The 114014-nt window shown below is 38.2% G+C and overlaps 2 protein-coding genes and 1 long non-coding RNA gene across 5 annotated transcripts in view; 2 read left to right on the top strand and 1 right to left on the bottom strand.

Annotated features, from left to right (window-relative positions):
• The first annotated feature begins 9528 nt into the window (after positions 1-9528).
• LOC148848506 (uncharacterized) lies at positions 9529-15144 on the top strand. Its single transcript, XR_016100748.1, has 3 exons — positions 9529-9934; positions 12996-13060; positions 14332-15144. It is a non-coding gene; the product is annotated as an uncharacterized LOC148848506 (long non-coding RNA).
• An 898-nt stretch (positions 15145-16042) lies between these two features.
• LOC148848505 (AP-2 complex subunit mu-like) lies at positions 16043-96372 on the bottom strand. 2 transcript variants are annotated; one of them, XM_088949695.1, is made up of 14 exons: positions 95791-96302; positions 82377-82554; positions 74233-74323; positions 62548-62635; positions 62070-62164; positions 61808-61897; positions 61682-61730; positions 61453-61591; positions 39206-39322; positions 38348-38438; positions 38129-38271; positions 18316-18430; positions 16616-16660; positions 16043-16538 (listed from the first exon to the last, which is right to left on the bottom strand). In XM_088949695.1, the coding sequence occupies exons 3-14, from the start codon at positions 74245-74247 to the stop codon at positions 16458-16460; spliced, it is 1068 nt and encodes a 355-aa protein (XP_088805821.1). In that variant the 5' UTR covers positions 74248-74323; positions 82377-82554; positions 95791-96302; the 3' UTR covers positions 16043-16457. The 2 variants fall into 2 exon arrangements, with proteins under 2 accessions (XP_088805821.1, XP_088805820.1); XM_088949694.1 differs by lacking the exon at positions 62548-62635 and having other exon boundaries at positions 95791-96372.
• Positions 96373-110389: 14017 nt separating this feature from the next.
• The window catches only part of LOC148848504 (uncharacterized), an 18353-nt gene continuing 14728 nt past the window's right edge, over positions 110390-114014 (top strand). The window contains exon 1 of one of the 2 annotated variants that reach the window (XM_088951230.1): positions 110390-111072. In XM_088951230.1, coding sequence (XP_088807356.1) covers positions 110848-111072 — 225 coding nt within the window. In that variant the 5' untranslated portion in view covers positions 110390-110847. The remainder of the gene's footprint in view (positions 111073-114014) is intronic. The other variant, XM_088951229.1, reaches the window with a different exon arrangement.

The following is a 114014-nucleotide window of genomic DNA, read 5'->3' as shown; positions in this document are numbered from 1 at the left end:
ACCAGTTCAAACCATATGATGACACTACAATCATTAGAACAGGAACAGCTAATCTCCTCCCATATGTTATTAATCTACCAGAGAGACTCAAGGGTGCAATTTGGATTGGGTTTGCATTCTACATTTCTTTGGGCTTTGGGCTTGGGTCTTTGGACCGGGACCACTCAAATTTTGACAAAAGCCCAATCTGAGCTCTCACAAATTGCACCATCCACCCGTATGAACAGTAGGGAGGAGGATCATGGGCCAGGTTTCTACAAGGTAATAAGAACATCTTGGTCTGCCTGGAGTTGATAAATGATAACATCTGTCCAGGCCCAGGCCCCGGCCCGGCAAAAAAAATTATATTTTAATACAATATAAACTAGCCTTGGCTTGGGAAATAAACTTCTGCCTGAGGTAGGAAATTTCTGGGATGGATGTCGTGAAAAGTGCGGGGTCAAGTAAAAATAATCATTCTTGAGGAGTTGGGGTGGAGGGAGAAGAGAGAAAGGTTGGGGGAAGGAGAAGGAGATGATAATAGCAGCAGTTGATGGTGATAGTAGAACTAGTTGTGGCGGTGGTGCTTTGACAGTTATAGCAGGGCCACTGATGATTCGATAATAATAATAATTGCCGCTAGGGCACTTTGTAATATGTTTGGTTCAGTTGATTTTTATATTTATCAAATAAATATTAAAGAACAGAAATGCTTGGAGTTATATTAGGGCATTTAGGGGTACAAGATGGATTGGTCCAAAGTTAACAATTTTACATCGTTTCAGTTTGGGCCATCAAAATTTTCACAAAATCTCAACCCTAATACGCAAAAGTTGTACCCCTAATTTATGTGAATGAGCTGTTGGAAGAAGTTTCAAATTCTGGTTTCTCCTAACAGCCCAATGTTGACTTGTTGCATTGTAAGCTGGGGCCGCTTTATCGGTGTTACTTGAAACGTCAAATCAAATAACAAAAAACATTTAAAATGACGTTTTTTGATAAAGTGTTTATCTGACAAACACCCCTCCAATAAACACCCATAGAATCAAACACATACATTAATTCCAAGTGCCCATTTGGGGGTTTTCTATATGTTTCTTTGCTTTTCTTGGTAAAAGTTTGGAAAGGCTAGATTGCAGCAGTTTCTAGCTTAGCTTTCTAAGGTGGGCCTTGCATAGACACCCTTAAGTCATGATTGGTGAAAATTTGAAGTCCAGACTAGACATTTGAAGGATTTTCTGCTTTAGTCTCTTTGAGTAGCTTATCACTTATCAACAACTCAACCAATTTAATTTGTTGAATCTTTAGCTCAATCCTCCCAAACAGACACCAAATTACCAACAGCAAATTAAAGATGATCTATGGTGATGGTGGGAGTAGCAATGGTGGGTCAATAGTGGTGATTGATTGGCAATAGCAAGTAGGGGTGCTAAGCAACAATTGAATAATTGAACCAAACCAAGAAAACAAAACTAAAAATTCTAATTAATTGAACCGAATTGTTTGGTGTTTTGTAAAAATCGGTGGTACCAGTTCGATTTTTAGTTAACTTAAAAAGAAAACGATGGTTAATTGAACCGGTCGATATATATATATATAATAATCTATATGTTAAATATGTTTAAATAAATTATATATTATATATTTTTAGTATTTAAATTATATATTTATATATTTTTAAGTGAAACTTCACTTACCCCCACCTAACAAATTCTAACTTCACGATATAGTCAAGGAATAGTGGCAACAAAATTGATGCCAATACAAGGAAGGGGGTGGGTTTAGTTGGGGTATTGGAAGTTGAATTGTTGTAGGTGTATAGTGGAATTAAAACTTTTGATGTGGGTTTCAATGAGGTTTTTGAAAATAAAAAAAAAAAAAAAACGAAAAACTAAAGAACCATACCAATAAAAAGACTGAACCAATCAACCAATTAACCGATTGGTTCCATTTTGGTTTCAATTCTTTTTTTTTTTCAAAAATGGATGGTACTGGTTCAGTTTAAAATGAGCACTCCTAGTAGCAATAGTGGTGGGTCAATGTGACAACTTATGTTGTGCACATTGTTTGCTTGCTTAAGAAGAGGGAAGTTATATATGACTTGTGTCTTGGTTTTGAATTATGAATTGTGGTTTGTGTTTGTGCACAGATTGAATGATTCATTGATTTAGGGGGTGTTCTATAGTGTGGTTAGAAAATTGGGTGGTGTATTCTCAAAACACACCACACCATGGTAGGATAGGTGTTCTTACGGTTGTCAAAATTTGGTAGCCTAAAGTCTAAATCACACGACATCTACATAGGTGTTCTACAAGGCGTGGTGTGGTGTGGTTTAGGCTACACCCTGTATTTCGGTTCCATGTATTTCATATACACAATGTGAGGTGATTTATGCCATTGATCAAGAGTAATATTTTTTGGCATTTTTAAGCAAAATGAAAATCAATAATATGAATCAATTTAACATGTGATAAAAAATTAATAGTAATATAATTAAAAAGTTTAAAAAATAAAAAAAAAATTAAATTTTAAATTTTAAAAATTTTTAAAAGTTAAAAGTTAATATTAATACACCACTAATAATAAAAATTAAAAAATAAATAATACTAATAATAAATTTAAAAAATTAATATTAAACAAAAAATTAAAAGTATGGTAAATTACAAAGACCCCCCATACTATGGGGTCTGTGACAAAGACCCCCTACACTATGGCCATGAGACAAAGACCCCCTTCCCAGATAACTCGGCTAACAGAAGGTGTCATTTGATGAAAATACCCTCCGCAAGTTGAGTTAACATTTTCAAAATGACGAAAATCGACACCCACCCATTATTTACTATTTTCAAATAGATTTCACATTTGTCCTAAACACTACTTGAAACCTAGCCAAAAACCCTTGTGTAATCCATCCCAAATCATCTATGTTCGTTCTCCATCGAAGGTCGCACCAATACCACACTAAACGTAGAAGAAAGCGATTATCATCATCGTCGAAGAAGAATATCTTGTCGTCGTCGCCAGAGAAGAAGGCCTCTTTTTGCCATTGCAGGGGGAGAGAAGCTTATTTTTTCACCATCTCTAGTCAAGTGAAGGTAACAATACAAAACAAAAGATAAAAATATCGTTTCGTATGAATATAGTGTTTCATTTTGAATCGAACATAGGATTCTTCGATTTTCCTCTATTATAGTTGTTTGTGCCTATTATTTACTTGAATTCTTCAATTTTGTCTAAAGTGGGTGTTTCATATTGGAGTACTCTTCTTGATGTTTGTGTTTAGGTCTCTCTACAACAATTGTTTATTGTCTTTGATTTAATGTGTTTAATGTGTTTTGTATTTGATTACCATTAACATTGTTTTATGTGAGTATAATAATGAATAGTTATGTGTTTGACCTTGTCTTACTATACTTGATCCCAACAAAATAATGTTTTGGTTCACAATTTTTTAGTGGTTGCTTTTGGCATATATTTATTAACCTTGGGTATATTTTGTATCGCAATAAAATCAATTGTAGAGAGGGATACATGGCTTTAGGTATACCACTCATTTATTGTTACCTTTGGGTATTTAATAGGTCTTTGTTGTTGGAACTTGTGAGTCAATGGTCTATTAAAGGTCTTCAGATATCCATTTTATTACCATTCTTGTCTCTTCGTCCATGTCAACATGAGAGCTAGAGGTTATGTCCCTTTTTCAAAGAAGAAAAAGTAGGGATGTTTTGTCCCTTTTATGTTCTCTTTTTAGAACAAGAATCTAGGGGAAGGGTCTACACCCCATTTTTCATCTTGCCTTTTTTTGCTAATTTGTTGAGTACTTAATTATATTTTGTTTCCCTTAACTTATACAACATCTTCTTGGTGGGGTTTAGAAAAATAGCTTGTCGAACCCCCTACAAGGAGACATATTCACAACATTTAAGTGTGGGAAAATGGGGCCAAGAGTAGAGCATTACAAACTTTGTTTATGCTTTCTAAGAAGTTAAAACCACTCAAAAAAGTAATTTAAAAATCAAGATTCAAAATTTATGGAAAAAAATTAAAACTTTTGTTGTATATAAAGTTCTTTGCGAGCAGTTAAAACAAAAGCACCAAAAAAGTGATAATTCCTAATGAAACATCTAGGCACTAATGTCAGGAGAACCTACATGTTTATTTCAATGTTATCTTTGTTCAACATTCTTTTTATTGATCCTACACATCTTTAATTCTTGATTTGTTCCTTTGAAATTAGTGCATAGTTTATTTTCTTTTCTTTTTTTACTTCAATTATGAACTATTTCAGTTACATAAAGGGAAATAACATAGTTATCTTGGCCCATTAAGTGCCAAGTGTTCCTCTATCACAGATTGTATTAATGAATTGCATCTAGGTGACTATCCAAATCCTTATTATGAATTTGGTAGCAACATGACAACCTTGTGCTTTTAGCAACTGAAGTACATAATTATGTTAGCTACCAAGTTGGCTAAATTATACACTAGAATTGAAATTGGATTTATTGGAATTAAAGCATGAAAGCTTAATAACAATATTAATTTTCTTTCGTATTTGATAGATACAAAGTAATCTAAATACTATTGCAAATGCTTACGGAATGTAAAAAATCATAATAGTTTATGACAAAAAATTTCAAGATTAAGGCATTTAATGTATGAATTACAAAGTTCAACAGATTTTGGAGTTGAGCATTACAAACTTTGTTCATGCTTTCTAAGCAGTTCAAATTTCTTAAATTCAAATGTCAAGATTCAAAATTTATGGAATAAAAAATTCAAAATGTTGCTACATGTGAAGTTATTTGTGGGGGAAAACGGGGCACTCCAAGCCCTACTTATTCTTATTGGCCTCTTGCCTTGTAAAAACTTGGTAAAATACATAAACTAATTAAAAGAACTAATTGTAAAAAAAATGAAAATGAGGACTTGTTGAGGGGAGAAGTTATGGTCACTAATAATTATTTTAAATTTCCACCATAGTTATAATGAATTTTGGCTCATTTTTACAATTGTGATGGTTATTATATTGATTTTTTGCTTCTTATGACAAGTTTGGATAAACTATATATAACTTGTGTGTTTTGGCCCTTGATCTGTTTCAATCCTTCTTGAGCTGAACTAAAGAAGGGGGAAACTAAAACATAGAGGGGGGAGGGGGATGTGTTTCAGCCATTGATGTGTTACAAAGTCTAAATTTAGATTGTTTGATGAATGATAGAGAAATTTGGTTATATTTGTCAAATTATTTCTTATTTACTTGGAATGTAAATCAACATTATATTGTTTATGGTTTTATCACTAATGTTTGTGTACATGTTTTTTTGCACAGATGTCAAGTAATATATCCAGTATGAACATACACCATGGTGGTTACTTTCTGAACCTACCATCAATGATATACACTTGCGGTGATGTCTTTGTTAAACATAACGTTGATGTTAACCTATGATCATTCATTGAGATACAATTATTGGTGAAAAATCTTGGTTATAATTCGATTGGTGAGATATGTTACAGGAGGCCAAATGCAAATATAGATGATGGGTTGGTAAGACTAAAATGTGATGGAGATATATTAGGGATGTGTAGGGTCCATAAGGATTATAAACACATTCATATATATGTGACAGGGTGTAAAAAGAGCTTATGTGGGGTTATCACAGGTAGTAGTGTCACAAATATGTCTTTCACGGGTTGGTTCATCTGGTGCTGAGCCACCATCACCACCATCCAGTTTAGCTAATAATGTGAGTGAGGTTGATTTTGATGCTAATGTTGTCTACTTTGGGTTTGAATATGTGTCTGATAGAGAGGGTGATCCTGATTTTGAATTAAAATGTGGGGTGGAAAAAGAATTAAAAACTGAGTATAATGCTGATGATTGTTTTGAGGATGAGGCTAAGGATGGTGGGTTCAACATATTGTTTGATTATGAGCAGTTGGAGGAGTTGGAGAGTTTATATAGTTCTAATGACAAGGAAGGACCTCGATTTGATGCTTTTGCTGAGAGGCAAATGGAGAATCCACAGTTGGCTGTGGGTATGATATTCTCCAGTCTTGTAACCTTCTAGAAGGCCTTAGTCAACTATGCAATCATGGGTGAGTTTGATTTCAAATATGTGAATATTGAGAGTACTAAAGCGACAATTGTTTGCAAAAAAGAAAAGTATGATTAATGCGTGCATGCATCTTGGTTGTAGAGTAAAGAGACCTTCCAAATCAAATCTTTTAGCAGTAAAGACACCTTGAACTTGTGTATTCAAATACAAAAATTACACATACATGATTGGAAAATAAGTACAAAGAAAAATTCAATGATGATCCTGATTGGACAATGGATTATTAACATAGCCAATTTGGCATATGGATTTTGTATCAACAATGGTTAAGATGAAGGACATAATCATCTTTGACATTTTCTTAGCAACTTTATATTAATCAATCAAATCAATTTGCATGGTTCGCAAAAAGAAAGGGAATTGAATGGAAGAGAGGTTCAGATTTGTGATAGCAAATAGTACAAGAGGCATTTAGAGTCAATTACCAATCATATAGATCATATGGGCTACTCTAAAGACATGTGAACCAATTATGGCCATCACTTATTTCTTAAATACCTAAAATCGCTGCACATAAAATTTTAATATAATAATGATTACGCCATCCAAGAGGCACTTGGAGTCCATTAGAAATTACAAAAAATATAGTAACTTATCTTTCAAAGGGTATACACTAACACCCTAACACCAACGATGTATGGTGATTAGCCCTCTCCAAAATGTAAACATGCAGAAAAACCCATTGCTTCATCTCTTTTCCTATGATACCCTACTTCGTAAACATAAACATTAAAACGAAGCCAAAAAGAACAATAACATTCAAGAGGCACATGATCCCAATTAACATCTGATCAGACTTACTCTCCAGAGTTTTCACCTGGTCATTCAGCTCAACTAGAAACTTCTCTAACTCCCTCACACGATATGCTTGGATCTTTGCACATATGTAAAGTCACATCTTTTGAGTGGTTAATGGAAACAACCAATTTGAAAAAGCCACAAGGCTTGACATTTGGTTGTTTTCCCTACACGGCAACTAGGAACAACTAGGAACAATGGCCATGTTGTGAAGAAAGTGACTTTCTATCATATCACTTACAACTTTGCTAGGGCATGTATAAAACAACTTCAGTGGGTTCAAATTCGTCTAAAAAAACCCTAATGACACTTCTTCTAACAATTACAAAACTTTGTCTCAAACATCAAATTAGTTGATGATTGCAAAGTAAAAGTTGAGTGTTCATTCATTTCTACAATAAATAATTTCTTTCATTAACATTATACTTCATTTTACTTAATGAGAAGTTGTGCAAAGAGCTGTGGGCAAGATATGTTCCTAGATGTCGGTGAATGAGGAATTTAAAAAGTAGAGTGTTTCTCTTTTGTTTTGTTCTCTCTTTCATTAACATTATACTTCATTTTACTTAATGAGAAGTTGTGCAAAGAGCTGTGGGCAAGATATGTTCTTAGATGTCGGTGAATGAGGAATTTAAAAAGTAGAGTGTTTCTCTTTTGTTTTGTTCTAACTTTTAAAGCATTGATGAATTTGTAATTTATTTTGGGCCCAGACAAAATTAATGGTATGGGCCTTGTTGTATATTTCTTTATATTTTGAATAAATTACTTTACATATTTTCATAAAAAAAAAAAAGAATTATGTGCATGTGCAATTCAAGAACAAATACAACATACTTAGGAGGTGCCACGAACACTACAACAAACTCATAAATCATACTGGGTTCATGGTGGATCCCATCACTAAGATTCCAGTTGCCAATAAAGATGTTTGGCAAAATTTTTACAAGGTTAGTGAAAAACAAAACCCAACATGGTTTAAAAGTTAATTGATGCAAATAATGACTATACATAAACACATGCAGACATACAACTAGGCAAAGAAATTCAAGACAAAAACATTGAAACTGGGATGACTTAAAATACATCTTTGAGGGGACAGAAGCAATTGGAAATAGGGAATAGTCAACCAATATGGATCTAGATCACACTACTGAGTTTGCGCAACCATCTAGTTTTGTACCAATAGTTGATCTCCATGACAGTGGAACCCCCTTCACTTTCAAGTCCCAACATCGTTGATCTTAACGAGGACATCCCAATGGAGACCACTGAACGTCATACAAGAGTCGGAGATCCTCCAACCACCATGAAGAAGGGGAAAATGTAGAACTTTTAGGAAATTGAGCGTGCCATTCATACTTGGGTGGAGACGAAAAAGATGAATAGAACAAGGTGTAAAGATGTACAAAAGGGAATTATGAAGAAAAATGGACAAAGATGAAAGGTTAAGGAGATAGAAGTAGAAAAGGAAATGAAAGAAATGACAAAAATACAACAATGCATGAACATTCTTAATGACATGTATGATGAATCACATTTCTCATCCTACTATTATTCAAGAAGATGGAACTTTTCCATGATGGAAAATGGAAGAAATATTTCATGACAATGAGATATGATCTTAGAAAACCTTGGCCTATTGCTTTCATGGGCAATGGACCACCAAGTTAGCATTGACATCTTTTATCATGCGCTGTTATTTTGGAACTAGTAGTTTGATTTTTTCAATTTTTTTTATATGCTTCCTATGTGGCTTTTTTGGAACACTTGTATGGATTATGTTATACAATGTTAGGTTCCGTTCTATGTTTTATTTTTTGGGCAACTATGTGAGAATTCTTACTCATGAATCCAATATTTTTTATCAACCATGTATGGACTATGTTAGGTTTCATTCTTATTTATAATAGCCATCATAGGGTATATACTTTCTACTACAGTGGAACATATCATCATGGTGACATATTAGCATAAGAGGTATGTAAATGGTGATGATTCATCATCAGATGATGATGACATGGTGATGATGGGTGTTGTACTACCCTTGGTGTTGGGTGCGTATAATATGTAAAAACCAAAGTGACCATGCAGGACATCAGCTCTAAGGGGATACACATACATATGGCATAAAATCCTAAATGACTTAGAAAATTTAGACAAATGCTATGAGTCATTTAGGATAGAATGACATGTGTTCAAGAATTTTTCAAATCTATATAGGTAAAGGATCATTTTTTCTTACGGTAAATTTCATAAACTACCCTCATCGTTTAGTTAATTGACTAAGTGTACCCTTACTGTTTGAAAATTAACTAACACAATCCCTACTATTTTTGACAATACTAATTCTACTCTTACCGTTAACATCCATTAACTAATATTGAAAATACCCTTCCCACCTCCATTCCTAAAAAACATTTTGACCTCTACAATTGACTAAACGTGAAAAGAAAACATTTTGACTAGTAAAACCATCAATCAAGTTCTCCCAACCAGAGATTTTAATGGTAAGAGTGATAATTAAAGATCCTAGATACCAAAATTAAAATAATAACAATATGGGTAAACCGATAAGAAAGGGGAACCTATGGTCAATCTGAATAAATCCCGGTACAACCAAAATCAACAATTTCAACTCGATCGAGCTTACAAGAAAAATACAGAGAAATAAGAAAGAGACAGGAGAGAGAATATGATGATACTATGGTAATTTTTCAGGATCCCACTTGTAGACGCCGATTTCTGCGATTACATTGAGCTGGATTTGGCATCAACACATTTTTCTCTTTAGAATAGAGGATCAATTCCTCATCGGTAGAGGTGGAATCGGAACCCAGGAGAATCAAAGGCCAAGCCTTTGCATCTCCAAAGTCATCAGAAGATAGCTAGAATATTTTGCTCTATTGCTGATAAAAGAACCGCCGCTCTTCTCTGCTCTTGTCCAAAACTGCAAAGGTCGGCACCCGGCTCTTCTCCCACATGCAGTCTTAATAGTACCTAAAGATCAGAATGTTGGCAGAAACTGCATCTCCAAGGTCAGCACCCAAGCCTTTGCATCTCCAAAGTCATAGCTGGAATATTTTGCTCTGTTGCCAATAAAAGAATCGTCACTCTTCTCCGCTCTTGTCCGAAACTACAGAGGTCAACACCCCGCTCTTCTCCCACGTGCAATCTTAACAATATCTGAAGATTAGAAAGTCGGTAGAAAATTGGAGAACCAAATGCAAGAAAGGCATTTATAGAACGATCAAAATTCCATACTCCTCAATTCCACTTCATGCTCTTCAGATTCTAGCTCTGGAGGTGGGTTTTCTTCTTCAGAAGCAGAGTCTGTTTACTGAGTTAGATCATTGCCATCATCTGGAGAGAGATTCAGATCTATAGTAGAAGCCTCCAAAAAACGAAGGCGATCATTTCATCAAAACTAAAACCAGAGAACTAAAGTTGCGATCTAAAGAAGGTGAAGCAACCGACTAATCCAGAGCACCCAAGCAAGCAACCCCTAGAAGATCCTATGTTATTTAACCCTTGAAAGACAGTAAGGCCAGCCGATCTATTTCATTTCCGCCAAGACCGGTGCTAGTACCAGAAGCAATAGCGGCAACGACAATGGGAATAAAAGAGGGAAAACCAGTGCTGGTACCAGAAGCGGCAATGACAACGACAATGGGAATAAAAGAGGGAAAAGAGAAGGGAGAGAATAAAAGAAACTGGAACTGCTGGAATCTTCGCCGTTGGAACCGCCACTACCAACCTTCATTGTTGGAACCTCCGGTGCCCAGTCGAAAACCCCAGAGTCCACTTCCAAATTATTTGTCTGTTAGAACTCCTCCAATAACTGCAAATTCAAAAGAGATGCAATTGTGGTAGTTTGGAGTCTGGTCTACCACTACAGTGGACCCATCTCTTGCCACATGTATGCCATTGTCTCCTCAGCCATCGTTTCCTTAGAGAATCCTCGTATTGGTGAAAAAGAAGGGGAGAAAGAGAGAAAGAGGGGGGAGAAAGGTGAAGGGTAAAATTGGGTTTTAAAAAATATATTAATGGACCTTAACAAAATATTAATGGACCTTAACGATAAGGGTAAAATTAGTCAATTGTCAGAGACAATAGGGATAGCATTAGTCAATTTTCAAACAGTAAGGGTACACTTAGTCAATTAGCAAAGCCATAAGGGTAGTTTAGAAAATTTACCCTTTTTCTTATAACAATAAGCTAGAATGATAGAAACTACTTGATGGCGGAGCATTTCCAACATTCTTCTTGGACAATTAATACACACTTCAAGAAGGTTGCTATGGCAATATGTTGAGTAGGGAGAGAAATAGCGACTTCGCCTTCCTTCGATCAGGTTTCAACATATATTAGGGAGTTAGATAGATTTGACCCAATGTTCAAGGTAATTGCAAAACTAATCACACTATTGTTTTGTTATCGTTTACGATTCCCTACTGAGTTGTTTTATACCATTAAGATTGCATTGGTGTTATGGATATCACACATGTTTCTGCTAATGTGTCATAAGGTGAGCAAATACCTTATAGGGGCAGGGAGAAGGTTTGCACATCGAATGTCTTAGCAATATGCGACTTTGATATGCTTTTCACCTTTGTATACACGAGCTGGGAAGGATCTATACATGGCTCTAGGATACTTTCAGACAATGTTTTCAACCTGTCGTTGACCCGACTGGTCAAACCATTCAAATTATTAGCCAACCAAGATTCTGGGTATAGTTCAATCAAGACCCGTGAAACGATCAAAACCGTTGACTTGGTAGAGAACTGTTCAACCCGGCCGGTTTGACTATTGACCCGTTTGACCCGGTGACCAGGTTGCAGGTTGCACACTCAATGCATACAAAACTTTTAGAGGCTATAACTTTGCACTCCAATGTCCGATTGGAGTGGTTTTTTATTTTTGGTAACTTTTCGAGATCTATGCGTCCCAAGGGGCCGTTGGCGCCTCACCCCTCTGTTTTTGAGAAAACCCCTTTTTTGGCCTCAAATTTCAATATTTTTATAAATAAAAAAAATAAAACTAAATTAAATATAAAATAAATACATATGACATATTTATACATTATTTATTGCTAAAATATATATTTATACACATATATATGTATGTATATGTATATCTACTTTATATATATATATATTAAGTATAATATATGTGATGATGTGGCACGATTTGAACCGTTCGACCCGACCGGTCGAACCGGTGACCCACGACCCAAAGGCAAAAACGATTCAGCCTTTGGGTTAGTTTTTAAAACATTTCTTTCAGAAGCCATGACCAGATCGAATCCAATACCTCCTCCAGGTAATTCAAAATAAAATTTTACATACATTACACATTTTATCCATTTTCCCCAAACTAACCATATATTGAAATGTAGGTAAATATTATCTTGTTGATGTTCCAATGCATCGGGATTCCTTATTCCATATGCTGGTGGTATCATGTTAGTGAGTTTCATAGACATAGTGGTAGGTTTAGATCCAAGGAGGATCTTTTTAACTACATTCAGTCTTCTTTGCACAATGTCATCGACGGTGCTTCGAGATATTGAAGGGAAATTTTCCAATGTTGAAAAACATGCCATGCTATAACTTGGACATTCAACCATACATTTTAGCGGCAAGTTTCATAACATACAACTTCATAAAGAGAGAAGCACGTGAAGATGCAAACATTAATCTTTGGGCCAACGAGGGCATGACATCAACTAATGATATTGATGGTTATGGAACTGGACAACATGTTGCCAATTCTTCTACCTCCAATACCGAGATGAGTGTTATTAGGGACAATATTACAAATGCATTATAGAAACAATATCAAAGGAATCATCAATGACTTAGCTAGTGTTTTATTTGTAGTTATTTAGTCATTATTAGTTGTTTGTGTGTCATTATTGACATTTATGATAATTTGCAATCGAATGTACTTTTTATTTTATATTTATTCAACTGGATATTATTGGATTTGTACGTGGTGTAGCTAATGTTATATCTATCTCGTACAAACTTTCTTGTTGCTTTGGTTAGAATATGGTTTTGATGTTTTTATGCTTATTAACATTGCATGTTGTAGATATAAATGACTGAAGAGATTTGCTTATAATTCTCGTGTGGAAGTGGCTTATGATGCTACATATGGTAAGAACTTAAACAAATTATAAGAGATGGTTTCTTTGTTGTCCAATCCGAGAAAACCATATAGGGTCATTCATTTGCGTGGACGAATACCTTGGGGCCCATCCAAAATCACTTAGGAATAGTACTAATCGCCACAGTTCATCCACATCATAAACCCATTCCAACAATAAATACATTGCAGTTGTTGCTTGTGGTTATAACATCATATGTATGATATTATTGATGTGGCTTGTGATAATTATGTTGATGTTGAAGATCTTCAAGTGATGTCTCTCTAGCTATATGTCAATTCACTTTGTTAAATACTTGAATGAACCAAGGCCTAGTGCTATGTTTTTATGTATATATAACTTGTATGAACATGTGACAAGATACTTTTGTTGCAATTTTCTTCAATTTTCTGCAACTCCATATTAATTTATGCATTTTCCTATTGTAAATTTTCCTTAGTTCTAAACTTTTTTGTATTTTCTTCAGTTTATTTTTTTTTTCTGATTTTTTTTGTATTTCCAGCAACTCTCATCCAATCTCATCCATTTTCTACACTTCATACTTTTCTACAACTTTTTTCCCTTGATTTTATGCTATTTTTAATTTTATACATTTTATGCAAATAACAAATGATTGTCTTCATTTTTTTCCTTCAAATCCATGCAACCTCTATTAATTCTTGTTCAATTTTGTTTTTGCAAAATTCTGCTACTTTTAAATAATTACATTTTCAACGATTTACTCCATTTTTTCATTTGATTTTTTTTGCATTGTATTGTATGGTTTTTTATCTGTTTTTTTTTTTGCGATTTTCTTTTTTTGCAATATATTGTGGTTTTTCCATGCAATTTCATTCAAGTTTTTTATTTTCCTACTTTTTTATATATTTTTCCATTTGTCTAGAATTTTTCTATAATAATTTACGACTTTTTCTATATTAGTTTATTGTAATTTTATTAATCCATGCAACTTCTATTAATTCTTGTTCATTTTTTTTTCAAAAGTATACTATTTTTAAATTATTACATTTTTAGCAATTTACTCCAATTTTTTACATCATTTTTTTGCATTCTATTCCATGTCTTTTTATCTGTTTTTTTGTGAATTTATTTTTTTTTGCCGTATATTCTGGTTTTTCCATGCAATTTCATTCAGTTTTCTTATTTTCATACTTTGTTCTATCATTTTCCATTTGTCTAGAACTTTTCTATATTTTTCCAAGTAACTTTCTGATTTTTTGTCATTTTTCTCATAATTTTCTGAATTTCTTTTTTTTATAGTCTATTCAACAATTGGGACCGTAGGATGAAATGGGCTTTTCTTTCCACCATTGGATGTAAGATAGTAGATACATAGTAGAAGCACTGGATAATGTGTACCAAACGGATGTGGAGCACTGGTACCAAACAGAAGGTGGTGCTGTTGCCCTAGAAAACGTCCTACCTGACAGCAATATTTCCAAATAAAAAGAAAATGCACATTTTTCTCACAAAACAGTGCTTATAACTCACACATATGCAGATTCACAGCATTGATGCCAAACAACATACCTAATGAACAGCAAGTACTAGCATCAAACACCAAAACCTGGGCGGTGTTTGGTATCAAAGCCATTGTTGAAAGGCAACTACTTTTTATCTAAACCCATCCAACCAAATAAGAAACCGCTTGATATGCCTACATGGCAATTTCTTTTGAGAAAATGGCTCCAATACCAAACACCATCCTAATGATCACTATGGAACCAATTGCTATGGTGGATATGGTGACAACAGAACTAATTGGTGGAATAATTAAGTGGCAACACCATACATCGGTCACAATTTGATGGCTCCTTTGGACGAAGCAAGAGACCGCCAGACACCATGATCAACCTGCCACGTTAGGTTGGTTGCAGCGTGGAGATGGGGGAAGGGGGAGAGAGAGAGAGAGAGAGAGAGAGAGAGAGAGAGAAGGGAATGGGGAGATAGTCCATACTCCATACTATGTGAGAAATTTTGACATTTACAAATGTTAAGAACATAACATCAGTGTTTTCTGTTATCTTTCTAATAGAAGGAATGTAGATGCCATGGTGTCAGAAAACTAAGGGAGTTGTCTATCACAAATAAACTGCAGGGAGATTCAGAAATTTACCATTTTTGGGGGCAATCTTTAATTTCACTCTCCGAAGAAGGAAAAGAGACCCTACAATAAAGGCATTGTCATCACAGGATCACAGGATTCATGCCTGTCGCCTTCGGAAATCTTTGATGTATCATCGAATTATAAATGGCCCTCCAAGACAAATAGAAGTGTAATGTGAGATGGGTCGGGCTGGCAAGGCCCACTTTTGTAGGCCATCCTCACTGTCACCAGGCCATGCCACATCAGCACGTAGGCCTGGGCAGACCATGCCTGCCTGGCGTAGACCCCTGAAAAGGGAAGCCCAACACGGCTCACGACATGAACCCAAGCAGGCCCATGCCAAGCAATGCTGTGGGTGCCATAATTTATTTAAAAAATAATGAAAAGTTAAATAAATTAACAAGACAGACAAAAAAAGAACACAATTATTCTAAAAGATCTTTGGTATATACAATTGTTTATATCTATGAAATAATAAAATGTAATTAAAAAAATTACAATAAAATTAAAATAAAATAGTATAATAAAATTGAATAGCGAGGGGGAGCCGTGTCGTGATGTGCCGTGATGGGCTGCGGGCCATGCCAGCACGATCCACTTTACCATGCTTTGCCGTGCTGCACACAAGCCTCAAAACCCAAGCCCGATACTGCCCAGGGGCAAGGGTTGGGCTGCAGCAGCACAGCGCCCACTTTACAGATCTAGCACTAAAGTATGGAGTCTTTCAGTGATTGGTTTTGTACGAAATCCAAAGTCATTTCAACCGACTTCCTGTATAACCGCTGCTTTCATTTATTGAGATAGAAATATAGAATTACTGGAAACAGTCATAAATTTAGAAAACAATTTCAAAAGACAAAAGGATTCATCTGCAAGAAACGCATGACTCCTTTCTCAAATGAATTTGACAGCAAAATATGCCAAATTGTCAAAACAATTCCACGCTGAGCTAGCAGAAAAACATTTTCTTCGTCCTATTCTACGAGGCTTTACATCACAAAGATTAATTAAACTTCCACTCCAAATTATCATATTGACACACAAGGACACAATTCCACTCCCGAAAAAAGACCAATGCCGTAATAATACAGGAAAACAGAGCACTACGCTACATCTTCAACGGGGTAACAAAAGTTCTTTCTCGAACCAACAATGCAAAACTATGCCAAATTCATCTTACTATTTCACACGGTAGCAGATTGTTCCATCCCCCTCCAAAAAAAGAAAAATCTCTCCAGAATCCAGATGAATGTTGTGTAGAAGGAAGAGCCTTACATCTCTAGCATCTAATTTCGTAAGAGCCAGCTTTTGTTATATAACGAACCCACTCAACAGTATTATATCCACTCTTCTCCCATACCTACAGAAGGTTAATGGCGTTAAACTGTATCAATATGTTGGCAAATAACCAAACATGACAGAGTTTAATATATATACCTTGAGAAATCTAACCCGCAAACCTGATGCTGTAAACATTGGAACCTGCAACAAGGATCAATGGAATCAACTATTTTCATGTTCATGACAACATATTACTGAAAAAAGAAATACAATTTTATCTTCAAGTTTCCCATTTTTATTATCCTAACATAACTCCATCTTTATTTACAAGAAAAGCAAAGCAGATAACCCTAATTTTAATGTCTGGGTAAGTTGAATTTCCTGATGCAGAGTTGCTGAAACCACCAATTTGTTTTAATTGAGATCCTGCCACCCTAATGTTTGAATAAAACAGCACCAATATAATAAAAGAACATCGCTGTACTAACTTGATCAAGTTGCCTTGTTGCTCAAAACTCTAGATTCCTTTTGTTTGGACTTTTCTAAACCTGATGCTAAAATCTGGACTCCCAATTCTCCTTTTTTTTGTGCCTCTTTTTTCTCTCAGTTGTGCTCAGTCCCTAACCCTCAGCCTTTCTTTTGGAAGGAAGTCTAGTCTAAGCCCGTTCCTCCTAAGGTAGGAGCCAGTTGTTAGGAAGCCTCTGTTGGGAAATTAAACATTTAGGAGCTGTTACCATCTTCTAATATCTTGCCCTTTTGTTGTGAATCTTTGGGAAAAAAAAAATTGATCTTTTTGGGTGTAGGTGGATGATGCCTCTACAAATCAGGAGGCTTTTTGACCCTACAACTTTCAGGTGGTCTAAGAGAAGAGAGAGAATATTATGGAAATGTGCTAGGGCTGCTTTAGTTTGGACAGTTTGGGAGGAAATAAATTCCAGGATTTTTAATGATAAAGAACAAAAGGGACATAGCTACTGTTTGGGAATGTCTCCTAATAAGGGCTATTAACTGGGCCAAATCTGTGGACTTATTCTCAACTTTCTCCTTTGAGGATATATGGAAAAACTGGGAATCTGTTGCAAACTCTTCTTTAATCAAGGACAAACCTGTAGTAGACAGGAAGCTCCCAGAAGAAGACTTTATAAAGCTCAACTTTGACGGAAGCAGCCTTGGCAACCCTGGACCTTCGGGTATTGGGGGAGCATTCAGGAATGCAGAGGTGCAAGCAGCTCTACAGGGAGGACAAATTGCTAAAGAGTTAACTTTAGGAAAGTTGATCATTGAAGGTGACTCTAAAATGGTAACTGGGTGGCTGAAAGAATCAGAGACAGTAGCTTGGTCTTTTAGAGGAAAAATGAGGAGATTCAGGTGGCTCACCTATAATCTCACTGTGAGAGTTCGGTGGGAGAGGAGGTTGGCAAATGGGCTGGCTGTCCTACTAGCTAAGCAAGAGGTGAACAGGGATCACTTATTCTGGGCTAAATTGTAATTTTACTTTGTATGTAATGCAGCAACTCGCACCTTCTGGGAGAACTCAGTTTTTGTAACCACTTGTCAGTGTACTTTATACTTTAAACTATATCTAAATAAAATTCATTATTCATCAAAAAACATCACTGTACTAACTAGGCTGTGGAGAATTTTGGAAGGGAAAAATGGAAGTAAAGATAATAAATAAATAAAAACCACATGAAGATTTGGCTGTTGTCCTTTCACTAATATGGTCATGGTATTTTAAATTAACAGTTCAGTTAGTCGTCCTTTATACTTTGATGGTGTACCATCTATAACAAACTATAAGATGATTATAGACTTGCCAAAATAGAACATAATAGGGAAAAGAAATAATATGGCACCTGGAATTCCATTTGAATTGGAGGCCTGGTCCAAGACCTTTTTTCTGTCATTGTGGAAATCAATTCAACCTCAGCACTCATCGTTGGTTCTGTTTGTCCAGGAAATTTTCTTATTCTACAAAGTTTCAAAAAATTCCAAGGAAAAAAATGTATTAGCAACTAACTAAATGCAACTTGCTATGACTGGAGTACAGAAAAAATATGTAAGTTGCAATAGATGCTACTACAAAGCAATTCTTTTCAAAAATAAGAAGTTTATAGAAGCTTTGTAGCCAAATAAATATATATTATTAGTAGTAAACAACTTCAGCACAAGAAACTCCATAACCTCTTGATTTTTCAGAATTTATAGCAGTATATTGGTGCAAGTAGTGCTATGTTTTGTGGAGGAACCTTTGCCATTCTTTTAGGAAAAGAAATGAGGAAAATGCCATGATACAAGTGAAGCTGAACCAAAGGGAGGAGCAGTAGCAAAAATAAAAAGGTTTTAGCGTTAACTGGGTTATGAACAAGACAGGAATTTACATCTGGGACTTAATTATATATCAGTGATGGTGACTGAATGTGATGATAAAAAGGTATCTGTGAGGAATCTGGAAAGGTGTATACAAGAGATCTCGACAAGATCATTGTCATGCAAATAAACCGACCAACCTCCCACTCATCCCACCCAAAAAAACGAACAAGCAATTCAGAAACTACATAAATGCAGGCTAATCACTACTATGAAGAATGACAATCTAACAAGAAAAGAAGCTACTATTATAAAGCTTTTGAATTCCTCAAGACAATGAGGATGAATTGAGGATTAAGATTTTGATTCTTCCTTTTTCAAACTTACACAAAACCAACATTATATTCAAGCATGGTAACACTCTTTGAGCATCTAAAAGGTGCCTTCAGCTAGAGGCAATGACGAAATTACAATTCTGTAATTCCGCAAAGAACTAAATATCAGGGAATAAAGCTCCTGCTTGACCACATTGGAGACTTAGAAAAGAAATTTCTCAGAATGATCAATCTAACTACAAATAAAGGAATTGTTTGAAAGCAGCCCTTCAAAATTCCTGATGTGGGAATAAATCAATCTCATACTCTAGCATAAAATACAATGTTTCAGCACATTTCCTCCTATAAAATTAGAAAATTTCCTCTGCCACCATCATTTATCAAGCAGAGTAGAAAATGCCAATTGTGGATTGATCAGGATGTTCCAAATGAAGTCTGCTAAGAAAGAATAGCATTTCACATGGCTTCCAAACAACACCCAAATTAGCTGCTTCCTCTACATTTTTAGTCGAGATTTCTTTTATTAAAAAAGGCCATTACCTAATCTTGTCTCCACTAATCATTTTTCCAAAAAAAAAAGTTAATTCCACTTATCAGGGGTCCTGGAAGGACCATATGGCCTAGGGATGGCAACAGGGTGGATTCAGGGAGGGTTTTGTAAAATTCTAGACCTTCCCACCTCCCCAAACCTCCCAACCCGTACCCTCCCCAAAACCCACAGAAGGTTGGATTTTCAGAATCCAAACCTTCCCCGCACATGAAAATGCAAAACCCTCCCCATATTTGAAGGTGGGGCAGAGATTGGGTCTAGAACCCACATCTAATTTAATGTTATATATAAGCAATAAACAAGAAAAATAACATGAACAAACATCAAAATTTCCAATGAAACATGTAGAGAGCACATGAACTATCAATTATCCTTCACACAAGATTCAAAACACAACTAAATTTAACACATAATACATTAGTTCATATGCCTTATTACAACAATTTAATTATAAGAACTAGGGGTATTTAGTAAATTCAATATACGGGTTGGGGAGGGTCAGGTTTAGCCTAATAGTGTACCCATACGGGTTGTAAAATCCCAAAACCCATCCCCATCCCATAATCTGTTTTCAGAAAAGAAAAAAAAAACAGATGAGGCCTTCCCAGACTTAGATAGGTGAGCCCCAAGCCAACTCATTCTTTGACTTGGGCTGGGTGAGGTGGGCCTGTTGAATACACCCTTCTTGCCTTTTGTTTTTACTTCTGTTTTGTGCTCAAATTTCAACATTAATGAGGTCCATGATTTGCAGGACATTAAACTACAAAACAAGATGTTTCTGGTTCAAGCCTTGATACATATTTAAAACTTTATATTTGTTAAATGTTATCATAAAAATAAGGTTCTATAGGGCTGCAAGTCGGGCTGGGTTAGGTCGTGTTGAGTCCAACCCTAACCCTAATCCAACCCGACCTACCCAACCCTAACACTAACTAAATTCCTTCAAACTTAACCCAACCCAACCCAAAGTCAACTTCGGGTTGGGCCCAACCCAACCTTCTTCCCATCCCTTAAAATCTTGTAGAACTTCCTAATCTTAGATCTTAACTCAACTTTCATTACATATATTAATCCTATGTTTTATTAGTATTTGTTTGTTGACTATAGTTTATCATGATGACTTATAACAGATCTTTTATGAGCAGCAAGCTATGGGTGGCAAACAACAGAGAGGAGATAAAGAATAAAATATTCAGAAAACATAAAATATGTTACCAAGGTTTTAGTATTTCCAATTAGGATTAAGTGAAGTGATTATCTTAAATGAAATAAATGATAATATGTGGTAGTGGCTATACAACTATCATGCATCTAAACAAATCAATGTATGACCATATATATGACATATATACTAGAGTCGGGTTCGGGTTGCCCAAGGGGTCAACCCTAACCCAACCTGAAGTAAAGTCGGGTTCATAAATTTCAACCCTAACCCTAACCTGAGCTTCAACCCGACTTTGTCACAGTGTATAATATGCATAAACATCATCATTTAAGCCTTATCCTACCTATCCTATATGGGGTCAACTACATGATCATGTTTCTCCATTCCATTCTATTCAGTGTCATATCCATCGTTAAATCATGAGCACTTAAATCATTTCTTACTACTTCAACCAATGCCCTTTTTGGTCTACCCCTAGCCCTTCTAGTCCCTTCAATTTGCAATAGATCACTTCTTCTTATGGGTGTTATTGATGGTCTTCTATGCACATGACAATCCATCTTTGTCTGCTTTCTTTCATTGTATTACCTATTGGAGACACTTCTAGGTTCATTAGAATGACTTCATTTATGACCCTATCATTTCTAGTTTTTCCAGTCATCCATCTCAGTGTACACATTTCTGCATTTTTTGGACTTTTTTTTCTTGATTACCCAACATTTTGCTCTATCTCAGCATAAGTGGTATTCACCCATCAGTCTATCACATACTCTAGATGCACCCCTCCATTTTGCCCATCTTGCTTTAATTCTATGGGCAAAATATTCCTGAATCTATCCAATCTATCCCGTGTTATGAATTATCAAACCAAGGTACCAGAAAAGGTTGCCCTTTCGACTTGCAACAAATCATTTCTTACAGGTGCTCTAGGTGGCCTCCTATACATGTGACAAAACCATCTTAGTCTACTTTCTCTCATTTTTATCACATACTGGAACCACTCCTAGGTTCTGTTGAATGACTTCATTTTTTACCCTATCCTTTCTAGTTTTTCCACTCATCCATCTCAGCGTATGCATTTCTGCCACTAATGTTTTTGGAAATGTTTCTTGATTGCCTAAATCTTTGCTACATTTCTAGCCTTACAACTGTTTTATAAAATTTTCCTTTAAACCTAAGTGGTATTCACCTATCACATAAGACTCCAGATGCACCCATCCATTTTGCGCATCATACTCCAATTCTATAAACAACACCCTACACAATCTCCCCCTTGTAATGAATTCGAAAACCAAGGTAACAGAAGGTCACATTGATTTATCTCTTGGTCTCTAATCCCAAGTGTACCTTGATTTGTACTACTATTATTATTAAGGGAAAATTACAAATAGGTACCCTTTACTTTGGGAGAGGAGATTGACTACCTTGGACTTTCAAAAATATACACTCAAGTCCAGCTGTAAGCATCCCCTTAGTGTCAGAACCCTCAAAGTACAAGGTAACTTATCTCTAAATTTCCCTATTATTAAACTTATATAGCATATATTTTGTTTTCATCCTACTTAATTTTGCATTCAATCCTTTTCTAGTTTCATCAATTTATATAATGTCATCAACAACAAGTACCATAGAACGTGATCAGATCAGCTGCCCACAGAGCACGCCCCACAGCCCATCCTCTCCTTGTCATGGGGAGATACTCCCAATGCATGGATGGGATGGGCTGTAGGGCACCTGTGGGGCACGCTCCGTGGGCAGCTAATCCTGTTCCCCATATAACCTCCTCTTGAATATGTTTAGTCAATTCATCTATAACTAGTGCAAATAAATAAGGATTATGCTAAGCCTATCCTTAATGAGGTCCAAATACCTCCTTTCTTTTTCAAAATCCACCATATTATTTCTCTAGGGACTCGTATAATTTCTCTAGATCAATGAACACCATATAAAGATCTCTCTTCTTCTCTCTGAACCCTTCTATCAATTGTCTCAAAAGAAAGATAGCTTACATGGTTGATCTCCCTGGTTTAAATCCAAATTGTTCCTAATATACCTGTTTTATGCAATAACCTTTGCTCAATAATTCTCGTTCGAAGTTTCATAGTGTGGTTTATGACTCATGAGCTTAATCCCATTATAATCATTACAACTTATATTGTTTTTGTCTTTTGTTAGCGTAGGGGTATTTCTGTCTTTATACCTTGATTGATGTTGCTGATCTGTAATGTTGTGTTGAAATATGTGCTCTTAACTTAAGTAAGGGCACATAGGTCTTTTCAGTTATGTTTTAATATTAATATAAATTCTTACTGGCCGAATGGAAGAGAACATGTTGACTCTTTCAGTTCGAACCAGAATTCTCTCTCTCTCTCACTCTCTCTCTCTCTCTCTCTCTCTCTCTATTCTCTCTTCTTCTACATAACTGAACTCAGTCAGGCCAAACTCTAAGGCAGACCTGAATTCTAACATGGTATCAGAGCAGGTTAAATCTGCCTAGATTTCTGCTTGCCTAGGGTTCATTCTCTGCGCACCCTATCTAGGGTTTTCCTTTTGTTTTTTTCGTGTTCAATTGGAGATAAGGGAAAGGGCTGAAAAGGAGTGATCGCCCTCTTCCCTTGGGGGTCTCTATGCCTCCAATCAGGTCGTATGTGGTCGGTTGATGTGATTTCTGAGATCGCCCTCTCCTAGTAGAGGAGGAATAGAGGGCCAAACTGTGTGTGACTGTTGTGTGTGGACTGCTCTCCTGCTCGCATGGGTATTACTTCAGCGATAAGGTAAGAGATTTCAGTTCTGGTTTATGGATTAAATAGGAGGTGTGTTTCAGATCATTTGCTAGTGTTTCGGCCAGTCAGTGCTAGGGTTTATGCTAGTTTCTTTGCGCATGTTGAAGGAAGAGATATGATCATATAGTGGTGAGATTTCAGGTAGTTGTAGGAGCAGGGTTTGTGGTGTAAAGAACACACATTCCAGCAACAATTAGTGCTGCAATCAGTGTGACAGGTGTGACCTAGTGGTGTGTAGTGTGCAGATCTTAGTGATAATAGAATTCAGCAAGTGTGCAGTATTGGTGATAACATAATGAGAGACAGTAATGATTATAAACCTAGTGTGATGGTGCCTGCAGACTACCTGAATGTTCAGATGACCTCCATTAAGTTAAATGGAGAGAATTATGTACCTTGGGCTAAATCCGTTGAAGTCTTTCTAAAGGTAAAGAAGAAGGTAAAACATATCAGAGAGGAGAAACCTTCCTCTGACTCTCACGAGTATGAAGATTGGGAGCAAGAGGACACTCAGATCATCACATGGTTGTGGAATAGTATGGAACCCAGGATTAGTGTGAACTTCATGTTCTTTGATACTGCCAAAGACGTGTGGGACCATGCGAAAAATTGTATTTGGGGCAGGACAATACAACCAGAGTTTATCAGCTTTATCAAGAGTACTTTAATCTGCAACAGGGCAATCAGAGTCTTGAGGAGTACTATGCCAACATGAGGAACATACGTAATGAGTTGAATGTCTATCATCCTCTCACTTCTGATGTCAAGATTCAGCAACAACAGAGAGAGCAGCTTGATGTGACTAGATTTTTGGTGGGACTAAAGTCTGAATATGAACCGGTACGGGCTCAGATATTAGGGGGATCAGCTCTTCCGTCCCTGGAAGAGGTATTTGCTCGACTTCGGAGGATTTCTATCGGATCTACTGAGAACTCTAATACCTCAGATAGATCATCCTTTGCTGCATCGAGAGGCCGTGGTGGTAGAGGTGGAGCTCGGGGAGCTCAGTCTGGCCGTGGTGTTGGTAGTGGTTCTGCATATGGCCGAAGTGGCAATGGTGGGTCTACTTATAATCGTGGTGGTGGTCGTACTGGGAGCAGAGATTCAGGGGGAGCCCGTGGTAGAGGACGTAGCTCAAGCCCGAGGAAGTGCACTCATTGTGGTATGGATGGACATACCATCAACTATTGTTATGATTTACATGGTCCTCCCTCAACCTGGGCCAATCATGCCGCGACCGGTGACTCAAGTTCCAGCTTTAAACAGGAGAATCATTCATCTGACCAGTTGCCTCCTACATCCACAGATGGTCCCATGAAGGAGATGGTGAGTGTTCCCCGTGATGAATATGAGAGGTTTATCCAATCACAACAGAACACGGCAACTTTTGCTCACTCAAGTATGGCTTGTCTGACATCTACACCCAATCCCTGGATCATTGACTCTGGAGCCTCCGATCACATGACTGGAACTCCAGGTGTGTTTTCCTCGTCTCATTGCTCAACATCACAATCCGTCACCCTTGCTAATGGTTCCACATCCTCAATTTGTGGTGTTGGTAATGTTGACCTAGATCCTGTATCCCTCTCATCAGTTATGTATGTTCCTAAATTGCCTTATAACCTTATGTCTGTTAGTAAGCAGACCAAATCATTTAACTGCTCCATTACCTTTTATCCTTCTATGTGTGTCTTTCAAGATCTCAAGACGGGGATGAAGATTGGTGGAGGGCATGAAGCAGGTGGACTGTATTATCTTGACGGTGGTGGTGGTAGAACTTCAACAGCTCCCCAGTCATCTCTTTCTCCTCTCTAGTGGCACTGCTGATTTGGTCATCCGTCACTCAAAGTCTTGAAGTCCTTGGTTCCGTCCTTGAGTCAGCTTTCCGTTTTGGATTGTGAGTCGTGTCAGTTTGGGAAACACCATCGTGTTCCCTTTAGTTCTAGGGTTGATAACCGTGTGTCGAGTCCTTTTTCTTTAGTTCATTCAGATGTTTGGAATCCTTATAAAGTAATGTCATATAATGGATACAGATATTTTGTCATGGCTCTATTTAATGAAAGAAAGAAGTGAATTGTTTACCATTTTCCAAAAATTTTATGCTGAAATTCGTAACCAATTTGGTACCCATATCAAAGTTTTTCGTTCTGATAATGGCCGCGAATATTTATCCTCATCATTTCAGGAATACCTGGACCAACACGGCATTATACATCAGGCCTCGTGTACCTACACCCCACAACAAAACGGGGTGGCTGAGAGAAAGAATCGCCATCTCCTTGAAACAGCAAGATCCCTAATGCATCACATGCATGTTCCCAAACCTTTTTGGAGTGATGCAGTGCTTACCTCTTGTTTTCTGATTAATCGGATGCCCACGTTCATCCTTGATGGTCAGTCTCCGTTTCAGGTCTTGTTTCCCTCTTTGTCTCCGTTCCCTCTTACGCCGAGAGTTTTTGTGTGTCTATTTTGTCCATCATCTAGGTCCTGGGAACGACAAGTTTGATGCCCGTTCTCTCAAGTGCATCTTCCTTGGCTATTCTCGGACCCAGAAAGGGTATAGGTGTTACCATCCTGGTTCTCGACGGTCCTTTGTGTGTGCTGATGTCAGTTTCTTTGAGTCTACTCCGTTCTTTTTGGGGTCTGGTGATGCTTCTTCCTTCTCATCACCTCCTCCCCTTCCACTTCCCGTTGTCGATCCTCAGTTTGTTCCAGTTGTGACCAAATCCTTGCCTCCGGTGCCACCACCTGTTGAACGCCCACCTACTCGTCATGTGTATACACATCGCCCACGTGCACTGGCTACTACTACTCCAGCTACATCTCCGTCAACGGATCTGGAACCAGAACCCCACTTGGCATCTGAGATTGATCTACCCATTGCTTTGCGGAAAGGTAAACGTACTTGCACCCTTCATCCCATTTCTGATTATGTTTCTCTTACTCACCTTTCCGCTTCCCATCGCCAGTTTGTTACCTTGTTATCATCAGTTATTGTTCCTAAAGATGTCTAGGAAGCCCTTGCCTCTCCAGGGTGGTGACGTGCCATGGAAGAAGAACTCTCAGCCCTTCATCATAATCATACTTGGGACCTCGCTGCTCTTCCTCCTGGGAAGCAAGCTGTTGGTTGTAAGTGGGCTCATACGATTAAGTACCTGCCTGATGGTAGTGTTGAACGCCTGAAAGCGCGATTAGTTGCAAAAGGGTACTCCCAAACCTATGGCATTGACTACACAAAGACCTTCTCACCGGTTGCTAAGATCGGGTCAGTTCGTGTTGTGATCTCTCTTGCAGCCATGTATGAGTGGCCACTATATCAGCTTGATATCAAGAATGCCTTTTTGCATGGTGACTTACTCGAGGAGGTCTACATGGAGCAACCTCCAGGGTTTGTTGCTCAGGGGGAGGATGGTAAGGTGTGCCGACAATGGAAGGCTATATATGGGCTTAAACAATCTCCTCGAGCATGGTTTGGTAGGTTCAGTGAGGTGGTAAAGAAGTTTGGCATGAAACAGTGCAAGGTTGACCATTTTGTATTTAGTCATGACTCTTCGGGAGGAAAAATACTGTTGGTGGTGTATGTAGATGATAGGCTGAAGACTTATCTGCAGGATCACTTTCAGACAAAGGATCTGGGTAAACTAAAATACTTCTTAAGGATAGAGGTAGCGAGATCCAAGTATGGGATTAATCTGTGCCAGAGGAAGTATGTGCTTGATTTGCTGGACGAAACAGGCTTGTTGGGTGCCAAACCAGTTGAAACACCCATGGACACAAATACCAAGCTAAGCAGTGATATGGGTGAAGTGTTTGAAGACCCTGGCAGATACCGACGACTTGTGGGCAAACTGAACTACCTAACCATTACCAGACCAGACATCTCATTTGCAGTTAGTGTGGTAAGCCAGTTCATGCAAAAACCTCTGACTCCTCACTGGAATGCGGTTCTGAGAATTGTGAAGTATCTAAAAGGGGCCCCGGGTCGCGGTCTGATATACAAGACTGGGGGAAAACTTGAAATAGAAGGGTATTCTTATGCTGATGGGGCCGGTTCTATGTCTAATAGGCGGTCTACTACAGGCTATTGCACGTTTCTGGGAGGTAACCTGGTGACATGGAAAAGTAAGAAGCAGACAGTTGTGGCAAGAAGCAGTGCAGAGGCAGAATATAGGGCTATGGCGCATACCGCTTGTGAGTTAGTGTGGCTAAGGAACCTTCTACAGGAAGTAGGGTACAACATTAACACTCCAATGAAGCTCTACTGTGATAATCAGGCTGCAGTTCATATCTCCTCGAATCCAGTGTTTCATGAAAGAACCAAGCATATTGAGGTTGACTGTCACTTTGTGAGGGAGAAGGTGCTGAATGGAGAGCTAGACACTACACATGTTAATACAGGAAATCAATGGGCTGACTTATTTACAAAAGGTTTGAGTCGGGGAAGAGTGGACTGCATATGTAACAAGCTGGGAGTATATGATATATACTCACCAGCTTGAGGGGGAGTGTAAGCATAGGGGTATTTCTGTCTTTATACCTTGATTGATGTTGCTGATCTGTAATGTTGTGTTGAAATATGTGCTCTTAAGTAAGGGCACATGGGTCTTTTCAGTTATGTTTTAATATTAATATAAATTCTTACTGGCCGAATGGAAGAGAACATGTTGACTCTTTCAGTTCGAACCAGAATTCTCTCTTCTCTCTTTCTCTCTTTCTCTCTTTCTCTATCATTCTCTCTTCTTCTACATTACTGAACTCTCAGGCCAAACTCTAAGGCAGACCTGAATTCTAACATCTTTAAATATAAGCACCATAGTACTCTTTCTCCATTCATCAGGCATGTACATAAAATCACCTATTTGACTATATCATACAAAATATAATATATAATATATGTGGGTATAGACCAAGCTTACCGGGCTTTGAAATCTGAAGCCCAAGCTTGGCCCATATTATGTTTGGGCCTAGTGCAGGCACAATCAGGCATGAATAAAAAACATAGGCCCAGGCCAAGAAATTTCTCACGCCTGATTGGTTTTCATAAGCCCTTATCCAGTATGTTTTGAAATCCATTTCCATCATAATTTAATCAATGCATGCGTTACGGAAAATGTACCTAGAACAGTTCTAACAAACCATAGAATTTTGTGCACAAGGGCATTCATGAATTACATTCTACTGGTTAGGATGCAGCCCTGCAAAGATGAGCTGCACTTTTCTTGGAAATGCATTGTTGTCCCTTCATTCCTCTTTATTAGATTTTACCCTTCCTTAGGGATAGAGTTACAAGTTTAGAGAGAAAATATAGCGTAGGGATACACATGAAAATCAGCTCTTTTGATATGTAATAGTATGCAGACCATTTGGTATTTGCTTTCTTTGCAGTTCTACTGGTTAGGATGCAGGCCTTAAAAGATGAGCTGCACTAACGCATTGTTGTCCCTTCATTCCTCTTATTAGATTTTTACCTTTCTTAGGGATAGAGCTATAAGTTCTTGGGAGAAATTATGGTGTAGGGATACACTTGAAAATCAACTCTTATGGTATGTGCTAGTATGTGGACCAGTTGGTATTTGCTTCCATTGCAGGTCTAGTGGTTGGTCTATCAACCACCTTTCTATTTCCTCTCACTATGTTCCCATGATCTGGAGCAACTTGTCTTGTCTTGGTGATAGATGGACCAACATGAGATTTCAAGTCTGTGACTACATTTTTCCCCCAGGAGTAAGGGAGGAGATCATGTTGAGATGTGTGACAGCTGATGTCTGATATGTCCCGGAAATTTGACACGCACTTCACAGCACTCTCAGAATTCTGTACTCAGCAAAAGTCTGGCTTCTCCCTCCCCCAAAGCCCCTTCTTATACACATCTTACAGCTTAACTGCCTTCCATAATAAATGCCCAGCTGGCCGAAATATAAATGCCCCACTCTTCTTATTCCCAACTAACAAGCTATAAATGCAAAATGCCCTATACTCTTCCTATTCTCAACTGACAAGCTATAAATGCCACAAAAACTCTCCTTATTCCCTCCAGCCATAAAATCCCCCATGTTCAATTATTTCCCCCCCCCCTTGGCTGCCAGCTAACCTTTCCCCTTCCTGGTGTATGTAAAATTAATTGGGGGCCTTCATTACCCGCCGCCCAAAGTCTAACCTTGTCCTCAAGGTTGAAATGAGAGAATTGGTCGCGAAATAAGTCAAAAGGCTCCCATGAATCTTCAAAATCAGGCAGGTCCTGCCAATGGATAAGCACTTCCGAACCAGTAACTCCAGGCATAGTGGATGGACGCACCCCCCCGAAGCCGCAGGTTCCACCAGCATTTCCATATCAGCTGACAAAGTGGAAGGAATCACGGGCGAAGAGATATGATTGCCAATTGCCTTCTTGAGTTGCGAGACATGAAAAACAGGGTGAATCTTTGCCTCTAGAGGAAGTTGAAGTTTATAAGCGACAACACCAACTCTTTCCATAATAGCAAATGGTCCATAAAAGCAAGGGGCAAGCTTTTCATTGGCTCGGCGAGCTAGAGACTGTTGGCGATAAGGTCGCACTCGTACATACACCGAATCCCCAACCTCAAAATTAACATCATGGCGGTTCACATCTGCTGAGTCTTTCATCTTTTGTTGTGCCCGGTGTAGATGAGCACGCAGCTCCCTGAGTATAGCATCTCGCTGAAGGAGAACAGCTTCAACATCAGCATTAGCCATAGAGCCATAGCGGATTAATGGAGGAGGATCACGCCCATAAACCACCTTGAAAGGTGTCATGCCTGCAGCAGTGTGAAAAGAGGTATTATAGTTGTATTCTGCCCACGATATCCAAGAAGACCAGCGGGAGGGGGAATCATCCGCAAAGCTCCTCAAATAAGTCTCCAAACAGCGATTAACCACCTCCGACTGTCCATCTGTCTGAGTATGGTAAGCTGAGTTGCGACGCAATTCTGAACCCTGCAGGGTAAAAAGCTCTCGCCAGAAGAAGCTCATAAAGACCTTATCACGATCAGATACAATCGAGCAGGGAATGCCATGTAAACGGACTATGTTGAGCAAGAAGGCCTGAGCAACCGTGAGAGCTAAGAAGGGATGACTGAGAGGGATAAAATGGGCATACTTGGAGAGACGATCAACCACCACCATAATTGCATCAAACCCCTTCGATTTAGGAAGAGCCTCAATAAAGTCCATAGCAATATCTCCCCAGATCTGTTCAGGTACGGGCAAAGGTTGTAAAAGGCCAGCAGGGGACATGGCTTCATATTTACTGTATTGACACACATCGTAGGCCTGCACAAACTCCTGGACAGAATGCCTTATCCCCCGCCAGTAAAATTCAGCTTTTATGTCCGGCGGATACCCACGTGTCCTCCCACAACTCCTGAATGAAACTCCTTAAGTAAGAGGGGGATAAATGGGGAAGAAGTTGGCATAACCAATTTACCATGATAACGTAGGTGTTCTCCCACTAAAGAATAGGCGGGATAGGCAGTCGGATCCTGCTGTATGGTATGCTTGATGTTGGCCAGAAAAGGATCATCATCAACTTGCTCCTTAAGGTCATCAAAATCAAGAAAAATAGGTACTGTAAGTGAGTTTAAGTGCATTTCGGCAGGAATTCGGGATAGGGCGTCAGCCACGGTATTATCAACACTCATTTTGTACTGAATCTCAAAGTCATAATTCATAAGCTTAAGAAGCCACTTATGATGCTCACCTTCGACAATCCGCTGCTCCAACAGATACTTGAGACTCCGCTAGTCGGTTCAAACAATAAAGCATCTTCCAAGAAGATAGGGACGCCATTTTTTAATAGAAAAGACAATGGCCATTAATTCCCTCTCGTAGACAGATGTTGACTGTGCCGACGGGGTAAGCTTGTGGCTATAAAAAGCTATAGACCGATTATTCTGCATTAATACCGCCCTGAGACCTACCCCAGATGCATCTGTCTCGATCAAGAAGGACTGGGAAAAATCGGGAAGGGCCAACAATGGTACGGTCATCATAGCCCGTTTCAATTCCTGAAATGCATTCTCAGCCTCCGCATTCCATGAGAAAGCATCCTTTTTAAGTTGTTGCGTCAATGGCCATGCTATTTTACTATAGCTACGCACAAAACGGCGATAATAGCTTGTAAGTCCCAAAAAACCGCGAAGAGCTTTAAGTGAAGATGGTTGAGGTCAGTCAACAATGGCCTGGATTTTAGAAAGATCGGTAGAAGCACCAGCCATGCTAATAATATGACCCAAGTTGTTATGGGCCCGGAAATAGGATCTCGTCACGGATCGGTCCACGGGGAAAACCTCATGTTTTCCTTTGTTCCTCCCTGGTCTTGATGAACCTATCTTGGCGCCCTAATGGTGATTTGTCCAAGAGATTACCTAACTTTCCTTGCTCTCTTTCTTGACTGAAATTTTCGATGCCTTTATTCAATTATAGTGGCTCCTTAAATAGGAGATTACAAGAGTCCTGCTCTTAGGGAGACTCCTAGCTTAGGGAGACCTCCAACTTTATCTTGATAAGATAAGACTGATAAGATAAGATAAGTCTCTCTTAATCCTAATCAAATAAGATAAGTCTCTCTTAATCATAATCTAATAAGATAAGATAATCTAATCTATTAACTTAATAAGATAAGAATAACAAGATAGTCTAATCTAATCTGCTGAATGGATAAGACTGTTGCTGCCGAATTGAATAGGATGAGAACATCGGATCATTGTTGTTGCTGCTCCCAATACGCGTTCACATCATTACTCCCCTCTTGGACTACGAGCTTGTCCTCGAGCTCGAATTAAGGATGGGTGTCTGGAAACACAGTCAAAGGAATCCCGGATAGGTGGAATGACTTTGCCCTCTTGGATCGGGTTCCAATGAAGAGGGTTCATCCTCATCTTCCTCTTGTTTCACCAGGAGGCAGAAAAGTCTCTTGCACTTGTGCCCTGCTAAGTAGAGTTCATCGCAATTAAAACATTGTCCCCTCGCCTTGCGTTCCGCCATCTTAGCCCTAGACAAGTGCTTAATAGGGGGTGCAATGACACTGCTCCCCACACTGGATGCTGATCTGGAATTGTTGCTCGTCTGTGGCTTCCGTTCTTGGCTGAATGCTGAATATGAAGCCATTGCGAGTGGTTCCGGAGATGCCCATGCTGATGGAGGCCGCCCCATACTGAAGGTTCCGCGGCTGAGTTGTAGTTTGCGTTCGAAAGCGCGAGCTATACTCATGGTTGTAACCAGGTTGGGGGGATTCTGCATTTCCACGTCCACCTGTAGGGATTCTGCTAACCCAGTGGTGAACATGTCTACCTACTGGTCCGATAGCACTGAAGATGCCCTCGTGAGGAGGGCCTGGAACTGGCGTTGGTATTCTGCCACCATGCCGGTTTGTTTAAGGTTAATCAGCTCGCCTAAGGGGTTGCTTGTCAGTGGGGGCCCAAATCTAAGAAGGCAGTAGGACTTGAACTGGGACCAACTGAGCCCAGGTTCTTCCTGTTCTAATCGATAGAACCAGAGTTGCGCTTCCTCTGTTAAGTGAAAGGCGGCTAGGCTTACCTTATCCTGGTCGTCTGTCCGTTGATTTCGAAAAAACTGCTCGCACCGGTACAACCCGCCCAAGGGATCTCTATTGCCGTTGTACGACAAGAATTCTAACCTGCTGTACTTGGGGATGACTGCGGCCCCCTGGATGCCGAACTGCTGCTCGCCGAAAGACTCTAGAAGATCTGGTCGACGGCCGCTAGTGGTTGTCACCCCTTCTGTGTTCCTCTCTTTGCTAGAAAGGAAAAACTCCATCAGACGCCATAGCTCCCTGACTTCGTCCTTGATTTCCCATACTTCCGAGCTGGTCTCCATGAGCCGGTGCTCGAGTTCGTGAACCTTGGTCGGCAATTGCTCAAAATCACCCATGACGCCTTGCTCTGATACCAAAATGTTATGGGCCCGGGCGTAGGATCTCGTCACGGGTCGGTCCACGGGAAGAACCTCTAGTTTCCCCTTCCCCCTCCCTTTGCGTGGCGACCTAAGGGGTGATTTGTCCAAGAGATCACCCTAACTCTCCTTTACTCTTCTCTTTGACTGAAATTTTGGATGCCTTTATTCAATAATAGTGGCTCCTTAAATAGGAGATTACAAGAGTCCTGCTCTTAGGGAGACTCGTTGCTGAATAGGGAGACCTCCAACTCTATCTTGATAAGATAAGACTGATAAGATAAGATAAGTCTCTCTTAATCCTAATCTAATAAGATAAGATAATCTAATCTACTAACTTAATAAGATAAGATAAGAATAACAAGATAGTCTAATCTAATCTGCTGAAAGGATAAGACTGTTGATGCTGAATTGGATAGAATGAGAACACCTGATCATTGTTGTTGCTCCTCCCAATACGCGTCCACATTACAGGTACTCAATGCTAGGCTAAGCAAAGATACATTTCTTTGAGTTGGCAAAGAGACAGTGGGCGCGCAACACAGAGAAGACCTGTCGGAGGTGATCCCAATGGGAAGCTTTGGAAGCACTGTAAACCAGAATATCAACAAAAAATACCAGCAAAAAACGACGGAGGAAATCATGGAATATAGTATTCATTAATGACTGGAAGGTCGAGGGCGCATTGGTGAGACCGAAGGGCATGACAAGGAATTCGTAATGGCCCTCGTGGGTGCGAAATGCAGTCTTGGGAATGTCCTCACTGCATACCCGAATCTGGTGGTAGCCCGATTTAAGATCAATTTTGCTGAAAATAGAAGCACCATGGAGCTCATCGAGAAGTTCTTCAATGACCAGAATGGGGAACTTATCTGGAACCGTAGCACGGTTAAGGGCTCAGTAATCCACACAAAAATGCCAACTTCCGTCTTTCCATTTGACTAAAAGGACTGGGTCGAGTAGGGGCTTGTACTTGGCTGAATAATACCCGCAGCCAACATCTCAGAGATAAGAAGTTCAATCTCATCTTTCTAGAATTGAGGATATCTGTAAGGACGAACAAAGATAGGAGAAGTGCCTTCCTGTAAGGCAATAGCATGTTCCGTAGCCCGTGCAGGGGGTAAGCCCGTAGGCATGTCAAAAATATCTTTGAACTCATCTAGTAAGTCGGAGATTGGCGGGGATGTAGGCAAGACAGAGTTCAACGAAGGATCCACTATCTGCAATTGTTTTAATTCTATCAACACCCCTTGTCCCTCATGTTGTAAGTTGTGAATCATGGCATGCAAAGATACTTGAGAGGAACAGAGAGAAGGGTCATCCTGCAACTTTACCCGGACACCTCCCAAATTGAGCTTCATAGACATGTTGCCCCAATTCATCACTGAGTCCCTGAGGGATGCTAATCAAGGAAAACCAAGAATGACATCCGTAGAACCCAACTTTAAGGGAAAGAAATCAGCAATGACATCCAATTCGGGTAAGTTGAGGCAAACCTGACGGTAGACTCCAAAAGTTCTCACCTCATCACCATTTCGTGTGTAGGGGTGCGGGGTAATTTCAATTCTTCCACTAAAGTTGTGGAGATAAAGTTGTGGGATGCACTCGAGTCTACCAATATGACCACCTCACGTGACAAAATGCGTCCACGCACCTTAAGCGAATTTACCGCACACAACCCAACAAGAGACGAGACACAAAGTGCGGCTGATTCTAGAGTCGGAGCAATTGCAGTGTCCCCGGAAGTGCAGTCCCAATTAGACGCATCAGAATCAAGTTCCTCCACGTCATCTTGAACCCATAAAACCTGAAGTGATTTCTGAGCACAATGATGTCCCAGGCTGTATTTCTCGTCGCAACGGAAACATAGACCCTTCGCTCGTTTCTGCTGCATCTCTTTATCGGTCATCTTTTCGAAAGCAGGAGGTGGGGCCTTAATAATAGGGGCTGATGCAGGAGGAGGGATTGCTACTCGTGTAGGTCAGGTGACAGAAGAAGTAGTCACTTGTGAAACTCACGAGTTAAAGTGGGTTCCAGAGAGGGACGTTGCGGGCCCACGAGGAATATGAACTGGACTGATAGGCCCATAAGGCCTGATTCTTTTCCTCAATATTCTGGGCTGCAACCATTTTTCTAATCAGCCCAGCGGGTTCCATCTGTCGGAGTTCGGCCTGGATATCTAGGCGCAATCCATTCACACAGGCTGCTTCAAGGATTGATTCTGGTAGGTCACGTAAGGGGGCAGAAAGCACCTCGAAATGGTGACGATATTCCTTGACAGTAGTGGATTGATGCAATGATAGAAGCTGCTCCTGCAAGTTTCCCTCCTGAGTTGATCGGAAACGTTCAAGGAGGAGTTCCTTGAATTCTGCCCAGCTACTAAAGGGCCGCCAACCATCCTCCCAATAATACCATGCCAGTACATCACCTTCTAAACAGGCCACTGCAGCCCGCAGACATTCCGCCAGAAGCAAGCCATTAATCTCAAAATAGCGCTCCGCGCAAAAAAGCCAGCCATCTGGATTTTCCCCATCAAAAATAGGCAGCTCCAACTTCCGAGGAAGTGAATCAGAAGTATGTTCTGGGACTGTCGTTGAAGGGGACGTCGGGAAAGCTGCACCCTTTCCTTTGTCAGCCGCACGACTTGATGCGGATACAGGAGGAACATTGTCAGTTGTAGACAAAGGAGCTGACAAGGACTGTTGCTGCAGCAACAGATCAAAACGCCTTACCAAGTCTTGTACGCCTCCTTCCAGGGATGTGATCTTCAACAGTCCAGCTGTTATCTCATCACGCAAGCCATCCACTTCAGAATGCAGAGAAGTCGAGCGTTCTTCGAAGCCCTCCACATGCGATGCCACTTCCTTAGCTGTCACCATGGCTGAGGAAAGACACGCTCTGATACGACTGATATGTCCCAGAAATTTGACACGCACTTCACAGACTCACAGCAGAATCCAAACCACTAGTACCTCAACAGGGAACTGATAATCATTCAGAAGAAAAGAGGATCACTTACAGTAGGTCGGTTCTTCGAGAGATGGCCAGCTCTCCCAAGCACTCTCAGAATTCTGTACTCAGCAAAAGTCTGGCTTCTCCCTCCCCCAAAGCCCCTTCTTATACATATCTTACAGCCTAATTGCCTTCCATAATAAATGCCCAGCTGGCCGAAATATAAATGCCCCACTCTTCTTATTCCCAACTAACAAGCTATAAATGCTAAATGCCCTATACTCTTCCTATTCTCAACTGACAAGCTATAAATGCCACAAAAACTCTCCTTATTCCCTCCAGCCATAAATTCCCCCATGTTCAATTATTCCCCCCCCGGGCGCCAACTGACCTTTCCCCTTCCTGGTGTATGTAAAATTAATTGGGGGCCTATCAATGTCCTGTGGTCCCTTAGGAAAAGATGAACATCAGAATCTTTTTAAACAAGGAATAGTCCCTGGAGATTTTGATAGGCTCGCATGAGATTTAGAGTTTGGTGATGTCTTTATGCATGAAATGATTACAGGATGGTATTATGTGGCTTCATTATCAACTAGCAAGTCCTTTGTTGGGACTTGGGAGGCTGTCAACCAAGTCATAAATACCTGTGAAAAACTTCTAAAAAGATAGAAGTTCTGGGCTCTTTCTCGGTTTCTCCTCATGTGTGTACCTTGTTGGAAGAGTCAGGAAAGTACTAATCACCTTCTGTTGCATACTTGCATTGTTCCTATGCCTCTAGTTTGTGGCTGATCACTCTTAGACTGTTTGGAAAACTTAGAGGGCACCTTCTGACGTAGCTGATTTGTTTAAATCAGATTGGTTGGGAAGGGACAGTAGAAGGCAAAAAATTCTGTGGCAGTATTTGCATGGGTCAGTGTTGTGGGGCATGTGGGGTGAAAGAAATGCAAGGATCTTTGAAGAAAAGTATAGAAATGTGACTGATTGGTCCCCTCCTTCAGAAGGTGTAGTCAAGTTGAATTTTGATGGTTGCTGTCTTGGGAACCCAGGAGCTTCTGGAGTAGGGGGTGTGGCCAAGGATCATGAGGGTAACACAATTCTAAGTTTCTCTGGGCCAGTGAGATTTGGATATTCTTTTGAGTGCAGAGCTACTGACTTTGATTCAAGGACTAAAATTGCTGGTGTTAGGGAAATTATTAGATAGTGATCAGATGGATGAGTAATAAAGGAAAGCATCCTTAGTCCTTGCAGCACTTTATTAGAGAATAGAAACCCTGGGCCCTCAAATGCTAAACTAAACATTTAATTCACTGACAGTTCAGCTGGGGAGACGCAATGGATTTATCTATACAGTTGACAATGCTGGGCGGCCTGGGCTAGTTGTTAGTATCTAGTCTTGGGGTTTGATCACTGGTTTTATAGTGGTTAGTTACTTTCTTTATGGGTCTGTATTTTTCAGTCATGGAGGTTCAGTTTTCTTGTATCTACCTTTTATTTCTAGTTTACTTCATGCATGTGAGATAACAGAAGAAAAAAGTCCAGAACAGTTATAGAAATAAAACAAGGAGCAAAGCCAACCCTTAAAAAAAGAAAACATAACAGTGACATATACATATATTACACAAATCCTAGATGCTAAATACTCACTTCCAAACCAAGCAATCAATAGAAGCATTGTACTTAGCTCGACCAGATGTCACTTGAAAACTTGTTTTTGCAGTTTGCTTTGGCACTGGAACCTTGATTACAACTCCAAGTGCAAACATTTTTGCACCAAACACACTCTTCACCTGAGCATTGACACTATTAAAGAGGTCCAAGCCATGAAAACATGAAATATGCATCATTTGGTATGCAAGTACGCACTTTAACATTTACTTCCATACGTGTCCTACCCAATTCCTTGATTGTTGGCAACACTCGAAACGGAAGATTAACACCTTCAGTAATACGATACCTAGACAAACAAATAATATCATTAAAAAGGAAATGTTAAGAAAGACAAAGAAGGCAAAAGCCCATTTTATTTATTGCATCAGTAGTCAGAGTATAAAATATACATACTGGAACAAAGAAATTTAAAATGAGGTTGAATGGAGGCAAGAATGTGCCACCACATCAAATGGTTTCATGCAACAAAGGAAGTGGATAATACAACCAGAAACATGTAGACACACAAGTTGCCGAGTACAAAACCATGGATAGGGGAAATCATTGAGTGGACCTGCAACAACTTCAATTCATTTTCTAAAAGATTGAATTTTATTAACATAAAGATAGGAAGAACTGCAAATCAGCACTCGTCAAAAAGTGCAGAACCATCTTAAATATAAAATTACTATATCCAAAAGTGAAAATATAGAAATAGTCAAAACAGAAGAAACTTACAAAACATTGTGATTCCTTAAGGGGTTCCTCACATGAAGGTGTTTTTACTCAACCAGAGAAGCATCAGATGAGACTTAAGCCAATACAAGGTAAGGTAGAGATACCAAGTAGATTCTAATATGGCAACAGTAAACTGCCCCTTCATGTGAAAGGCCCCTCATTGAATCAAACCCCATTTTGCAAATAAACATCTACATGTTACCCAAGTGGCTACGAAGAAAATAACATTTCTATTGTTATTGCTCCAAAGTCCAATGTAGCTAAGAGAAACTATGACAATAAATAAAAAAGTAAAGGTGTTTCCAGTTCCTTCAAAGGAAAGAACATCCAACTTACTTCATCAATTCAAATTCACCATCAGGTGGCACAAAACTGACTGTTTTCTCTGAATTGAACCTTGTCAGGTTTACGCAATGGTGGAAAGTAACATCATCGAGTTCAATAGTTTTGCCACTGCAAAGAAGCAACACATTCAAGTACTCAGTTACCAAAAAAAAAACATATTCTACAAATAATAAGGCTGCAAAAAGTATCCATTTGTCCAAATACATATTCAAATCCAATATGATTAAGGTGATCTGAATTTGATCCACTTAAAATAATACCTATATATTAGCAAACATGGTTTGAGTGTTGTATGTTTACTAAAGAGTCATGGATTTTGGTCTCATTGGTGTTATTACTATTATATTTTTTTGTGGGTAACAGTTAAATTTTATTAATTATCAGTAAAAGAAATGCTACATACAATAAATGTAAGCACCCCAATGATACAAGTGTCAGAGTCAGTTCGAAGAGTGCACGGGAAGCTGAAAGGGTGAATCTCTCAGTGACCACACACCCAAAAGAGATGTACTAAGAGAGAAAGGACAGTTATGGCCTTCTCTAATACAAAGAATAAAAGACTGTATACAAGAAAGAAAATAATGGTACTTATGTAAGATACATGATAAAATGTGTTCCCAACCAAGTCAGTCCATAGTGTCTCTACACCCCCCCACCTCAAACTGATGTCGAGTTATACCCTGGTCAGTATTTTAAACCCAATCCTTTAATAATCACATTAATATGGCAAATGGTTAAAAATTTGTGATTCTTGGTTATAATAACTTGACGTTGCATACCTCCTCTTCTTCACAGTTCATCTCCCTAAAACCTTTCTTGTTCCAAAATTTACTACTAATTTAACTTCTGCCGGTCAATCGGTATAGGATGGTAACACAGTTTCTTTTTCTCATGATGGATTTTTGATTCAAGACCACCAAACTGGGACGGTGAGGAGGAAGGGCATAGACTGGGCTGGATATTTGCTTTGGAGTTCGAGAAATCTCAAGCTTTGCCTACTTCTTTGTGTTTACTTTCCACCTCTAGTATTGAACTTGTTTATAGAAATAATGAGTGGCATCTTTGGCATAAGCACCTTGGCCACCCTTATGTTAAGAAACCATTTCTATTTGGTTCTGTTTGTTTGTCTTCTACAAATACTTCTTTTGCTCACATTAATAAATCTTGCATTTCATGTGGTTTGATTAAAAGGTCATGTTTTACCTTTTCTATCTACTACTACACATTCTTCTATTCCTTTTTAGTTGATTCACAATGATGTTTGACCAGTTCGGGGGGAGGGGGATTACTTAAAGGAACAGGAAATTCAATCATAGAGATCATGTCCTAGGACCCAACAACAAAATGGGGTGGCAGAATGGAAGAATGGCCACATATTGAGTTTTGTGAGAACCTTGTAGCACATGCACTTACTCACTTTTGGGAAGAGGCAGACAGCACTACTGTATACATCATTAACTTGCTTCTCTTTTGTATTCTCTATGACACCTCTCCTTTTCAATGCTTATTTCATTGGCCCCCAAACTTCCATTTGCTTCATGTTTTTGGCTACATGTGTTTTGTACATCTACCTCCTCATGAATGAACAAATCATACTCCACATTCGGCTTTGTGTGTCTTCATGGGATATAGCTTGGATCACAAGGGGTTTCTCTGTTATGACCCTTGTGCTCGATGGATTCGGAACTCTAGAAATGTTGTCTTTCTTGAGAATGTTTCTTTCTTTTCTCTGTTGCCATGTCAGAGTCAGTTCGAAGAATGCACAAGAAGCTGAAAAGGTGTCTCTCAGTGACCACATTTCCAAAAGAGATGTATTATATATCAAGAGAGTACAAGAGAGAAAGAACAGTTATGCCCTTCTCTAATACAAAGAACAAAGGACTGTATACAAGAAAGAAAATAATGATATTATACATAAGATACATAACATAAATGCGCTCCCAACCAAGGCAACCCATAGTGTCTCTACAATAGGCTAGAATAAGCTACCTAATCCCTTCCTTTTGAGATACAAGTTATTGTCCTATAAATATAAATACCCTCAAACATTTGGCCCCTACTTATCCCTTGTTTAGCTAATGAATCAGCCAAGGAATTTTCTGATCTTTGACTGATGAATAAGTGATTGTGAGATCCTTTTCCAGCTGTCTTATTTCTCTCAAAGCATTTCTTTGCTGTGATGAGCTATTGGTAGCTTTTTTTAGCCATCTCTCACTGCCACTTTGAAGTCCTCTTCTGCCACCAAGTTCCTAGAATTGAGTGAACTGTTCAATCTCAACCCCCATAAGACTACATTCTTTTCATCTCTAGTAGAACCCCAATTTCCATGGGGCCTCACTACATGGCTGAGATCTTTCCAAAACAGTTTTTGAATACTATTCCAATGCCTCATGTTTTTGGGCTTACCACTCTGTATCTGCCAAAGTTCAACTTGATATGATCCTGATTAGGAAGGTTCTACTGCACTAAAGGGAGAATGGAGCAAGGTACCCTGATCCAATGAACCACTTTAATTGCTTTATTTTCCATTGATGTTATTTATAATTCATGATATACAATACCAAAGTAATTTATAAGCATCATCATCATCCATGCCTAATCCCAACTATATGGGACCGATTGTTACATGAATCCTGTTTTGCCAATCCATTCTATTCAACGCCATATCTACTGTTAAATTATTAGTGCTTAAATCATAACTTACTACTTCTACCCATGTATCTTTTTGGTCTACCCTGAGCTCTTCTAGCCCCTTCAATGTGTAACAAATCATTTCTTCAATGTGTAACAAATATCTTATTAATAAGATATAATTGACAAGCTTCAATTTGAATCCACATATTAACAGTTCAAATTTGGAACTTATTATATCCAAATTGAATCCAATCTTTTTGCAGCCCCAAGGAATAAGCAACTTCAAGCTAAAAGTACAGTCGATTCATTAAGAATTATCATTCCTTTGACAGGCAAGATGTAATATTTAAAAATAGGGTAGAAAGACAGGAACAAATGAAGACAGATGCAGTTCAAGTTGCCAGAGAATCAAATCCAAGAAATTATCACTCATAGATCAACCATATGCTAAAAATGAGCAGTTTTAAACTACAAGTAGAGACAACCCATTAAGGAAGAAGATGATTCCTTAACGGCCAAGATATAATGCTCAGTATGGTCTAGAAAGAAAGGCATGAGCAAAAAGAAGCAAGATGCACTTCAGATAGACAGAAAATGAAATCCAAGAAAAACAAGCTTATCACTCATAAATCAATATGTACATGAATGACTTTACATGCACATGCAAGCGCACCCCCACACACACACACGAGCCTGGATCTCCTGCAAGCAAAAACTCTGCTCACATAGCATCCAGCCGCACATTTGGAATATCTCCCATACGTTTATGTTAAATTCATGGGGAGATGTCCCCAAGGTGCAACAGGATTGCCATGCTTTCATGGTGTGCAGAGTTTTTGCTTGCAGGAATCCCATCATCACATAAACACACACATGTCAATTTTAAAAGAACAGTCTTTTATCAATAACTGTAAATTTCTATTTTATAAGAACAAAGTTTATCATGACAAATTTGTATACAAGAGTAATATCAAAGAGAACCAATCAGTTTCATCAAGGTCGATGTATATTTTTCAAACCAGGAGAATAGATTTAATAACCTAATAATGTGTTTAGATGTTTGAATCTTCATTAATAAAAACCAAGTGCCCATAAAGTACAATAACCTCCAGTATACAAGTATGATAGAATTGGGAGTACAATACCAATATTAGAGGTTAGAGTATGTATAGCTAAAGAGAGAATTTAGAATGATGATTAGATGTGGTTCCTAAACTGAGTACACACACAAAAGAAATATGGAAAGCACCTTGTCATGAAACAGTTATCAGTATAAAACTAGATATTTGAATTATTGAAATGGAAGTTTGCATGGAGACCAGGAATCTGTTGCACGGAGTTTGGCAATTAGGGAATCCATATTTGATTTTGATAAGAAAAATACTCTTTCAGACTTCTTCTTCTGACAACATTCCAGGACTTTTCTCAGAGATTATGACACCAAATTGTCAGATCAAAGATCAAATGGTCTCTTAAAGTGTTGAGACAGTAACATTCTAATAATCCCTAGAACACAATTCTTATTCCCTCAGGCCAGTGTTTTAAAAATTGACCTGGAGGCTGAACCAATTTTGCCTCCGGGTCATGGGTCAGTGGTTCGACTGTCTGGGTCGGACAAGTCAGACCATGACATGTCATCAATATATATAAATACATAAATATATTATATGCGTATACAATATGTTATATAGAACAAATAATATATAATTACATTCTACATGTAATATATGTATATATACATATGTATGTTTTATTTTACATCTAATTAATATTTTTTATTTCTTCCCCTAAAAAACATTTTTATTTCAACTTTTATTTTTTTATTTGTAAAAAACATAGAATTAAGATTTGAGGCCAAAAAGTTGTTTTTTGGCAAAAATAGTAGGGCAGTGGCACCTCGGAATGCGTAGATCTCAAAAAGTTACCTAAATTTGTAAGTTGTAACTCGTGTACCTAAATTTGTAAGTTGTAACTCGTGACCAGTGACCAGGTCAACCGGGTCAATGGTTCAACCACCCAGGTCAAACGGTTTTTGTCAATTTTTGGATTTTAGGAAAACTAGAACCGACAATGGGACCATATATGGTTTGAACAGTTCACATGGCTGACAACTCCTTTATAGTAGTTAAGAATTACACCTATAGTAATTCAGAAAATATAGGAAAATAAAGAAAGAAAGGAAGAGAATGAAGAAGAAAGAGGTTTCAGCAGTAGGTTGTAGAAGAAGAAGAGAAGGGAAAAGAGAAAAGAAGAGTTCGAACCTCTCACTGTAGCCCCCTTGATCTCTTTTATTAACTTAATTCTACAATTAAGTACAATTATCCAGATGCCCTTAATGAGGCAACCAGCACTAAAGAAATAATTAAAAAAAAACAAAAAAAAAAGAAAAACATAACTAAGGCCCATAACCAACAAACATAAACTTAAGCACACCTCTCCTACACTCCCCCTCAAGCTAAGCATAAATGTCAATCATGCCCATCTTGCTTACATAATGTTGAAGCTTTTCCTTTGGAACTCCCTTAGTTAGAAAATCTGCTAGCTACTCTTCTGATGTAATGAAAGAAAGGCACACCTCTCTTGAAAGTAGCTATTAAAATTGCACCACCCCAAAACTTCACAAGAACATAGGTAGCAAAAAGGATGCTCCTTGCAACTGTGAAGAAACTCCCTGATGTATCATTTTTATTGTAGTCCTTATTGTATTGTTTTCTTATTTATTATTAATTTCACTTCATCCCTACAAGGGCCTCTCTATAAATTCTCTAAATTGTGTTGCCCTACAAGGGCCTCTCTGTAATTTCTGTAATTTCACTTTCTATATAAAGGACCCTGAGAATTTTGTATTCTGCTCTGGGTCTGTTGACATGGTATCAGAGCAGGCTGTTCTTTCCTTGCTCATTTGTTGGGCATATTAGGGTTTCTATTCTCAGGGTGCTTTTGGCTGGTGTTAGGGCTCTTCTAACCATGGTTCCTCTTGAAGGCTTCTGTCTGGAAAGATTTCTGACCAGCTGTGTCGCCCAGAACCTTCTTTCCCTCAGAAAATCACCAGAAACTGACAAGTCTTGGAGGTGTTCCGGTCTTCTCTCCTAGACGGCAGAAGTTTTGTTTTCTTCCTCTGACTGTGTACTGATTTCTCATGGGTGGCAGCAGCCTTTCTCTCTGTGGTTCAGTTCCGAACAGTCACAGATTAAGGAGACTCAACAGTCTGGCTGCTTCCTCCCACAACAGCAGCAGTATTCGAACCTGGGTTCTTATTCTGACTGAGGAACTTTAACAGACATCAGGTCCTCTCTACAAAACTGATCTGGAAAACTTTTCATTTCAGGTTGGTGCATCACAATATTGTCATAATCGACTTATATCAGTCCTTGGAACCCTAGTTTGTGTTGCCCTAATTCTGTGGTGCTATTGGAGGATTTTTCATTCTTCTCTAAAGTTTCCTGCTGAAGTTGCATTGGATTTGTCTGTATTTCATGCCTCAGCCCTCATTTTACTTTTCTGAAGAATATTGTGTTCAGCTTAAGTAATTTTTTTTCTGCCTTGTTCATTGCTGATTTGAGTACTTTTCCAACATCAGTACTGATATTCTAGGTTGTTTTTTTTGCTCGTTAATGATAGCTGAAAAGGTTGATTTTCTCCCTATAAAATTTGATGGAACTAACTACAATATGTGGAAGTTCCATTTTGATTTCTATGTTGAGGGAAAGAGACTTGAAGGTTACTTGAATGGGACTGTAAGTAAACCTGATGAGGCTGAGGTTGATAGTAAAGCCTATACACAATGAAAGCTTGACAACGGAAAGTTCTCCTGGATTTTGAGCTCCATTGTGCCTCACATCACATTAGTGTTCCTATGAGAAGACTGAGGACTGCCTATGAGATGTATGCTTACTTGAAAAAGGTTTATCATCAATCCAGATTGAATCTAAAATCTTTGCTTATTGCCAGGGGGACAAAAAGATACAAGAATACTATTCAGGCTTTAATGATCTCTGGGCTGAATATGAACTTTTTCATATTGAACCCTCTAATCCCGTTGAATGTGTCAAGTATTTGCAGAAACATTTTGAAAATAGAAAAGTTAACCAATTTCTCATGAAGCAGAGACCTAAGTATGAAATAATCAAGTCAAATATCTTGAGTAGAGGAACTCTTCCAGACTTAGACTTTGTGATGGGAGAGTTGTTGAGGGAAGAAACTAAACTCCTAACTGCTGCAAACATAGAAGGGAAACATCCTGATTCAGGGATTGATACCGTTTTTCTTGCACGGAGGAATAAGAAATCTGGTGGAAAGGACCCTTCTAAAACTCAATGCTACGAATGTCAAGGATATGGACATATAGCCTCTCATTGCAAAAAGAAGAATGTCTGCACATATTGCAAACAACAGAGACATATCATTCTAGATTGCCCAATTCGTCCACCCAAGGGACCCATGAAGAAGAATCAGTCACGAGCTTATCAAGCGTATGAGGGACGAGTGTCCGATACCCCTATTGCCAAGGGAGAATCCTCTACTTCCATGAATAAAGAATTGATACAACAATTGGTATCTTCCACCATCTCAGCTGCCTTTTCTGTTATCGGCTATCTGGTGAGTTCTTCAGTTATTGCTCTTCTCCCATTTGGATAATTGATTCTAGTGCTACAAATCATATGACTGGGCCTATCCTGAACCTTCAAACGGAATGTCTGAAACCAACCATAAACACATTACAACTGCTAATGGTGAGAAACTTGACATCATTGGGAGTGATGACTTGTGTATCAAACTTTCTCCCTCAAATTCCTTGTCCCTTGCTAAAACCTTCCTTGTTCCTAAATTTACTGCCAAGCTTATTTCAGCTGGCCAATTGGTTGATGAAGGTCATATTCTAACATTTTCTTCTAATGGTTATTTGATTTAGAACCAATGCACTGGGAAGGTAAAAGGGAAGGGGCATAGGATGGGCCGCATGTTTGCATTGGAGTTTGAGAAATCTCCATCAGCATCATCTTCTGCTTTTTTGAGCTCTTCTACATTGAGTCAAAGAAACTATGTTTGGGATTTATGGCATAAACGCTTGGGCCACCCAAATTCTGATAAACTTAAATACTTGTTTGAGTTTGGTTTTATTAAAACTAAAATTCCTTCTATGAAATCCTTTGATACATCTTGTGTTTCTTGTTGTTTGAGTAAGAGTCATATTTTACCATTCACTCACCGAGCTGAACATGCTACTTCACCTTTTGAAATCATTCATAGTGATGTTTGGGCTTTTGTTGTTTCTTGGATGGGATACAAGTATTTTGTGCTATTTATTGATGATTGTACCAGGTACACTTGGATCTACCTTCTCAAACACAAATCAGAAGTTTTTCCAACCATTAGGTTGTTTCATTACATGGTTCAAGTTTGTTTCCAAGTGAATGTGCAAATCTTACGCTCAAACTCAGGGGGAGAATACAATGACGGAGATTTTTTGGCTTACCTGAAACATCATGGCATACAAGTCCAACGATGTTGCCTAACACTCCTCAGCAAAATGGTGTGGCAAAAAGAAAGAATGGTCACATTCTCAATGTTTTAAGGACTCTCCTACAAGAATCACATGCGCCTCCCACATCTGGGTTGAGGTCGTTAGCACTGCAATATATCTTGATCAATTGTATCCCATCATCTGTGCTTGCTAACATTTCTCCTCATCAAAAGATGTTTGGATCCCCCCCCCCCAAATCTTTCCCATCTTCATATCTTTGGGTGTTTATGCTTTGTTCATCTTCCTCATGAACGTTCAAAGCTTTCAGCTCAGTTTGTCATGTGCTCTTTTGTGGGGTATAGCCCGAACCACAAGGGATTCATTTGTTACAACCCCTCAGCACGTCGAATTCATATTTCTCGAAATTTGATTTTTCTTGAGCATATCTCCTTGTTTTTAGGAATTGCCAAGTTATCTGCACCCTCTGTTTCAGTTTTGCATGATTTTGAACAACAGGATTCTCCATCATCCATTGATGAAAAGGAACTTCTCGTCTTCTCTTGCAAGCGGATTCGTGATCCAACTCCTACGCCTACGATCCCTCCCCATTCTTACCAGTAGGCTAGTAGCAGCCCTCAGTGGAAAGAAGCCATGGATGCAGAGATTCAAGCTTTGCATGAGAATGACACCTAGGACCTTGTCCCAACACCTTCAGATGGCTCTGTTATAGAGAGCAAATGGGTCTATTCCATTAAGCTGAAATCTGATGGGTCTTTGCACCATTACAAAGCCAGGCGTGTGGCATATAAGCAAGAGTATGGCATTGACTATGAAGAGACTTTCGCTGCTGTAGCCAAGATTACTACAGCTGGTGTTCTTTTAGCAAGCCCCTCGAGCTTGGTTTGAAAAATTCAGAGATGTTGTTGTGCAAGATGGATATAGCTAAAGCACATTGGACTACTCTCTCTTTGTTTGGAAAAGACCCCAGGGCCTTACCATTCTCATACTGTATGTGGATGACATACTATTGACTGGAGATGATAATAGAAGGAATCCATGACCTCAAGTCTCTTCTCCATAGTTCCTTCCACATGAAGGATCTCGTCCCTCTTAACTATTTCTTGGGACTTGAAGTCCAGCGGAGCTCCTAAGGTTTTTTTTGTTTGCCAACACAAGTATGCCTCTGGTTTTGTTAAGTTGGCCAACCTCAGTGATAATAAATAGGTTAATACTCCCTTGGAGCTGAATGTCAAATTATCCAAATCAAAAGGCTCCCTGCTTCCTGATGCTTCCCTCTATCAGCAACTTGTAGGGTCTCTCATCGATCTGACCATGACTCGTCCTAACATCTCACATGCAGTTCAAGTTGTTAGTTTGTCTTTGCACCTCGTCAACCTCATCTGATTACAGCGTATCATCCACTATAATCGAGGTTCTTTATCACAAGGTCTTTTCTTTTCTTCATCTTCTTCTCTCCAACAGAAGGCCTATGCTGATGCAGATTGGGTTGGATGCCCTGACACACGACGCTCTACTACCGAGTGGTGTGTCTTCATGGGTGACTCTAATATCATGGAAATGCAAGAAACAACAAACTGCTTCCAAGTCCTCTACGGAAGCAGAGTACAGGGCAATGTCATCTGTTTGCAGTGAAGTTGTTTGGCTTCAATCATTATTTCAGGAGTTCGGACATTCCTCTCCTACGTCCATTCCTCTGTATGCGGATAACACTAGTGCCATTAAGATTGCTTCTAATCCTATCTTCCATGAAAGGACAAAGCATATTGAGGTGGACTGCCACTTTATCCATGATCTGTTTCTTACAAACTCTATCTCTCTCCCTCATTTTGCCTCTGATATGTAAGTTGTTGACATCTTTACAAAGGCCATGACGAGATCCAGACACTTATTCCTAGTAAGCAAACTGATGCTCATGCCTCTACATCAGTTTGAGGGGGAGTGTGAAGAAACTCCCCAATGTACCATTTTATGTAGTCCTTATTGTATTGTTTTCTTATTTATTATTATTTTCACTTCAACCCTACAAGGACCTCTTTGTAAATTCTCTAAATTGTGTTACCCTACAAGGGCCCCTCTATAATTTTTGTAATTTCACTTTCTATATAAAGGACCCATGGGGTAGGGTCAAATCATCCATTCTTCATCCCCAGAAAATTGTATTCTGCTCTGGGTTTGTTGATATCAACTTCCATAATATGTCTGTTTTTCCTCTCCACTACTCCATTTGTTGTGAAGTATGTGCACAAGAACTCTAACAAACAACCCCAAACTTCTCCAGATAGGGGGGAAGGTCCTTCCCAAAATATTCCTTAGCACTGTCCGATCGAAATATTTTGATATGGGTGTTAAACTGATTATGTGTTCATGGAACTGCTGCACAAGTTTAGGCACTTTAGAACGAGAATGCATAAGGTAAGTCCAAGTATATCATGAAAAATCATCAATAAACTGGATGAAATATCTATAGCTACCATTAGGGGTAAACTGAGTATGTGTTCATGGAACTACTGTACAAGTATAGGCACTTTAGCACGAGAATGCATAAGGTAAATCCAGGTATATCATGAAAAATCATCAATAAACTGGATGAAATATCTATAGCTACCATTAGGGGTAAGCAAGAAAAACCAAAAAACCGAACCGAACCAAAAATCTAGTTAACTGAACCGAGTCGATTCGGATTCGGTTTGATATTTTTTAAAAGCCGAAGGTACCGGTGTAGAAGAGATGAGAAGATTGGGTAGGCAAGGTTTTGTTCACAAATTGGATCTTGTAAAGGCCTATGATTTAGTGAATTGAGTTTTCTGCTAGAGGTGCTCAGAAAGTGTGGTTTTGGGGATAGATGGTGCAAGTGGATAGGTGGTTGTCTGACGTCTTGCCATTACTTAGTTTAGTAAATGGAGTAGTAAAGGACTTTTTCCTAGCATGTAGGGGCTTGAGACAAGGTGATCCATTGTCCCCTTTCCTTTTCACATTGGTTTTTAATGTTTTTAGTACACTTTTGCCAAAAGCAGACAGGGTTGGATTGATAAGAAGATGGAGATTAGGAAGAAATCAAGTTTCAATTACCCACCTTCAGTTTGCAGATGATATCATAGTCTTTTGTGAGAAATGTGACTTGTTAAGAGCAAGGAATCTGAGAAATCTAATAACCCTCTTTGAGAATGTCTCAAACCTGAAAATTAATCTTGAGAAGAATTGTGTGATGGGGCTAAATGTGGATGAAAGGGACTTGGAGTCTATTGTTGCTTGCTTAGAATGCCCTATTTCTGCTTGGCCCTTGACCTATCTAAGACTTCCCCTAGGTGCAAATCCAAAGGAAAGTAGGTTTTGGACCCAGTGGAAAAGAAGTTTAAAAAAAAGGCTAGTGACCTAGAAAAAGAACTATATCTCTCTGGGGTAGAATAACTTTGATTAGGACCACACTCGCAAACTCACCCATCTACTTTTTGTTTGTTTTTAGGATACCTGTTAGGGAAGCCAAGAAGATAGAAAAGTTGATAGGCGGTTTTTTGTGGGAGCCAAGTGTAGAAAAAAGGGAACATTTGATTAGATGGGAGGTGGTGAGTCAAAGCAAGGAACAAGAAGGCTTAGGGTTAGGGGACCTAGTAAACAAGAATGAAGCTCTTTTGGGCAAGTGGTCATGGAGGTGGCCTCTGGAAAGAGAGATTGTGGCACGATGTGGTGGCTAGTATCCATGGCTGTTCTAAATCTGGTTGGGATGTCGGGTATCTCGATGAGCCTCACTCACTACACCTTGGAATAAGGTACGATGTCTATAATGGTAACTTTGTGCTTTTTCGGGAAGATGCTTGGGTGGGCAACCAACCCTTAAAAAACCTTCGTCCCTCCCTTTTTTCTATTTCCCTCTATAAAAAGGAGCTTGTTTCGAGGTTTCTTTCTCCCCCCATTCTCTCATTGTCTCTTAACTGAGATTTTAGGTTCCGTAGAGGGTTGAGGGATGAGGAATCGGTTACTGTCTTTGAGCTCTTACTTTTACTTGATTTTGTTTGTTTGGATCCTCCTAAACCAGATAGAAGAATTTGGTCTTTGACCTCGAATGGCTATGCTATACACCTTCCCCTTTGTTGTTACCAGTTAAAGAAGTCTGATCAAGGCCAATTCCACCTAAAATTGTTGGGTTTTGCTGGGAAGTGTATTATGGTAAAATTAATACTATGGACAATGTACAAAAAAAAGAGACCTTATTCATGCTTGCCCCCCAATTGGTGCATTTTATGTAAAGTGCATAATGACTACTGTGGAAATGTATTAGGGCAGCCTCCTGAAGTAAAGATTTGGAGTTAGGTTTTTATGTTGTTTGGGTACAAGTGAAACCTGCCTCCTGAAGTAAATCTGCTTTTTGATCCGTCTTTTTTTGGTTAGCCAACAAAGAGAGGGAAAGTAATGTGGAAATGTATTAGGGCAGCCCTCCTATGGACAATTTGGGAGGAAAGAAATGCTAGAATTTTCCAGGAGAAGGAGAGAAGCACTACTGAAATAAAGGATTGTATAATGACAAGGGCAATCCTTTGGCTAAAAACTATTGATCTCTTTGCAGATTACTCTAGTGATGAAATTCAAAGGAGTTGGGCAGCAGTGGCATCTATCTCATCCAAGAAAAATAAAACACAACCAAGTTGGTTACCCCCTCCGGAAGGAGTTGTAAAGTTGAACTTTGATGGGAGAAGTCATGGCAATCCAGGCCTTCGGGTATAGGAGGGATCTTGAGGAATAAGGATGGCAACATTATATCCTTATTCTCAAGTCCAGTGGGTTATGGAGACTCTACAAGGGCTGAGATATTATCTGTGGTACAAGGACTACAACATAGTTTTTAAGGCACCAAGGCGAGGCTAGGTGACAGGGAGCGCCTTGTCGCATAGGCGATGGATTTTTTTTAAGTAAAACCATATATCCTAGGGTAGTTCGATAGGTTCCATAACCATCTTTCCTTAATAATTATCCATAATTTTCATAAGAGAAGTATAAATTTCATGTTTTAAGTTTAGAAAATCAACATTTTATGAGAAGAAAAAGGAACAAAGGAAAGAAAATTCAAAAAATATAGGGGCTGAACCCCTACTTTTGTTATAAGAAAAGAAGAAAAGAAAAGGTGGAAGAAGAAGATCCGTAAGAAGAAAATGTGTTGATTAGACAAAATTTTAAGCTCATCCCTTACTTGTTGGTTCAGGTTTTGAGGTCTTTGAGGATTCAATCAAGGATCAAAACTTCGATGCAATATACCCCGTATTGGGTCTTTAGCGCCCCAATACACATGTTTACAGGTGTTTTCGAGAACCCATTTTTTAATATATATATATATATATATATTGAAATTGAAAACCAAAGAAATAAAAAAATAGGGGGAGTATCATTATAAGTATTGATACACCTTTGTTGATACACAGAGGTGTATCAATACTTTGAAGTTTGAACCATGGGTTCAATACAGCAGTTAGCAACGTTTGTGTTGATTAAACCCTAACAAATAAGAAAATAATAAAAAGAAATTAGTACATAAACACATAAAATGAATATTCTAGTTTATTAATGCCTATTTTATAAATATAATGTCAAAATTAAAAATATAAAAGTATTTTATAACATAGTGCACAAAACTACTTAGCGACTGGGCAAGGCGAGCCCGCCTAGGCATCGCCTTGACAACTATGGACTACAGGTTTCCAATCAACTTGGAGTGACTAATTTAATAGTTAAACGAGACTCTAAGGTGATAATGGGATGAATGTCGAACCCAGAAACTGTTGTTTGGGGATATAGGGATATCATAAAAAAAAAAAAAAAAAGTCAAATGGCTTACAAGAACCTTGTTAGATTTCAGTGGGTTAGTAGATCAGCAAATGCTTTGGCAGATTCTTTAGCTAGACAAGGGGCTTCAAGGGATTCTCTGTTTTTAGCTTTTTTTTATCAGTAACATAAACTTTTATTAATAAAGGATTAGGAAGAAAATACAACAGAAACTAGCTCTTCCCACCCCTTGTTTAGCTAAAAAGTCTGCAAAAGAATTGGCACTCCTCTTGGAGAACTGAAACTGAATTTGCATGTCTTGAGTGAGCTGGTAAATTTTCTTTTTCTCATTTGAGAATTTCCACAAACTAACATCTTCCTTTTGCAACCAATCAATACCAATTTAGAGTCACCCTCCACCTGCAACATCCTAATATTTAGCTATTTGGCTCTTTTTATCCCTTCTAATACTAAAATTTCAGCTCTCAAAGAATCTCCCCAACCTATAGGCCTAAAAACATAGCCAAAACTTGTTAGATTTCAGTGGGTTAGTAGATCAGCAAATGCTTTGGCAGATTCTTTAGCTAGACAAGGGGCTTCAAGGGATTCTCTGTTTTTAGCTTTTTTTTATCAGTAACATAAACTTTTATTAATAAAGGATTAGGAAGAAAATACAACAGAAACTAGCTCTTCCCACCCCTTGTTTAGCTAAAAAGTCTGCAAAAGAATTGGCACTCCTCTTGGAGAACTGAAACTGAATTTGCATGTCTTGAGTGAGCTGGTAAATTTTCTTTTTCTCATTTGAGAATTTCCACAAACTAACATCTTCCTTTTGCAACCAATCAATACCAATTTAGAGTCACCCTCCACCTGCAACATCCTAATATTTAGCTATTTGGCTCTTTTTATCCCTTCTAATACTACTAAAATTTCAGCTCTCAAAGAATCTCCCCAACCTATAGGCCTAAAAACATAGCCAAAACTTGACCTTCTTCATCCCTGAACACTCCACCTATACCTAAAGGGCTTGGGTTTCCTTCGCTGCTACCATCTAAGTTCAATTTAGTGAACCCCAAAGTTGGAGGAGACCAAGTTGGAACAAGGGAATTAATCAACCGATTGGACCAGGCTACTTCTTTCCGATCTCTAATGATATCTCCTACTAAGAATCCTTCAAATAGCTTCATAGACTTGACCCAGTGAATCACCCTAACAAAGATTAAGTCAATGATTGCTTCTTTATTCTTTTCTAGTTATATTATATATTTATATGTTTTTATAGTATATATTGTAAATATAAAAAAACTGAAAAATCAACGAACCAAACCGATGGTTAACTGAACCAATCAACCAGTTAACCGATCGGCTTCAGTTCGGCTTCTCCTCGGTTTGATTTAAAAAATAGGCCCACGGATTGGTTAGTCAAACCGTGAGCACTCCTCCCACCAAGTGTTCTTACAATGCTTTGAGAATTCACAGGACTGGCAATGTAGACTCGATAGACTAATTCCTTTCAATAACTCTAGAAACAACTAAATGAAAAAAAAAAAAACGACAAATGACCCAGACGACTATGACATAACATAATATAAACAGTGGACTTTGAAACAAATGCAATTCTCTTAGGTTGTACTTGGCTCTGTTCAGGCATGTCTAACAAATAGATCCCATTCACTTCATGGCCACTCCTAATCACCTTCTGAGATTTCATGTCCTGAAAAACACAATATGAAGGGGAAAAGGTCAAACTGCAATTCAGGGCATTAGAGGTCTTAAATGTCTCCCTTTCTCGTAATAGGGGTAAAAGAGCCATCAACAAGGGACATCTTATCCCAACCAGAAAGGAGTTGGTAAGAGGTTAATAACTGTGAAATATTGGTCATATGGTCAGAAGCACCATAATCAATTATCCAAGAGGTTTTATGAGCACCTGATAAAGAAGCATGATGTGTTGTGGCACGAATACCTAATTGAGCATATGTTGAGGAAGGAACAATCTTTAAAGGAGCTATAGCAATGGACTCCAAATGACTGATTCGGCCATACTTCTCATACTCAACCCTGGTGGTTGCAAGTTGTTCTCCCACTGGCTTCTCTCCACCCTATCCTTGTTCACCTTGTGAGGAGGTGGCTACATTTGCATTTCCACCTTTTCTAGTTTCAAACCTTTTTCCACAATTTTCTTTCTTGAGTCTAGAAGGAATGAGCCCCGAACGCAGCTTCCAACAGGTGCCTCTAGTGTGTTTAGGCTTCTTCCAGTATTCACAAATAACATCTTTCTTCTCAGTGTTAACCTTCGGCCACATCCTGACATTGGCATAGTGATAAACCTACAACTCGACAGACTGAACCTATCTTCTACTCTCCCCGCTGCTCACCACAGCAAACGCTTGAGACAAAGTCACCTCATCCTTTGCTAAAACATTCTACCTCACAATATCATACACCAGTTGAGTCTGGTGAGGAGCTCAAAGACCCAATTTCTCTCCACCAACTTTTTATATGTTTTTGCATCCTTCGTGAAACCCCAAACCACATTCTCCATCAGGTCAATCACTTGCCAAAGAGATTTTAGCATAGAGAAGTAGAACGGCTAAGGGCTTCTTTCTCTATCTTAGATTATTCACATCATGCTTCAAATTTGTAGGCCCGATCAACATTAACCTTTTAGGAATAGGTCCCCGTGACACTATCCCACACTTCTTTTGTAATTCACATCCACAAGTAATGCTAACTAATGTGAGGTTGCATAGAATTCACTAACCAACCCACTATTGTGTAGTTTTTCGGCATCCACCTTTCATGGGTAGGATCATAGTTTCCAAGGTGCCAAGGCAAGGCTAGGCGACTAGGGGGCGCCTAGTCGCTTAGGCAGGCCCCCGCCTAGGTGATGGATTTTTTTATGTTAAAAAAAAGATCCTAGGGTAGTTCCCTAGGTACCACAACCATATTTCTTTAATAATTATTCATGCTTTTCATAAGAAAAGTATAAATTTCATATTAAAGTATAGAAAATCAACATACTCATGAGAAGAAAAGGAAGAAGGAAAATAAAATTCAAAAAATATAGGGGCTGAACCCTTATTTTTGTTATAGGAAAAGAAGAAAATAAAAAGCATTGGTAGTAGTAGTAGTACTAGTACTAGTAGAACAAGAAGAAGAAGAAGAAGAAGAAGTAGAAGAAGAATATATGGAAGAAGAAAATGTGCTGATTAGATAAAATTTTTAGTTCTTCCTTACATATTGGTTCAAGTTTTTAAGTCTTTGAGGGTTCAATACAGCATTTAGCAATGCTTGTGTTGATTAAACCCTAATAAATAAGAAAATAATAAAAATAAATTAGTATATAAACACACAAAATGATTATTCTAGTTTAATAATGTCTATTTTATAGTTATAATCTCAAAAAAGAATGAATAAAAAAGCATTTTATGGTAGGAAGTAGAAGACTGTTAGGCGATTGGGCGAGGCAAACCTCAAAGGGCACCTTGTCGCCTAGGCGTCGCTTAGACACCCGCCTAGGCATCACCTTGACAACTATGGGTAGGATCATCCTCCTCCGATTTCTTCTTGTTCCCGATAATGTAACCCCATTTTCCTCTACTACACACATGTATTCACAGCCCCAAAATTGGACCCATCTAAATAATAGGACCCATCTAACTTCATAGTATTCACAGCCCCAAAAAGATTATCCATTAACTCCCCATGTCCAAACTCGAAATTTGTGGAATATTTGGTCTCTCCTCCAGTTTGCTCCATTGAGTGAATGGATGAAAACGAAAATCAAATTAGGGTTTTACTAGGCTAGATTTACTGTCTTAAGCAAAGACCACCCTTCAACCTCCCAAAAATGGGGTTTCACAGAACCCGGTAGGATGGGGAGAAAGAGAGAAACTTCAACTGCTCCTACCAAAGGTTCCAAAACTCGGTCCAACCAAAACCGACCTCAATAGAAATCTAAAGTCTTACATCCGATCCCCAAGCACCTGGTTCAAAATGTCTCTACGACATGTAACAAGATTTCTCTAGTTATTTAGGGTTTTCGGGAAGAATCTCTAAGAACCTGCCATGGGATTCAACTGGGCTGCGTAAGTTGATGATTGATAAACCGATCAGTTCTCCATACACACTGTGTATGGGCAAAGAAAGAGAAAGAAGTTGAAAGTGAGAACCCGCTCTAATACTAAGTTGAGAAATACACCTGTAGTAATTCAGAAAATATAAGAAAAGAAAGAAAGAAACAAAGAGAAAGAAGAAGAAATAGGTTTCAGTAGTAGGTTGTGGAAGAAGAGAAGGGAAGAGAAAAGAAGAGTTTGAACCTCTCTCTACTCCACTTGATCTCTTTTGTTAACTTAAAATTAAGTACAATTACCTAGATGTCCTTAATGGGGCGGCCAGCACTAAAGAAATAATTGAAGAAAAAAAAAAAGCCCATAACCAACAAACATAAATTTAAACACTACTTAAAAGAAATAAAAAGCACTAAGGCCCATTCAGCCCATTCTCACTACAATAATTAACAACAAAATTAAGATCAAGTGAAGTTTAAATAGAGATAGAATGCAATAATCTTTGGTAGTTCAAACGGGTTTGAGGTTGTAACATATAGATCTAGGCATTTGATTGGTAACACCCCTCTAGAGGACCTTTTCCCATTATTATTTTCTGCTTCATTTTATAAAAAAGAGGTGGTTTCAAAATTTTTCACTTCTCCAGGAACACCTATGGCTCTTACCTAGGACTTTGGTTTTCTAGGGGTTTAAGGGATGATGAAATTGAATCCCTCTTTGACTTATTGTGTTTCCTTAACCAGCTTTGTTTAGATCTCTCCAAGCCAAGCAAAAGGGTGTGGGCTCCTAGACCCAAAGGGACCTTTACTTGTGCTTCTTTTTTCAAGTCCATTTCTCAATCCACTATCCCATAGCTTTTTCCTTCAAAGGAAATTTGGTGCAGGTCAATCTCCCCAAAGATTATGGCATTTTGTTGAGAAGTGTATCATGGGAAAGTAAACACTCTAGACAACCTACAAAAGCGAAGACCTTTCCTTTATATTTCTCCCAACTGGTGTAAAGACTACTGGAACAGACCAACAGAGCAAATACTCAGTTTTACAAGAGGAGGCCACATCAGCACAACTAATCATCCACTTGCAACAGCTGTAACAGAAAGAAATCAAAATTGTAAACAGTATAAGTAGTAAAGCACAAGAGAAATAAGACATAGGTTCTTTCGACATTAATCTCTCTCTCTCTCTCTCTCTCTCTCTCTCTCTCTCTCCTCTTCCAAGGATTCAGGAGGTTGGCCCCTCGAAGAGCCCTGAGTTAGGCAGGTTCCTAACAACTGGTGTACCCTTTGTAGAGCTCATGGGGAGGATTGTTATCGTGTCCATTGAAGCTTGCCTATTGAAGTCTGCTTGATCTTTGAATGCTCTACTTTCACTTGGCCTACTAAAAGAGGGAGAATTATGTGAAGATGTGCTCGTGCTGCCTTGATTTGGACTTTATGGGAGGAAATGAATGGTAAAATTATTCAAGAGAAGGAAAGAAGAATGCACGAACTAAAAGAATGTGCGTTGATTAGGGCAATTCTATGGCTGAAGACTTTGGAAATCTTTCAACAATTCTCCTATGACAACCTTTGAAGAAACTAGGCACAAGTAGTGAGGTGCTCCTCCATTAAAAATAAGATAGTTACAAGGTGGTCTCCTCCATCTGAAGGCTCTTTAAAGCTGAACTTCGATGGAAGTAGCTTGGGCAATCTAGTTCTACCTGGAATGGAGGGGTGCTCTGAGGAATGAGTTTGGAGAGGTGGTACTACTCTACTTGGGTCCTTTAGGAGTTGGAGATTCTGTTAGGGCTGAGATTTTAGCTGCTTTACAAGGGGTGCAGTTTGCAAACCAATTAGGAGTAGAGCATATAATCATTGAAGGGGATTCCAAGGTGGTGGTGGGCTGGCTAAAAAACCCCGAAGATACAATATGGTGCTACAAGAATGAAATTAAGAAATTTATTTGGCTGAAAACCCCCGATTGAAGGTTTTGCTAAACTGAATATTAATGAGAGTTGCCAAGGTAATCCAGGCCCTTGTGGAACTGGAGGGGTGGTGAGAGATGGAGAAGGTAAACTTATAGCACCGCTTTCTGGTCCTGTGGGTATGGGGGACTCTGTCAAAGATGAATTGATTGCTGCATTTCAAGGAGTGCAGATAGTTAGTGAGCTAAACTTGACAAACGTGGTGATAGAAGGGGATTCGAAACTAGTGGTAGAATGGCTAAGGAATCCTGAATCTATAATTTGGTGTTATAGGGGTGAAATGAAAAAATTTACTTGGCTAACCAGGAATATGAATTTAAGCATACAATGGAAGAGAAGATCAGCAAATGGGATGGTGGATGCTTTGGCTAAACAAGGGGTGAACGGATCTAGTTTATTCAGGACACAGTTATGATATGTTTTTTCTTTGTATGAGAGGTAGCAGCTCGTGCCTCTCTAAGGGATGATTGTACAATCCTTACTTTAAGAATTTTAATAAAATTCTAATTCTTACCCATTTATAAAAAAGAGAAATGGATGAGCGTCCATCGTCCAACACCCTGATTTTACATTTCCAATTCTACCCACTCCTGATTTCATATTTCCAATCCTATCCCCTCTTAAAAAATGAGAATGTGAAATACACAAAAAATTTACAAAAAGAAATATAGAAAATCATAAAAATTTCTATACCATGTATATCTTATATACTAAAAAATGAGAACGTTGCAATTGGTTTAGTCAAAACACCCTGATTTTACTTTCCAACTTTACCCTCAACTTTCTATTTTTCCCATTATATATATTATCACTACAAAATATTTATGAAAAACATAAAATGAAGAAAACAATATGAATTACAAAAAACAAAGAAATACATTGGAAATTTACAAAAAAAAATGTAGAAAATCATAGAAACTTATATATCATACTGGAAAATGAGAATGGTACAATTGGTTTGGTCAAAACACTAATTTTACTTTTCGACTTTGCCCTCAACTTTCTATTTTTCCCATTATATATGTATATATATATATATATATATTGTTATTGCAAATAATTATGAAAAAACACATAAAATAAAGAAAATATTATAAATTATAAAAAACAAAGAAATACATAGAAAATTTACAAAAAAAATAGAAAATCATAAAAATTGAAGAAAATAACATAAATTACAAATCTATACCCAATATATAAAAGCATAGTCAAATATCACCATCAATATCAAATACCCTGTGCATCGCATAGGCCATTCCACTAGTATTCATAAAAATAGGAACATGTTGGTTTCTATACAGTGGGTGGGGAGATCAACAAATACTTTAGCTGATGTGTTAGCCAAACAAGGGGTAAATAGGGAAGAATTGTTTTGGGCTCAGCTATGATTTATGTAATTCATTACTAGTTTATTTATGAGCTATTGGGAGAGACTGCAGCTCACGCCTCTCCATGGGTTGTTGTATGATGTTACAATTCTAAAGCAGTTCAATAATACTTTTATTACTCATAAAAAAAACTGCCTCGTTGAACGCCTCATTAATTTTGCAACCCAGATTGGCTAATGTCTTAGCTGATTCTTTAGCCAGAAGTTGAGTGAGAAGAAGACAGATTGTATGGGGAATGCCTAGCCCCGGGGCTAACTAATGCACCTGATCTTCTATTTGTAACTCTTTCACTGTTTGTTGAACCTCACTGTTTTGTATTACAGGTTTTATGAATCTCTGTTTTTAGATCTTATCTAATCAGGAGTTTCTTATCAGACCATTAAAAAAGATTCTTTGTACTTGTACACTAGGTTCTAAGCAAGAATAATTACAGTTTGCACCATTACAGAAAGGGAGCAAAGCTAATCCTAGCAAAGTACTACAAGTTCCAGAGATCAATAGCATTTGCAGCCCCACAGGTTTTCTGGCCTGCATATGCACAAGTTAATGCAAATATACACGGTTACACAGAGACACGGGAAAAACACATCTAACTACAGAAAGCTAACAATTAGTCTTGATGAGGAAAAAAACAGTGGACAAAGATAATATTAACATTATAACCAAGTAATTAAGTTCAATATGAAGATATTTATATCATTAGATAATCAAGGTCAAAACAAATAACATGGGCTAAACCTGGCACTGGATTTGTTGGGAAGTCCTGATTTAAGAGAACAGTGAAACTAATTGCATAAATTTGATATCACAAACTCAATATTGGCTAAAGAATTTGCTAGAGGAAAACTGATGAATGCATCAAAATATGAAAAGAGAAAAATATTGTGCACAACACTTGTGGATATATATAATCATCTATGAAGAAGCAGGTTTCTTGGAATCTACCTTTTCATGGGGCGGGATTTAAGTTGTGATTCCTTTTCAAGACCAATTTTGTCATTTAGACCCAATTTCAAATCAGGCATTCCAGAAAGGAAGCACTTCATGAGAACCTTCCCAGTCACATCACAACGCAGAACACTACCTATAATCACCAATATTTCAGATTCAACCAAAGATGCAAGTACATGGTATGGTACCAGGAAAATAAACAGTTAGGATACCCATCAAATACCTTTTGAGGACATAAGAAGATTGACACTTTCGACAATATCCAGAAATACCTGTAATACATGTATGAAAATCCGGAAGAACAGATTCCCATTCTAAATTTCATAACAAAAAATAAAAGAATTTCCACCTCATTCTTCTTGTAGACTAGGCCCTCCCTTCGCCAACCAACAGCACCAGTAACTTGCAGAGTTGCATTTGGAACCGGCTTGTCTGCAGGCTGTAAATATTTCACATAAAAAAACATTTAAGGAAATTTATACACTAGAGCGTGATGTATCACCATAATGAATAACTAATATATGTAACAGAAATCATAGGTCTAGGAAACACCTCAAATTTTTAATACGTCATAGGATCCTATATTCTACAATATTAGACTCACATCTAACCTTGGATGAGAATGGAGAGCGAACTCCTTCTTGAGTAATATAAAGCTTCAAAATTTCCGGAGCAAGATTTTGAGGGTAACCAAAGTCCATTATTTCTGCATATTCAGTAAAGGTAATCAAAATACTGATACATAATCTTTTTACTGTTATGACAAGAATGTTTATACATAATAATGTTAAATGAAATTCCCACGATTCAAAGAGGAAAACTAGTAAACAACTTCGCCCTCCAAGCATGGTAGGACCTACAACAAGACAAACTACAAGACAAAGTAGGATGTCCTTCATAGTCCCACCTTATCTGCAAGGTGAAGAAATCCAAAAGTATTATTTATTAGCATTTCTCTTGAAATAAATACCATAGAAATGGCCTTCTATCTAAAGCATAATGATATGCAGGGAAACTAGCATCTAACAAATAATGTAAATGAGATAAGAAGAGAAACTAGTAGACAGAAAAGCAGAACAAAGCTTCCACCTGAAGCATAAAATAGAGTATTTCCAAATTTCAGGAAGAAACATATAGCTGAGAAATCCCAAAAGGAAAGCAATACAATCCACCATACCTGTTGAAAATACTTAATATCAAGAGAGGGCAAATAATATTGAAACTTGACAGAAAGAATAAAAAATAACATTGCTGTGGAACTTAGTTTTTCATCAGTCAAAACTTTACAAAAGTATTGTTATTATGTATAAAAAAAAAGTACCATCAATAAAATGATACAATTTCCCACAATCTCCATGAAACCAAGTATCCAGCCATCTCTTAAAAATATTTTTTGAAGGTAAGCAGGAGGGTTAGGCAGACCACTGACCAACTATATCGGTACCAAAAGTAGATACATCTCTAGGGGAATATCATTAGGAGTAAAAAAAAGCTGGGCACAAAAAATTGCACTATCAAACAAATTTTCATAAGCAGAAAAAAAAATATCAATAACTGAATGAGATTACAAAGAGAGGGGGGAGATAAACTCTCTTAAATCCCCCCAAAAGGTGAAACAAAAAAGTACAATATAGCCCAGAAAAAGTTGCTTCTTCCCACCACTTGCTTGGCCAAAACATCAGGCAAACAATTAGCATCTCTCTTAGTCCAATGCAGCTGAATTTCCATGCATTGTGTCAGGCACCTGAACTTCCTTTATTCATTTATGTAATCCCACCAGCCCATCTCCTCCTCTTTTTGAAGCCATCCAATAACAAGCTTTGAAACCCTTTCAATTATTAGCTTAGAAATATTTAATTCCTTGGCCATCTGAACTCCTTCCATCACAGCATAAATTTCAGCTCTAAACGAGTCACCTACTCCAATAGGGCTTGAGAAAAGAGCCCTAATGAAACCATCCTCATCTCTGAAAACACCTCCAATACCTGATGGTCTAGGATTGCCCTCACTATTACCGTCAAAATTCAGATTCATAAACCCATTAGTAGGAGCAGTCCAGGAGGGTTTAACAACAATTTTCAATGGAACAGAGTCAGCCACCTTCCCTCCACTTTCTCATCAGATACACACGCGATATTCCTTCAAAGATTTTCGAAGCCTCCACCCTATGAATCACCATAAATGTAATTGCTTCAATTAGGGCATCCCTACCTCTTTCCTTCTCTAGAAATAGTCTCTGACTTTTCTTTTTGAAAAAAAAGGTAACTTATATTAATTAAAAGGGCAAAAAAAGGGAGGGATGACAAACAGAATAAACAGACAGCCCTACTAAGAGACACCCCACTTAAGGGGGCAAAGTATTTGCACCATGCAAAAAGGTTCTGTTGAAATAACTTAGTTTATTTTAAGTTTAGTGCCGCAAGGGCACCTTTGTAATTTTCTCTTTTCTTTTTTTCTATAGGGTTTCCCTAGTATAAATACCAATTAAACTGGCACCGCCAGTTGACTTTTGGCCTCTTTCAATTCTGTCTCTCTTCTCTCTCTCTCTCTTCTCCCTTCTTCTTCTCTTCTCTCTGTTCTGGAATCATACCATCTCAGCACCAAGAAAACATGGTATCAGAGCCGCAGATCCAATCTTAGGACCAGGGCGGCGCTTCTTTCACTTTTTGTCTATTGGTGATCGAACAAAAGAACAAGATCTGGTGGACGTGTGAGGAAGCTCAATGCAAGACTGTCCCTTTTCCTTGGTCGTGAGCCCAGAAACTATCAAAAAAAAAATCAAATGCTGCGAGTTTTTTTAGTTTTCCTTCCTCAGTTTGTGGATCGAACTGATCCTTTTTGTACCCAGATGTGTGGGTTATGTGGGTCTAATGACTTGTGGCTGGTGTGAGAGTGTTTTGTCTCATTGTATGTGGATCAAGTGGTCCTTGTTATGCCCAGAAAAGTGTTATTGCTTCAAGACTACAAATCTGTAACTGTTGTGACAGCAGTTTATTTCCTTCTTCCATTCATATTGAATGGTCAGATCTGTTTTTTTTATAAACTTTACACATCTGAAATGATGTGTGACCAATCTGAAAGGGTTCAGTAGGGCCGAAACCTGAGAATAGTAATGGTGTGTGACCAGCTGTGATTTCCTTGTGTGAGAACAAGTTTTCTTTTGTGTCCAGAAGTGTGGTTTAACTGAAAACTTGATCAGATTGCTGCAACCTGGTTTTTTTTACTGTATTGTGGGTCCGAACTGAACTGAAAAACTTGTTATCTAGCTGGTTTGTGACTGATCCGATTTAGCTTCTATGTCTTCAGAAGATTCTGGTATGTCTGGTGTTACCTCTAGCCAGAGTGGGATGAGCCGAGGTTTTGACATGAGTTTTCCCATGGCTGTGATTCCCTTTGATGACCTCAATTACCTAGAATGGTCAAGGGGAATCAAGCTTTACATAACTGCAAGGGGAAAAGCAGGATATAACAATGGCAGAATTAGAGAATCCCAGTCTAGTGGTATAGAACATGATAGCTGGGACTAAGAAAACAGCATGGTGATGTCATAGCTGTTATAATCTATGCTGCCACAAGTGAGAAAGACCTTCATGTGGGCAGAAACAGCTCATGAGATATGGGAACAGGCATAGTCTACATACATCGAACAACGGCATTATGCTAAAATATATCAGTTGCTGGCTGCCTCCTCAACTTGTAAACAGGGGAGAGGAGTCTCTCCGTCTACTATTCAGACCTCACTTCTGTTTGGAAGGAACTAGATCACTATCAGAATATAGACTGGAAGTGTGACACAGATGCCAAAGCTTACAAGTCTCTGGTTTCCCAGTAACAAGTGTTTGCCTTTCTATTAGGGCTGAATCCCATATATGAATCTATTAGGGTTCAGATATTGGGGGGTAAAAACCTCCCATCAGTACAAGAAGTATATGCTCCAGTGCAGTCCAAGGTTTAAAGCATCAGAAACATAAGGTGTATTGAAAAGATAATTTTAAGAGACGTATCAGGATACACTTTGAATACCTAAAAGATACGGACAAAAAATCAAGATACGCATAAATATGCTAAAAAATGCAAATAAATCCTAAAAAATATATTAATAACAATAAATAAGTTATTTAAAAGAAAAAAAACTGTAATTTAATGGTCTATATAAAATTCGAGATATCGAGACACACTTAATAACTATTGACAAATGATGGAATAACTAAAATGTGAAAAAACAAAAAAAAAAACCTAAAATGTATATTGATATACATTAGTTTTAAAATAATCAATATAATTTATCTTAATATTTATAAATACATAAATTGTAATAACTAATTCTAACATTTATTGATAAGCATATGCCAAGAAAAAGATAAAATCTAGTTAAAAATAAAAATGCATAAACTTATAGCAAGCAAATGGGCATGGTTTAGTGGTGATTGGTGTACCTCTTGTTCTTAAAGTCTAATGGCTAGGGTTCGAATCTTGCTATTGCTAATTTGTAATTTTATACTAACAAAACGAATTTAATGAGAAAGAGGGTTATTAATTAACAAAATTAATGAGAAGAGAATTCCAATTAGGTGCTAAAATTGAAACTCAAATTTAAAATTATGCATTAATTACAGGAGTAATTAACTAATTAATGAGAGAGTAATTCATTTAAATATAGGAGTAAATATAAAACTAATGAGAGATAATTTGGCCTTAAATATAATTTAATGAAATTAATGAGAGAGAAGGAGACTTGTATCAGGTTGTATCGGATTGTTCGGAAACCGTATCGGCCGATACAGACCCGAAACAGTCCAATACAAACCGGTACATACGAAAAGGAACGCTATAGATAATTTCTATGCATTTCGTGTATCGGACTTGTATCAGAACGATACGTATCGGCCAATACGGTCCGTTACTTTGCGAAATTTTGAACCTTGGTGCAGTCAAAAAAGAGCTAACGGAATGTGATGAATAATCTTGAGGGAGAGAATGTTGCTTTAGCAACTAAAAGGAGTGTTGCTATGGGTGGTGGAAACTCCTTCAAGAAGAGTGACTTCCAGAAGAAAGTTGATGACAAAGATAAGTTATGGTGTAATCTCCATATCTCTTTTAATAAAAGTGATGTTATTGATCAAGAAAAAAAGATAAGTTATGGTGTACACACTGTCAGAAATCTAGGCATACTCGGGAGACATGTTGGGAGCTTCACGGGAAGCCAAAGTGGGCTCAAAAAATGAGTAAAAAGCCGAATCAGAATAAGAAGCTAGGACAACAAGGTCAGAGAAAGTTTAATGTAGCAAATTTAACCTCTCAAGAGCCTCAATCATCTATCACCACTATGAGCCCTTCCGGGACTGATCCGAGGGATAATATCATTAATTCTTTCCGTGACCATTTAGAGTTGTATGGAAGGGCAATCCGCTAGATGGATTCTGCTTCTCCACCCTCGACTTCCTTTGCATCTACATCATGTAACGGTAATTCTGCCACAGCTTTCCATGTCTCCTCTCATCCCTTAGACTCCCCTTGGATAATAGATTATGAAGCCTAGAACCATATGATGGGTAAGTTCACTTGTTTTCAATCTTATCATCTATTATCTAGTTGAGACAAGGTGAGACTTGTTGATGGCTCTTTCTCCACCATAGCTGGTCAAGGAACTATCTCCCTTCCTCTTGGACTCACCCTCTCTGATGTTCTACATGTTCCTAAACTACCCATAAGTTTGTTCTCTGTTAGTAGTATAACAAATTTGTTGAATTGCTCAGTAACCCTTTTTTCATCCTCTTGTATGATACAGGATTTGGCCTCAGGAAAGACGATTGGTAAAGGTCATACGGTAGATGGTCTTTACATGCAGGAGAACAAAAGTTGTCTTGCGGCTATTGAGTCTAAGAGTCTGTCTAATAAGAGTTAAGTCCTTTTATGGCACAGTCGCTTGGGTCATTTATCCTTTGAGTCATTGAAAGCTTTGTTACCATATTTATTGAAATCAGTGTCGGTGTCGGATTTCACATGTCAAACTTGTCAGTTGAGAAAACATTATAGAAATCACTTTACTTCAAGAAATAAAAATCTGACTTTCCTTTCCATATTGTGTATTCTGATGTCTGGGGCCCTATTACTTTAACAACCGAGTCTAGCTATAGATATTTCATTACACTTATTGATGACTACTCCCGATATACATGGGTGTACCCTATGCAGTCCAGAGATGAAGTACCAAAAATCATTAAAGATTTCCAATGCTTGATATTCACTCAGTTTCAAACGGAAATCCAAATTTTCCAATCAGACAATGCCAAAGAATATTTCCATAGTGATCTCACGAAGTTCTTTGCTTCGTGCGGATTCATACACCGTAGCTCTTGCGCTAGAACCCCCTAGCAAAATGGTGTTGCTAAAAGAAGAATCGTCATCTCCTTGAAATTGCTCATGGGTTACTTATACACATGAATGTTCCTAAACGTTTCTGGTTGGATGTTGTGTTGTGTGTTGCCTATCTCATCAACCGTATGACATCTCGCTTGTTAGGGTACAAGGCCCCCCATCAGCTTCTTTTTCCCAAGGCTCCCCTCTTCTCTATTCCTATCTGTGTGTTAGGTTGTCGTTGTTTTGTCCAGGACATTTCTCCTACTCGTGGAAAACTTGATCCTTGTACTATTCCTTGTGTCTTCTTGGGTTATCCTTCTTCCCAAAAGGGCTATCGATGTTTTGACCCCGTTTCCAAGAAGTACTATGTCTCTATGGATGTGTCTTTCTTTGAAAGTGATCCTTTTTTCTCGGTTTCTCCTCAGGAGGAGAGTAAGGTGGAGGAGAAATCAATTCAGGTTCAGGTTCTTCCTCCTTTTCCTGACCCTCCTCCATTCCGTGTTTTTCACTGTCGCAAAGGCTAGCTAAATTCAAGAGCTGTGGAGCAACTTGAAATCATACTGCCAACATCATCAAACTCACCGGGGACAGATCATATCCAACTAGGTATTATCATTCCTATTGATACTCCTGATCCTCTTGCCATAGATATTTCATCTGGTAATGACCTTGACATTCCTATTGCAAAAAGGAAGGGATTAGGTCTTGTACCACGAAGTATCCTATTACCCATTTTTGTTACCTAAGAGAACATCTCACCCTCCTTTCGTGCTTCCATTTCTACCATTGATAGTGTCCCTATCCCAAAAAATGTGGCAAAAGCTCTCTTAGTACCTGAATGGACAAATGCAATGAAAGAGATAAATGCCCTACATAAAAATGGTACGTGGGAATTAGTGGATCTTCCTAAAGGTAAGGAACCGGTAGGATGCAAGTGGGTGTTCACAATGAAGCACAAGGCTGATGGCAAGATAGAAAGGTACAAGGCTAGGTTAGTGGCGAAAAGGTTTAACCAGGTATATGGTGTAGATTATGCGAAGACTTTTACCACAGTAGCCAAGATGAACTCCATTAGTCCTTTTTCTCCCATGCGGCAAATCTTGATTGGGATCTTCATCAGCTAGACATTAAAAACGCCTTCTTGAATAGAGACCTTGATGAGAAGGTGTACATGGTCCAACCTCCTGGTTTTAGTGCCCTAGGCAAAGAGCAGAAAGTGTGCAGACTAAAGAAGTCTTTGTATGGTCTAAAACAATCACCAAGAGTCTGATTCAACAAATTTCATCTGGCTATACAGCAGATTGGCTACAAACAATGTTAGACTAACCATACTCTATTTGTGAAAAGAGGGGAAGGAAAGATTGCAGCCTTGATAGTGTATGTTGATGACATAGTGATCACAGGTGACTGGAAGGCTGAAATTCAGAGACTAAAGATTTCTTAGCCACTCAATTTGAGGTGAAGGATCTAGATCCCCTACGATATTTCCTTGGAATTGAAATGGCCCGTTCTCAAAAGGGGATCTTCATTTCTCGGAGGAAATACATCCTAGATCTGTTACAGGATACAGGAAAACTAGGGGTTAAGCCAGCCGACTCTCCCATTGATCCAAATCACAAATTGGGTGACTATTGTGGTGAAGTTGTCAAAGATGTAAAACAATTCTAGAGACTTGTGGAAAGGCTCATGTTCTTAGTAAGTTCATGCATGCTCCTAAGACCACACACTTAGAGGCAGCAGAAAGAATACTTAGATACCTAACGAGGTTTCCTAGAGTTGGTTTATTATACCAAAAGAATGGTCATTTGAAGATTAAAGTATATAAAGATGCTGATTGGATTGGATCAGTTGATGACAGAAAGTCTACTAGTGGGTATTGTTCCTTTGTGGGAAGAAACCTAGTCACATGGAGAAGCAAGAAACAAAATGTGGTGGCTAGGTCTAGTGCTGAAGCTGAATATAGAGCAATGTCCCATGGGGTGGCTGAAGGCATGTGGATAAAGAATCCGTTGACCGAACTAGGTTTTCCTGTTGATGGTCCTATGCCCTTGTATTGTGATAACAAGGCTGCCATCAATATTGCAGCCAACCCAGTTCTTCATGAAAGAACTAAGCATATAGAGGTTGGCAAACACTTCATTAGAGAGAAAATTGTTAATGGGGAAGTGTGCACCCCATATGTGAGTTCCAAAGAGCAACTGACAAATATATTTACAAAAGGCTTACATCACTTGCGGCACCCAGAAGGCCCTGGGTTCCTTATACAAGTACCATCAAAATTCAGTTTTATGAACCCAAAAGGAGGAGGGGACCACAACGAACTACAGGTCCTCTTACAGAGGGCAAAGGAGGCCATCTCCCTCCAATTTCTCACCACATTAGCCACAGAATAATCTGATAACAATTCCATAGTTTTCAAACCATATCATAAGCCTTCTCCAAATCCAATTTACAAATCAAACCCTTCCCTCCTAATCTCTTAACCTCATCTACACACTCATTGGCAATTAAAATCTAATCAATAATTTGTCTCTCCATAACAAAGGCCCCCGAGACAAAGAGATCAAGGTAAAAATAACCCTTATTCTCCGAGAAAGTACCTTAGCAATGATTTTGTACAAACTATTAATCGAGCTGATTGGTCTATAGTCATTTGGGTGAACAACATCAGGTTTTTTAGGAATCAAGGCAATAAAAGTGGAATTCAGCCCCAGATTGATTACACCTCTCCCAAAACATTCATTAAAAACTTTCTATAAATCATTTTTTAATATCTCCCAATAATCTTGGTAGAAAACCATCGTAAAACCATCCAGACCAGGGGCTTTGGATTTATCCATAGAAAACATAGCATCTTTTATCTCCTCAATCGCAAAATTCTTTTCCAACCAATCCTTAGAATCTTCAGCTAGTTTGGGCCAATCTAAACCATCAATCCATACTCTTCCATCTAGGAGTCTCCTAAAAATGGACTTAAAATGATCCACAAAGGCTTAGGCAATCTCATCATGATTAATCAGGGTAACACCTCCACCACCAACTTGGAGGCAATTTTTTTCTCCTCCTTCCATTAGCTAGAGCATGGAAAATTTTGGTATTTCTATCTCCCTCCTTAAGCCAATTATTCCTTGATTTTTCTATCCATCCTATTTCTTCTTTCAACAAAAGATCACCCAGTTGTTTCCTTAAAGACCACCTTTCTTCTTTGTCTCTTTCCTTAAACAACCCTGAATTTTCTTTTGCACCTAGATCCTCAATCCTTCTAATTAGATCTTGCTTCCTCCCCTCAAGTCTCCCAAACTGATGGATATTCCACTCCTTAATTTTGGATTTGAGCTCCTTCAGCTCCCAATGAAATTTCATACCTTCCCATTCGGCTCTTGGATTGATTTCTCTCCCTCCATTCCTTTACCTTTTCAATAAATCCACTTGCACAATGCCACATTCTCAAACCCAAATGGTCGATGTGTTGAGTAAAGACCTTGTTTCATCAAGATGCACAAAACATAGGTAAAGACCAATAAAGCCTTCAGCCAACTGCTGGAAAAAAACCGAGACTTTATTGTCAAAAAAAGCACCAAGGAGTTGTTAAAATTGTTTCAAGCACTCAGTAACACTAAAAAGATTATCACTAAGCAAAAACAATAAGCATGAGAAGCAAGATCGAAGATATTGACCAACAATTCAATGAACAAAATAGCTGATCAATGTAAGTTGCCAAAATAATTTGCTTTAACTTAGACAAACTAATGCTTATACAAAAGTAATTAGTATATCTTAAATCATTAATAATTTCCAAATTCACTAATGGTCCAAACTAGTTTTAGGGAAGTCATAATAGGTCAAATATGCAAGCCAGTCCCACTCTATAATAGGAAAAAAAAAGTGAATGCTTGTGAAACTGCAAACATATGAAAATGGTATAACATCCACCAGGAACATGGGGCACTTTTCATATCAAATTAAAATTTAGGACTCTATTTGTTAAAAAAACATGCTCTAGATACATAGAAATTTTCATGTACATACAAAGATTTTAATAACATATAAATAATTACATTTTTTATTGATAATAAAATATATTCAATCATCATCATCTACGCCTTGCCCCAACCATATTAGGCTAGATACATGAAACCTGTTTCGCCATTTTGTTCATGGATGCCTAGAGAATGGTTGGGATGTTGGTGTATCCCGACAGGCTAGTTTCACTACTCCTTGGAAAGCAATTCACAGTATCCTTCCCCAAATTCTTAACTTTGTCAGGTATGATACTTGTTTTGGGAAGATGTTTGTGTGGGTTCTTCAGCCCTCAAAGACCACTTCCCATCACTCTATTCCATTTCCTTGTTTAAGCATAGAGGTTGTTTCCCATTTTCTCCCTCCCCTATTCCCCGTTGCCCTTGAATTGGAATTTTGGTTTCCATAGGGGTTTATGGGATGCTGAACTTGGTATTGTTACAGAACTTCTTTGTGTCCTAGAGAGTGCCTGCTTAGATCCCCTATAATCAAACAAGAGAATTTGGTCTCCAGGTTTCTTTACTTGTGCCTCCTTTAAGGCCCTTTGTACTCCCACCACTCAATTTGTTTTTCTAGTTAAGGAGTTTTGGACTATGCCTGTTCCCCCTAAAATCAATTTGTTCTGTTGGGAAGTGTTTCTTGGGTAGATCAATACTTTGAATTATTCGCAAAAGAAAAAACTTTTTTTTACGCTTGTCCCCTAATTGGTGTATCCTTTGCAAAGCAAATGGTGAGGATTGCTTCCAGTTACTAATTTCCTACACCTTTGCTACAGCTATTTGGTTTCGGTTTTTGCCTTGTTTGGATGTAGGTGGAACCAACCTGCGAATATAAGTCAACTCTTTGACTCATCGGCTTTTGTGTGGCCCAACAAAAGAGGAAGAATTATGTGGAAATGTACTAGAGCTACAACAGTTTGGACAATTTGGGAAGTAAGGAACACAAGGATTTTCCAAGAAAAGGAACAAAGTCTTGTATTGATCAAGGAGTTAACAAGGGCAATTCACTTGCTGAAAACTCTAGAGAAACTGGTTAGCAGTGGCAAATAGCTCCTCCAGGAAGGAAAAGGTCACTGCTCCTTGGACCCCATCACCTGGTGGTTGGGTAAAGTTGAATTTTGATGGAAGCAGTCAAGGTAACCCTATCGTTTGAGATAAGGACAGCAACATCTTAGCTTTAAACTCTGGTCCAGTGGGAGTAGGAGATTCAGTCAGGGCTGAACTATTGGCGGCTTTACAGGGTATTAAGATAGCAAACCAATTAGGAGCTGAGCATCTTCTAATCGATGGAGATTCTAAGATTGTTGCGGACAAGTTAACAAGTAGGGATCAGCCATTTGGTGCTACAAGGATTTCATGAAAAAGGCAAGCTGGTTAACAAATAACATGTCTATTAGCCCGCATTGGGTGAGCAGGTCAGCAAATGCTTTGGCTGATCATCTTGCTAAACAAGGGGTATTGGGGAAACATCCATACTGGGCAACTTTGTAATGGTTTTTAGGTAGATTTTACACCATAATCTCAATGGAGGTTGCACCTCGTGCCTCTCCTTGGGGTGCTTATAACATTTCTGATATATCATTAATAAATCTTTTTTCAATTATCAAAACAAATTGCAAAACCATGATCCCTTAAATCATCTCTTACTACTTCAACACACGTCCTTTTTGATATTCCCCTAACCCCTACAACTTGCAACAGATTGCATCCTCTTATGGGTGCTGTAGATGGTCTTCTATGCATGTAAACAAAGCATCTCAGTCTACTTTCTCCCATTTTATCACCTATTGGAGCTACTCCTGGGTTCCTTCAAATGACTTCATTTCCGACCCTATCTTTTCTAGTTTTTCCACTCATCCATCTCAGCATACGCACTTCTGTCACACCCATTTTTGGGACATGTTATTTCTTGACTATCCAACATTTGCTCCATACAACACCAATGACCTCACAACTGTTTTATAGAACTTTCCTTTACAACCTAAGTGGTATTCACATATCACATTAGTCTGGATGTACCCCGCCTTTTGCTTGTCCTGCTCTAATTCTATGGGTGACATGCCTCCTCAATCTCTCCCTCGTTATGAATTATCAAATCAAGGTAACAGAAGAGGTCACCGAGTTCTCTTGTTCTCCAATCTTAACTGTGCCCTGATTTGCACTGATATTATTATTAAATTTACATAGCATATGTTCTGTTATAGTCTTACTTATTTTAAAAGCTCTGGTTTCTAAGAAATTTGCCCTAAACTTAATTTTGCATTTAATCCTTCATTAGTTAAATCAATCAAATGTCATCATCTAATATAACAATCAACATAAATGAAAACTTTTGGGTATGATCAACTAAAAGCATCCCATAATCAATATAGAGTAGATATGTCAAAATGTATACCATCCAAAAGTTCATAGATCAGAACAAAGTTATTGCGAATTGCATCTTCATCAAAAGCTCCCCCAAAATAAGATTTGAACAATGCAACAGCCTGCAAATAGAGAGAAAGAAAGGGTTTTAGCATCAGAAATTACGGAATATAAATGATTTTACTACTAGGAAAGTGGATTTAAAAATTAGCTGTTAACCATGGCCTTTGAAATTGATCTCATAGCTATAGCAGTTGTTAGCCAATGCAATACAAAAGATTATGAGGATGACAAAAGCCACAGAGCATTAACTCATAGTCATATGCATTCATATTAACAGATAGACAGTGGCACATTCTCAACCCAGCACAACTTCAACATTCTGGTACCATTCCATACACATCTTGTCAGACATGACATGGATGAGTACAACCAAAATCCCAAACCAAGAACAGCAAAGAAATTATCCCACATGATTGATTAGAAAAAAAGAACTTATCTAACATGATGTTGGCCTGAACTCCAGAGATAAGTATCTCAAGAGCATCTTAAATTACCTATGGATTAAATGAATGTTTTTTTATCAATAATAGAATTTCATTTAATAAATAATAAGAGGTTTACAGAAGACAGGTCAGAGAAGAGGTAACCTTTCTTAACTCTCCTCACCAAAAAGACAAAATACAGATTATAATTGTGCCCAAAACATTTGATTCTTCCCCACCCCTTTGTTTTTTCTAGAACATCAGCAAAAGCATTTGCAGTTCTTTTAACCCAACAAACCTTCACCTCCGTATCCTGAGTTAGCCACTTGAATTTCTTCTTGTCACTACTGAATATCCAGAAACCATTCTCCTTTTGCATCCAATTCACTACCAGCTTTGAATCACCTTCTATAATCAGCTTTTTCAATTCATATCCTTTGCCTTTTGCACTCCCTGCATCACAGCCAGAATCTCAGCTCGTAATGAGTCTCCTACACCAATTGGTCCTGAAAATAGTCCAGTAACTTTGCTTTCCTTATTTCCAAACACCCCACCCAATACTGGAAGGGCCTGGGTTCCCTGCACTACTTCCATCAAAATTTAATTTAATGAAATCATTAACTGGTGGAGACCATAAAGGTCTCATACCAACCATATGCGATTCGGAAAATAGCTCCAGAGTTTTCAACCAATGAACCACCCTAATCAGAATGGTCTCAATTATTGCCTCTTTGCTTCTTTCCTTATCTGAAATAGTCCAATACACCGCAGCCCTTGTACATCTCCACAACACCCTTCCTCTTTTCTTAGGCCATCTAAAGAAAGTAGGAGTAAACAGGCTTTGCACGTTATGTTATGGAATCCACCTACACCCAAACAATGAGAAAAACCATCCCCAAACAGTTTAAACAAATGGGCAGGAGATCACTAAGTGAAAGCAAGTTTTTTTTTTTTGATGAGTAGGTGAAAGCAAGTTTATCCAATTAGACTTACAGAGAGTGCACCAATTTGGAGATAAGCACCACTTAGGTCTTTTTAATTGGAGTATATTGCAAGTATTAACTCTTTCCTGGAAGACCTCCAACAAAAGCCTCCAATCCTTGAAGGAATAGGTTTACACCAAACCTCCTTAATAGGAAAAGGGCCTCCATGGTTTAGGAAATTGACTAATCCTATCCTTACTGTTTACATATTGTCTTACAGTACCCCAAGTAAATCTGGTACTCTATCCTCTTTACTGCAATGGACACCTGATGCTGAGGTAACTTCTGTTTTATGATTGGCGGTAACAGTTATTGCTCCAATGGTTCAATTGCCAAAAATGTTCAGCCCTGTGGGTAAATTGGTAAGTTCGTCTCTACCAAGATAAATCTGGTACCATGGACGTAGATTTTCACCGATTAGGAATTGGTGGAGATTTCTCAAGGTGGAAATGAAGGAATTTCCGATGGAGGAGCTGTTTCAGAATAAAGAGCTCGTAGTTAGAATTCGAGAAGGCAACGAAGGTACAGTTAAATTAGTAAGGGAGGCGGCATTTTGGTTCCAAAGCTTTCTGAATGGTGCGGTGAATGTAAGTTGGAGATTGGACTGGAAAGACACGTTCAGATATAGGGACAAAGAATACTATGCAATAAGGAGGAGGAATGCAAAAGGTTGGTTAGTGTCGCTTGAAGAAAGATTCAAGAATGGAAAAAAGCAAATGATCATTATACCAGAAGGTAAGGATCTGGAAAGGTGGACAAGAATTGCTAATGAACTTCATGCTGTGGTTAGAGTAAGAAGAGAACAACTTAGCAAAAGGAAAGAAAACAGTGGATGATTTCAGAAAGGACCTAAGGAAATAAGAAAGAATTTTGAGAACTTACAACTCGAAGACAAGTCCAAATGCAGGGTTTCTGCGATGATTGTGGTGTCTAAAGAGGAACCGAAAATCAGGTCAAATGGAGAGGAGAGAGAACGGGAGCAAAGGCTTGTGGTTATTGCAAAAATTAAAGTTTTGGACTGGACAAGAATCTTAGAAGACGTAACAGAGAAGTTGGGAGTCAAGGGTACAACAGCCCTCATACCGTTTAATGAGATGAAGGCCATTTTGGATGCAGGGAAGAGGATGGTGGGTTGTGAGATCATCGAGACGTAAGATGGAAAGGTGACAATTGAAAAATGGTTCCCGTCATGCAACTCTCCGGAGATATCTGATGGTTGCTTCCACCTGAATCTGGTGGGCTGCCTTTCAATCTCTGGACGAGATCCATTATTGAGCAGATTGCAACGGCAATGGGAGGTACTCTGCTTGCGTTAAACAGTAGTGATCTGAGACCTTTACGCATGAGGGTTGCTGGAGTCAAGACAGAGGCGATTCCGAGGTCTTTCATGCTGCATGTCAGAGGCCTCTGGAGCAGGGTGTGGATGGCTTCGGAAGTGGAATCGTTGCTCTGGTTTGGGAAGACAAAGGTTGAAGATGATGACGTGGTTGGTGGGGTTACAAGTGCCGAGGCATGTGCATCTAAATACGCACAGGTGGGTGTAGACGTGGGGGCTAGGAAGGAAGCTGGGAAGACACTGGGGGAGATGCTTTGAATTCCAGAGTCGAATGCACGAGGAGAAATGGATGATATTTATGAAAATGGAGGCTCGCATGGGGAAGTAGAATTGGCAGGGGCTGAGTCGGCGAGTGAGTGGGGTCCACCTTTTAAAGAGAAAAGGTCTGAAATTAGTTTAAGTGAACCAGCTGGTCTGCCAGCGGTTCAAGAGTTCAGACCAAAAGGGGCTATTAAATCATGTGAAAGCTCTATTAGTCACATGTTGCTTGGGCCTTTGATAAGCCCGAGTAACTGGGCCAACTCAAACACTGTTTCCATACGTATCATGCCATCCTCAGACGGGATAGAAGGCAGAGGAGAGGTAGCAGGAGATCTCAGAGGAGGGGGAGAGGAAGCTAAGAACGAGGAGAGATACCAAGGTAGGATCGCCGGTGGATCAAAGTTTACGGGTGAAGGAGTGTATTTACAAGGACTTGAGGGTAACGGTAAGCTGGATGGTGCATTCCTTCCATCAACTTTAGCAGATAAGGAGTATGGCCTGGAGATTTCGCCTCGAGCAAAAGGAAAGTTGTCTAATACTCAAATGTCAACAACAACTTGCAAAATGACAAGAAGGGTTTTTGATCCAGGAATAGAAAAGAAGACATCAAAAAGTTTCCGAGGACTAAAAAACCAAATCTGAAAAGAAAAGGAACGGTAAGGAGGAACAATTCGACTGATATTAGAAAAGGAGAGGAAGAGAGTAGGGTATGGGTGATTTCCAGGTTTGACAAACATGGCAAGAAGAGTCTCATTGGTGTTACAGAAGAGACTCACAACACTAGTACATCTTCTATTGTGATTGGCAATGCTGGTTGTATTTATCAAGTGAGTAGGGGATCCGATGGGATTGATGTTCACTCAGAGCCGGGGGATATGAACTTGAAGCCTGCTGAGGATAGATGTGATTTGGGTCTTCCAACCTCAATGAGTTCGAAAGATCTAGACTCTGCTGAATTTGAGAAGATGGAAGAGAGGGAGATGGCAATTCCGGAAAGGGAGGTTAACGTTGGTGCTGAGCCAGAAGACGAAGACAATAATGGAGGTTAAGTCGGAGGAAAGAATGGCATAGGTGATGGTGAGTCCTCTGATGGACAGGCTGAAAATCAGGTCGAAGATGGCTTGATTTTTGAGGAGGTTGAGATTGGAAGACTAGGTGTTGATTTGGGTCAAGGGAGCAAAACAGAAGAGAAGGAGGAGCAGTCTAGTGGGTTTAACAGCAAGAAATTACAAGATGTGAGAATTCACAACATAGTGCATGTGACAAAGATCTTTTCAAGACTTAAACTCAACATGGCAGGGGCAGGAGCTACAAAAAAATATAAATGGGTGTAACGGGACAAGTGGTAATGAGTGCATGGAGGTAACAGTGCTAGCTAAGCCACTGGACTCCCTTTCATGTAAGGAACAACAGGAAAACAAGGTGAATGATATCGACCCTGAATCTGGTTCAATACGGTTGAGGCAGGAAAATGATGTTATTGACGAAGTTTCAGGTAAGGTAGACATACAAAAATTGGTGGATAGAGAGGTCACGATTGGGAAAAGCTTGGGTCTGATGTTCTGGGGTGGTGAGGAATTTGCTAGGAGGGCCTTCGAAGAATTTAAAAGAAAAAAAAAAACGAGGAAGAGAAAATGAAGAACAAAGCTCAGCTGGAAAGGAACAAGGAATGGGGTGAGGAATTCTCAAATCAAGAGGATGAGTTCACAGACGAAGACTGATGTGGGCATCTGGAAGGGTTCTTGTGCTTGATTTGATTGGGGGGCGGCTTCTAGATTTTTTTTTTTTTGGGGGGGGGGGGGGGGGAGGCGGCGGGTCTTTGTATTGGGTCTATCTCATGATCTTTATCAGAGTTGTTTGGGTAATCTTGTGTTCAAGGTGTGGTTTTGTAGGATCTTTTTTGGGTTTTCTGCTGGTGCTACTTGCTTACTTATCACCTCCGGCCGAACTTTATATTTTCTTGATGAAGTTTTATTTGATTCTTCAAAAAAACGGCAACCCAAACTATTAGAAGGTTGGCTCAAAGCCTTGAAGAACAAGGCACGAGAGAAGACACCAGAGGATGATAGAATCTAGATACAACTATCAGAGCAAGAAGGACCCACAAAAACCCCCTTCAAGGACCAGAAGCAATTCCAAGACAATTAAATCAATGTTTTAAGACTCAGACCAGACTGGATAGTCAGATAGTTAAACCTGGGAACCGGAAAGGAATCTAGTTTTTTATCCCCCGGTTTTCATATTTTTGAAAAACCAGAAGAACCGGTCAAAACCTGATGGAACCAAGGTTCTAAATATTGATACTCCCGATACGCCGGTAGGGGCGTATAGGGCAGTATTGGTCCTTTTTTTACTTTTTTTACCTTTTTTTTCAAAACCAGTTCAGGGGGGCCGGTTTAAGGCTCCTCCACCCCCTGAACCGGTCTGAACCCCGATACACCCTCTGTAGGGGGTGCTCCCGATACGATATGTATCGGCCAGTACGGGCCGATACATGTCAATACTTTGAACCTTGGGTGGAACTGTTGAAAACCGCCAGGTTTCAACAATCCAACCGGATTCAATGACCCACGTGGGTCACTAAATGCACATTTTTTAAACGCAAATAAAAATACTTGAACCTAAGACCTCATAATTGTATATGTTGACATCAAATCATCAAGCCATCATTCATTGAAGACTTTCCGGTTTTGTGTCCAGTCTGAGTCTTAAAACACTGAATTAAATAGCATTCTACAAATTTTCCATTGTGTCTTGATTAGAGGGATGAGATCATTTGGAAGGAAGAGCCTAAATATCTTTACAGTACAATCTTCTATGTTGGACCAGGATGAGCAGCTTTACAACTTGTAGACATGGATAAAGATAAGATAGACATGAAGCTTTCATGTGGCTAACAAAGATGCCCAGACATGGATGCAGATAAGACAGACATGAAGCTTCCATCCGGCTAACAAAGATACCCAGACATGGATGCAGATGTAGACATATGGGAAACAGGGATATCATTCCATTTCTCAAGAATCAAAATCCAACACTGCATACAGGTTTTGGCATCATATTAAATATGATGATACATTGCTTTTATATTGAGTTTTTAAACTAAGTATCATTTTTTAGAGGCAACTTCCAAATTTATTGAATGCGTAACAAAATAATGTTACATTATGGTTGTGCTGCACCCTGACTGATTCAAACCTGGCTAAATGTGTTTGTGTAATAACAGTAAAAGTGCATAACTTTATTAATTATAATATGAAAAAATTCATCCCCAACCAGGGACAAGGAAAGTAAAAGAAACAGCCTACTGCAGATACCCATTATATACTTAATTTCATCTTTCTTACAAGTCCATACCAAGCCTGGAGCCCCCAAACCAAATCTGGTTTTGTAACTGCTTCCCTAGCCAGATAATCAGCTAGGCTATTAGCAGAACTAGGATTCCAATTAAGCGGTTCATATTAGCTGCCAATGCCTTTGCTTCTCGAATCAGATGTCAGTGTCCAAGGTCCAAATTCTGTTGACCTGAACCAGGAAATTACAACATAACAGCCTCCTTCCTACTCTAGAAATGTCCATGCAATATCTACATTTGTGTCAGGTGCATGTATGCTTATCATGTATGGGCATCGGATTATCATAGGTGGCCAGTATCCCAGATAAAACCCTCAGTGAATGAATCTATGGACATGGATTACTAATTCCTTAACTGCCCCATTACTCCTAAATTATAATCATTCTTCAGTTTTTCATTTGGCATGAATTGGTTTGCCACCCTTCCTAAATGTATTCTGTTCACTTCCAACCTGTTTGTCCTATTGGCTCTCAGGGGGCAAAACTATAGGTCATTGATCCTTTTGTGATCTGTTGGTGGTTGGTTTGGAAAGAGAAACTTAGGCTCCATTTGGTTTGTGGGATGGGGATGAGAAAAAGGGAATATTCCTTTTTCTCTTATTTGTTTTTGAAGGAAAAAACAGAGGGATGGGATGAGAAAAAAGTGGGATGCGGGATTGCACCAAAGCCATGCGACCCCGGTGGGAAAACTCGAGAAAACTCAAGAGCATCAACGAACCAGCAACGGTCCCTTCTCTCTCTCTCTCTCTCTCTCTCTCTCTCTCTCTCTCTCTCTTCCCCTTCATTTTCGTTTTTGCTCCCTTGTTACCATCGAACCAGACACTGTTCATTGCCTTCCCCATTCGAACAAAGGAGGCGGTGGTGGCAAGAGTACCAGTCCGAGGGGCAGAGGAACGGCGAAATTCCGTAAAACACAATCTCCCTCTCTTCGAACAGGGGTGGCAGAGGAACGGCGATCTCCTCTCCCAATCTATTCTCCGTCTCTCTGTCTCTCCCTCCATCTTCCTCTTCTCTCTTCTCCCTCACCTTCTTCTTCTTCCTATTCTTCCCATCTTCCTCCCCTTTTAATTTCTTTCTTTCTCTGATCACCGCTGCAACTCTCAGCAGCAGCAATCTGCTTTCTCAGCACTCCTATCCCGATCTGCTTTCTCAGCAGAGGTGGTCAGGCGAAGAACCAGGTCGTGGTGGTACTTTTCCTACTATTTTCCCATATATAAAACCAAACAATGGAAAGTTAAATTTTTACACCTTCCCATCCCATCTTTTCCCATCCCACCCAAATCTTCCCACTAACCAAACGGAGCCTTAGGATTTTTGAAAATATGGAAAGGCTTTCTTCTCTCACATTTATACAAATACCAGTAGTTTCTTAATAGATTGAGCTTTGGTACTGAAAGTGTTAACAAAAAAGAAGGGGTTTTGTTTTTTCGTTGGCTGGCCACTTGGGGACATAGAGTAACAAACTATAAAGCTTGTTGGGGTGATTGCCTGGCCCCTTTTTGTATAGATATAATATATTCTCACACATTTAAAAAATAGATTACTCATCAAGACAAAAAAAATATATGACTTAATGTGTCTCCAATATGCATCTTGAAATGGAATTTCTGATATGGATGGCTACAATAGTATTTGGCCTTACTCTAGATTTCCAATTCACATGCTTTAGGACTGCAAAATGCTCCCAAATTTTCATGGAAACTACAGGTGTCATTATAGAAATCACAAATGTAAGAATAGAAATATGAACAATTACCTCAACAACAAACTTGAATGCACAAGCCACATTGGCATTGCTGCTGACAACAATGGCAATATATACATTGCTGATTCTCATGTAAAAGAAAGAGCAACATCCAATTTGTCTAACAGGACAAGTACCAAGTTCTTTTGTTTGCATTATATGCATACGAAATGCATCCACCATGTTTCCACTGAAAGAAGCACTAAAGTTAGTAAAACATGTTTATGCAACTCCAGAAAAAGATAAAATGCACATAGAAATTCTAAATACAAAATGCAGCCACCAACAGAATCTAGGATATAAGATTGAACAGATGGATAAATAAAACAAAAGGTATTAAAAGTTGCATGTATGACAGAAATAAAACCAAATTTTTATCAGAAATAAATATGATAATCAAAGACATAACAACTTGACATATTGTAACACAACATCCGTAAGAAAAGTAGATGCTTTATCTTCAAGCAAGACAAGTCCAATTACCCCTATTCTTTCAACTTATACAAACATCACCATGCAACAGGCAAGATTCTATTTCAACTAAACAAAACCACCAAGTTTAAAGAAGTAAAATATTTCAAAAATCATATCAGTTCAATTGGCTAGAGAATCATCTTATTAACACAAAAGTTTGTAGCCTTGTACATTCAAGTCCTACATTGGTTAATCTATTAAAACTCTGAAAATTGCAACTACAACCAACAATATGGTAAATCACATGTACAAACTTCAGAGTCAAGGTTAAATCATCAAAACGTAACAAGCCTGGTGAGGCAAACCTGGTTTCAGGTGAGGTACATGCCACAAAAATGAGTCTTACCCATGAATCTAGGCATACCTCCCCTGAGGGGCACCTTTTAAAACACTGACCAAAGATGGAAACCCATCAAAAGATACCATATAATATATCGGGTTTACTATTTATCAATATACCAATAATCATAATAAAATCATAGATGTTGCCATGTCACTTGCCTATAATTTAAGATGTCTAGATCTCCCCCTGGAGTTGATAAGTTTAACACTATTTTGAATCACAACAGGATTCTTTGCAAGCAAAAACTCTGCACACGCTCTGCAAGCATGGCAATCCAACCGCACATTGGGAACATCTCTCATGAATTTAACATACATGTACAGGTGTGGCTGGATGCTATGTGCGCAGAGTTTTAGCATGCAGGAGATCTGGGCTCTTTTGAATCACCATGGTCAACCATCAACAGTGTACTCAAGTGTGATGTTGATGATGATGATGATACCAGAGGGCTTTTTGTGCATATTCAGTTGAAAGTCGCCTCTAGGAGAGTGATGTATTTCAAAGAAGATCTGGGAGCCAGTGGTGGAGAGAATAGAGAGGAAGCTGGCTTTGTGGAAAACAATATAGCTCTCAAAAGGAGGGAAATTCACTCTGATTAAAAAGTGTGTTGTCATTGCTACCAACATACCTGCTTTTTTTATTCTCAATTCCAGATGGAACAGCTAGAACAATTGAGAAGAGGATGAGAGGCTTCTTGTGGAAGGGATGGAAGGACGAGCCCAAAATTCACCTAGTTAAGTGGAGTAAGGTTTGCAGTCCAATAAAAGATGGCGGTCTAGGAGTGAGAAAGCTAAGAAAGTTTAATCTCGCTTGTTTGGACAAGTGGTTTTGGTGGTGGAATGAGCAGACTAACAGCTTGTGGAGAAAAGTTATTTTGGCAAAATATGGCTCTAGAAATTTCAGCTGGGATCTGGGTGAAACCAGCATCTCCTATGGGTGGGTGTCCAGTTTGGAAAGGCATAAAGAAATCAGCACCAGATTTTAAAAAGGGAACTAAGTTTGAAGTTGGAGATGGCTCAAGGGTGAAAATTCTGGAGGGACTTGTGGTGTGGTGACCAACCTTTGATGGAGAAATTTCCAGCATTGTTTAAGATATAGCTCAAAATAAAGATTGCTTGGTTGAAGAGGTTTTCTCTCATGACAGAACTGCAGGCGACTGGTGTCGCACTTTTCGAAGAAATCTGAATGACTGGGAAATAGCTCAATAGATGAAAATGATGCAAGCAGTCAGTTCCATCAGACCAGATATCTCTAGGCCAGATAGAAGAATTTGGTTGGGAGAAAGCTCAGGAGCCTTTTCTGTTAGTCCCTTTTATAATAACCTAAGAAGTGAGGGAGAGGAGAGATTCCCGGAGCAGAGATTTGGAAAACAGTCGTGCCACTCAAGGTAGCCCTTTTGTTATGGACAGCACTCTTGGAAAATGTCTAACAGCAGATTTGCTTGCAAGGAGAATGATGGTGGAGCCAAGTATATGTAGTATGTGGAGGGTGGCCTCAGAGGATGCAGAGCATTTATTCATCAACTGCAAGCTAGCAAGAATGGTTTGGGTGAAAGCTTTGGGGCTGTTTGAAGTTAGTTTCTGTTTCCCAAAGGATTTGAAATCTCTCTTGTGGTGCTGGCAGTTGAATGGTTTGTCCAAGAAAGGGAAAGTCTTTGGGAAGTAATTCCAGTTATAGAAAATGGACAGAGAGAAATGGGAGAATTTTTTAAAATAAACACAATACAGTAGATACGATATTAAAAGGCTTATAGGGCAGAATTTACTCATGGGAAGCAATTCACAGACAGCTAAAAGATAAACTTTTCACTTCTTTTTGAACAGGGCCTGTGCAATTTCTTTTTGAACAGGGCCTTGTATATTTTGTTCAATTTCCTATAATACATTACCTTTACTCAAAAAAAGAAGAAAAGAAATCTTAGAATCTTCTCGGAAGAAGAGACAGGGGCTGAAGAATTGAGAGCTGTGATCCATATCAGGACTGTACAGTGGCTAAAATCTTTAGAGCTATTCACAGACTACACAGTGGATGACATGTTGAGGAAGTGGGGTGAGATTGCAAGCTACATGAAGTCCAAATCAGTTGTAAGTGTCTTGGACACCCCCACCGACTGGATTCCTAAAATTGAACTTTGATGGGAGCTGTAGGGGGAATCCTGGATAATCAGGGATTGGGGGTGTTTTTAGGGATGAGAACGGGGTCATTTCAGCCATGTTCTCAGGTCCAATTGAAGTGGGGGATTCTCTTAGAGCTGAGATCTTGGCAGTTATGGAAGGAGTTCAGAAAGCTAAGGAGATGGATGTCAGAAAACTCATAATTGAAGGGGACTTGGAGGTGGTGATAGGGTAGCTGAGGAAAGACAACTGTGGATTATGGAAATACAGCAAAGATAGGAGAAAATTCAAGTGGCTGGTGCAGGAAATGGAAATCAGGATGAGTTGGGTTAAAAGAACAGCTAACTCTATAGCTGATGGGCTAGCTAAATAGGGGATAGAAAGGGATGTAATGTTTTGGGCTAAGTTGTAACTAAATTGCTTCTTCTTTTCCTTTTCTTTCTTTGAGAACTTAAGTTGTTTTTGGAAGATAAGAGTGTTTGACTTCCTTGCTGTAACTATTCTTGTGATATTTTAATAAAATTGCTGAAGTTGTTATTGATAAAAAAAAAAGAAGAAGAAGAAGTTGAAAGCCACCAAAAAATCCAACAATTTTTGCAAAATATCTTTAATAGTCAATAACTTAGCTATGTTCTGAGGAAATTATGAGAAAGCAAAAGCTAAACTGTGTGTATGTCAATATAATGATTGGTTACATTTCTATTATGGGAAATATTCACTTGTGACTTGCAAGGGTTCAACTAATAGGACACTCAACTTAATTTAATCATGATGTAATCTTAGTTATGTGTCACAAGGGAACTTTTGTCTTTTCTTTTATTTTTATTTCTTATGTTGTCACCCTAACATATAAATACAAAGTCTGGCACCGCCAGCTACACCTTTTGATCTTAGTCTTTTCTTCTCTTCCTTCTCCTCTCTTCTTCTTCTTCTTCTTCTTCTTCTTCTTCTTCTTCTTCACTCTTGATCGAAATCATGGTATCAGAGCAAGACAGCACTCTGTAAAAGGTGTTTTTTTCTGATCGGTTTTACCAATCACATACCTGGACTGAGAATGGGAAAACTAGTTTGACCTAAGGTTCAAAATATTGATACGCCCAATACGCCGGTATGGGCGTATCAGGCAAATCGATACTCCTTTTGGTGGGTTTTTTTTGCCAACTGGTTCAGGGGAGCCGGTTTAGGTCCTCGCCACACCCTGAACCGGTCAGACCACCGGTACACCCACTGTAGGGGTGTATCGGTGGGGTGCCGGAACGATACGTGTCGATACTTTGAACCTTGGTTTGACCTTGCACTGAGAACTGTTGCTGGACCCTATTCTATTATTTTTAAACAGAAACTGAAAAGAAAATCACTCAGAGATTGAAGGATGACTGACTGAGTTTTTCTAGAGGTCAGTGACTGTTTTTTCTTCTTCTCTCCCATTCTTCTCTGGACTGTAACTTCCAAAAATCAGTCGAACTGATCAGGAACCTAGACTGAAGTGATTTTTTATCATTGGCTCTTGGTATTGTTACCAAGAACATACTAAAATCTGCCCTAGCCGAATGGTGTAGGCATGTTTAATGACTTCTGTGAGTCGGTGATCCAAAACTGTGTGGGTGAAGAACCTGTGTAAGTCATGTGTGACCTGGTTCAGATGGAGAAATACATCAGCAGAAATGTAGATATTATGTGTGGCTTAAACTAGCCCTTGTGAGGTCAGTTAGACCTGTAAATCTGTGACAGAAGGTGCTGTGTTACTGTGACTGCAATTTGACTTTAAATCTTACAGTGGGGGTTGTGTGTGGACTGCGGGAGAAGGCTTGTAGGTCTGAAACTTCTGCCAGCAGCCTTTGTTATGGCCTCTGAAGACTCTGCAACTTCTGGAACTTTTAATCAAGGAGGAATGAACGACAGTCCTGATTCTATGATCTTCCAACGACCATTACTCCCTTAGATGGCAAAAATTATTTGACGTGATCTAAGGAGATGTGGCCGTACATCACAGACCGGGGTAAGGCAGGGTATATCAATGGAAAAGTGAAGGAACCTAGGACTAGTACTACTGAATATGATAAGTGGGACCAGGAAAACTGCATGATTATGTCATGGCTTTTGACTACTATGCTACCATCGGTTAAGCAGAATTTTATGTGGGTTGAGACAGCCAAGGAAATATGGAACAAGCAAGGCCAACTTACTCCGAGCAGAGACACTATGCTAGAATCCATCAATTGAAAGCCGAGTCTGTAACATGTAAACAAGGGGAAAGAAGTTTATCCACCTATTACTCTACCCTCACATCTATCTGGAAAGTGTTAGATTACTATCAGAACATTGACTGGGAGAGTGAAAAGGATGCCAAAGCCTACAAACAGTTAGTGTCACAGAAGCGGGTGTTTGCTTTTTTGTTAGGGCTTAATCCTATGTATGAACCCATTCAAGTTCAAATTTTGGGCAGTAAGGACCTTCCTTCTATCCAAGAGGTATATGCTCTAGTTCAATCCGAGGAAAGTAGAAAATTTGCCATGAATTCCCCCGAAGGGCGAGACCATGTGGTGCACTCACTGTCAAAAATCCCGACAAACACGGGAGATATGTTGGAAATTGCATGGAAAGCCGAAGTGGGCACAAGACCTAAATAAGAAATCAGCTGAATAACAGAACAAGAAACCAAATCAGAAGAGGTTCACCTCAGCTAACTTGGCCTCTCATGAGTCGCAGAGTGAAGGAACTACTGTGAATTCTCAGGATCGCCCCCCAAGGTATGATCTCAAGGAAACTATTATCTCTGTCTTCCGTGACCATTTGGAGCAATATGGTAGGGCTCTCACACAAGCAGATTCTGAACCCACTCCTTCAACCCCTTTTGCTTCTTCCTCGGGTAACTTAGCTTATGCATTCCATGTGTCTACTGATACCTTCGAATCTCCATGGAATATTGATTCTGGCGCTTCCAACCACACGACTGGTAAGTCTACTTTTTTCCTATCATACACCCTTCTTTCTAGCAAAGATAAAGTGAGGTTAGCTGATAGATCCTTCTCCTCCATTGCTGATCGAGGATCTATACCTTTGCCATTTGGCTTACCTCCATCAAATGTTTTACATGTTCCAAAACTGCCTATTAATTTGCTATCTATTAGTAGCATTACACACTCTTTGAATTGCTCAGTAACCTTTTTTCCTCAATCTTGTGTCTTTTATGATTTGGCCTCCAAGATGACGATTGGAAAAGGGAACATGGTGAATGGTCTCTATGTGCTGGAGAATAAAGTTGGTCTTGTGGCCTTAAAGTCTTTGAATTAGTCAAATAAAAGTCATGTTACTTTGTGGCACAATCCTTTGGGTCATATGTCCTTTGAGTCTTTATAGTACTTGTTTCCGGAATTGTTTAAGTCTGTGTCAGTTAACGATTTTCAATGTCAAGTGTGTCAGCTAAGTAAACATTGTAGAACTTCATTTCCATTACATAATAAAAGATCAAATGTTTCTTTTTCCATTGTGTATTCTGATGTTTTGGGACATGTAAATATTTCAACGAAGAATGGCTACAGATACTTCATATCTTTCATTGATGACTTCCCTCGATACACGTGGGTGTACCCTATGCACTCACGAGAAGAAGTTCCTAAACTTGTGAAAGCCTTCCAATGTATGGTATACACACAATTTCAGACAGAGATTAAAATTTTCCAATCAGACAATGCCAAAGAGTACTTTCATGGTGACCTCACTAAATTTTTTGAAACTTGTGGCTCTCTTCATCGTAGCTCTTGTACTAGAACCCCTCAACATAATGGGGTTGCAGAGAGAAAGAATCGTCATCGTCTAGAGGTTGCTCGAGGGTTGTTGATACACATGAATGCTCCCAAAAGATTTTGGGTGGATGTTGTTATGACTGCGGCTTATCTTATCAATCAGATGTTATCTCGTCTCTTGGAATACAAGTCCCCTCATCAGCTGATCTTCCCTACTGATCCATTGTTTCCTATACCTATGCGTGTCTCTGGGTGTAAATGTTTTGTCCATGATTTGTCTCCTACCCGCAATAAGCTAGATCCCAAAGCCACTGTTTGTGCTATCCTTGGCTACCCCCTTTCCCAAAAGGGTTATCGTTGCTTTGATCCTATTTCCAAAAAGTATTTTGTATCCATGGATGTTTCTTTCTTTGAAGATGTGTCTTTCTTCCCTATTTCTCCTCAGGGGGAGAGTCCAAGTGAGGAGAAACAAAGACAGGTTTTGTTGTCTTCTCCTCCTGACCCTCCTCCATTTCGAATCTTTCGTAGACAGCAGTACAAAAGTCAAGGCCGGGGTCAACAAAGTTCAATAGACACAGAACAACCTGAAGTTGTGCAACCTATGCCATCGAACTCTCAGGGGTTGAATCCATCACTGCATCCAAGTACTATTGTTCCAGTTAATGTCCCTGAACCCATTGATATTGATACTTCTAATTGTGATCTGGACCTTCCTGTTGCTAAGAGGAAGGGTGTCAAATCATGCACCACACACCACCCAATGGCTCAATCCTTATCCTATGAGAATGTTTCACCCTCTTTCCGTGCTTTCCTCTATGCTATTGACAGTGTTTCCCTTCCTAAAAGTGTTGCAGAAGCTTTACTTATTCCAGAGTGGACAGATGCAATGAAGGAGGAGATCAATGACCTTCACAAAAATGGCACGTGGGAGTTGATAGATCTTCCTGAGGGAAAGGAACTTGTGGGGTGCAAATGGGTATTCTCTGTGAAACATAAGGCAGATGGCACAGTGGAGAGGTACAAGGCCCGGCTAGTTGCAAAAGGTTTTTCACAAGTGTATGGAGTTGATTATGCGGAAACCTTGGCACCGGTAGCAAAAATGAATTATATTCGAGTTCTCATTTCTTTAGCAACAAATCTAGATTGGGACCTTCATCAACTGGACATTAAAAATGCCTTTTTGAATGGTGACTTAAAGAAGTGTACATGATCCAACCTCCAGGTTTTTGTGCTAAGGGAAATGAGCAGAATGTTTGCAGACTGAAGAAATCTCTATATGGCTTAAAACTATCTCCAGGGGCCTGGTTCAATAGGTTCCACAAGGCAATTCAACAGATGGGCTTTAAGCAATGCCAATCTGATCACACACTCTTTGTGAAGAGAGAACAAGGAAGAATGGCAGATTTAATTGTGTATGTCAACAACATTATCATCACCGGTGATTGGGACTCAGAGATACAGAGATTGAAGAGATTCTTGGCTACTCAGTTTGAAGTGAAGGATTTGGGGCCTTTACGTTATTTCCTTGGAATTGAAGTTGCCTGCTCAAATCAGGGTATCTTCATCAACCAAAGAAAATATATTCTAGATCTCTTGAAAGATACGGGAAAGCTTGGAACAAAACCTACTGACACTCCTATAGATGTAAACCACAGGCTTGGGGATTGCAGTGGTGAGCCCATAGCAAACACAAAGCAATATCAAAGATTGGTGGACATACTTCTCTACCTATCCATGACAAGACCTGACATTCCCTGGGATAGGACTCCTATTTGAAAAACATGGGCATATGAAAGTTGAGCTTTACACTAATGCAGATTGGGCTAGTTTTGTTGATGACAAAAAATCCACTATTGACTATTGTGCCTTCGTTTGGAGAAAACTTGTTACTTGGAGTAAGAAACAAAGTGTGGTGGCCAAATCGAGTGCAAAAGCTGAATACAGGGTCATGTCTCATGGTGCGGCAGAACTTCTATGGATAAAGAATCTCTTGGGTGAATTGGGCCTTCTTCTCAGTGACCCTATGTCACTCTACTGTGACAATAAAACAGCCATTAACATTGCATCCAATCCTATTCTCCATGATAGAACTAAACATATAGACGTTGACAAACACTTCATCAAGGAAAAATTGGAAAAAGAAGAAGTTTGCACTCCCTACATCAGCTTTGAGGAACAACTTGCAGACATCCTTACCAAAGGATTAAACTCCATGCGGCACTATAATCTTTGTGACAAGTTGGGGATGATTGATATCTATGCCCCAACTTGAGGGGGTAGTGATGTAATCTTAGTTATGTACTGTAAGGGCACTTTATCTTTTCCTTATTTTTATTTCTTATGTTGTCGCCCTAACAAAGCCTGGCGCCGCCAGCTACACCTTTTGATCTCAATCTTCTTTTTTTTTTATCAATAACACTTTCATTAATTCATCAGTAGAAAATTTACAAGTGGAAGACAAAAGCACTTATCTTCCAAGAGTCACAAGGAACTTCAAGAAAGGAAAGAAGAAAATACAAAGATACAAGGACACTAACATTACAACTTAGCCCAAAACAAGGAATCCCTTTCTGCCCCTTGTTTTGCAAAACCGTCAGCTAGGGAATTAGCTGATCTCTTAATCCAACATATCTTAACTTCCATCTCCCGCACCAGCCATTTGAATTTCCTCTTCTCATTGTTATACTTCCAAAGATCATTTTGTTCTTTGGTCAGCCACCCTATCACCACCTCTGAATCCCCTTCAATTATAAGTTTCTTGATGTTCAATTCCTTAGCTTTCCGGGCTCCTTCCTTAACTGCACATATCTCAGCTCTAAGGGAGCCACCCACTCCAACTGAGCCTGAGAACATAGCAGAGATGACCCCATTTTCATCTCTAAAAACACCCCCGATCCCTGATTGTCCCGGGTTTCCCCTACTGCATCCATCAAAGTTTAATTTCAATAATCCACTAGGTGGGGGGGCCCAAGCCACACTCATTACTGACTTGGTCTGCGTGCAACTTGCAATTTCACCCCACTTCCTCAACATGTCATCCATAGTGTAATCTGTGAATATTTCTAGAGATTTTAGCCATTGTACCACCCTAAACTGTATGATAGCCCTCAAATCTGCTGTCCCTCTCTGAGTTTCTGAGAATATCCTGGAGTTCCTTTCTTCCCACAGTGTCCAACATACTGCAGCCCTTAGTCCTCTCCACATTGTCCTTCCCCTTTTTAACCGCCGCTTGAAGAAGGAGGGGGCGAAAAGGCCCTGCATGTCTGATGGGGGATTCCAGCTGCATCCAAATAAGGAGAAAGCCCAATCCCACAATTACCTCGCGAAGTGGCATGACACCATTAGGTGAAAACCAATTTCCCCATCTGCTTTACATAGAACACACCACCGAGGTGACAAGCAAGTATTGGGTCTCTTCTTTTGGAGTAGATCACCAGTGTTGATTCTTTCCAGATAGGCTTCCCAACAAAAACTACCAACCCAAGGAGGTATAGCTCTGCACCAAACCTCACCAACAGGAAAAGGGGACAGGGTAGGACTGGTGGACTAACTTAAGACTTTGAAGAACGAAGCACAAGAGAAAATGCCATTGGGGTTAGGTGTCCAAATTCTAGAATCCGCCCTAGTGGGGTCTAAGACAACGTTATCAAGAAGTGCAAGAAGGCTCGAAATACAATCGAAGTCTGAATCCCTCAAATCCCTTCTTAGGCCCAAGTTCCACCCAATCCCAGAAGTGGAAGAGGACGGGGTGGTGAAAGACGAGATCGGCTCATTTTTCAAATCAGAAAGAGCGTACAAAGACGGAAACTGATCCTTTAGAGGGGCGCTCCCCACCCGGGTTTGTTCCCAAAATTTTATGGAGTTGTGGGAATTCAAGTCATACCTGATATTATGAATGAAAACTGGTAACAGGTCATGAATGGCTTTCCAAGGAGAATTGCTTGTGATCCTAGCTCTGATTCCAGCATCCCATCCGTTGTGCTCCAACCCATGAATACTTGCCACTATTCTAGCCCATAGCTTCTCCTTTTCCATAGGAAACCTCCACAACCACTTCCCCAACAGAGTCATATTCCTTCTCCTAATACTCCCAAGCCCTAAACCACCACACGACTTACTCCTGCACACTATTTCCCAACTAACTCTATGATCCCTCTTCTCTTCTCCCAGCTCCCACAGGAAATCTCTCATTAACTTCTCTAATCTGCTAGCAATCTTCACTGGGATTTTAAACACTGACATGAAGAAGATGGGTAAGTTAGCAAGCGTGGCCTTAATTAATGTAATTCTTCCGCCAAGAGAGAGGTAATTCTTTTTCCAGGATACCAATCTTTTTTCAAACCTTTCCATCACCGGGTTCCAGAAGCTCTCTTAGGATTATCACCTAATGGTAATCCTAAATAGTTCAGAGGCCACCCCGTGACTTCACACCCCAGCACTTCAGCACTCTCCCTGATCTCTCCCTCCTCCAAATTCACCCCCACTACACAACTTTTCCCAAGGTTAACCTTCAAATTGGACAGTTGCTCAAACAGTTGTATCACCGACTTTAAATTCCTGATAAACCTCACACTACCACCTTCACAAAACAGAATTGTGTCATCAGCAAACTGTAAATGTGTGAGGGGGGTTTCCATCCTCCCAACCCTCCAGCCTCTAATGAGCCCCCTAGAATCTGCTATGTGAATCAATTTCCCCAAAACCTCCGCAATTAAAATGAACAAGAAAGGAGAAAGGGGGTCTCCTTGTCTTATACCCCTACTAGCTGAAAAGAAATCTACCACTGCCCCATTCACTAGCACTAAATAATGACAATTCCGGACATAGCCCATGATCCACTTACACCATCTAGCCCCAAACCCGAATTTGGTTAAAACTTTCCACAAGAACTCCCAGTCCACCAAGTCATAAGCCTTTTTCCAAGTCCAGCTTACAGACCACTCCCTTCTTCTTATCCCTCTTAAAGTTCTCCACACTCTCATTAGCAATTAAAATATGGTCTGTAATTTGTCTTCCACTCACAAAAGCTCCTTGATAGTGTTCAATGATATCCGGCATTACCTTCTTCAGCCTCAAAGACAACACTTTTGCAATGATCTTGTACAAGCTATTCACCAAGCTTATTGGCCTAAAATCCTTCGGGTGGGATGCATCTTTCTTTTTGGGAATTAAGGCTATAAATGTAGAATTCACACCCGGATTGACAATTCCTCTCCTGAAAAACTCCTCAAACACCCGCAAGAGATCATCTTTCAAAATATCCCAACAATCCTGATAAAAAGCCATTGTAAACCCATCCAGCCCTGAAGCTTTTGTTCTATCCATAGAAAACACAGCCCCCTTGATCTCTTCTATATTAAAGCTTCTTTCCATCCTTCTCCTATTCTCCACCCCTACATCTGGCCAATCCAAACCTTCTACGCACACCCTTCTACTCACAGGCCTTCTCAGAATAGATTTGAAATGCTCCACACAGGCCCTAGCAATCTCCTCTTGTTGTATTAACTCAACTCCATCTACTACCAATTTGGAGATAAAGTTCTTCCTTCTCGTTCCATCTCAATCTTCTCTTCTCTTCTCCTCTCTTCTCTTCTTCACTCTTGATCAAAATCAAATCATACAATTTTTCTACTTAACTTGCAACAACATGTGGTTGTAGTCTACCTGGTATCTAATATATAAAAGCAAAAGGCTTGTATGTGGATGCCTTTTTTTCTTTTCTTTCCTTTTCTTTTCTTTGACCAGAACGGTACTTGTACGTGGATGCCTTCCCCTTTTAGGGAATGGTATCAGCGAGGTGACAATGACACCCCTTTGCACGTTCTACAAAGGGTATTTTTGTCCTTTCACATCCTACTCCCTCTCTCAACATCTTTCTCTTTCCCCCTTCACTCAAACCCATCTGTGTCCTCCTCCTCCTCCTCCTCTCTCTCTCCCTCAACATCCTCTTCTCTCTCCCTTCGCCCTCTTAACCCTAGCTCCTTCTCTCCCCTCTCCCCCTCCCCCTACTCCCCTCACCAGCCCCTGCAACAAAAATGCTCCACCGGCCAGTACATTTGAAACCAAATAACGAATCCAAAACACATTTTTCTACTCAGATACTATTGTTTTCCCTTTGACCAATGAGCAGGTTGAACTAATGAAAAAAGAAATTGACCTAGTCACAGCAATCTAATTCCAACAAGTTTGGCTAGACTTATGAGAAATGCAAATCTGCAACAAGAAATAATACTTCATGTTAATTCAGTTTTTGAATTTCATTTTGTGGGTTGATATAAATACCAAAGCCACTCCCAAGTGATCCATATGGCATTTCAAAGAAGACGATGCATGAAACTCAGTTCACTTGAAGACCATAATTCGCTGTTTTATCAAAATATTGAGGCTCAAATTTTTCTCTTCTCAGCTTATCTGAAGTACCTTAGCCCAACTATATCCATCACTATGACTAAGAAGACTCTTAAATGTAGAGGTTTAAATGACAACGGAACTAAAGATGAACTACTTTAGAAAGCGTTGCAGTTATTAATCAAACCGAAAAACAGTAGATCCTAATCCGCATTGAACAAGCAGTCACAATTAAAGTAGCGTACCATAAATAATGATCAATACTACCAAATAATAATTCAGTTTAAGCCAAATTTAACAGAAAATTATCAAATGTCCATATTTCTGTTCGCTTGTGGTGGTAGTAAAAGACAGGTTTTGAATCCAAGAAGGACCACGTTTATGAAATTCAATGAGCTTACCCGACATCGTCACGATAGAGACGATTGATGAGAACGTCACCCCGAAGATTCAGAAAATATATAGCAGAAGCAGCCACCGGCATGTTCGATCCAGCGGATCGAGAACCGAAAACTCCAAAAATTGAGATGCTCAGCGAAGAATCTCCGGAGAGCGAAACGAAGAGATCAGATAACCATCCACGTAAGGAATTCAGATGAACAAAGACGAGGTAGGTGAGGTATCAGATCTAGGGTTTTTGAGTTCACGGAATTGCTGAAATCGTCGTGCTAGAAGCTAAAAGAGATTCCTTCCGGTGGAGGGGGGTCGGATGGTCTGATTCAACTGAAATGAATGCCTCTACAAAAGAAAATCGAAGTCCTCTCTCTCGCGCGCGCGCGCACGCGTACTGAATAACAGCTTAACAGGAGGTTTCCGGCACGTGCGTTCCAAGCCAAGCTGTTATGTTCGCTGGAGCCCGGAAGAGAATTCCCAATTCCGTCCCGTGCGCGCCGCACAGCGTATTCGCGAGTCCAACCGTGCGCCGAGACAAGTACTGGACATGTTCGTAATGCACACACTCCACCAAATGTGTTTTTGGGCATACAAAAGACTTTACCCTTACGAGCAAAGTAAAAAGATTGGCCATTGGATTTAACTGTCTATTTACATGAATTGAAAACTAAACAGTGCATCTGTTTTACCCATGAACTTGGTCTGGTATGAATTGTGAAGAGATTAAAAGTTTCGACAATTAGAATATATTATTATATCAATTATGGGTGTCAATGGACCGGCTTTGGATTGGACCCTGTCTAGTTCAAGATCAATTTGGATGGATTAGATGGACTAACAAAACATATTGGATTGGATCAATCCGGTCCAAAATATTTTATTAGATTAGACTGGACCTGATCCGTCAGTAATAAATTTATATTGGATTGGGTTGGATTAAGCCAATATCTGGTCCATTGTATAAGATAAGAATACAAGTATTAATGGATCAAGTTTGGGTTGAAACCAATCTAAATTAAAACAAATTTGAACAGAGTAAACGGTCTGAACATTGAATTGGATCGGACCAAAATGGTCCAAAATATTCATTGGATTGTATTAGACCTGGTCCATAATGAACTCATATTGGACCGAATCGGATTGAACCAAATCCTGTTCAATTGACACCCCTAATATCAATTATATTGGCTGTTGAAGCTGCTTTTAAACCACTAAGGCATGAACCTTTGCATCATAACTTTCTATGGCCCAACTTCTTCCTTCAACTATTGTGAACTTTTTATTAGTGTCTTGAATAATGAAAGTCTGTCCTGCAATGCACGTGTTTGAATCAAATGAACCGTCTATGTGGAGAGAAGCACAATCCCCTACACCTATCGTGTTAATGAGCTGCGTTTTCATACCACTTGCCAATAGATTGTTGTCACCGGAGAGGTAGTATTTAACTTTGCTTATTATATTAGAAGGCATTATCTCAACTCCATCAAATATTTTCTTGTGCCACTAAAATCGACGAACCATATAATCAGAATGCCATGCAGGTATCATGATTCATGTGTATTTCAACTTTAAGAAAAAGAAAGCAACATAATCCCACAAATTAACATCGAGGAAAACGCTCTTAAACACTAATGCTAGGCCTATCAATTCTGAAAAACAAATAAATAATCAACTTCAAACTAAAGATATCAATTATCAACTATATAACTTAATAGAAATTATAAAAATAAAACAACCATTGAAATTTCAGATCCAAGTAAATCATGATTCTTTTTTTTCTTACATAAATGTATGATTTTTTAGTTGGCATGAACTACATTCCTAGATAAGTAAGCCCTAGTTGGTTAATGAGTGGTCGGCCCCACTTCATATTCCCTAAATAAGCATGCCCTAGTTGGTTAATGAGGTTGTCTATTCTAATCTTTCTTGATAGCTGGAAATGAAGCCACAACTAGTTGCGGAATTCCAATGTTCCCAAGGCATATCATATTTAATCTAACAATGCACACAGTACTGCATCATTTTGGAGTCTTTGAGAGTGGAAGCAAGTGTAACATGGTGGCAAACCTGTATAGTCGATTATCTTGCTTGCCCCACTTCCAATAATTTTTTTTTTCTTATATATTATTTTGAGACAATGAGGCTTCCCCTCTTGATAGAAATAGAAACTCATGAAAGAGAAACAATTAATGATTTTCTAGTCTTTGAGATTGGAAACAATTTTAATGATTTTTTAGCTATACTTGAGGAAATCTTGAGTATATAAACACAAGCAAGCTGAGAGTGTAAAAAGTTACAAATAGAAACTCATGGAAAGAGAAAGCTACCCTCCCGTTACAATTTCGCTCATCTGTTCCAGAGTGCCATATAGATATTTGATTATACTAGAGTTTTTGAATGAAATATATTGCTAATCTCCTACAATAGTATAATAATATGCAACTAAGCTTAGTGGGGTTTACCTAAAGAGGAGACGTTTGTTAGATTAATGGTGGATCAAGTTAAAGAAAAGAACAAGCCCACATCCACCTTCAATATGAAGGGTGGAAATACATATGAGAGAAATTTAACCAAATAATACATGATAAGAATTATATACATATCCGGTAACAATTTTCATGTACTAAGGCAGCGTAGGAATCATTATTTAATGCTCATTAATAACGCTGGGGTGATAATTGATCCATTGACAAAGAATCTCATTGCCAATGATGATGTTTGGTAGTTTATTTGCAAAGTAAGTTTGCCAATATACCATACATTCTTTTTAGTTTTTGAATTAGATAGTAGCCTTAGTTACTATATTTTGTGTGCAGACTTGGCAATGGGTACACAAATTTAGAACAAAGGTTTTCTGCCATTAGGATGAATTGGAATTTATTTTTGGAGGAACACAACCAACTAGTGATAGGGGATTCTCACTTGAAATGAGTCTTAAGGAGCCTAGATAGCAAACAAACAACCCGTTGTCAATTGTTTTCATAAATGATCAAGGCACACCGGCCTCTAGGGAATTCCTTTCTAGTCCCAACCTTATTGACTCCAATGAAGATTCACCAATACAGAGTCCAAAACATAGGAATTCCCCCCCCCCCCCACTGGCATGAAGAAAGGAAATAAGCAATGCCTTCCTCCAATTCTTGAACTTTTGATTGGTTCATGGCATGAGACCAACAAACACAAGATGGAGTTCTTGGAAAAAGAAAGTGAACAATACCAAGCGAAGGGAAGGGATATGGAAAGAGAGAAGGAGAGTGCTATTGAGCATGAAAGAGAAACATAAATTGAGAGGAAAAATGTGAGAAGAATGGAAAAAGAAAAAGATAGGGAAAGGAAAGGGAACGAGAAAAAGAAAGAGAGAAGGCTGTGGAAAGGGAGCGAACATATGAGCAATTGGAAACTTGTATTGGAATCCTTAACAACATATTTTCATTCGAATCTCAGTCTCCTACATGTTATATCAAGGTTACCCATCTATTCCAAGATGAGGCATGGAGCGTTACATTCCTTGCAATTCCTCTAGAGCTCAAAATATACTGACTTCATGGATTGGGTGACAGATAGAATAAACCATGATCTACAGAAGGCTGAATCCATCTTATATGATCACACTTAGGCATTTGGCTTTAAAAACTATTTACTTACAATAGCTTATTATCTTTTTGTTAACTTTATACATACTTAAACAATGAATTTTGTTTGCTTTCTATTATTTTTGTTTATTTTTTTGTTGTTGATGATCCTACACCTTACTTGGTTGAGTATGATTTTCACAACCATCTGTTATGTGTATGATGTTGTATACTCTAGCATTCTTATATACTATTAGTTAGTGATCATGTCTTTATTATTGATATTCGTTTTATGTTGTTTGCTTACACATCTAACATAGATAGATATTGATACAATAATCTTTTTTTTTTACCAACAAATCTAATGTTCCTTGTCGATTTGGTCGATGTAGAATACATACACTACTGAAAATTTCATTTATAGAGGCGGTCATAACTGCCTCTAAAACAAATAGGAGGCGGCTAGATGAGTGCCTCTAAAAGCCCTGATGTTATATGTTTTATAGCCACTTAGTTGAGAATTAGAGGAAGATTGTAATTGGACTTTTAGAGGCACATACAACTGCCTCTATTGCACTAACACTAAAAGTGTTATATAGAGACAATTAGAAGTGCCTCGAAAAGTCCAATCTAGAAGAGCATTTAAATGCCTTTAATTATTTTTTAGGTGATTTTATATGCCTCTAAAAGAAATCTAAGAAAAAGAATAATCTCAATCAAAATGTTTTAGCGACATTTTGGACTGCCTCTAAAGGTATGTGTTTCGCTTTTTATGGGCACTTTTCATTGCCACTAAAGTGGTTTAAGATTTTTTTTCTAAGTGTTTCTATTAAACATTTTATAACATGTATACAATATTGAGATAAAATTTGTATAAAATATATCTATACCATTTCATTCAAAAAGATACACTTATAAATATTGTTCCATGATGATTAAATTAAACAATAAAAAGATATTCCATTTGACTTCCATCATCTTTCTAAGAGTAAAAAAAAAACAATCATGTTAACGAACACCCCTTAAGTTGGCCACTTGGATAGATGTGGTAGTGACATAAGTCCAAAGTCGTACCCGAAATAAACACTATATGATTAATAAATTAAGAAAAAATGGATTGGATACAAATACTTATCTCATAAAACCATGCTAATTTCTTTCTCTTTACTTAGAAAACTAGAGGCCTTAACTCACACCATAGTTTAGGCTCACTAAACTATTTGATTTAAAAGTCGAAACTTTAACTTATTAGAAAATTTTCAAGTAAAACAAAGGAAAACAAAGACAAGCATTTTTAATAGTATATTGCAAGAAAACTCCCATGTCAACTATTTTGAGTAGGGAGGGGGAGGGGGCATGGTAAATGCTTGATCACCTTGAAGAAAGAACCATCATTTACAACAAATACCTCATATTTGAAAGTAGTGGTATCTTCTTTTTTTGTAAATCGTTCTTTTCGATAATAATTGTTAAGATAGTCGAGTGTTTCCAATCCTTTTATCCTTACTTTACTGTAAATGTACAAGTGATTTGCATAATTACAAATGGACAAATAAAACCATGTTGAAACTATCCACTACAAAAAGTAGATACAACATACAAGAAATAATTTTTCCAAATAAATTTAAAAAGTTGCTATTGGTGGTTTCTTCATATTGTTATAATTGTGACCCCCAAAAACCTCTTGTTGCCAAACCCTAGACAAATCGCAAACACAAGGCTATATTTGGTTTGATAGAAAATAAGAGAAACAAAAAGAAAGTGTATTAATTGGAAATATTATAAACTGTAGTTAATTGATTAATTTACAAACACGTTATAAAATAAGTTTTCCTCAATAGTCAATATAATTTGGTGTATCCTAATTGAAAACATGTGGTAATAAACAATGGATAGTGTTTTTTTACTAGCAATAAACAATGATAATTGTTAACCTTTCAAAAACATCTTTCTCAACTAAGAATGGGATTTTGCATTCTAAAATTGAATCATTTATGATGCTAAATAGTTGGATTTAAGGCTGAACTCAATTAAGTTGTTAATACCACAATCATCACTGAAAAGAAAAGGCAATCAACAAGTTCCATTTTGAAAATCTATGTTAACTTCTATTTTGGTATCTAGAAATAATTGATCCAATATGCTACCGTAGCAATTTTCAATGGTCCTTGGTATATTAAATAAGGTTCAGAATTCAAATGACGAGGTCTTAAAAAAACATTTATTATTATGTTACATATTCATGCCAATATCAGACAATAAATATGAACTTGGGATTGAAAAGGCAATATAGTGCTAGTTCAGCAAATAATGCATAATACCTTATGTCAGAAATAGAGAAATACATATGATAAGCGAATGAGAAACTAAATGGCTTGCCATTAATGTTCTTGATGTGTGATATCATGGTGAGATCGCCATTTGTTGTAAGAAACACTATAAATTAAGAAAATAATCCTGTATCATCCATTATGCTCAATAAAATCATGTTTTGACATACAAAGAGAAAATTCAGCTACAAACTCAAGTGAACATGTAAATAAATACTACATCTGCAAGCACACATTTCGGTAAGCAAGACCAGCATAGGTGGATTCCACCTAAGATATCATTTACTACAAAGGATTTAGGTGGTTGCATGGTATGATAGAGGCCAAAATCCTTAACTTGTTGGTCATATTTATATATTTGTGGATTTCACATAGCCTGTATATTACTCCATGAGACTTTGTTTCCAATGTGAGCTATCTAGTAGAAATTCATGTCTAAGTATCAAACAGTGATGCATGGAAATGGACATGGAAATCAGAATCCAATGCCTATCCAAGAGTCAAACTCAACAAAAATAAAAAATAAAAAATAAAACAAAGACATGTGAATAGGTCTATATAAAAGTATAAACTTCCATATTTTTAAGACTTAGAATCCTATATTTGCCACTTAATTATGGTTTCTATAAATAAAAACATTCATTATATATATTAGCCATTCATTTATGTTGAATAATAAAGTAGACAAATGATAGTTTTATGTTTAATTGTCCATCAAGAACCCATGGAGTATTAGAACCGTACACATATCTGAAATGGACATTTATCCACTTAGGAGAGTCCATGCAACATTTGGACCAAATGTTACCCTGGTATGTGGTAGTGGTGCCAAGTATTCAAGTAACAACAAGTATCTTATATGTCATCCTTTAGAAATCATAGACATGGTAAAGATAGACAAATTATATACTATAACCAATATAATATATAAATAATGACAAAATAAAAAAAAAATAAGAATCACTAGGTACTTCATGGTGTTTTGCCTGTTCCATGATACTTTGTTTAAGTGTAGAACCTAGCTTTATCGGGAACTGTTTAGCTTCATTCTTAATGGTTGATATATGCAATTTCAACCAGGAAAACTAGGTAGGTTAGTCCTTAGTTTGGACCGAGTATCATAGGTAATTATAGTTATCAAGTATAACTGGGGATAATAGGTCATGCCCAATTATGGTAATCAATACTTGGTTCAATTCTGGGCCCATGGACATGTCTAATAGTTACTAAAATGCTCATATTTATGTATTTAATCTATCTCTAATTATATGGGTTGAAAATGTAACTTCAATTATTACTTTTCACTGCATTTAATCCCCTCTCGTTAAATTTTATACTTAAGGTGTTAAATCTCATTTTTCTCTTATTAGATCTTATATTTTTAAGTTATTTCTACTAATAAATGCTATTAATTAGATCTATGTCAATCTATATATTTATACTATATATAAAAGTGTGAATGAAATGTATAGGTAGGGTAAGGCTTGATTGGGAAATGGTCTCTTTAAAAGACAAAGAAAGACTAGGAAATTGGAGAGATTGATTTCTTGGGTTAGGATGATAGATAGGATAAGGTCGAAGGCAAAGGGTGCTCGAATGCAAAGTGCTGAATACCGAATGCTGAACGAATCCCAATACAAGGATGATCTCTATTTATGGGGGAGATCTTAAAAAGTATGAGATAAAGGTGCTTGTGAGCTATCGGGAAAGAAAATTTTGGATTTGCTATCAATCATTAAGTGCACTACTAGGGTTTTACTACGTGTCTTGTGGGAATCTTCTTGATGATCAACTTTCCTTTCACTTAGGGGTCTTCATTACTCACGTGTGTTACCGCCTCTTGTGTGCCCTACTTGATTGACATGGCGCTCGTAATATCATCACTTGGCGGGTGATATCCTATTAGCCACACGTGGCACCCTGTCATGTTCACTCATTTGGAATTACACGTGTGGGTGTTGTTTGGGCATGGTTCTTTAACGGGCCGTGGGTTTATCGCATGTCTAAATAGGTGTGGGGCCTTGTCGCAGGTTTGGCCTTGGTTTCCTTTGGCTTGGGTTACGAGTGGGATTGCCAAGGGCGTGCGATGGATCGTGGGTTTATCATGGTTTTGTGATGCACGTTAAGAGTTCATCGCAGGACCTGTGGTGCATCGCGGGTTCATCGCAACAAAAAAATTGACTATGGGCTATTCGCATACAACCCTATGGTGTTAATTTAGTGTTTAATGTTCTCTGAGGGTTTGAGTGAACATTATATACCTACATTAAACCCTTGCTTATCGATAAGTGGGAGCTTGTCGATAAGCACTTGCCTTCTCATTTTCGGGTTTTGTAGTGGGTTTGCTTGTATGCGTTGGGTATAGGTATTTTCCCTATTTTGTAGCTTTGTACAGATCTTAAATGCCCTATGCCCATGATGGTAATATATTACATTCCACAGCTTAGCCCCCTATCTTTTGGTAATTTGCTTCCTATCAATGGTTAATGCCATGCTCTATTTGTGTGTTCCAGCCCCTTAACCGTTGACAGGAAGATAGTTGACAAAATACATTGGAAATAGAAAAAAAAATGTTTCTAACTGATTTCCTTTGTTAATGGTGGTACTCACGTCCAATTTGTAAACTTTAAGTCGCCTAGTGATGTGCGGAGGGGTGTTTGTTGAAATGTCAAGCCCCTCTGACTCTTTGCAGTGGGGTTTGGTGGAGGGTGTTATTATTATTAATGACTTGTTAGGGGTGTTGACCCCCTGTCAATGGTGGCTGACATTGGCGTGTTATGTTGCCAATGGAAGTTGGGGCGACCATTGCTGACTACCCATGTGGTGGTCATGATTAGTGATTTTGCTGCTAATTAAACCGCAATTAGTGAGGCCTGATAACTGTGCAGCGATGTTTTGTTACCTAATATGTTTTAATATTACAGTTGCTGAGTGGCGCTATATTTGAATTATTGCATCATTTTGTCCCACCTTTTGGAGGGTGTTTATGTAAATTACCTGGGTTGTTTTTTCACTAAGCATTCTTTCTAGTCTTGTTCTGGCATCCATTCATCTTCTCCAATACCGTTTGATGTTCCGCATGCGTGAGGGAAGTTTTATAATCGTGTAAGGAGATTGTGGTTGTTCCTTGCTTTACCTTCTTGCTGTCATCCCTATAGTGCCCTTTACGTCTCTTGTTATTTCTTCATTGTTTCGTGTTTTTTGTCATTCTTATTATTTGTTCGTCATGGCTCCTAGCGGGAAGAAGGGGAAGGAGGGTGTGTGTCCCTTCTACGACTTCGTTAGGGAGGTGGACACGGTGGGGGTTTGTTTAGCTTGGGCCGAATGATTGAGCAGGATCTGAAGGGTGCTCCTCGTTTTTGAATAGCGCCTTGAACTCGTATACTTTATTCGAAAGTATTTTGATGTCGTCCTGGATAGGCATTTTCATCTCGGACTGATTCTCCACCCTCGAGTTGGTGTTCTCCGGGATGTTGTTATGTTCTTTGGGGGTGGCAATAAGATTGATTCTTCGTAAGGCCATTCTTTGTGATCAAGGATGTAACTAGATATTCTACTATAGGTAGGGTAAGGCTTGATTAGGAGATGGTCTCTTTAAAAGACAAATAAAGACCAGGAAATATGAGAGATTGGTTTCTTGGGCTAGGATGCTAAATAGGGTAAAGGGTTGAAAGCAAAGTGTTGAATACTGAATGCTAAATGAATCCCAATATGAGGAGGATCTCTATTTACGGGGGAGATCTTGAGATCCTAAAAGGTAGGAGATAAATGTGCTTGTGATCTATTGGGAAAGAGAATATTGGATTCACTCAAGGGCCCTCATTACTCACGTGTGCTACCGCCTCTTGTGTGCCCTACTTGATTGACATGGCGCTTGTGACGTCATCACCTGGTGGGTGATATCTTGTTAGCCACACATAGCGCCCTGTCGCGTTCATTCATTTGGAATTACGCGTGTGGGTGTCGTCTGGGCGTACTTCTTTGATGGGTCGTGGGTTTATCGCATGTCCGAACAGGTGTGGGGTCCTGTCACGAGTTTGGCCATGGTTTTCTTTGGCTCAAGCTACGAGTGGGCTTGTCGACGGCGTGTGATGGACCGCGAGTTTATCGCAGTTTTGCGATGCGTGCTATGAATTTTTCGTAGGACTTGTGATGAATTGCAGGTTCATCGCAACAAGAAAATTAATTGTGGGTTGTTCGCATGCAACCTCATGGTGTTAATTTAGTGTTTGATGTTTTCTAATGGTCTGAGCGAACATTATTAATCAAATTAAAAATAAGTGTAATAAACAATAATTATTTTTGATTGATAATAAAAATGAAATACATAATTTAGAATTGACAAAAATTGAAATATAAAAATTAATAACAAATAGTTCAACATTTGGGTTAAATGTGCTAACCTTTAATGTTATAAAAAAATAATAAAAATTAATAAAATATAAAAATAAAAAATACATAAATTTTGAAAAAAAAAACATTTAGGTACATGTGAATATCATATATTTATCATATTAACAAAAAAGTAAGTGTGATATACCAAAATTATTTTTTCAAATAAAAATACAAAAGAATTATAGAAAAATTGAATACATCTATAATTTTACACTTACACTGCTATTAAAAATATGAATAAGATTGTGGAAATTTTTTTTGCTAAAATACTCATTTTTTAATTTAGTCCCTATTTAATTGTAAGGTTTAAATTGTAAATTAAATTACTATTTTTCACGTCTTTCAATTCCTTTTATTTAAATCTTACATTTTTTATCAATGAACAAAAGAAAAATATATGCAAAAAAGATAAAATACTGCAAAGAGAAGAGTTTAGCTTAGTAGGTAGGCTTGTTAATGGTACTTGGAATTTCCCAACTCAATCTAATCATCACATATTTGGATAAGGTGTTTATGTAATCAAATTTGGATTTTATAATTTAAACTTGATTAATAATAAAAAACAAACAAAATATATAAAAACAAAAAAATAAATACATAAAGTTTATAGAAAATTTTGAATATCTTATTATTATCATTATCATCATTTAGAATTACCACGTGCAAAGCACATGCACACTTACTAGTGATGAAAAAGTAATAAATTCTTTAACACACTATGCTTTGATTATTTATTTTTATTACATGGATTTAATAACAATATTAAAACTACCATCATCAACATTATTATCATTATCATTTGAAGTTGACACATGTAGAATCTATATAAAAAAATAGGCTAGTGGAGAAATACTTTATCCATAGTCCATTATAATTTGGTCAAAATGACTTGTTGGTGGATATGTTATAAATAAATGATACTCTCTTTACTTTTGCAAAAACTCCTTTATGCTTTATGCAAGTTTGGAGTTTTTGTGCACGAATTCAAATTTTAATGAATTGAAATAATAAATAGTTAGTTCTCCTTAAAGTAGAGTTTGCCATGCCATGAGTCATCTCCTTGTTCTGTTACCTAAATTGATCAATTCTAAAGGGGTGCAAGATTCCATTTAGAAGTAGTAGGAGTTGCCACCTAACATAAACTATCTCCTTTTTACGTTTCCTTTTTATTAGGAAACTGACTATCCCACACTATCTCCTAAATTGTCTCTGTCTCTCCTTAATTCCTATTTATCTCCTAAATTATTTCTGATTCCTATTTATCCTCTTCCCCACATTTCATTTATATCTATCTAAGGAAAGTTTCAATTAAAACATTTAACAATTATTTAAATATTATAATAAAATTATGTAATAACTTTAAAATATTTATAAAGAACACAAAAAATAATTATAATAGGTTTAATAATATTCATATTATTAATAGTTTTATATTTTTACGAAATTCATGATGAAATTATGTAATAACAATATAATTTTTATGGATTATTCGAATTAATAACTAAATAATATATTTAAAAACATAAATTAAAAATTATTTAAATAACAAAATATTAAAAGTAGCTAAATAATTACATAACAACATATTTAAAAATACATAATAATTTTAAGGAAATAAAATTAAAATAACAAAAAATTACATTTTATTTAAATATTTAACATAACTAAAATTTAAATAATTAAAATAACAAAATTATGTAATAAATTAAAAAAATTCTTAAGACTAGAATAATAATTATAATAGATTTCATAGCTTTTGAATTAATAATAATTTTATATTTTACAAAATTAATAATTAAATTATGTAATAATAGTATAAATTATAATTTCATGGATTATTAAATTTAATAAATAATTAAATTTTTACAATTTTAAACAATGGTATTATTTAAATAATTAAATAATATTATAAATATATAAAATTTAAATACTTTAAATATCAAAATATTAATAACTAAAATAGATAAAATAACAAAATAATGTTATAACTAAAAAATTATCAAAAGCACAAAAAGTAATTATAACTAGCAGGGGCCCATGTGATGCACGAGATGTGGCACCCCTCATTGTCCCTTGCCCCCCATAGTCAAGACACTTCCCCTATCGCACCCTGTCCCCGGTGGCGGGGCGGGTTGAAGGCAAGGCACCCATTCCTTGTTAGGGATGGGGAATCCCCAAATTTTCCCCACCCGAGGCAATCACCTAAAAATAATTTAATTTATGGATATTTTACAAATATGATTACAGAAATTTGGATTATCACAATTTGGGGTATTTTATAAATGAAATTATGAGACCATAGAGATTATCACAATTTGGATTATAAGAATATGAGGAAAAACTTATAGATATTTTTAAAAGTCAATATTAAATTTATTGATATTTTACTAATTTATCATCGGGTTTGGGGAATTATATGAAATCCTCATCCCTTCTCCATCCTTAATTTGGACCAAAAATATTTTCCCCATCCCCACCCTGTCTCTTCTCCATCCCTATTTAAGCTTAAGAAAACTTGCCTCATTTGGGATGGGGCAAGGTATTATTTATATTTTATATACTATTTATAAATAAAATTTAAATGTTTTCAATATAAGAATTGAATACTAAATTATATTTTAAACATTATTTAAGAAATAAATTAAGTAACAAAATTATGTAGTAACTTTAATAAGAATATATAATATAAATAAATGAAAAAATAAATATTATTGAAGTAGTGAAAGTAACTTAAATAACTTAGAGGTATTAAAAATTTTTATTAGTTATTTATTGTATTTTCGTTATAAATATATTTTCAGCAATTGTGTATTTTTGCTATAAATTTTCAATAATTATTGGAGATTAAACTATTGTTATTTGTTAGAGATTAGACTATTAATTTAGCTAAATATAGGAGTATTCACTAGGCAATTCAGTGCAGTTGGAGATTGTTTGTCGTGCCAAACTGATTTGGTCAGGTTAGGGAGTTGGTCACTCAAAACTAACCAACCATTAGTGAAAACTAACATTTGGTTAATTAATAAATGTTCAAATTTTTAATGTTTAGCGTAATTTTCATTAACCATTGTAATTTAATAAATTTTCATTAAATTTCTACAACAATTATTTGTTCATAAAAGATATTACTAATTGCATAATTTACTAATAGTCCATTATTATTATTCAACTAAATAATTATTAAAAATTTCAAGAAAATTAAATTAGGAAATTAATCTATCAGAAATTGTTTCATATTTATTTAAGTAATGATCCATTACTATTATTTTAATAAATAATTATGAAACAATTTAGGAAATTTATTAAATCTATCTACACCAATCTAGACCACTTGGTTGACTTCAACAATACTTGGTTTTATATTACTTAACAACAAATGATTTACTTTTAATTAAATTAATGTAATTTATCATAATTATATTAATTTACTATAATTACATCACTTTGATTAATAGTAAATAATTTAGGCTTTAAAAGTAAATAATTTAAATTAATTCACATTAATTTATTGTTATTGTAATTAACTAATTTACTATACATTTTTGATAATAAATAATAATTTCAATAATTATTGGAAATTATCATAAAATATTATCATTTAATTACTATTAGTTAATTAGTTATAGAAAATTATTAGAATTACAGGGATGACAATTTTTCGTATAAAACTAGGTCCTTGCCCTGTCCCATCCTTAACGGGGCAAGTTTTCTCAAATTTTAAATTGGGATGGGGATGAGACAAGGTGGGGATGGGAAAAATATTTTTGCTCCTAATCAATGATGGGGTTTGCATATAATTCCCTAACTTGATGGTAAATTAATAAAATATAAGTAGACTAAATATTGATTTTTAAATATCTCTAAGTTTTCTTCATATTCTTATACTTTTAGGATCTCACAATTCTATTTATAAAATACCCCCCAAATTATCATAATCCAATTCTTAAAATATATCTAAATTAATTCTCATAATCCTATTTATAAAATATCCTTAAATTATATTATTTTTAGGTAATTGCCACTTGGGATAGGAAAAATTTAATCTATATTTGATTTGAAGGAAAAGATAGGAAAAAAAGGAAAATTAAAAAAAATTATACATGATTTATAAAGATTTCTCTACCTTTTCTTTCCTTTTCCCTACTTTTTCCTTTAAACCGAATACAACGTTGGGGATTCCCCATCCCAGCAAGCACCCCGCCACTGGCGATGGAAAATAGTGTATTCACTACGGGGACATGAAGGACTGGCCCATCCCGTGCATGGCCCCGCTAATTATATTATTTAACAAAAAGAAAGAAAAGGTCTAAGGAAAGGAGGCAAGGTGTTCTCGTATTAATCCAAGGGCATCACTTGTATCTATCAAAAAACAAAAAGGGCATCACTTGTATGATACCGGTTGATCGGTTAGCGATCTTGCATCATGCCTATTTCTCTTGGTATTTGACTGATGATTATTTAGTTTGGATAAAAAACAGATACCCCTTCAAGAAAAGAGCACCTGTGATTTGTGATTTGTGTTACCAAACCAAAAGTCTTTTCAAATTTCCTAAACCATTAAGCAAGAAATCCTAACAGACGGCTCTCATTCGTACGCAAACTATTTGCAAGAGAGCACATAGATCCTTCTGAGTTCCGACCCGAGCAACTCTTTGTCCCCTCCGGGCTTCCGCTTCTCCTCTCTCTCCGACACGCCCGACCAATTAGTCGCACGCTGACCTATACTCTCTCTCCCAGTCTGCACATCCTCGTACCAACAGATGCACAGATGGGATTTCTAAGAAGGATCGCGGCCATTCTAGGGTTTGCGAGGGAAGAAGCTCATGAAGTGAAGGATGAAGACGATGACCCAGATGATCATCGTAATCGTGGAGATAGGCAAGAGCCTCGTCGACCCACAAAAGGGTTTAGTGTACAAGTCCCTGTGGCCGTCGAGAGGCCTCACTTGGGCCCTGTTCTTACTCCTTGTAGTCTTGCCGACGGCGGAGTTCAGGTGACTACACCCATTCATCTCTTTCTCTGGATTTGTATCCCTTTCCTGGTTTCTTCAACCAAGTTAGTATTTTGTATCGTTTTTCTGTTCGGTTGTGTTTCTACTGGTGTGAGTGAGACCGGTGCCAGTTGTTGATGCCGTTAGATTATGATTTGGTATATTTGGGCTGATCGGTCTATTATCAAACTAGAATTCCCTTATCTAATCTAATGGTAGCAAAGTCATTTGCTTTTATTGTTGGTCGGTGTATCACTAAATGGGCCAGATAATGGTGGATTTCATCTTCTCTAAGTACATCTTTTTTTTTTTACTAAATTTGGTATCGTAGTATTCCTTAAAGTTCTTGTAGGAACCCATAAGAACCATAAAACGTAAAATTCAGTGGATGACAAGCAGGAGTCTGTAAGAATCATAAAGCTCAGTAATGTTATTGTCATTGTTATCATCGTTCAAATCCCAGTTTTAACTATATGTCTATATGGGCAATAACATGTCTTGTTTCGCCATTCCTTTTTTGTCTAGGTCAATGCCGTGTTTGGAAGTCTTTTAGATACTTACTGCATCGATCATCTCTCTCTCTCTCTCTCTGTCTCATTCGAGAGCCTTTTATTATTAGAGCAAGTGTTACCTTGGAGTTCATTACATGTTTCCTTTTGACTGTCCTTTGATCAAATTAGATCTATGTGGTTATTTGCATCTTTGGAGAGTAGTAACCGTTTCAAGGTTATGGTGCTTTTTGGGATAGGTACAGTGCAATTGCATTGTTAATGTAAAAAACAAAGCATGGGAAAGGATCAGGACCCTATGTAAAATGTGCACAATGCCACATATGCATCATGTGCAACTATTCATCTTGGGGGGGGGTGCAAAAATGATTGCTATTCTTGTCACTACAGAAATTTTTAAGTTCAATCTTCAAAGCTTGTCTGGTTTGAAAAACTATGATAAACGTAGATATAGGAAATGGGAGTACATTTCCTATGATACCAGACATGGATATAAGTACGGGTATCCCATTTAACATGTTTATTTCATGATTATATATATAGATATAGATATTTATGGTATGATTTGTTAAACTTATTTTAAAAATATTACTATAAAAAGGCCATTACCCAATGTTGGTCCCAATTATCTGTGGTCTTGGGAGTGGTGGATTGGATACAGTGATACACTGATAAAGGACACTCTTAAACGTTGATGCAGTATCTGTTGTATTGGGTATGTATCATGCCCAACACTAGTATGCTAAGCATGTGCAAGTATCTAGACATCATAGGTGGACAGCCAGAAAGTAGATAAGCTGTTCTATTTTGCCCACAATAGCAACTTGAAGATGACTTTTTTCCTTCAAGGATTCTCTTAATTTTTCTTCTTCTAGATGCATCAATAAATTGCAGAGGGTACAAGGTTTCATAAGATGTTTGCTTTCTTGCTAATCCCCCTGGTTGGCTAAACTTTGATAAGGTATGGGATGCTGTGTGGGGGTTACACATTGCCACCTAAAGAGCTTGATGAAATGCCTCCAAATGTCACAAGAAAAAAGAACGGTGAAGGACTTGATGAGAGGCCAACTAGTCAAATTCTAATGAGTATAAAGGTCACAATGATTATTTCATTACTTTACAGAGTTTAGATCCGTGACCATCAGGGGTTGAGATGCTTCAGAAATAATTGGCTTGGTGATCCTACCATACTTTGGCCTGGTTCACATCAGTGATTTGGTTAAAGCTAGCTCCATTTTAGACTTTCTATATCTATGGGCTTTCAGAAGCTTCACATCTTGTGGGGGGTGGGGCAATGAGGGACATATACATACCAAATGGCCCCTGGACGCTATGCTGCTGTTCCAGAGGGGTGACATAATTGCTATTTAAGTTTAAAATGAACCCACTAGTCGATTAGCTTCCTAGGTTGGCTAAGGTCTTTCTTCCTATACATATTTTTTAGAGATTGAGAATGCTTTCTGGAAAGAGGAGATTAAAGAAAAGTGAAACATTGCTTGTGGTCTGCAGCCTGGATCATTTTATTGGCAGGGGGGGGAGACTATCCAATCTCACTGGCATTACTACAGTACAGTGGTAATCATGGTTTAATTGTCTATTTGTGGATCCGACCTTAGTACCTACACCACCCCTGTTTCAGTGCGCATGTCAAGGTCGGTTTAGAGAGATTTTAGCTAAAGGTGACACAAGTTGGGGATCTTTGTTAAATTCTACATATTGCTTCAACCTGTTCTATACTCTAGAACAAGTCATAGTTTTTGCATGGGATTGACCTGCCTTGCCAGCAAGAGAATGGGAATCTTCCAAGATGACCACATAGACACACCCAAACCAAGGCTATGGGTTCATTGTGTATGGACATCAAATATAGGAGTTAAGCATTTGTTGTTGTGGTTGATATAGATCATAGGTTTGGTTGAACAATACACCTTAAACATCTTTTTAAGCAATTATGTATCTTGATCCCTTCTCCATCTAGCATTTTTACCTTTGCTTCCTTCTTTAAAGCTTTAACATTGCATTTTGATAGTTTTGGCAAACCTTTCCAGTTAAGAAAGTTTGGGGTAAACTGGTTCCACTTAGGATTGGAGCTTTCTGTTGGGAAACTTTCTTGGGAAGGATTAACATTGGTGATTTCCTTCAAAGGCAGAAGCCTTTTTGTTGCTTATCTCTTAACTGGTGTATTCTTTGTAAAGCTGATGGTGAGTCTTGCTTTCACTTATTAACCTTTTGTCCATTTATTTCTTCTATTTGGGAATGGTTTCTTGTTTTTTTGGTTGCAGATGGACTTCTCAACCAGATGTGCGAAGTCTCTTTGATTCTTTTGTTGGTAGTTGGACAAAGAAGAGGGGGAAGGTTTTGTGGAGATGTACCAAGGCTGCAGTTTGTTGGACAATATGGGAGGAAAGAAATCCAAGGACATTTGTTGATAAGGGA

This window comes from Nelumbo lutea, chromosome 6 (assembly GCF_056320005.1).
Source record: "Nelumbo lutea isolate HS-2025 chromosome 6, American lotus-T2T, whole genome shotgun sequence".
Lineage (NCBI taxonomy): Eukaryota > Viridiplantae > Streptophyta > Magnoliopsida > Proteales > Nelumbonaceae > Nelumbo > Nelumbo lutea.
Note: the sequence above shows the minus strand (reverse complement) of the source record. Positions and strands in the feature narration are given on the sequence as shown.

What these genes read in the sequence shown, in the direction of transcription:
- LOC148848505 (XM_088949694.1), bottom strand. Translation starts at nt 95,873, where the DNA reads ATGCCGGTGGCTGCTTCTGCTATATATTTTCTGAATCTTCGGGGTGAC. An exon ending in TCTTCTTATGTCCTCAAAAG is followed by an intron (nt 61,592 to 61,681) that starts GTATTTGATGGG and finishes TGGTGATTATAG; the next exon opens with GTAGTGTTCTGCGTTGTGAT. An exon ending in ATTGATTGCTTGGTTTGGAA is followed by an intron (nt 18,431 to 38,128) that starts GTGAGTATTTAG and finishes GAAACTTTGTAG; the next exon opens with AATAAGAAAATTTCCTGGAC.